Genomic DNA, 137,691 nt, shown 5'->3' on the forward strand with positions numbered 1-137,691 from the left:
AAAGTTCATTATAAGTTTTTCTTCCTTTGTGTGCTAATATTTTATCATATTAGCCTATAATTTAAAATATTTTGTGTAAAAACATAACCTGTTACTTTACGCTAGGGCTTGACAAAATGTTCATATGACAGTATCGATAACTTGTCGGTATATTAATAGCTATGTAATTATTTCTTCACAAGACATCATTAAGATATTAGCTTTTATAACCGACTTCAAATAATAACGATTGTTATACCTTTTTGAAGGTGCTCATGTTTAGCGGTAAATTTAAACTTCACTTTCCAACACAGTAAGAGTTACATTAAGATAAGTCTGCAACGATTTTGATAGTACACACAGTGCAAGTGTTATTTATACGTCATAATGTCGTAGAATTTTAACGTTTAAAATAACACATTTGAAAAAGTAGTCGATAAAGCAATCAAACATCGACAGATTATTAATATGTTGTAACATGACATCACTATTTTCGATCTCACATAGACAATTTACGCACACACTTGCATTTCATTTTTGGTCGCACTTTTGAAGATTGACAGTTGTTCTAGTCATATTATTTCTATGCTCAAAACTTATAGAACGTTACCGATAATGGCGGTAAAGGCATATTTTTTCTTTTACTTTGCAAAACAAACAAACAGGTAGTCGCAAGAGTTCGTTTGCTATTACATTCTGGGTATTCCGATAGAACTCAAAGTAGATAACATCCACTAAGAAAATTCTTCGTTCATTTTAACCAATGAGAGAAGCGATCTTAGTTTGACATTTTAGAAACTGTGCATAGACAACAATTCTTCTAGTGTTGCCACTACAAACTTCATTATCGATTAGTGAATCGATTTAATCGATTATTGAATTTTCAGTGTTGCCTTATTTACAAGGTAACGGCGCTATAATAATTAATCGATTATCGACTATCGATTGACAGTCAATCGATAGGTACTTAAAAGTACTTAAAACGAAATAAAACACAAGTATACCGTTTTTATTTATGCTTCTATACCTTAATAAATCTAAACACACAAATTCTACCAGGTAAACTTCCGGAAGAAGAATTACAATACAATTTTTGGCTGAAAATATTGGAGTACCCATGTCTGAGAGAGAGAGAGAGAGATATAACCATACACTTATCTTTATTGGTTAAAACCTTTAGCTGATTGACGTTTTGCTCGATTCAAAGCTGGGAGTACTTGACATTTTAATCTTATTTTGTTACATACATTTGGTTGCAACATCTAAAGAATTAATATTTTAATAAATCTATTTTTATACCCTTTACTAGGACTTGTTCATGCTAATATTTTTGCGGTACCTAATACAAGGTTCTTATTCAACACCATGCCTTCTGCTCTACGAAGGCTCATAATAATTAATTAGTACCTTTAAAGGTTCATTTTCTATAGTATGACCTCTATTCTCTGAGGACTCATAAATGCTGTTAACTCAGCAGTACCTACTACAAGGTTCTTTTTCAATAGTATGCACTCTACTCTTCGAGGACTCATAATACCTCAACAGTTCCTATTACAAGGTTCTTTCACAATAGTATGACCTCTACTCTTTGAGGACTCAAAACACTTCAACAGTACCTATTACAAGGTTCTTTCACAATAGTATGACCTCTACTCTTTGAGGACTCAAAACACTTCAACAGTACCTATTACAAGGTTCTTTCACAATAGTATGACCTCTACTCTTTGAGGACTCAAAACACTTCAACAGTACCTATTACAAGGTTCTTTCACAATAGTATGACCTCTACTCTTTGAGGACTCAAAACACTTCAACAGTACCTATTACAAGGTTCTTTCACAATAGTATGACCTCTACACTTTGAGGACTCAAAACACTTCAACAGTACCTATTACAAGGTTCTTTTCTAATACTTGCCCTCTACTCTATGAAGACTCATCAATGTTATTATGCCTATTACAAGGTTCTTAATTGCAAATACATTAGCATGCCCACCAGCGGGACTCTTCTCTAATACATCAAAGGTACCTAATACAAGGCTCTTAATAATTGCACATACTTTGGCATACATTCTTTATCTAAATCATCATTGTTCTTTTCTATGCCTAATACAAGGCTCTTAGTTATAGATTAATACTTTAGTATAGGTATCCTCTACAAGGATTCAAGGTTACTACTGAAATTCTGAGTTCTTCAATTGGTAAATCAGATTCCAATTTCATATAATTTACTCTATAAGTAATTGCAAAACAATATCCCAGCATTCTACACCATTTTGTCGCCACTTGTAATATAATATGTATGTCGGCGACGGATGGTCCCGATGGCGGTGGGCACGTGGGGGTAGTACCTAGATGTATTACTTCACAGCCAAAATAGTAGGTATGCTACCAACGCATGAAATAAACATTCAGACTCGTTACCCATACTAGTGCCTACTATATTTTAGTACTAAATAATCACAACGACCAATCACTATTCCAAAATTATTTGAATCAAAATAAAAAGATCACATGAAACCGTTCAAATCTTTATTTTACAAAAGTAAGCTTCTAATGGCACATAAGAAATCAAAATAACACTTGGAATAAAACACTTAGCTAAACGGTTAAACAACGTGAGAATCTATAAGCTTTCAGAATAATCCTTCAGGTGTAAGCCTTCAGGAACGTAGCGAATTAGGCACGAGCTTGGCTAACGTCCGATCTCTAGCGCGGTCCGATCAAGAAGAAGGAAGCCAGTTCCAGCGGCGGAGTCAACCGCTCCCGCCTCCAATTCAAGTTGATAAACCTGCCTGACCAGTCTACCAACATAACGACAAAAATGCCTGCTCGTGCCTACGTTCACTCAAGAAACCCCTCTTGACGTTCCAAAGCCTTCTACCCGTCATCTTAGTTCATCAATACGCCAATAGATGGTGGCGTTACTCTCTACGCAACTTTATGATTCCGTTACAAGCAAATAATATGTAGCCAAATATTGCTAATCGACTTTTACAGGCGTCTAACTATGAACTGTAATGCTGCAATACGTCTTTCTGGTGTCTCGCTCCGACACGGCCGTCCTGCGCTACACACGTCCTCGTGTGTGGGTGTATGCATTTGATACTGAAACAAAACATACAGCACAGTATCTCATCGCTCGGTCATTCCTGACCAACAATTTGGTTCTCACCCAAATTACTATTAAAATCAAACTTTGTTATCAATCAAACCAGAAAAAATAATTGTTCAAAATTACTTTAACAATCCTCAATTCTCTAGTCAAAAATAGTCCATCGAGCAACGACTAAATAAAAATAATCATCAGTAATCATCGCCGCTATCAAACGGATACACTCCAATAATCATCGCCTCCATCTGGCGGATACTCTCAAATTTATGCGAAAACAACAATCCCAAACATCAAAAACACAAATCACAACAGCTCTAATTCATTGCTCGACAGTATCACTACTATTGTCGTCAACATCAATTTACGGGGAAATTATCTGGCATTAAAAAAAAAATTGGTCATATGTGATCTAAATTTTTGTAAGACATCTTAAAATAAATAAGATTCTGAATTGATAGTTCCAATTTTGCTCATATGAACACAGTACATAAACGGGAATTCATTTTTAACAAAACACCAGTCCTTCGGTGCATTGCCAGTCCTTCGGCAGATACCAGACCCTCGTCAGAAGTAACCATCTCAGCTGCGTAAGTGCTACTCCTCGCAAAGAGCATTCTGCACATAAAAAGCAGACCACGTGCACCTCTTACATGCTCCGGCACTTCTGATGCGGTCACTAAACAATACCCAGTCCATCGGGCATACTTTCAGTCCATCGAAAGCAACACAGTATTGCCCAGTCCATCGGGCGTGCCTTCAGTCCATCGAAAGCAAAACAGTAGTGCCCAGTCCATCGGGCGTAATTTCAGCCCTACGAAAGTACAAGCTTTCAGTCCGTCGAAAGCAAAACAATGTTAACAGTGAATTCCAAAAAAAAAGAAAATAAAAACAGGTCTTTAAATCATGTTACTCAGAACCATTGGTACTATCAGCGTCAACTGATCAATTGAAACTGAACATTACTGATCAAAATCACTAAAGATAGCTTTCTTCTTTAGCTTTAACAACAGAAACTCGCTCAAGACTTCTATGCAGAAGTAAAACATCTCAAAATAATCCCAACGAAATGGGAACTGCTCACCAGCTTAATAAAGTATGATGCACGCGACCAAGTCAAAGGTGGTGGTGGTGAGGTCCAACCCAAGCACGGAGGCTGATCCTTTCCGCTTGCCGTTGCCGTTGCTGCGGCAGATTGCGAGAGACACGATGTGGTTCAACATAGCTGGCTGTTACTGAAATCATCATTTGCACGGTATCAGGTTTATCATGTATGCAGGCTAAACTCAAAAGGTTTATGAAATGCAAGGTAGCAGACACAAAAAAACATGTTTCCAATGTATACGGGACTTCAAAAATCTCAGAATAAAATTTAAACTTCAATGAGTGTGTTTTATTTCATTCTATGAACAAACAAACACGTGTTCCAAAAATAAGTAACAAGGTAAAATGGGCCAATACGAAAAGTGACAGCATATTAGTTACGTTCGACTGTTATGCTTCGCCATTACACTCAAAATAAAATTCACTAATAAACAATTAGAACGAAACCTGTCCTTTTATTTCCAAATCTCCAGCACAGAAGATACTGCACAGCTGCTTCTGTGCCACGGGCGTAATGGTGTCTGCAAGTTCGCTCGGCTCTGGCTGCAGGACACTGTAACATTAATTTTCATATGCGTAGCTCATGTTTAGAATAAGAATAAGAATAAGAAACCATTTATTGCAACACAAAGAGCATACAGGTTACAAAACATAAGGATTGAAAAAATAAGAATAATTGTGCGGCAAAAGGAACGGGCTCAGCATACGCTGCGTCAGTCATTTCATTACAAATTGCCTGCGCAGCGCTGATTTTCATAGTATGCACGATTTGTGATCTATCACGGCATTACGAGCAATAATTTGTCGCAATTTTATTAATTACTAAACGTTACAGGGTAAAGATTACAAAATCCTATGCATTGGTAAATCAGCAGGATCAATATCTAACGGTGCATTGTATTTTCATGAAAAAAAAAAATATTTTTTGAGGGTAGATGCACAAGTGAGCGATGAAATAATATCACGTCGCGACAGCCAATATTTGATTTTAATTAACAATATGGATTTCACATCAAAATAACTTAAGATCACTTAGATTTCAACGGATTTTAAAAATTATTTGTATTTTCAAATCAATTATTGAGGGTAGATTCACAAGTGAGCGATGAAATAATATCACGTCGCGACAGCCAATATTTGATTTTAATTAACAATATGGATTTCATACCAAAATAACTTAAGATCACTTAGATTTAAATGGATTTTAAAAATTAATTGTATTTTCATGAAAAATCAATTATTGAGGGTAGATTCACAAGTCAGCGATGAATAATATCACGTCGTGATAGCTAATACTTGGTTTTAAATAACAGTATGTATCAAATCAAAATAACTCAAGATTGCTTCGATTTAAATGGATTACAAAAATTAATTACAAAGAAACATAACGATCCCAGACATGACGTCACGTAACGACCGCTATGCTCGACTGCCTCAATCATAATTCACAATTTCACAATAATTCTCACCAAATAACAATGAATTACACTCGCCATTCAATCAAGGTTAGACACGTGAGCTTACCTTACCACGTGTTCAGATTATGGAATGTAGGTCACCAGAAATACACCACGCTCCCAGGTGGCTGTGTAAGCAATACATGAAACTCCGCATCTATCCCACTTGCTGATGTCGGCGACGGATGGTCCCGATGGCGGTGGGCACGTGGGGGTAGTACCTAGATGTATTACTTCACAGCCAAAATAGTAGGTATGCTACCAACGCATGAAATAAACATTCAGACTCGTTACCCATACTAGTGCCTACTATATTTTAGTACTAAATAATCACAACGACCAATCACTATTCCAAAATTATTTGAATCAAAATAAAAAGATCACATGAAACCGTTCAAATCTTTATTTTACAAAAGTAAGCTTCTAATGGCACATAAGAAATCAAAATAACACTTGGAATAAAACACTTAGCTAAACGGTTAAACAACGTGAGAATCTATAAGCTTTCAGAATAATCCTTCAGGTGTAAGCCTTCAGGAACGTAGCGAATTAGGCACGAGCTTGGCTAACGTCCGATCTCTAGCGCGGTCCGATCAAGAAGAAGGAAGCCAGTTCCAGCGGCGGAGTCAACCGCTCCCGCCTCCAATTCAAGTTGATAAACCTGCCTGACCAGTCTACCAACATAACGACAAAAATGCCTGCTCGTGCCTACGTTCACTCAAGAAACCCCTCTTGACGTTCCAAAGCCTTCTACCCGTCATCTTAGTTCATCAATACGCCAATAGATGGTGGCGTTACTCTCTACGCAACTTTATGATTCCGTTACAAGCAAATAATATGTAGCCAAATATTGCTAATCGACTTTTACAGGCGTCTAACTATGAACTGTAATGCTGCAATACGTCTTTCTGGTGTCTCGCTCCGACATGTATATGATTATTATGATTACACATAATATATTGTCATATTTCATGTTTCCTCATTTTCCTAGTTTACATATAAGCGACAAGAAGTCGAGTGACGTACGTTGAGGGGTTGATAGCTTTCCAGAGCTTACTAATTACAATCGGTGAGAGTTGTAGATGGCACCATGAGTCTGATGAGAGCCACGCTCCGTGGTAAATTTCTCTCTATATTGATCAGACCCATTGCCACCACAATTTCTCTACTCTCACCTATTCTGTGGGACCCGCAGGTCCCTGGAGGTCCTACCACCTTCCCCAATAGACCTTCCCGTTCCACCATATCTAGTGTTCTTACTTTTACATAACCTCTCAACGTATTTCTCTCGTCATAATGAAATATAAACACTCACCAGGGGGCGATCTTCTGGTTAAACTCTTACACACTCTCTAACAGCCATTACAGGTTCTTAATCATCGATATATTATTAAAAGCAGCTTAGAACGCGTCCTCGCTCTCTGTCAGTTATAATGTCAAGTATTTTTCTATCTCCCGCCAACTTTGTCTATTTAGTGTTACCAACGTCAAAATATCATGCTAAAGGTTGTCACTCACCGTTTATTGGGAATCGCGTAAATTCGCGACAGACATAGCCTACTTTGCGAACAGTACTACTATTTAACTAATAATGGCATTCTTTTTTTTGAAGTGTCAAAACGATTTGCCGCTTTGGAATTTATGTGAACAACTAGCAAATAACGTCACGGTCAAGTTACCTACTATATATAGTTGTATACGATTTATAAAATAGAAATTGTGTCTAAAAATAACTGTTGTCTACGTTTCTCAATTAATGTTATGATGCTTTATTTCATGCATGGAGTGAAATAATGTGAATACTACAGTCAAAATCCCTATTGACAACATTTTCAAAAATCTGCGGAAATAATTCGTGTAGTTTTCAAAATTGGTACAGGTATACCTTATGATGTCCAGATAAACATACTTTAGTATGTCTTCGAGGGTAGGGGGTGTGCTGAGGGTGTAGGAGGGGGTTGAAGATACCTTTTTTCATATTTTGGCTCATATCTCGAATATCTGTACGAATAGCATTATAATTACTTCGGACAAAAGTGTTAACATAAAATTTACTACTAATTTTGTTATGTTTATTTTTACTCTGCGATCAATACTTTAGGAGCTACAGGCTGTTAAAGTTAAATAAGAGACAAAATGTAAACGGTTTAAAAAAACGTAGTTTTTTCGTAAATGTTTATCATAAATAAAAAAATAGTTTAGAATAAGCAAGCTAAGCGACCTGTTGATATAATATAAAAAAACCGGCCAAGAGCATGGGGACACATAATGAGCCCGGAGGAGTTAAAGTCTCTCGAGATCAAGAGGATCCTGCAGCTGTTTAAAGTTGCAGACTTGGATCGAGAGTTGTAGTAGGTGGCGATCACAATAGATCAGCAATGGTCGCAGTGATACATAGGCTATGGAGCCTCATATAGCCCCTAACAACAAGAATAAGAATAAGAATGCTATTCGTACAGACATTCGAGATATGAGCAAAAATATGAAAAAGGTACCTTCAACCGAGAGTGCTATTACTTATCTGCAAGACTCAAAAAGTAAATACATAGTATATTATTGTCGAGGTTCGGAAGTAGCTACTTGCAGGCTGAGGATTCGTTTTAAACGGACGACCTTGGGAGTCCGTTTAAATCGGTTAATTGAATCCGAAGCCAGCAAGTAGCCCTCCAGCCGAGTCATATATAGTGCTTTTCTCAAAAATGGTGCAAGAAATAGAAATATTTTACAGAAGCAACGTTCTAATTTTCACAGAAAAAAGTAAAACCATTAATAAGATTTGCTTGCCGCCTTTAAAAAAAAAGAAGTGTATTTTTCTGTTCAAAATACGCCAACCTATTTGAGACACTTAAATAGTCGCTGTACCAACATTATAATAACAAGTGCTGAATTGATCATCTGTTTGGCTGTTTAATGGACCTAATACTATGCCTTCATTTGATATGGCCATTTAAAGTTTTAAAAAGTTTGGAACTCGTTAAATAATGGAATTTGTATGCAACATTGCAGTCCCGAAATCGAGACTGCAATGTTTTTAACTTTTTAATTTTTTGAATGACTATAAACTACGCACTTCGCGACCTATTTTTTAATCGGCAACGTCGACTTTGCCGTCCATTTTTGAGAAAACTACTTTACCAGTGACCTATTTGTGTGATGTTGTGTGATATTAATTAACTGTTTTAGCTTAAGTTGTCAAAGACACCCAGTAAATTGTCTATAAAGGCTCTGCATGCTCTCTGTTTGTTCAATATCCTGGAGGAGTTTATCGGGCTGGCGTTAACTACATACCTCTGGCATATTACTGAACGAAAGATTTCATTTACTGCATCTCTTCGTACACTTCATTTTAACTTCACTAATACGTGTAGTTTGGTTCTGACTGTAGAATGGGTGTTGATAAATAGTGCCATAAATACGAAGCAGACCTTCTCACTATTCTCACTTTTGCTATTTGACATTTTGGAATTCCGCATCGTACTTAACTGATCGCTAACTTGTAACCAGTGAGGCCGATTTACTCACCGACCCTGCGATATGCTCCGAGTACAGACAGATTTAACAACGCATGCTCATCAGTTTGTTATAAAAACGTTCGATACAAACAGTGAGGAGTGCGTAACGATTGATATTATATCGTTCAGCTCAGTGCTACCAGAGCACGTACCATGAGTCACTGACAGTGTCAAAACTGACATTAACGCTATCGAGAACATTATTTACTTTCTATACATCTCGTTTGCACTAATATGCGCGTACGAGCGAGATGTATAGAAAGTAAATTACGTTCTCGATGGCGTTTATGTCAGTGCCAAACTGATGGTAGCCGTACAGATGGCTACCAGTGACACCGCGGGACGCGGTATATCGCTCTGTCACTGTAAGTAACGCACTGATATAGGTAATCAAATAGGCGCGAAGTAGCGCACCGATATAATTAAATTCAATCAATTGAATTCCTCATTAACGTTCACCTAATTAATTGCGGTTTCCCTATAATTCGAACCTCGTGAATCTATACATAATTTAACTAAAAGAAATACTTTCGTAGATTACTTAGCAATCATGCCCCATCCATCTTCATTCGGAGAGTAACTCGTGCACGAAGTTGTCAGTAAACTTTATTCTCCCACTTTGTCTTTTCAGCTCCGCCTACTTATTCATTTCAAAGATATTCTACAATTCATTCTTGCTTCCATTTTGAATTCTTAGTTTAGTTTCGCTGCTAAAACACGACTCAATGACCAGAAATCGATTAATTATCTAGCTAGTATATCGAGTGGATTTGAGGAGATCTAGCGTATAGATCTATTCAAGCAACACTCTAATTGTTTTCCGGAATGGCATTATTCCTGATGTTGTACGAAATTCGAGATCAAATTGAATTTAAACAAACAAATATAAACACGATTCTCAAACGCACCAATAAACAAAACCGTTTCTAAGCACTTTACGTTCAATTACAGAGTTAAGAGCTCAAACCAATTGCACTCCATTCATTTTGGAAATGAACCATTTGAAAAGTTTTAATTAAATTGTGTTTACCTACTTTATTTTAAGTCAACACAATACATGTCAGTCATTGCGTCGCTCGTTAATGAACGTGTCGGTGACAATTTGAATAAAATGTTTACATCGATATTTAATGCGGCTCCTATTACGCACCGATACAAAATAAACCCACGAGGAGATTTATTTATAAATTTAAAGCATACTACTTAGGACTTAGGTAGGTATCGCCATATAAGAAGTGTCTTTTCAAAAGGGCTTATTTCTCTAAGAAAACCACAAAAAATAAGCCCTTTTGAAAAGACACTCCTCGTATGATCTAATGTTCTATCCTAACCTTCGTCGTCTCGGCTTCTGTAAAAGTTGAATTGGCCCCAAGATCTAATCTAACATTGTTTATACTACTACTTATAGCATTTTTAGGTTTGATTTATTAAGACACTTAAAAGTTTGATTGTCAAGAAGGACCTTAACGAGTCTGGCGGGATTTCAGAGTTAAAGCTCTAATCTTATCCTATAACATGTATTTGTGTAACTACATTATTTGGTGACTTAAAATAATTCTTCTTCATGTGGATTTTGATCTTAGGAAACTTATAGTTAAGGATTGGATGGGAATAGTTGGATAGCAAAGCATAGTGGAGTAGCATCTCGTGTTTGTGGTGGAAGTCGTCGTAGCACTTTGCTACGAATTTCACGACACGCGTAGTAAAAAAAAACCGTAATCAAAATAAACATTCCACAGGGCATTCCAGTAAAGTGTCGCGTACGTGACGCTATTTCTTTAACACATCTGATAAAGCTAAGAAGCCGATATTTAAATTCAATGGTATATTTAATACAGATTTCGGTAGGTCATTAAGGTAACTAACATACGCGTCACGTCCCAGCAAAGTAGACCTTTTTGTAGAATGGGGCCCACATATCAAGAATTAGTCGCTAAATAGGGTCCTCACCTCAAATGCCGCAAATCGTGTACAGGGGAGACACACGAGCAATTACACTTACTAAAGGGTAAGGCAATACTTGTATAACACAATTTCAAACAAAGCAACTAACAAAATTACATTTATGTGTAATTACGTTGTGATTGCAATGATTATTTTCCCCCGACGTTCTAACATTGAATCAGCTTATTGCGTTATTTCTCAACAATGTTCCAATTCAATAGAAAGCCCATTAAATTGTTGAAGTTTCTCTAACCTTGTTATAAATTTGAAATAGTTTCCAAGATCCTTAATTTGTCACGGTAGAATTATTACAGTACCGCGAGTATTAATAATCACTATAGTGTACTTGCATCTTTCAGCCAAATACGTATTTTAAGTTTAGAAAAGACATAGGTTTGCGACGTTAGAACATTCAAAATACCGAAATATAGTCTGAAAATATAAATCTTGTTTGCAATAATTTTATTTTTGGTATTAGCCTTTATTATCGCTGACTGTACTTTTCTTTCCACCGGAAACTAATAATTACTTATACACAATTAGTTTGCGTTTTGTCACAGAGTTCCCACGATCCCTCTGCTCTGTCTCGATCATCAGATCAGCTCCATGTCATCATATTATTGCATTTTCATTCGATTTAGGTACATGTGTTTGTATACAACATTTCAGATTACCTAATCGGAAATCGTAGGTGACCACTTGGGGTACTGCACAATTTCTTGACGCTCTCGCTAACGAGTAACGAGCGTCATCTCATGGTAATCACAAAGGTAAGTAGATACATTTATTAGGTACGTTGTAACGTTGCACGTACATATTTTAATTATAAGCTTTAATTATTTTATTTTTACACCTTAAACTAATATAATTTTAACGAATTAACTTATTTATAATCGATTTTAAATTATTACTGCATGAATTATTATTTTACACCCGACAATCGTAAAGTAAGAAAACTGCTGATGAAACTTTTACTAGTAGTTCGTCGTTGTTCGTGCTGGCGAGCGTAAAAGTTGAAATTAAGTTAATTTTCGAGGAATAATGGTTGAAACACGTGTTATATTCGACTACGGAAGTTACGTGAGGTAACCTTGGTCAGAACATTTTTGATACACACAGCTCATTTTCGCTTGTTACTTTATCTTCGTACCGCATCGGCGAGTGGCCTGTTGAAAGGCGGGTACTTACATTAAATTAACAAGCGCGATATTCAGCTCATTAGTTTTAATTCAAAATGATGATATCAGTAACATGCCCGCACGTTTATTCCAGCGTACAAAAAGCAGAGCGGAACGCACTGCTACTAGAAAAATTCGGTAAGTATAGCGCAATACTTAATACCATTTTCATTTATTCATAATAATAATCTCAAGGTGTTTTTTTTTATTAAAACAACAATTGCAGGTTACTCATGACTACTAAGTAAACAAATAATTTAACACCGTGACTATACGTGTCTTTGCAAACAAAATGTGAAAGAAAAGCTATTTATTCTAACAATAGGTAAAACTTGTTCTATTGTTAAGACCAGCGATGCAAACCATAACGCGAACAAATATTTTATACGGACAGACTTAGACTGAAAATACCTTTGATAAATTGTAACTTTTGTCTCTGTACCTACGTTTATAAATATCTCAACTGCGCTTAAAAAATATGCAAGTTGAAAAGAAACCAAATACACGCTAGTGTGGACTTGTTTAAAAGTCTACAAAGCAATATTCGAATAATTTCTCCCCGGACTAAGTTTCCTTATAACCCGATACAAAGCCCAGCAAACCCGTAATAACTTTTAATGCCCGCCCCTTATTAGAACCTAGATCATATTATGGCTGAGCCGGCACTAGTTTAGTGTTTGCTTAAACATTTAGAGGAACTTCACATGAAAAAGAACATAAAAGCCGTAATCATTTACTCTTTTATCGACGCTATTTCTATAAGAATACAGTGGTTAACGGCGTATGCATATATTATGTAACTACTACATTCATTTTGATTTGCAAATTATTATACCGACCGTATTCTTGTACCGTTTGTAGCTTAAGATTAAACTGAAACTTATGCAGGCATCTTTGTAATGATTAATTATATCTAGGGCTCGTAGTCATGTAGTGGCGTAAAATAACCAACATGTTAGTTAAAAAAACACTAAATTAAAAATGTTTCGTATAGATACAAATATCCATTGAAGTCCTTATATAGAATTCAATCTCAAACGACAATTTGAGACTTTTTAACCATAACCTTTTAACGACTCAGAACCCAAAGTTTCTAACGACGACTGTAAAAACAAAACAAAAATAATGGCTTTCTTTGAAACAATAAAATTGATGTCTTTCAATTTTTTAACTGTCTCCGACATCTCAGTGAAGAATCCTCCTTAAACTCAGTGAGATTGTTTTGTTTCCTCATGGGACGTGTATCGAGGACGCAAACGTCTCGACGGCAGCAAAATATAAACAGAATTTCATTTCATACACGCTGTATAAAGGATTGCTGGGTTGGTTGGCTTCTGAGCACTACTTCCTTAGCTGTGAGTGCGAAAACATTGCATTTCTTACACAGATTCGTAGCGAATGCAATGTTCTTTCAGATGTAACATACGATTTATGTCACATAGTCCCAATATACGACCCGCGAAAGTGACAGACCGTGTCTGGTGACAATATCTTTACATTGAACATTCATGGCTACACTATGGGCCTCATCCAGCAACAAAATCTTTAAAACGTCTTCACATCACACACCGCGTGGCCTGCCGACAAAACAACTGTCCACTCACTAAAGAATACTAAAGATGTCCGAACCAGTCGATAAGCGGGACCCGGAGGGGTGTGCGACGTTAGATACTCTAGCGTCCAGAATTACCTAATGTCCGTCATTGCCGTCACTAACACATTGAATTGATCCAAGTTGGTCGCAAATAAATGAATTTATTATTTATTATTATTATTACCCCACTCTCCCCTAAGTATAGATTTTTCTCAGTTCTCCGCTGTCAATGTGCAACAAATGTTTAGTTTGCATATATTTTGTAAATTGTACTCGTATGTGTAAATAGTTATCAAATGTTAATAAGTATATATCATACTTTTTCAGCTTGTCTATGTATAAATGGTTGTATTATAAACAGTACAGCGAAATATTTCCGTGCTTCTTTACCGTTGGCGGGCCGATAAGCTACTCGTATATATTATATTCACTCAAACCTCTCGACTTCGACTCGACCGTACTCGCTCCACCAATGAAAATACACGACCTGTCATCGTCTTACACGCTTTACCCTTAACGAGACGTGTAATATCCATTATGCATTAATTTGTTAAGTTAACATTATAACGCTCCGTTAGACATTATTACCAAATTGGCTTTCAAAGTAAGTTAATTAAGCGGACTAACATATTGACATCAAAGAGACCGATACCTATAAACTTCAAAGTATTCATAGGTAAATAAATAGCTATTTGAATCTATCACTGGCAAGTTCGCCTTTGTACTTCTCACTACTTGTATGTTATTTTTAATATGTTTTTTTGTACAATAAAGAGTTTACTACTACTACTACTACTACTACAATGTGTGTCATAACTCATAACCATAATATTATCTAGGCAAATACGTACCAGGGATGTTGCGAATAAGCATCCGCATCCGCAACCGCATAAAAACGATGCGGATTTAATGCGGATACGGATGTGGAACAGGTCGGTACAGGAACGTCGTAGCATCGGCGTAACGCTACGGCTTACGTAGGCGGACAACGCGCGAACGCGGCGCGGCGCGGCGCGGCGCGGCGAGGATGAAACAAACCGTTGATACGTATAGGTATGTCCTACTCGTACGTGAGCGATTTAGACGTGAATGCCGCGCGGCGGCCGCGCGGCGTTCGCGCGTTGTTCGCCTACGTAAGACGTAGCGTAAGTGCTAGACTGCTAGGTAATTTGGTCATTAGCCAAAAAAAACCTATTCGAAATTAGCAGTCAAGCGTGAATGGGACTTAATGTACGGAACCCTTAGAAAGCGAGTCCGACTCGCACTTGGCCGGTTTTGAAACAAAAATTACTAAAATGTAATACTAGACGTTTTTTATGTTACCTATCTTGACATCCGCATCCGCATCCGCATCCGCGGATGTGAGCCTTTAAAAATCCGCATCCGCATCCGCATCCGCAACATCCCTGAACGTACGTAGGTAGGCCATTATTATCAGGGCATTCAGGGCCTGCGATTATATTTGCTCCGTATAAAACTTTATTTTATTTATTGACGATTTTCTTGTTTTCGTCAGATTGTGACAAATTTTGGTGGATAAATAGTTCTCAATTCTATACAATTTAAACGCAATTTCACCGTTAGTTCTACAAAATCTTCCTCCAATTTACTAAATTGTATAGTATTTTCGTATCTAACCGAAACATTACATACATTTTCTTGTCCTATTACTACGTCTGTGCTGAATGACACTTGTTTACAATGTATCAGACTGCGACATAAAATCATCCAGGAGCACTATAAAAATAAATTCCGTATAAATATTCTGGATACCACTTTAGAAACTTCTTAATATTTTAAGTAAGTACTTAAATATGAAAAATAACTTCAAAAGTAGTTATTTTTTCGGCCGCAAATTTCAACAGGCTTTGCATACAGGAGTAGGTAGTCATTACATTGAACACTTGTGAAAGTTATAAAGTGCCTCAATGTTGGACGTTTTCATAATAAGCAATTCCATTGTGTTTATATGTGCTATTATCTATAAAAAGGGACCTTATTGCCGATGGCGCTTACGACATTGACATCGATAAGCAAAAAACGTAGTAGTTTATAATTGGGGATTCTGGCACATGTTTAGTTGTTTTGATTCCCAATTTAGCAATTAAGTTTCTTTGAATACTGGAACAGTCAATGTTGCTGTCTATCCAATGCGGAGGTCAATTTATGTTATGTGACGCTGATGAACTGATCAGTCATGTTGTGCTAGAAAACCTAAATCGGATTTAAAGGTCCCTTTGTAGTTTTTTATAAATAACTCTTAAACGGTGACCTGTAGCAAAAATGTTCTGATACATAAGTAATCTTCATAATATTGTCTACATTAAATATTCTATACGCTTTTTCGCTAGGATCAATATTTAAAAAAATATTTAAGGGAGAAAGTTAATTATAATCAATTGTTAATATTTTTTTGTAAATAACTCGTAAATGGTGGCCTGTAGCAAAAAATGTTCTGATACATAAGTAATCTACATAAAATTTTCTACATTAAATATTCTGTACACTTTTTCGCTGGGATCAATATTTCAAAAAATATTTAAGGGAGAAAGTTAATTATAATCAATTGTTAATATTTTTTGTTAATAACTCGTAAACGGTGGCCTGTAGCAAAAAATGTTCTGAAGCATATGTAATCTACATCCAATTTTCTACATTAAATGTTCTATAAAAAAATTCGGTAGGTTCAATATTTAAAAAAATATTTAAGGGAGAAAGTTAATTAATGGGGAAGTTAGTGCACTGAGTTGTCCCTTTTGTCCCAGGCGATGCCGCTTGACACAATTGTTCCTTGGATCATACTTAATTGATCTGAAGTCTTAACCTGGATATTAACTTTTAATTTCCCCCCAAAAAGGGAGAGGAGAAAAGTGGTTCCGGCGGTACACTGCGCTCTGTTTGATATAAAGCCGCAATCCGATGATTGATTGACATAATTGTTCTCCCAGAAGGAGGTTCGTGGGGTATTTGTCTTTGGTACGGTTTGGCGGTGTTAAGCGAGCCCGAAGGGCGAGCTTCAGGCTGGGAGTAGACGTGTGCGCCGATTAAAAAACGATCGGCGGCGGAGTTTTCCAAAAAATCGCCGGCGGCTGCGTGTTTTCGGCGTAAAATCGGCGTGACCTTGACTTTCAAGTTTCTACAGAAAAATCATTAATTTGTTGTTTTTTCTTGAAAATTTGATTAATCCTGAATGGTGGTAAGTGAACTACGTAATCTACGTATAGTTTTGAATAGGTTGTGAGTAAAATAGGGTCGCGTTTGTAAATGAATATAGGATATAATAACTTACTTTTCCTAGTAACTGGCTTGCATTAAGGGGTTACCAGCGCTCGTAGCACGGTCGCATTTTTATCACCTGTCACCATGCCTATCACGTTCTAACAAGTATGTAAGTACGAAAGTGACAGGCATAATGACAGGCGATAAAAATGGAACTATGCTACCACCACTGGTCCCAATGACTTTCGATCCGATCTGTATCGCTCTGTGAATCTGTTTTCTCATGCTTTCCATGGCTTATCTTTAAATATCCTTGAAATTTGCTAGACATAATGGACTGCTATGGCTTCCCTTTAATGGTTTTCTTGTCGTACTAGCACCAGCCTCACTGAGACGTTGTCGCATATTCAGGAGGTACTAAGGAGGAACGGGTACAAGGTAAAAAAGTGGCAACCCAGACGGAAGTCAAGAGGAAAACGTCCTGATGTCTCCAGACAACCGGCATTTTTGCCGTATGTAAAAGGGGTAACCGATAAAGTTGGCACGGTACTTGGAAAGTACTCTATAAAGACGGTGTACACTCCTTTATTCAAAGTAGCAGGGAGCCTAAGGTCACCGAAGGACGTTATTCCGTATCAGTCACCTGGCGTTTACAAAACTGATTGCAGTTGTGGTAGTTCCTATATCGGAGAAACAAAGCGCACAATAGCAGAAAGAGTTAAGGAACATATTGCAGCTGTCAAAAATCGTCAGGTGTACAAGTCTGCCGTGGCTGAGCATTTACTGGAGTCAGGACCAAACCACTGGATTGAGCTGCATAACCCTAAAATCCTGTCCACGGATCGTCATTTCTACAGCAGGAAAGTACGGGAAGCCATTGAAATCAAAAAACATAGTAATTTCAATCGGGACAAGGGTTTCAAGAACTCATCCACATGGAATCCAGTCATTAGTAAATGTAAGCGTAAACGAATATCGACAGTCGATAAATCGAATATCGTTAGTGTTGTGTGTCGACAGAGTGACATCCCTAGTGCGCAAAACGTTCAAGCGGATAAACAAGACCAAGTGCGGGTAGTTCGAAAAACTCGCGCGGTTAGACGATGCTGATGTCAACTTAAGCCAGTCTTCTCCGAGACCACGGGGACAACGCCGTCCTCGAAACGTCGGAGGTAAATCTTAAAACTTAGATACGCGATTAAGTCCCGTTGTATAATTTCACTCTGACACTACTTTTTGCTTGGACAGAAGATAACTTATTAGTTTAACTTTAAAAGACTGTAAAGAAGTTAGTTGCTTAAAAGGTGGTGGCAGGTAGTTCCAGCATTTAGTGGCGGTATACTTAAAACTGCCACGAAATGCTGCAGTTTTGTGTTTTGGACACATGAGTAGAGTGGATAATCTTTGGCGCTGCAAAAACCGGAGCTTCTCATGCAGGTATCGAGGTGCTTGAGACTTCACAATACCGAACAGTAGGCAAGCAAAGTGAAGTGAAGGATGGATGGCAAACATGCTCGGAGTGGAGCATGTGTGAGATAGTCGATGGCTGGTGGCAGTCTGCAGTCTGCACCGTGCAGTCCACACGGTTTATGACCGCGACCGCACGAAATGGAGACAAATTACAAGTGGTCGCAATCCTCAGCAATGATAAAACGAGAAAGATGAAGATACGTCTCAGTGAGGCTGGTGCTAGTACGACAAGAAAACCATTAAAGAGAAGCCATAGCAGTCCATTATGTCTAGCAAATTTCAAGGATATTTAAAGATAAGCCATGGAAAGCATGAGAAAACAGAGTCACAGAGCGATACAGATCGGATCGAAAGTCATTGGGACCAGTGGTGGCAGCATGGTTCCATTTTTATCGCCTGTCATTATGCCTGTCACTTTCGTACTTACATACTTGTTAGAACGTGATAGGCATGGTGACAGGTGATAAAAATGCGACCATGCTACGAGCGCTGGTAACCCCTTAATGCAAGCCAGTTACTAGGAAAAGTAAGTTATTATATCCTATATTCATTTACAACGCGACCCTATTTTACTCACAACCTATTCAAAACTATACGTAGATTACGTAGTTCACTTACCACCATTCAGGATTAATCAAATTTTCAAGAAAAAACAACAACTTAATGATTTTTCTGTAGAAACTTGAAAGTCAAGGTCACGCCGATTTTACGCCGAAAACACGCCGCCGCCGGCGATTTTTTGGAAAACTCCGCCGCTGATCGTTTTTTAATCGGCGCACACGTCTACTCCCAGCCTGAAGCTCGCCCTTCGGGCTCGCTTAACACAGTTTTTGTATAGGATTTTGCTTGGTTCGTCAGTCAGCCGCATGCCAAATCTAAGCGCGCTCGGACCAACTTGAAAAAAAAAGAGTCGGCCATTTGAAAATTTTTATATGCAATTCCATTACTCTCGAGGCCCTCTATGACATTTGGTCGAGCAACCCCACCCATCTCGCACCGTTTAAAAGCTGCCATACAAAATAAAAATTGCCATTTTTTCCGCCATCTTGGGTTTTTTCCAAAAATAATTTTTTTCATAGGAATTTAGAGGCCTCTATCTCCTGCCATGCCAAATCTCGGCGCGCTCGGACCAACTTCAAAAATCAAAAAAAAAAAGTCTGCCATTTTGAATTTTTTTCAATGCAGTTTTATTTCCCTAGAGGCCCTCTATGACATTTGGTCGAGCACCCCCCACCTATCACGCACCGTTTAAAAGTTGCCATACAAAATAAAAGTGCCCAGTTTTTCCGCAATTAAAACATTTTTCAAAAAAAGAAATTTTCATAGGAATCTAGGGGAGCCCGAGTTTCCGTGACCAAAATTTCAGCGCGCTAGGACAAACTTGAAAAAATTAAAATAAAAAAGTCGGCCATTTTGAAAAAAAAATTGCGGCGCCAAAAACTGCCAGGGTCCCTCTATGACATTTGGTCGAGCATCCCCCACCTAGGTCCGACCATTTGGCCGGGCCGTCAAACATTTTTCTGACCGGAAGCGGTAGACCAAAAGTCGGAATTTTCTGGAGGTCACCCAGCCGCCCTCTATACGACCGTACCAAAGACAAATACCCCACGAACCTCCTTCTGGGAGAACAATTATGTCAATCAATCATCGGATTGCGGCTTTATATCAAACAGAGCGCAGTGTACCGCCGGAACCACTTTTCTCCTCTCCCTTTTTGGGGGAAATCAAAAGTTAATATCCAGGTTAAGACTTCAGATCAATTAAGTATGATACAAGGAACAAGGAGGACAAAAGGGACAACTCAGTGCACTAACTTCCCCATTAATTAACTTTCTCCCTTAAATATTTTTTTAAATATTGAACCTACCGAATTTTTTTATAGAACATTTAATGTAGAAAATTGGATGTAGATTACTTATGGTTCAGAACATTTTTTGCTACAGGCCACCGTTTACGAGTTATTAACCAAAAATATTAACAATTGATTATAATTAACTTTCTCCCTTAAATATTTTTTGAAATATTGATCCCAGCGAAAAAGTGTACAGAATATTTAATGTAGAAAATTTTATGTAGATTACTTATGTAACAGAACATTTTTTGCTACAGGCCACCATTTAAGAGTTATTTACAAAAAAATATTAACAATTGATTATAATTAACTTTCTCCCTTAAATATTTTTTTAAATATTGATCCTAGCGAAAAAGCGTATAGAATATTTAATGTAGACAATTTTATGAAGATTACTTATGTATCAGAAAATTTTTGCTACAGGTCACCGTTTAAGAGTCATTTATAAAAAACTACAAAGGGACCTTTAAATCCGATTTAAGTTTTCTAGCACAACATGACTGATCAGTTCATCAGCGTCACATAACATAAATTGACCTCCGCATTGGATAGACAGCAACATTGACTGTTCCAGTATTCAAAGAAACTTAATTGCTAAATTGGGAATCAAAACAACTAAACATGTGCCAGAATCCCCAATTTTAAACTACTACGTTTTTTGCTTATCGATGTCAATGTCCTAAGCGCCATCGGCAATAAGGTCCCTTTTTATAGATAATAGCACATATAAACTCATTTGATGTAAGTAGAAATTTTGATGGGACATAATTTTATGTTAAAACTTTAGTATAAACGAATTAATCCTTCAACGTATTAGAAATACACATTACTTACTTTGAACGGATTCTCGGTACAATTAATTTTGAAATCATATTTATCCTCTAGTGTCCTATCGTGCTAATACTAAATAAATAAATAAATAAATATTATAGGACATTCTTACACAGATTGACTAAGTTCCACAGTAAGCTCAAGAAGGCTTGTGTTGAGGGTACTCAGACAACGATAGATATAATATACAAATACATAAATACATAGAAAACACCCGAGAATCAGGAACAAATATCTGTGTTAATCACACAAATAAATGCCCTTACCAGGATTCGAACCCAGGACCGCGGCTTAACAGGCAGGGTCACTACCCACTAGGCCAGATCGGTCGTCAAATACTAGTTAGTACTAATTGCCTGCAATGAAATATAAATCACTGTTAATGGATGAAAGTTGCTTTTGTTTTATTTAAAACAAAACAAATTCTCGTCTAATAGGTGAGCGTTTTCCAAAAAAAGTGTACATTTCATTCATGTCTTAAAAATATTCACTTCTTGGGCTCATTTTACTCGGAATCATTTGTACATTCACGCCTCATATATAAAAAAATGTGTCCAAAAAATTTCTTTCCAGATCGTCACATTCTTGTCTGTTTTTTTTTATTTGTATGAACGTGACGCACTGGAAAAAATTTTTTTCATACAAAATTTTGGGACACATTTTTTCATGTATGAGGCGTGAATGTACAAATGATTCTGAGTAAAATGAGCCCAAGAAGTCAATATTTTGAAGACATGAATGAAATGTACACTTTTTTTGGAAAACGCTCAAAGTATCATTGATTCAATTTTGACTGCAATTTTTTCTTGTACCTATGGTGGGACGCTAGTGGTAGTCACTGTCTAAACCATGTCTAAATGCACAAAGTACAGCGAGCTGCAAAATTGCATGGACACATTATGAAAGCAATTCATTCATAAAGTGGGTATGACACCGTAAGATTGTGAACCCGTTAGTTTATAATCTAACGTAGGTTAGGTTAGGTTAGGTTAGATTATAATCCCCCTACCGTCAGTTTATAATGTAACTAGCGAGATTATAATATGACGAGTGTTTACAATTTTACGGTGACAGGTATAAGCACTCGGTATGCAACTATGCATCCATAACCTTTACGCACGCCCTCTTTAAATCTAAATGCAAATCACGTAAATCTATTGTAGGGTTTTTGGTATTTAGCATACCTATTTAATTCGTTTTTAAAGTTACGGGTAGTTTGAAATAAGACCTAGCATACCTACTTAATAAGTTTTTAAAGTTAAGGGTAGTTTGAAATTGAAGACTGTTATTGGTTGGGTATAAAAAGAAAGACACTTGGCGGACAGCTCTCTTTTGGTTGTTGAGTCCTGCTAGCGAACGGTTGTCATAAGACGAGATTATTGTGAATTGGAATAAGACAAGAAAATAAATGGATAAATATCTTCAAGGTGTTGTTATTTTTACACTTCAGAAGTGTGCAGAACGTAAGTACACGCCTACTGCTATTACTTATTGATTTAGTGAGATAACTGATAACATGACCCTTATTCTGAGCTTGGAGATAATTAATTAACTATACGAAATTCTAATGGATTACGTAAGAAATATGGTACTGGTAACATTTTTATTTAATTTAAATGAGTACCTGCATCATTTATTAATAATATTATGATGATTATGATTATAGGCTATCTAATTGCATATCAGTTAAACTTAGGTTAGTTTGACCCATAAATGTAATTAAATGGACATAATATCAATGTGTAATCATAAGAATATATGCGTCAGTTTGTCGAGAATTCAAAGTATTTAACCACCATGCCACCGACAGCTAGGCATAATAATGTTCAGTTAACAAAATCAAGTACACGTGTTCTTCTTAATAAATAGATACGTGACTGTAGTTATTAACTTCTTTGCTACTTACTTACCCACACACATGTGGGAATTAGGCAGAATATGTCAACACGTGGGTCTTGATATGTGTTGGTTGGAGTATTCAAGGGTGCCTTAATTTTCATTATTTCTTCACTACGGCGCATAGTTTCAGAGATAAATTGATATTTATGATTTATAACCAGGTCTCGCAATTTAATTGAAGATTTTGAGTTTTGATTTTGATCCTTAATGTTAAAATTTGTGGAATATAAGTAGATGGCTTACTATGCAAACGGGGCATTGAATTTTCAGTCATTTTTTTTGCTACGACGCATAGATTAAACATTATTTTGTCATATAATTCCTTTATAGTTTATAAGGTATTATGATATAGTATATAGGTATATGTAACACCGGATACTTTTACGTTTCATGCCGAGTTGTTGGAGAATATGGCTGACGATGACTCATGATGATCAACGGCGCTTGCGAACACCAGAAGCCTCGGTCTTCGCGAAAGGGAATGTAGCTGGAATAACAGCGGCAGTGAAAAAGGAATCCAGACCGAAGCAGAGTCCTGTTGTGAAAGTCAGGAGTAACCCCGCTTCGACAGCCTTAGCGAGAGGCACGCGCCACTGGACATCAGGTCATGTACACCTACTTTTACTATTATATTATGAATGAATTGATATGGTAATGTGTGTTAGATACCGTGAATTGCTTGACTTCATCTCGTTCATCGACATCTAGCACATATAACATAAGTATAAGATGAATATATTGCCAGAGGATAAGTTGAGAAAAATAAATTTGATGAACCGATAGAAACTATTACTTGTGTACCAATTATGAGAAATTTTTGCCTAAATATGTCAATGCGATATAATAACGCGTATATATCTTATCTTACGAAATAATAGATACGATCTATGAGTGGTTCTCAGCCGGTCAGGCCTTTGACCAACTTTTGTGATTTCTATTTGAACTGCAAGGAAGCTCCACATTTATAATGCCATCTGTTTATAAACAAAATTGGACAATAATTAGCTCATTAACGGCACATTTTCTGTGAATTGATTGATTTGTTGCTTTGTTTATTTATTGGTCGAGTATCGAGTAGGTATCGAGTATCGAGTATCGAGTATCGAGTATCGAGTATCGAGTATCGAGTATCGAGTATCGAGTATCTAGTATCGAGTATCTAGTATCGAGTATCTAGTATCGAGTATCTAGTATCGAGTATCTAGTATCGAGTATCTAGTATCGAGTATCTAGTATCGAGTATCTAGTATCGAGTATCTAGTATCGAGTATCTAGTATCGAGTATCTAGTATCGAGTATCTAGTATCGAGTATCTAGTATCGAGTATCGAGTATCGAGTATCTAGTATCGAGTATCTAGTATTGATAGTCATTTGGTTTATTGAATTATAGAGTCATTTGGTTTATTGAATTATAGAGTCATTTGGTTTATTGAATTATAGTCATTTGGTTTATTAAATTATAGAGTCATTTGGTTTATTGAATTATAGAGTCATTTGGTTTATTGAATTATAGAGTCATTTGGTTTATTGAATTATAGAGTCATTTGGTTTATTGAATTATAGAGTCATTTGGTTTATTGAATTATAGAGTCATTTGGTTTATTGAATTATAGAGTCATTTGGTTTATTGAATTATATAGTCATTTGGTTTATTGAATTATATAGTCATTTGGTTTATTGAATTATAGAGTCATTTGGTTTATTGAATTATAGAGTCATTTGGTTTATTGAATTATAGAGTCATTTGGTTTATTGAATTATAGAGTCATTTGGTTTATTGAATTATAGAGTCATTTGGTTTATTGAATTATAGAGTCATTTGGTTTATTGAATTATAGAGTCATTTGGTTTATTGAATTATAGAGTCATTTGGTTTATTGAATTATAGAGTCATTTGGTTTATTGAATTATAGAGTCATTTGGTTTATTGAATTATAGTCATTTGGTTTATTGAATTATAGTCATTTGGTTTATTGAATTTTTGGTTTATTGAATTATAGTCATTTGGTTTATTGAATTATAGAGTCATTTGGTTTATTGAATTATAGAGTCATTTGGTTTATTGAATTATAGAGTCATTTGGTTTATTGAATTATAGAGTCATTTGGTTTATTGAATTATAGAGTCATTTGGTTTATTGAATTATAGAGTCATTTGGTTTATTGAATTATAGAGTCATTTGGTTTATTGAATTATAGAGTCATTTGGTTTATTGAATTATAGAGTCGTTTGGTTTATTGAATGATCGAGTCGTTTGGTTTATTGAATGATCGAGTCGTTTGGTTTATTGAATGATCGAGTCGTTTGGTTTATTGAATGATCGAGTCGTTTGGTTTATTGAATGATCGAGTCGTTTGGTTTATTGAATGATCGAGTCGTTTGGTTTATTGAATGATCGAGTCGTTTGGTTTATTGAATGATCGAGTCGTTTGGTTTATTAAATGATCGAGTCGTTTGGTTTATTGAATGATCGAGTCGTTTGGTTTATTGAATGATCGAGTCGTTTGGTTTATTGAATGATCGAGTCATTGGTTGATTGAATTATAGTCATAATTTATAGTCATTGGGCTTGAATTATAGTCATTGGGCTTGAATTATAGTTATTGGGCTTGAATTATAATCATTGGTTTTGAATTGTAGAATCGTTGGTTGATTGAATTGTAGAATCGTTGGTTGATTGAATTGTAGAATCATTGGTTGATTGAATTGTAGAATCGTTGGTCGATTGAATTGTAGAATCGTTGGTTGATTGAATTGTAGAATCGTTGGTTGATTGAATTGTAGAATCGTTGGTTGATTGACTTGTAGAAGAATCGTTGGTTGATTGAATTGTAGAATCGTTGGTTGATTGAATTGTAGAATCGTTGGTTGATTGAATTGTAGAATCGTTGAATTATTGAATTGTAGAATCGTTGAATTATTGAATTGTAGAATCGTTGAATTATTGAATTGTAGAATCGTTGAATTATTGAATTGTAGAATCGTTGAATTATTGAATTGTAGAATCGTTGAATTATTGAATTGTAGGATCGTTGAATTAATGAATTGTAGAATCGTTGAATTAATGAATTGTAGAATCGTTGAATTAATGAATTGTAGAATCGTTGAATTATTGAATTGTAGAATCGTTGAATTATTGAATTGTAGAATCGTTGAATTATTGAATTATTGAATCATTGAATTATTGAATCATATTTTTAATTCATAGGTTACTGCAGTTAATGTTGCAGCATTACATTGAAATTATTTTAATATGATGATTTTAATATAAGCGATAATGAAGAGTGCATGGTTGAACCTGTAGAACTCACCACAATTAAACCGAGATCGAGGAGGATTGATGGCCTCTTATTGGTTATATTATTATGTTTAAATATTATGTTTAAATTAAGACTTGATAAAAATAGATGTACAATAATAAACATTATCTCATTACTAGATAAGCTGATATATTAAATAATGCATGAACTATAAAAAAACTCGTCAAATAATAGTAGATTACCATTGAGGCAGTTTTTAAAAGAGATAATTTAATAATAAGAGATATTAATTTCAACTGGGAGGTTATTAAAGACACGTATTGCGGTAAAGAATTCACTTTTATACTTTTACTTATTGCCGAACTTGAAATTTGATAATTATATTTATACTAGTGCGCAAATCGTAATTAAAAGATTTATTCTTAATATTTTATGTTTACAAAAAGGCGAAGCTCCAGTATGTAGATCTCAATTAACGCAAGTATTTCCTTGAAGAAATCTCTGAGTGGATATTGGTGATACATATTGCGTGGGCAGTTTTCTTACAACCTAAACATAATTACAACGTCGTCGTAATCACCCCAGTAGTTAAATGATACCATATTTCAGTTACAAAATATGCGATTCCATGGTATACATTTTTGATTGTATTCTAGAACAAGTCGGAAGGTACGGATAGGTAAAACATCAGGTTTTGGCAGTTCTATCGTTTATGTCTGCCATGTAACATTTGAAACGTATAATTTATTTAATTCAACGTGTAGAGAAAATATTACTGGTCCTTTTTCTGCGGAAACACGCCTATTTAGGTGCTATGTTTATTCCCGAACTGCGGGATTTGGTATGCTATAAAGACGTTTAGTGAATTAATATACTGTTCAAGTCTTTCATAAAACAATATGCATATTAATCCCAACGCGTCTTGCAATTGATGGACTAAGTACTTTGTCAGCTTGGATAAATCCTAACAAGCTAGAATATACGACCTTCTCTGAAAACATTGGGAGGGGAGCTATTAGGTATAGGTTTTTAGTACCAGATGATTAATGCATTGATAATGGGAACATAATAGGTCAAGTTGTACACAATAATTACTTAATTATCGCTGTTATTCATCATAGTAATATTTTATAAATTATAGTCAGGGTTAAAGTTACTGAAAGGTTCTCGGGAAATATTCCTGTCTCAAGAGTGAGGTTTATAATTGAAGATTTCTTGACATGATAATGGAAAATGATGTTGAAGCCACGAGAATTTGATTTGATTCGTGTGCTGACACAGCTAAGTACTACCATTTTAGAAAAGATTTGAACTGGTTCATATTATATATGGCAGGAAGATTGATAGTGCTTCAGTCACGAGAATTGAATTGGTTCGTGTACTCTGTTGTTTCAGTCACGAGAATTGAATTGGTTCGTGTACTATCTACCTGCAGATAGAGATGATCATTACTCATGAAAATCGAATAATAAATGGCACTTAATGATCTGTTACCCTGAATTACTAGTCAAGGTGTACACTGTTGTGATTATTAACCCAATGTTGGATATTTTTAGCAAGTTGAGCGCCGCACCTCTACCGGCGTCCCCCGCCTCGCGCCGCCTGAGTCCGATGCGAGCCGTCTCCAGCAGCCGCCCCCCTCGCGCCGCCAGAGTCCGGTGCGAGTCCGGTGCGAGCCGTCTCCAGCAGGAGCCCGCCTCGCGCCGCCAGAGTCCGGTGCGAGTCCGGTGCGAGCCGTCTCCAGCAGGAGCCCGCCTCGCGCCGCCAGAGTCCGGTGCGAGCCGTCTCCAGCAGGATGTCTCCGGCAGAAGAGTAACAATTTTAACCCTTCGTATGCTTTAGTCAAAATTTACCACTGAATTAATAACCTTGAAACTGTAAATTCTAGTCCAAATTGTGTGGCAGGCATACGAAAGGTTATTTAGATGATGTTTTTGAGATTTTGACTTGCTGATGCCTGATTGAAACTGTTTCGTATCCTATGCGATTAGTGTATCCACTGTTAAGTAGTATACGTAGTCTGTCGGCCAAGTGTAGGGTTTCCACCTGGCACGTGTATGAGGACATACACGGAGTCAGGATGGACGAGTGTAGGGTTTTTGGTATTTAGCATACCTATTTAATTCGTTTTTAAAGTTACGGGTAGTTTGAAATAAGACCTAGCATACCTACTTAATAAGTTTTTAAAGTTAAGGGTAGTTTGAAATTGAAGACTGTTATTGGTTGGGTATAAAAAGAAAGACACTTGGCGGACAGCTCTCTTTTGGTTGTTGAGTCCTGCTAGCGAACGGTTGTCATAAGACGAGATTATTGTGAATTGGAATAAGACAAGAAAATAAATGGATAAATATCTTCAAGGTGTTGTTATTTTTACACTATAAACATACAGTTTCCGACTGTAGTAGTACTCCTTAGAGTATCCAACTGCTTTTATTTACTTCCAGCACAACGGGCGTAAATAACAATTTTATTCTGTTGGATTCGCCGTAGTAAAAAGGAAAGGAGGGGAGAAATGGAGGTTGAACAATCCTTGCGTGGGTGAGTACGAAAGTAACGTAAAAATAGGTACCTATAGTGTTTTTTTTCGGAGCCATTTGAAAGCCTTCGACTGGGTACTTAGGTTTTTTTATGTTAGAATACAGAAAAGGATTGTTGAATTATTTAACACAATAGCATTGCATTGCAGGCTAGTTTATAGTTTTTTTGTTACTATTAACTTACACACGTGCGTTGTGCACACCATTACACGCAAATATATCTGTAGGGAAGTCTTTATTTGTATGTATTTGTGTGCCTACCCTGTTGTCTCTAAATTAAACCATAGATGTCAGCATAATTTGGAGACGTAGATACGATAGTTATTTGATTCACAAGGGGGCAACGTTGTTGTTTAACCCTTGTACTAATACCCGAGCAAGCGAAATATTTCAAAATTGAACAACTACGCTAGGAACATAGTAATTTTATTAAACGTTAACGTTATTATGATTAAATGTTTATCATTCAAAATCATCACTTAAAAGTCAAATCTACTAACCAACCAACATAAAGAAACAAACAACTCAAATTTTCATCAGATTACTTTGCCAAACTTGTGGGTAAAATATACCTCTATTCTCTATTAGGTATGATTTACCATATTAATAATATAAAAAAATACATGATTTCATTCGCTCCAATATTCATCAATAGGTACATTTTATCATAACACACTTGAGTACATTCACTCCCACATTTATATAGACTACAATGTTTGGATGTAAGTACAGTACAGCGAGCTGCAAAATTGCATTGACACAAATGATCAATAAATTTATTTATAAAGTGATTAAGTACCTATGCAATTTTGGGGCTGGTTTTATCTATGGCAGTCAAAACGGCAAGTGGTTTCTGAGACCTAAACTGAACCAAGTTATCCAGCATAAGATCGATTTGAAAGCTGAATCAAGCATACTGTTCAAGTAAGCATATTTCCGGCTGCAACTTGCTCGAACTTGCACAACTGACTTAAGTACAGGAGCTGTCTCCGTTATAGTTTCTTCTAATTTACGTTTTACAATTTTCTCGTAATTGTACTCTACTAACGTATTAGGTGCCATAGACTTCGATCAAACTTATTTAATCTCTCTTTGGTATTAGTAGGGCGTTAACGCAGGCTTTAGGTTAGTTCCCGTTCATGTCGTCTCGGATATGGGTAAATATGGTATCGATGCATTCAGCGTAATGCCCTGAACACAAATATATGAGATGACAAGCGCGAAAATGGTGGGGGTAGTTGATGTGACGTCATAAAGTCGCCAGTACAAACTTTTTTTAAATTACCGTTAAACATACCATGTGGGGTACCAAATGAAAGGTCTTTGTGAGTAGATCACAAATATATAACATACTGTACCATTTTCAATACTTGGTCTAACTAATTATTAGAAAACGTTCAAAAATTTCACAATCCACAGTTGACTTCGAACTGCTCTAAATAGAAAATTGCTGAATAGATTAGTCCAAAATACATACTAAGTGACTGTGAATATCCTCTATGTAGTGTTAAAAAATTATTAACCAGATTATATCAAAAAATAAGAAAAGTACATCAAGTTGAAAAAGTATAATTTTCTGTTACCTTAAACCAAAAAACCCGACAGTTTACATATATTTTTGAAATGGTCTTTTCACTATCTTTCATTTGGTACCCATATTGCTAAAGTAAGAAAAAAAAACAATCACACACCTATCCTGTAAAATCATGATAAGTACCTAGTTCAATAATAAGGTAATAACGTGTGGTATAACGTGAATAAAAACAGAACATTTTGCGCTAAACTGAGAAGTACGAGTATCAGCTCCCGGTTCCCGGCTGTCGCCTCCAGCTGTCATGTCGTTGCTATTTAATTAGTGCTCTTTGCACTCAACACTCGCTCCGTGACCATTCTGCTAACTCCTCGGAATTCAGCCAACAGATAGGTTTCTTAGTCAATCTTGATATCACTCCACCTTCACACAATGTGAACACTTGTGAATGCCATGTCAGATTTCAGAATATATACCTTTAATTACCTTATCAGGGAAGAGTTTATCGTATAAACATAGCTACCAATTTTTTTTGTAAACATACCTATTATTAGCATATGAGCGTACAGCTCTCCTGAAAGTTAGCGCACCTAACCTGTGAACTGTTCAGGTTCAGTTTTCAGAAAGAGATCAGAAAACTTTGGCAGGGACCTCATCCCACATTTGAAACGTACCCCCGAAGAAAATCTTTAAAACCGCTTGAACCTTACGATGCGGGACAATTAATTGGTGTTAAGGTAAGAGCCCTGAAGACTGAAATTTAAATTTTTTGGACGCTGATGACGCTGATCAATTTAACTGATGACGTCTCATCTATATTTATGATATCGAGTGCCCTTTTGCCAACCTAAGCGAAGATAAACAATGACCAATAGGTACGGGGGTAGGTAGGTAAGTAGGTACGAATATTGCATTACATAATAGAATTCATAATAAATAGAATGAAAAAAAATATGGTGGCCAAAAACTGCTCCATAATTATTTTAAATGAAAACAAAATCACAAAATAAAAAGTGTTCAAAAGAAAAAACTAAATGTTGTCAAATCCAGGAAAAGCTCATTGCGATTTGCGTGGACAGCAAAACAAACTCATGCTAATACTTACGTCTGCTAAAAACTGCTCCATAATTATTTTAAATGAAAACAAAATCACAAAATAAAAAGTGTTCAAAAGAAAAAACTAAATGTTGTCAAATCCAGGAAAAGCTCATTGCGATTTGCGTGAACAGCAAAATAAACTCATGCTAATACTTACGTCTGCTACTAAATATGTAGTAGGTGTAGGTACATACTATTCGGAATAAACATCAGAAGGTCAAGTTTATACGAAGCCAATTTCATGTACAAATCTATCCCGATGCGGAAATTGAAGTCATCTTCCGATTCGACTAGGAATATATAACTTTATGTAATAATATTTCACGCTGGTATCGGCTATTATAGGAACGACAACGTCACCCGCGTATTGGATGTACCAGGACAATCGACTATTATGCTGCGGACGGGGCTCAGCAAAATGTAACACGTTTCAAGCGTCGGTTTTCGATGTCACCAATATCGCCCACCCTAGTATTGACAAAATAAATATATTATATTGCGTAAAATTATACATATTTTGTTTTACAACTTAACTGTTCTTCATTAACTTAATTCTTATTGAAGCACCGTGAGTGCAGGTCCTTCTCCGAACGCAGCTCACTGACGAGTACTGTGCGGAGTCCGGCCGTGCGTGCCTGGGATCGCGGATATAATTGCAAGTTAGTTTTAATAACAAATAAGGGTTATTCCCACTAGTTACCACCAAGTTGTTATCAGTGGTAACTACTGGGAATTTTTTGTCACTTTTAAGGCAGTTTACTAAAACACTAATCTACTTATAATTATTTATTAAATCACTGTATATTTATACTATACTATTTATACTGTTTTTATTAGTATTTAACTCTAACAAAATTTTGGTGGTAACTACTGGGAATAATATTTCCCAGTAGTTACCAGTGGTAAAAGATGGGAAACAAATTCCCACTAGTTACCACTGGTAACAACTTGGTGGTAACTAGTGGGAACAACCCACAAATGAAGTAATGATGAGTTCGATCAAAAATAAAATTACACATTTTTAGAATCTATTTTCATCTAAGTATCTGTTTTCATAGCTTTTGTGCTAAAATGGTTACAAAGTGTTCATTTAAAAAAGAATTATCTTCGTATTTTTTTTTATCGAGTGAAAGTTGTATAATCAGGTTTCGAATCGACGAACTTACTAGAGAATGGCTTCAAGATTGCTATTCACATTTTTGGCAACCGCATTGTGATCTAAGATATGTAGGCGAGATCTCAAAACTATGAACACACTGCACCGACTGCACCTTAATAATTATATATTAGCAAAGAGAACTATTATCTTTGATGTTAGCCATCGTGGACATTGGAGTTCTAGTAGTCAAAATAAAATGTAACCAATTATAAAAGTACCTAACCCTCGGTGGTCTCATGCGGCCTACTGAATGAACAGAAGCAAGTCAACAAGTCATTCACTCGATTCACTTCAAAATGGCGCCCGGCTCAATCAAAGAGCGGAATAGTCAAACAGCGGAGCCGAGCCGCTCGCTAGCCGCGTTGACTTTAGCCCCTGTGTCAGAATACGGAATGGGAAAATGCAATTGGTCAAGTTGTCAGGTTGTTTGAATGTATGTCAGTGTTTCCAGATTGTTGTCTATCGTCGACACAATTCACTGACTTTTCTAAAACCTTATTGACACGATATAAGCTCAGTAATTTATGTTGCTGTTAGTACCTGCATGCGTCTCGCGTCTAGCTAGCCGATAGGATAGTATTCACATGGGATCACTGCCTCCTCGACACATCTGCAACGCCAATCACTGTCTGACAGGTACAGGCAATTTGGTATATGTAGGCCTCATCAAACGTTACTTTTCAGTTTCAAGCCGAATTAAGTAGCAAATAACTATATTGGTTAAGCAAATACCCAGGGTTACTTAATGAAAAATTTAGAATTCCAAATAATAGAGGTATTGTTATAAGCGCAATCGGGTTAAAAAAATAGTAGGTATCCGTTACGGTTATGCGACTTTCCCGTGGACATCATACATCACAAGGGCTTTAAAGCCTCATTTTTGCACATTACCCATAAGGGTTGCCGATAACGGTATGTTAAATCTTTCTACTTTTTTCAATGTGTATTACGAGTATGATATTCAAAAGTCTTAGCCGTATCCAAATCTTTAATATTTGTAACGTCAACTAAAAAGACGCCAATTTTTCGAAACGTTTTTGACCCTATTATGTTTCTAGCTGGGCGTTTTCTTAAATAAATATTGAAAACCCGATTCTCACGGATCCTGGTGTTTTTGGGTTCTTTCAACTCAGAATCACTAGCATATTCAACCCTGATGATAAAAAAAATGTCCAAAAATTTGTATGAAAATTGTACATTCCACTACGTCACGTCTATACAAGTGAAAATTTTTCTCATAATAAAACGTGACGTAATGGAATAGACATTTTGGGACATCTTTTTTTAATGGTAGGATGGAGAGTGCTGTCGATTCTGAGTAGAATGAGCCCAAGAATGTCCAGGTTGGAAAGAATCAGGTTTTCGATATTTATTTTAGAAAACGCCCAGCTAACACAATTGTAAATTTAGGTAAAATAAATTTCTATTTGTAACCGTACTCGGAAACTAATAGGGGCGTCCCAAAACGACGTACATTCGTTTGTTCCTAATTTGAAATGCAAAAGCTCGTTACCGTTTAGAAGCGAAGATTGAAATCGATCGAGCAAAAGATTGTCACACAAGAGAAGATAACTAAGTAATATAAATGTTATTATATTACTATTGAAACTTTTACAGCAATTACGCCAATGACAGTCTAGTGAACACGCGATAATTTTGTGTTTTAAAGAGATGCGACAAACATTGAATTTGTTATAAAACACGAACTAGACTGAGGCCGATTTGCGTTTTCGCGATAGTAAATCAAATTGTTATTTCACAAATTTAACCTCCACTATTATCCTGTATGGGACTTTAGAAACCAAATATACCATCTTGTAGACTTTCATTAGTGTCCGATTTTGATAAATTCAAAATTCAATTCTATAGATTTTATGTCTACGGATTTGTAATAAGGTAGATCATCAGAAATATAAACAATCTGTGGGTGAGCATACAGTATGCAGAGAAAATGATAAAAAATATTGTCTAAAGGGGCAAAACGCTACGTTTTGTGTGTCACACGCCTAAGCTTGAGGTTTTAGGAAAGATTTTAGTTTGCAAATCGTCCTTGTTTGGTTCGCCATTTTGGAACCGCGTTTAACATACACGGTAGTCTTTATTTATTCAATCTGTTCTTTATTAACATATTATGTATTTTGTATTTTTTTTTTAAGATACTAAAAACATAACATAACTTAAGACACGTAACGAATTTAATAACTATTTTATTGTTTACAGTTACATTTCTGCCTTATCCTTCTTAAACACCAACGAATACTGAAATAAAGTATTAGAAATATGACAGTAATAACAAACAAAATTAATGCAGCTAGGTCCAGGTACGCTTTTTGATACGAGGGTACCAGGAGTGCAGGAGATCGAAGGTATGTGGCCCCGCGAGTGATGACCACGTGCTCTACCCAGTGCACCAGCTCCTTTCCTGGAGATACAGGCCGGTGGTGGTACGTGCGAGACACTCGTTTCATGTTATCCCTGTATCTGAAATGGGAGTGAAATGTAATTACTTAATTTAAATGCACATTATGAGTCGTTTTATCACTCAAAAGACTTCAAGGCAAAAGTGCTCTGGATAAGGATGACTTCTCAGGAGTTGAAGGACTGTAGACTTGGGTCCCGATTTATTAATGGCATGTTATTAGTCATCGCTGTCTGTGTCTCTTAAATGCTAAATAAATAAGCTTCAGAAATTATTAACCAGAAAGAAACGAGCAACCTTAATAGTCGCAGTGAAACTTATGCAGGTCGTACATAGTGGTCGTATGAAGGAAATATACAATACAATGCACTTACTTCCAATCCGTTAGCATCATTTTCAACGCATCCCTCAATTCTGACGGAAGACCGGGGCCATTTTCCAGCTTTATGGCTATCCCTTTCTTAACAGCAACTGCTGCATTGTTATATTGGTCACCAACATGCGGTATCGTTACCATGGGCACCCCGAAATGTATAGCCTCGATAAGAGACAGAAGACCGCCATGGGTAATGAAAACCTTTGTATTTGGATGGTCTGAAATTTTTAAATAACCTTTATGTAGCCTACAAAACCATAAACTCATTAAAATTCAAACAAACACTTACTCAGTATGCTAGTCTGCGGAGCCCATTGCATCAAATGTACGTTATTCGGAAGATTTTCCAAAGGTACATCTAATTTCCATAAAACTGTTTGATTTAAGCTTCGGAAAAGTTCCAAAAATTCCTTGCGTATTCCGTCTTCCATGTCCTTTCCAGAGTTGGTGGTCCCGAAGCTAAAGTAAATAACACCTTGCGGTGATGCGTCCATTATGGATTGTAAATTCTGCGAACAAATGAATAAGATTAGCGTGGAATAATGTTGATGATGAATACTAAGATAAGATTTAGATTGAAAAGATGTTTGATGTTCATATGAAAACTGGCATGACCACCAATGAAAATATCTCACATGAGATTATAGTCACGTCGATCTTATGAAGATATAGACAGCTCGATATCCCGTGAAATAATCATAAAATTAAACAAACTGCATAAACAAATATGCAATAATTAAAGGGCTGCGGCTGCTAAAGTGATTTCTTAGTTATTGTTGTTGCATGTTATGGTTATGCCGCACTCAAAGTTAACATATTAACAGACCAATAAATTAACTTACCGCATCTAAAACCTCAACCGGCAATTTTATGTGATAACCAGCTATCTCCTTCACACTCGGGGGCACCCTCCAGGGCGTTGCTACGGAAGGATGAGTGTTTACTAACATCATTGAATAGTTGTTAGGTATGTCTGTGTATGGCAAGAGATCTCTACCCGTCGTCATGGCAGCGGATTTGAAGATTGTGTCGTAGATTTCTAGTTCAAGAGGATGGATTTTGTGTCTGCAACATATTTAACTTTATGTTAAATAACAATCAATGTCAGGACCCATTAAAGAGAATCGTCCCGGCATTTTGTGTCGAAGTTGTTAAATGTTGGCCCAAATCGCACCCGGATCGTAAATAAGTAGTCAATTCTCAATATCAATCAAGTCTTGATGCGTATTATATGTCTTGGAACATCTAAATCTTTAACCGCCTTTTGTTTTCTCAAACATAAAAGAGAATAATAAACTGAAATAGATGTCATATATTACAGATAAAGTAACGAAGCCCTCCAGTGGTCAAGGCTGGATTCGAACCGGCGTCTTTGGCAATAGCTAACGCCTTGAACCCCTAGGCCACCCCGCCACCAAAACACTGGCCAAAATTGTGTTAAAGGACAATATTATTCTAGGGAATGTTTCAAATAGATTACCTAACGTTCACGCTAATGCCGATTGAATATCATAGGTAGGATACCTACCTACTTGTGTTTATTTAATGACCTTAACATTTAACTAACAGAAATGGCCTTTTACCACCTACATTGTTATTAACAACAAACAAACCCAACAATACGAACTCAAGGCCGCTCTATACCTAGTTGAAATTCTAACGAAACCGAAAACTAGTTAAAGCGTGGCTGAAAGATGGCAGAGGGTCGGACACCGGCAGCGGCCAGAGTAGTTCACAACTGAATCAACAACTGCAAACACGGGTCTTTCCGGTTTCTAATCTATACAATTCATGTTCGCTTTGTATAGCTCTCGAAAGGCCTGCACAACATTAGAAACAAATTAGCAGGAAGGTAGTTGACGCCCCAGTCAGCTTCGAGTTGCGCTTCGGAAAACAGGAATGGAAAATTTGAATAATATAATTTTACTCTTTCTGGGACGGCAAATTGTGTGGTTGCAACAATACTTCTCCACTATCGGTCCAGACACTAAAAAAAGCGGCCAAGTGCGAGTCGGACTCGCCCATGAAGGGTTCCGTATTTAGGCGATTTATGACGTATTAAAAAAAAAACTACTTACTAGATCTCGTTCAAACCAATTTACGGTGGAAGTTTATATGGTAATGTACATCATATATTTTTTTTAGTTTTATCATTCTCTTATTTTAGGAGTTACAGGGGGGGGGGACACACATTTTACCACTTTGGAAGTGTCTCTCGCGCAAACTATTCAGTTTAGAAAAAAATGATATTAGAAACCTCAATATCATTTTTGAAGACCTATCCATAGATACCCCACACGTATGGGTTTGATGAAAAAAAAATTTTTGAGTTTCAGTTCGAAGTATGGGGAACCCCAAAAATTTATTGTTTTTTTTTCTATTTTTGTGTGAAAATCTTAATGCGGTTCACAGAATACATCTACTTACCAAGTTTCAACAGTATAGTTCTTATAGTTTCGGAGAAAAGTGGCTGTGACATACGGACGGACAGACAGACGGACAGACAGACAGACATGACGAATCTATAAGGGTTCCGTTTTTTGCCATTTGGCTACGGAACCCTAAAAAACCACATTAGGTAGGTACCTACATAGCTGCATAGGTATGCAGCGTCAAATACTAGTCCAGGGTGCCTAGCCAAGGTGACAATCGTTTGTACTACGAGCGAGAACAAAACGCTTTGTGTTTCTAATCACTCTTCCATATTAGTGGACAGTGACAGTTGTTCCTGTTGGCTCCGCACCCTGGACACAATTTTGCGTTAAATCGCAGATATTTAGAAACCTAGTTCGAGTTCGGTATAGGTAAATGGGTACTAAAATTTTGCAAGTCACACTAAACAGCTTCATAGAAATTGGAATGAACCATGCAAGTGGTACGCTTAGAGAGAGTTATATTCCGTCCAATTTAAATTTTCATTTCGTGTAACTGGACTATGAAAGTTTGTTCACAAAAGGGCTGACTAGTGACTACCTCTCTAACAGTGGGCAACAAGAGACAAATTTTGGACAAAGGTGGTATTTTACGACAAAACAACTCGTTCAAAGAGTAGGTAGTAGTTGTAGTTCGTAAAGCGTTCCTCGAAATTCAATGGGTTAATAGGACTCAATTACAACACAAAACGGTAAAATACAGGTACCTACAGAGAGAGAATAAATCAGTTAGAGGTAACATCAACACTGGTAGGCTTATCGCTTAATATTGGTATATTCCAGATAACCTTTGGGTAATGACGTAGAGTAGAAAATTAGATTATGCAGAAGGCTGCAAACATAGAGGATCGTAAATATAATAGGTAAGTTTGTAATTGTAAGGAACCCTCGGTGGGCGCGTCCGAACCGCACTTGATTGGCTTTTTAGGGTTCCGTAGCCAAATGGCAAAAAACGGAACCCTTATAGATTCGTCATGTCTGTCTGTCTGTCTGTCTGTCCGTCTGTCCGTCTGTCCGTCTGTCTGTCCGTCCGTATGTCACAGCCACTTTTCTCCGAAACTATAAGAACTATACTGTTGAAACTTGGTAAGTAGATGTATTCTGTGAACCGCATTAAGATTTTCACACAAAAATAGAAAAAAAAAATTTTTTGGGGTTCCCCATACTTCGAACTGAAACTCAAAAATTTTTTTTTCATCAAACCCATACGTGTGGGGTATCTATAGATAGGTCTTCAAAAATGATATTGAGGTTTCTAATATCATTTTTTTCTAAACTGAATAGTTTGCGCGAGAGACACTTCCAAAGTGGTAAAATGTGTGTCCCCCCCCCCCCCCCTGTAACTTCTAAAATAAGAGAATGATAAAACTAAAAAAAATATATGATGTAGATTACCATGTAAACTTCCACTGAAAATTGGTTTGAGCGAGATCTAGTAAGTAGTTTTTTTTTATACGTCATAAATCGCCTAAATACGGAACCCTTCATGGGCGAGTCCGACTCGCACTTGGCCGCTTTTTTGGAATAAAAATCCGTTAGAGCTGATACAGACGAACTGCAATCCGACTGCAATTTGTATGGAAACTGAGCATTCGCCGTGCAGTCAATGTACAGTTCTCATATAAATTTCAGTCGGGTTGCAGCCTCAGCCTGTCTGTATTGGCCCTAAGGTTTAAAAATTAGGTTTTTTTAAATCCTCAACTCAACTACACCACACAAGCTTGTTTTAGTTTGAGTTTTCATTAAAATATTTGTACAGTGATAATAGTTCAAGGTCCCTTAGCGACTTTCATATTGATTGTCACTGTGAGAAGGTACGAAATGCATCGGAATTGAAATTAAATTCTTTGAATGTACCTGGTTACAAAAATCTTGTGACGAGAGCATATTGTACAGTCGACGTCAAAGATATATTTACAATTGAAAATTACAAAAAAATCTTTACATTAAAATAAGTTGCCATGTAATGTGACAAGTACTTGTTTACGTGATATATTACAGTTTTATATTTTCACACAATGTGCCCAAAATATGTTTACACTATTTAATCCATGTAGTTTGCCCCTTTTTCTGACGTATGTTCATTTACATGACAAGTTACAGAATAATACACAGACTTGTCATTCTCGCGCTCGCGCTTGACAGACAGCTGAAGTGTGCGAAAGGGAAGCCACACGTTTATGAACATCGCATGAGTGCGAAAGAGTCAGACTACAAATGAGAAAACGTGACCATTTTTGAGTTTGACGACGGCCGCGGACGGCCAAGAGCGTATCACCGTAATTTTCAATTTGAAAAATATACACAAATTCGGAAGAAAACTATTTGATAAAGTAATACAATGAAGATAGTGTCTTGTAGTGTACCGGATTTCAGTGTCACGGGGCCAAATAAACCTAGCAAATACTCATTTCAGAGGAATAATGATATTCGAGGCGAAATTTTCTTAACGATATTTTGACAAATTAACAGCATAAAAAGTGTAAGAAGCCGGTTTATACAGTTGATTATAAGTTTTTCTTCCTTTGTGTGCTAATATTTTATCATATTACTCAATAATTTAAAATATTTTGTGTAAAAACATAAACTGTTACTTTATGCTAGGGCTTGACAAAATGTTCAGATGACAGTATCGATAACTTGTCGGTATATTAATAGCTATGTAATCATTTCTTCACAAGACATAATTAAGATATTAACCTTTATAACCGACTTCAAATAATAACGATTGTTATACCCGTTTTGAAGGTGCAGATGTTTAGCAGTAAATTTAAACTTCACTTTCTAACACAGTAAGAGTTAGACTAAGATAAGGCTGTAACGATTTCGATAGCTCACGCAGTGCAGGTGTTATTTTATACATCATAATGTCGTAGAATTTCAAAGTTTAAAATAACACATTTGAAAAAGTAGTCGATAAAGCAATCAAACACCGACAGATTATTAATATGTTGCAACATGACATCACTATTTTTGATCTCACATAGATAATTTACGCACACACTTGCATTTCATTTTTGGTCGCACTTTTGAAGATTGACTGTTGTTCTTGTCTATTCTAATTCTATGGAATAATCACACGAATAGATACACGTCAAGAGCAACATTTCTGTTTTTACGTTTCATGATGCATAAAAACTTTTACGCATTCTGCTACAAAAACATATTTACACAATTCACCTGTTTATTTACTAATTTCTTTATAATTCACCTATTTCATTCTGGCCTACTTTTTATTTATGAAACCTCCTTGCTATAATTTTCTTTACCTTCTTACTTATTTTTATTAATTCATATTAAGAATATTCATATTAGCTTTTGGGTTTGACATGGCGCCGAAAAGGGTTAACTTATAATTCTTCAGTATCTATGCATTTACAAAATAACCGGCCAAGGGCGAGTCGGATTCGTCCATTAAGGGTTCTGTACAATTGGCAAAAAATCACGTTTGTTGTATGGGAACTCCACTTCAATATTTATTTTATTCTGATTTTAGTATTTGTTATTAAACTTAACGGCACAGAAATACATCGTCTGAAAGTTTTAACTATTTGTGAGATAGATGCAGTCTGGTGACAGACAGACAGACGAACGAACAGTAGAGGTTTAGTAATTGGGTCGGTTTTAACCTTTGGGTACGAAACCCTGAAAATCAAAAATACTGAAAATGGTTTAAATGTAAACATTGGAATTACATACTCGACATAGCATTGACGTCATCTAAACGAACGAGACAAACAGACCATTTGACAGTATGGTACTCTTTTCGACGATTGTCATTATTTGAAATTAGAATGCAGCTTTCAAATGTTTGTAAAGATATTTATTTAGCAGGAGGTATAAAACTGTTTATGTATGGTTGATTGTAAATATTACATTAGATCTTTACATGCAATTTAATTTGGTACATTAAGAGTAAATATTATTCTGTAACTTGTCATGTAAACGAACATACGTCATAAAAAGGGGCAAAGTACACGGATTAAATAGTGTAAACATATTTTGGGCACATTGTGTGAAAATATAAAACTGTAATATATCACGTAAACAAGTACTTGTCACATTACATGGCAACTTATTTTAATGTAAAGATTTTTTTGTAACTTTCAATTGTAAATATATCTTTGACGTCGACTGTACTTGTACCTACTATTACCACAGAATAAATAATAGTACTAAGTACAGAAGACTCACTCTCTAACAAAACGAGTCTGTTACGATCAGCACAGATATGGCCGCTAGGTGGCGACAGCGCCACGCGCGGCTTATGGCTTTCCCCAAAATTGGGGCCGTACGGATGTACTTTTAGCTACCTGTAGCAAAGCGACGAAATCGCGGAGTGAGACACGCCTGCTATTACCCACCGTAATATCCAAAGCTTCCTAATCTGCACATTGAGTTCCTTCAGCCTTTGCACGAAGTTCAAAGGCGGTAGATATCCAGAGTTGACGTCGGCCGAGTACGAGGGGTTGGGGACCTCGTCCATCAGTCGGAGCGGCTGCCAGTGCAGCTGCGTCGATACAGACCAGATCAGAGGAGCAGAGAAGTAGCCCGCGAAACTGTTGAGCATTTACATGTTAGTTACATAATGCTATAACCTTACTTCAGAGATGTGACTTATTTGAAATACTTGTATTTAAAATGCAAATACAAAATGCAAAATACCTATTTTGTATTTTGTATTTAAATACCTTTTGAAGAAAACTATTTTGTATTTTATTTGAAATAGTTTTGGGACCTATTTTCTATTTTCAAAATACAAAATACTTTATAGTAGGTAGGTAATGAAGGTAGGAGTTACAATCTCTTCTGATGTTACAATCCTGGCAACTCTCTCATTCTTTTAACATGGAACTGTTGAATCTGTTTAGTAACGTCGCACATAAAGTGTAATCTTGAGTGTTGGGAGGGTTTCAAGGCACGAGAGGAGAACAAACTTTTCTGCCCTGGTGAAACACAATCGAGACGTTTTCATCACACTAACGAGAGGCATTATACTAGCTGTGAAACATTACAAAGTAATGCTTTTAAAAGTTGGCCGATATAAAACATCATTCATACCTACATCCTACCGGTTAATATGAGCAACTAGAAATTTGCACTTTAGATATGGGATTGACTTCAAAGAATAAAGAGAGTCTTTTCAACTCGGAAATTCCGAGTAATACTTCTTAATTCAGACTAGGTATTCACTACTCAGAATACCTTTTATTGAAAAGTATTTGTATTTTAAAAAAGTATTTTGAAAATACCTATTTCGTATTTTGTATTTAAATACAAATTCAAAAACTATTTTGTATTTTGCATTTGAAATAGTATTATCAAGGAAGTATTTGTATTTTGTATTTAAATACTTTTTATAAAGTATTTTTCGCATCTCTGCCTTACTTTTAAAGAAAGAAAATACACTATTATTATTCGTATTGACCACTACTGTGAAAAGGCCTCCCCTCTTACACTAATCCTGGTTACTCAAGATCACTGACCAGTTTTGGAGATATCCAGGTCATATCGGCACCTACGTCTAGACCTACCAAAACGTCGGCCCTCATGTGGCATCAGCTCCCTCCATAGTTAATTTAGCCTACCGCTGTGAGCGCATTCAGCAGACTGGCCCTGTCCCTTTCCAATCCCATTGGTAAGTTATCTTAAAGTTAGAAAGGAACGAAATAATATTTTTAAACCGAAATCATGTGGATCGTGTACGCCTGCATCCTGAAATGATCTTACCTAGAATACATTTCTGAGTCTATCCACTCGGCGACCACCACGTCGAATCTGACGTCAGGCTTCCTCAGAAAGGCCTGCACTGCAGGATGGGTGACAACGAGTCGGCCCATAGTGTATGACAGCATTTGCAGGAATTCGTAGTTGTTCGGATATTCTATTGTCAAGTTCTGGAAATATTCTGGGAAAAAACGAGTAGGTATTGTTACTTTCGATGATGAGGAGACTAGCTTACATTTACTAGCAGAATGTACTATGTACGCGGCACCGCGATATAATACATTCGGTAGAGACACACTGAAAGAACACGAACTAAAGGACGTCGAACTCAAAGATGTCCTTCTGTTCTGCAGGAAAACAAGAAGATTTGAGGAGAATAGTGTGGGAATGCCGCCGGGACAGTAACCTGCAGCTCCAACTCCAGGGAACAGGGCTGAATGAACGCGACACGCGATCGACAACCCGCCTGCATCCGGCCGGGCGTCCCTACACTACATCTACATCTATCTACATCTACTTTCGATGATTTCGCGTGGTAAAAGATATTCAACAATTTGTGTAATCCGTTGTGCAATTACACTCAAATTTCTTTATTATTCGCCTCATATTTTTTGAGATTAAATCTAAAACATAAAACGTATGCACGAGATTAATTTTCAACAGTTAATGTATTTTGTTAAATGAATCTAATATGTAAGTATTGTTGTAACTCACCGTCAGACGTTTCCAGGTTAGAGCTGATGTCTATTTGCGTCAGATTGCTCGGTAATTCCTTCCAGGGGAATGGAGTTATGTACGTAACCTGAAAACATCAAAGAAATCTGAGAATGTGTGTTGTAGGAATAGTTGCACAGTCGCCATCAGATATATCGGAGCGGCCGAGGTGTTCAAAAATATCTGAACACACACGTTAACGCCTTGACAATAGAGGCGTGTTCAGATATTTGTCATCACCTTGGGCGCTCCGATATATCTGATGGCGACTGTACATAATACCTACAATAATATTCTCTGATATGTGTTTTAATGAGTATACCGATACCATGATAGTGATTGATCATGTTCGTAAATAAAGTATGTATTTTTTTTTTGAAAATGGGCTCTAAAAACGTATCAATTTACCTTATGATTGGCATCCAAGAGATTTCGCACATAGCCATCGCCCAATATTCCATGACTTTTTGTGGGTTCCGGAAATATTACTAAAATCTCATAACTGACACAAATTTCAGCCAGGGAACTCAGAATAATTACCAAGGTTGTTAGATGAATTAATTCCATTTTAGCTGAAAAATAATAATATCAAATTATGAATGTACAACACTTTAAGTAGCAACTTGAATAATTATAAAAAAACTAATCAAAATTCAGAAACTTTAATGGTCAAAATTCACACCACACTATCACTAGACAATGATTTTGCAACCAGAATAATATAATATGCCTAGGAGCTAAACTGTGCGATGATTTAGTAACGTAGTTAATTTTCAAACAGGCTTAACACAAATATTATGCTCTAGCTAGGCCATCATTCATCGCCGATGATAAATTGCTCCACCTTTTTACCCTATCTAGGTCATAAATAGTCGAGACATCACCAAGTCTCCTAATTATGGCAACATGCCAATCTAAAGGTAAGCTTCCACCGGAGCTCGGCGGCTTCGGTGCGAAGTTGCATAGCGAAGCTGTGAAAGTTTGTAAGTGTTTCCAACAGAGACGTGCGAGGAAGCCGAGCGGTGTGAGGATGGATACTAGGGAGAGAAGTTGTGAATTGTGAAACTTTATGCAGGTGGGCGTTGCAAGGTTTTATCTTATCAGATTGGTGGGAGATAATGAAGAGGAGAGATAGCGTGCACAACATCTTCATCCATCTTTTGCCCTCGTTTCTCGCACACATTCTTTGTTCTCCGCCCTCGCACACATTTTTCACATGTTTTGTATGTACAATGTAATACTACACTAAACTCATATCGTCGGGTATAGTGCAATACCGCGTACCTAACTAACAAATGCAGTAAGGTCCAATTTCTTTGTTACATTGTTTGAATTTAGAACTCTATCGCCTTTGTTAGTTACGCGGTATTGCACTATCCCCGACGATATCCACTTTATCTTTGCCGAGCCAGGCAAAAAAAAACAAAGAATAGGTCATACCTACTGGTAGTACCGATGGTTTGTTGCGGAAATCTCCGCTGTCTCGCACAGAGTACTGGTGGATGCTCGCCCTTAAATGGTGAAAATGGAACTATCATACTCAACGACCATATGTTCATTACGTGTCATATAATTTGGTTGTAGTGTCAGATAGCGGTGAAGAATGATTGTAGTAACGTTGCAATGTGGATATTCGAGAAATGGTTGGTAATAAGTTTGGTGTGCGTGCGTGGATCATAAGTTGATGCCGCTAAATATATGAGAGAGAAGATAAGTACCTATCTTTTTGCATGTTGTAACTGCTTCAAGTTCAGCTAAACTTATTATTATTACAGAAACTACTAAACCTAACATCTTTTTTTTTTCTAAGAACCATAGTAATTTAAGGTACTGTTTGTACCTTACAGATTAATACTTAAAACACAATATCTGGATGACCGAGCTTCGCTCGGTAAACATGACATATAATAACTCGGAAATGCGCGTTTTCCTAGAGATAAGACCTAGCTAGATCGATTTTTCGCCCCCGAAAATCCCCATATAGCAAATTTCATCGAGATCGTTAGAGACGAGCCGTTTCCGAGATCCCCGAAATATACTTGTATATATAAATAAATAAATAAATATATATATAAATAAACAAGAATTGCTCGTTTAAAGGTATTAGATTTAAGTATGTATTAATCTTAATACCCTCTTCTACTGTAAGAGTAGCTCCCAGACGCTCTGCTGCATTATGATAGTCCAAGATGTATATAATATTATATAACCACCCATCGTATTTACTAAATGCAGCTTTTCGTGTTTGCCAGTCGGCTAACCTTACGTTTTGTACTTTCAAACAGCCACTAGCGGCTGCTATGATGACGCTCAAAAGTGGTCAAGTTTTCCAATTTATAATCCGCCTCTTTTGCACTCATGAAATGTTCATATACTTGAAACTTCCCTTTTGTACACTTCGTATAAGCGCAAGTTGAAATCTTTGAGTATGCACACGTCATTCTAGATCTGTGTTACAGAGACACAGTTTGTACGAAAATGATCAAGTGAACCGTAGTAGCTCCGGCGCTGACTGTACAATGCTGTCAGCCTTGTGTTGCTGACTATATGTGACAAATGAAGTGCTAAGAGGCTTTGGGGAAAGTTGCTGTAGGCAGTGCGATGAAGAGGGTTGACGTATTACAGTTGATGGAACTTTGATGCTGGGAGTGATTGCTTATAGTCAAATTTGATGTAGGTTCGTAGATTGATTTAGTTGAATTTATTGTTACATCCGCCTTACATGACATACCGTCATGTGGAACCATTTAGAACTAAAACAACTTTTCATGCTGTTTTAGATCTGCCCAATTTATAGAAACAGTTTAGTTTTATTATATTCTTATCATTCGTGTTCTTACCTACCCTACCTATGATTGCCAAGGAAATTAAAAAACCTACTCCTTTCATGTGAGGTTGAATTGTAAACCTAATGAACTATATAAACTAGCCATAACAATATATGGCTAAGAGTGAAGTTATTAAGAAAACCGAGGTGATTAAGTTAGTCATCTCCTGTATTATACTAGTCTTGGTTGTTATTATCTGCAAAATAAATACAGTCGGTACAAATAATCCAACAAACCATGTAGTAATTGTATTAAGTTACAATTTTTTTAACATTAATTTTGGCATAAGTATCTCTAATTTTGTTACATATGGTCGGGTTACTCGTATTCTTCCTGTATTCTGTTAGTATATTACATTATTCTGAGTAAGTAGGTACCTTCTAAAGTGGTTTACATACCTGTATGTAATGTAACAGAGAATCTTTATCCCACTCCACCACACATTCCCGTCCACCTCAACAGTTAAACTCTTCTCGCGTTACTGAACACAATTTGAGTTAGTTACGCGTTTGTTGCTCATTCGGTAGTCACCTTACTCGCTTTCTACGAAATTCAACCTTATTACACTTATGATAAAGATCGAATTACATTGATCGAGGGTGAAGGCGTAAAAAGGAAAATTATCAGATCCTTAATTGATGTAAACGGAAGATTTAATGTGTGTTATGAGTTATTTTTTTAGAATTACAGACAATTCGTCAGTTCATACCGCGCACAAAATTTACTGCATGTCTAAAGACAGAAGATAAGTAAAATTATTCGTTAAAACATCATGTTGTATAGATTATCTTAATCATAATTTTTAGCAGAACTATTGTAAAAATATGATTAATGAATGAATTTATTTATGAATTCATTTATGATGTGTTCAAAAGGCCAACATCAAGGCCGCAGCAGTAATGTTGCAACAGTTAAGTAATGCAGCTGCAGTTAATGCCAATGTTGCCATCAGAACGTCACCTTAATTCACCTTACTCGAAGTTATTTTATAAAGCTCTGGTTTCCTAGAATAGCGGTGCCGTCAAATATCGGCTGTCTCCATAAAAATCATCCATATTTAGCCGTATTATTCTGTATGGAGACGGCCTAGGAAAACCGAGCTTTAGCCAATCTTTTAAGCAGTTTGTTAAATTCAAATGCAGTTCCAAGCACTTATGGAGTTAAACAGAGAACTACTTAGGTTCTCTCAGTTCCCCTTTGAGACAGAATCTAAACATAAGTACTTATCTAAATGCAACCATGCAGTGGGTGGGTTATGAATAAATAATGGTATTTTCAAAGTTACTCAAGAGACGTTTCGTTCATAAGCTTATTTTGTATGTACTTAACGTATATTAAATTAAGTACTGTTTCGACTCTTTATTTACCTATAATTTATTTAAACTTTATTGCACAATTTAAAAAACATGGCGGACTTAATGCCTATTATGCCTAATAGCATTCTCTACCAGTCTGCCATAGGACTGAACAGGAACGAAAATGCCTTATTAACTGTGTAAACAAAAAACATGTTCTTAAATAAATACAATACAACTGTATAACTGTCTTTCTTGATATGTTTAGGTAACAGTGGCGTATCTGACTACTTTCAGGACTGGCTCATTGAGCAATTTGCGTTGTATCTACCGTTACCTAACTACATTATATTATTATAGGAGCGGCCAAAATGTTCACAAATATCTGAATGAAACCTCTATTATCAAAACTTTAAAGTCCATGTTCAGATATTTCTGAGCACCTTAGCCACTACGATATATCTAATGGAGACTGCACTTAATAGCTGTACTAGATATCCCTTGTTCTATGGTACTTATACTACATCGTGAATTAGTAGCTGCGCGTGGGCGTGTTTGTATGTTTTTTTTATTGGTAGATTGTGAACAGATTTCAATCTACACACAGGCAATCTAGATGATATGAGTAACGAATTGTTCTAACCAGTTTGGCCAGAACACTAAGGGGCTCATTTAGACTGCGCGCAAACTCGTATACGATTTTAGTTACATTGCGGACCATTGAGGTTACGTCAATTCAGCCGACCGATCAAATGACGCAATGTAATGAAACTCGCATGCGCGTTCTCGCACCGTCTAAATGAGCCCTTAAGAGTGCGGTGTTTCTCTTAGTTAAAACCGGATCCTTGGGTGCTTGAAATCCTTACCATAATGTCCATAATACAAGCATTTTGCGATTGTTATTAAAACCTTTATAAAAGGTACCGACATTGTTATGATCATTACATCTTCCCGTACAATGTCATCGTTTATCAAGAGAAAATTGGACGCCCGTTCCAATCCATAAAACGTAGTTCCCATTTGTCCTGGAAGCTTCCAAAATATCCGCAATTCTTTTTTCGCTCATCTTACAATAATTAAAAATCGAAAGCAATCCAAACGAAGAGGCATAGTTGTGGTTAATATCAATATTTCTGCTATGCCACTGCAAGGGGGCCTATACATAACAGTATGCAACATAGAGGAAAATCGTTAATGAAGTGTGCACAAATTGTAGAGCAACTACATTCAACTTTCGTTTACTTTAAGCCTGCAGTAGTGAGGCATGGTATATACGGTAAATACCCGATAGGATTTCTTTACAAGTAGGTACGTGTGAGTCACAAACGCATAGAGGATTTGTTACTTTCATCACACCAGGCTGGTAAAGGCTCTCTGTTAAATGCTAATGCTATGTTAGTGGCTAATATCAGTTAAACGTTAGGTACCTTCATAGTCTACCTACATATGTAGATATACATGTTACCGAACACGAACGTAACATCATATAACTATATAAGGGTCGATTCATAACAAAATCAAATCAAAAAAATGACATTACTTAACATTGCTTACGTTGTTCCAACCAAAGAGAATTAAATCACTACGTGTTCCAACTACTAAGAGTATAGTTATACATAGGTATATTTATTATAGTAGAATGTCCGTTTGTACTCGAATTTATGTATTATACGTAGTTTATAATTATATTAGTTTGCTTTTATTTTTAATTCATTCATTTTTTTCTTTTTTTGCACCAATTGTAAGTGTCTCTATTTGGCCCTATGGTTGACAGGTAAATAATGCCGTTTAGCATTAAGTCCGCCATTTGTACATCGTTGTATAAATTATGTGCAATAAAGTTTAAATACATAAATAAATGTAGTTAAATCGCTGTCGCTTGTCATGCGCACCAGCCCAAGCTTCACGTGATCTCATCCAATATTTACGGTCGATCAGTGCGCACGGGCACTTCATTTGCGATGCCTGTTATTCTCCTGTGAAATTACATTTTAACTAAGGTTAGTTTTTATTGATATCTCCATTTTATTATTCATTAAAATATTTAGTTTGGGTAACTAATATTATTTAAAACTTTCGCGTTTTGAACACATATTAACTCACATTTATAGACGGGTCTAGCGCGAAATTTATTCACATACCTTTATTTACCGACGTTTCGACACAGGTTTTCGTTTCTTTTTCATACACTTTTTGTCGGGTAGTTGCACAAATCTCTGTTTTGACATTTTGCTGGGACATCAGTTAGCCGCGACCACGACCAGTGAAACCTGTGTCGAAACGTCGGTAAATAAAGGTATGTGAATAAATTTCGCGTTAGACCCGTCTATAAATGTGAGTTAGGTAACCTAGTATTAGTACCTAGCTATTAGTTTTATGTTAAGTGTCTTGGTTTAAATGTAGTAGTTTTTAAGGTTTTTTTTATTATTGTATTTTTTGACATGTGCCGTTAAAGTATGTAAAAATTTACTTCTCTCTGTAGTGAAATGTATAATGTCTTTGAGAAAATAAAGTTAGGTAACTAATATTAATTAACGATTTAATTTGAGTGAGTTTTTTGGTTAAAGGCAAAAACACAATATAATATGTTTATTAAAATAACAAATATATTATATGCATCAGGTACTTAATAGTATTAATAGTACAATTTCTTTTCAGTTTAATACACAGTTTTGATTTAGTTTAGTATTTAGTCTTAAAACCATATTAAAATTTATTTATACCTATATATATTTTTTTGAATTATCGGACATATTTGCATATTTACAACTTACTATGTACCTACATACTTAATTACTTACTTTAACTTATTAATTACTTATTAATTTTTTATGTTTTACTTATTAATTACTTTGTTTTCTTTATTATTAATCATAATTTAAGCTAATGCATATTTATATTAATTCATTAAATGTCCTACATACTTATAAACATCAGGAACAAATTAATTACCTACAATGAAACAAAATAATATAAGATATAAAATTAAATAAAAAACTTAAAAATTATTCGACGTGGCCAGGTTAAATATATATTTTTTTTTTCTTTCATAGTACCACTACCACTGCCTGGATACCTATGATAACATGTTTGTTTACTGTTATCAGTTCCTAAATATAATCGTTACATAATGCTGTTGTAACTCTCAACTATAACCAATGTACAACATTAATACTTAGCGCCACTTGCATCATCCCACTAACCCGGGGTTAACCGGTTAGGCCGTTAACCCAGCGTGAAATTGTACTGGTAACTTGGTTAACCGGTTAAACCTGGCTAACTAAAATGGAACTTATATATACCTAACTACAACGTTTCGAAAACAAAAAAGCGGCCAAGTGCGAGTCGGACTCGCCCATGAAGGGTTCCGTATTTAGGCGATTTATGACGTATAAAAAAAAAACTACTTACTAGATCTCGTTCAAACCAATTTTCGGTGGAAGTTTACATGGTAATGTACATCATATATTTTTTTTAGTTTTATCATTATCTTATTTTAGAAGTTACAAGGGGGGGGGACACACATTTTACCACTTTGGAAGTGTCTCTCGCGCAAACTATTCAGTTTAGAAAGAAATGATATTAGAAACCTCAATATCATTTTTGAAGACCTATCCATAGATACCCCACACGTATAGGTTTGATGAAAAAAAAAATTTTGAGTTTCAGTTCGAAGTATGGGGAACCCCAAAATTTATTGTTTTTTTTTCTATTTTTATGTGAAAATCTTAATGCGGTTCACAGAATACATCTACTTACTAAGTTTCAACAGTATAGTTCTTATAGTTTCGGAGAAAAGTGGCTGTGACATACGGACGGACAGACAGACGGACAGACAGACGGACAGACAGACAGACATGACGAATCTATAAGGGTTCCGTTTTTTGCCATTTGGCTACGGAACCCTAAAAAGCTAACTGCTCAAAAATAACCCTGTATAAAGTAGCCTTGTGACTTTTTCGACCTACCCGCACTTTTCTTTTAACATTAATACATTTCATTTCATTTCATGCCCTAGTTAAGACACTCACAAATCATTATATATGTGCCTTTAAATTTCCTTTCTTATTTCAGATGTTGCACAGAACTATCGCCTTGGCGCTTCTGCTTCTGACGTCATGCGAAGCATTTCGGATCCTCGTGGTATTCCCCATGGCTTCCAAGAGCCACAGCATACTAGGCCATGGCGTGGTCAACCATTTGCTGCAGGCTGACCATGAGGTGCGTCTTTTTCGTTTTTAAGCTTTTTATTCAGTTGTATGGCAAAGGTTATAGAAGAAATCGCTTTTTGGGAATAAGACCGCCTGTTGTTTACATTTGCTTGTGTTCCTGTTTTCATTTGTATTGTTTTCTGTGTGCAATAAAGAGTATTTGTATTGTATTGTATGGCAATAAGTTATAACGCAAATTACTAAATTATACCTTTGTAAACTGTTCAAAATTATAAGTTAAACTTTTGCGTAAGGGCTTTAAGGAATTTAAATCCAAGATCCCTTTGAGAATGTTAAAAGTTCACAATTCAGCAGATAAAGAAGTTATTTATTATATTATACATACATGTATTTTTTCTGATAGTTCATGTATTGTTAGTTATACCTCTCGCATCGAATGATGGTCTCTATGCCAGTTCATTTATACATGGAGTACCTGTCACGTAAAATGTATGTAGACATTGTTTGTGGACACACTTATAATAACAATTAATGGGGACCAAAAACTGTGTTCTAAAGGGCCAATATTAATTGTTAGCTACCCTAGTCACTGGTCGGACACGCTATTATTATATGTAATACGAAAATCGTCTCTAGTATCTACAATAATATAATGGGATAGTAAGACCACAATTCGGTTGTATTTTCCCCCGTTTGAAATTGTAAACACTTCAATAAAACTTTGCTTGACCTCAATACGGTTTGCATCGCAGTCTCAAACTTTCTCAAACGATAAATTTGACGATTCCAAAACAAATATTCAGCTGAAAACAACGGCTATTTTTAAAGTTAACTTTAACGAGTTTAAAGGAATAAGTTGGGAGCTCTCCGGTGTTCGGCTTCAGGTCGAAAGAGAAAATCCCTGGGATGTTTGATGTGTGAACCTCGAGTTTATTTTATTTTTAGGTTGTGCTTTTGGTAGGGAGAATGGGGAATATGTTTAGTAAATAATTCGCAAAAAGTTAAAGATAAATCCCCCAGTAGTCGACACTGCTCAAGTGCGCTTGCAACTTGGCACTTTCAATCAAATTGATTTTGCATAAGAGGCCCAGGTGGCAAAGAGGGTATCAATTACCTAGTTATTATAAATTAGAGACTCAAGCTTTAGTACCTAGTAAGTGACAGCGCAACAAAACCTGCGCACGTGAGATCTAGTTGCGTTATGTCCATACAATTCGTTTGTCATCAGCTTGCCGAGTTTGGAACAGCTTAGCAGATCTTACAGGTTTTAAAGAAAAATCAAGGCAAAGTTTGCTTGCTCAGCGGCTGTATATTACGTGCTGCCACTGCTATTTCTTCTTTTCATCGAATTTATTCAGTGGAAAATTTAAATGCATTCCTTACGTATTACATCCGTGGTTACACAACTTGTGTTAACTGCCGTGCAATATTGCGTGATACAAATAGATCAATCCTCGAATGTAAATTTAACTTATTAGATTCCGTATTGAAATCACCCGGGGCGTAAAAATGATAATCAGAATAAATTGGAACCAGATTGAGACTCATAGAATGGAAGCCGGGGCAGGGGGGTTTCACTCCGCAGTTTAGGTACATTTGGCCGGCGCGCCCACCGGACAGGCGTATAGCAGTGGGCTGCCGCTCGGCGCGCACGATAGTCGTGTCACATGGCGCTTGCGCAAAATTGAAAATACACAATGGCTTCGAAACTTACTTCCGCGAGAATCAGACATGCTATCTTCTATAAAAAATGTATGTTTACATAATCAACGTTTGTAATTCCTACATATTTATCTTAAAAACAATAAATCAGTGGGTATAGGTATAAAAACTTGTCAAGTGATAACCCCGTGCCGACACTCACAGCTCGGTCATAAAACTGCGGCGCGCAAAGGAGATTCACGGTTCGTGCGCCGTTATAAGTTTCAATTTTGCTTGCAGGCGGCGATCTAGGTGTAATTTTATACCTAAACCTGACTTTTGTGAAGGAGTGAATTTTCTGTACGGTAGTACTATTAGTTATTCTGTGGCCGGGGTAAGTTCTTATTTTACGCGACCGCAACTAGGGAATGAGCCCCCACACGGCCGCGGGAAGTTTTAATTAGATAGTTCGGAGCGCATCCCAAACCTGTATTACACTACCGACTTGCCTAGATAAAATCTGTGTTTCATACGTTTCATACATAGCTGAAGTTTTAACACCTTTAAACAATCAAATTAAAGGAAAGTTAAAAATTCGACTACATATTCCGAGCTGTGTTAGATTATAATAGATTTAGAACAATTATAAAAATTAATAAAGACATTTTATGTACAAGAAGTCTGTGCCCAGCAGTGTGGTAAACAACGAAACACTCAAAACAGTATAGATTAATGATGATAATGGCCATTTTTTTTTAATTATTATAAGTGTTAAGAGCCGTTATAATTTGTAAATTTGTTTTTGTACCCTGAATCGTATAATAATAATAAAAATAAGAGACACACATAACATCTTGAGAGACTCTCGCTAGGTGGTTGGATCAAGGGCCAGATGCAGAAGGCGGTGATCTTGGACACGGCGCGGATAGTCCGCCGGTTCCTGTCTCTGCGGCCCTGACCACCGGCAGCTTGGGCCTTGCCCCGCTGCTGGCGGCACCCTAGGTTAGGTTTTTTATAATATGTTTATAAGTATTTTGTATTGTTTTTGTAAGTGTTTTTGTATTTTATTTTTATATCCATATTATAAATAACCTAATCTGAGAAATTAAATGAATAAAGGAAATAAAAATAATAATAAAAAAAAAACAAACGAAGGGGCACAGATAGATAGGTATAGTTCATAAACATATAATTTTATTTTAAAAAATCCAGAGTGGCAAATGGGGACTGTATTTGTATGGAGAACCGGTCGTCCCCTTTCCTATTAAAATTATCCTTTCCAAAAGTACGAATTCATAACGGTAAAACAATACGAAGGGTTCTATATGTTGTACGTGTATGAAGGCTCTTATTAAGTATGCGATTATGTGATAATAGTACATTATTGTCGAGGTTCGGAAGTAGCTACTTGCAGCCGAGTCATATATAGCGCTTTTCTCAAAAATGGTGCAAGAAATAGAAATATTTTACAGCAGCAACGTTCTAATTTTCACAGAAAAAAAGCGGCCAAGTGCGAGTCGGACTCGCCCATGAAGGGTTCCGTATTTAGGTGATTTATGACGTATAAAAAAAAACTACTTACTAGATCTCGTTCAAACCAATTTTCGGTGGAAGTTTACATGGTAATGTACATCATATATTTTTTTTAGTATTATCATTCTCTTATTTTAGAAGTTACAGGGGGGGGGACACACATTTTACCACTTTGGAAGTGTCTCTCGCGCAAACTATTCAGTTTAGAAAAAAATGATATTAGAAACCTCAATATCATTTTTGAAGACCTATCCATAGATACCCCACACGTATGGGTTTGATGAAAAAAAAATTTTAGAGTTTCAGTTCGAAGTATGGGGAACCCCAAAAATTTATTGTTTTTTTTCTATTTTTGTGTGAAAATCTTAATGCGGTTCACAGAATACATCTACTTACCAAGTTTCAACAGTATAGTTCTTATAGTTTCGGAGAAAAGTGGCTGTGACATACGGACGGACAGACAGACGGACAGACAGACAGACAGACATGACGAATCTATAAGGGTTCCGTTTTTTGCCATTTGGCTACGGAACCCTAAAAAGTAAAACCGTTAAAAAGATATAAAGAAATAAGATTTCTTTGAATGGTCTACAATCGACTCTGTCGGTCTTGTTAAGTAAACTTCTACTTTACCGACAGAGTCGATTGTAGACCATTCAAAGAAATCTTCGGTAGTATAGTGGTAAGTATCCCCGCCTGTCACGCGGGAGACCGAGAGTCGATTGTAGACCATTCAAAGAAATCTTATTTCTTTATAAAGATTTGCTTGCCGCCTTTAAAAAAAAAAGTGTATTTTTCTGCTGAAAATACGGCAACGTATTTGAGACACCTAAATGGTCGCGGTACCAACATTATAATAATAAGTACTGATCATCTGTTTGTCTTTTTAATGGACCCATGCCTTCATTTGATATGGCAATTTAAAGTTTTAAAAAGTTTGGTACTCGTTAAATAATGAAATTTGTATGCAACATTGCAGTCCCGAAATCGAGACCGCAATGTTTTTAACTTTTTAATTTTTTGAATGACCATAAACTACGCGTCCATTTTTGAGACAAGTTTTATTTTCTGTTTCAGGTCGTACACGTTACTGCTTTTCCACGTGACAAACCAGTGCCAAAACTGAAAGAGATCGTTGTTCCTAACCTCTTCATGGCAATCGCTAAAGAAGATCCAGCTGGATGTAAGATGGCTACTGAATAATTTAGAATAATAAAATATGCCAAGTAAGGTTTACCATAAAGTAGGTCGCTACAGGATAATCAAGTTTCCAAAAAGAAATAACACTTTATTAAATATTTAATTTAAAAAACTCGACGCCTTTCGTGTCCGCGGCATTATAAATATTTAATTTGTAACAGCTTTACACAACTTTTTTCTTTTTTTTTTTAACCTTTAGGTTATTATACAACTTCCCTTTTCTTTAACCAAATAGATTATCTTTCAATGACATGTCCCGAATCTATTTTTAGGCTGTAACTTATCGTATTGTTCCGATCAAGTGTATATTCCAGTAAAGCAATTTAATTCCATCTTCGAATACATATGTACTAATAATTACACCACATAATTGGGATTTAAGAGTATGTCTAGTTATTAATAATAATATATTTTTGTTTGTTAGTTCGATTGGTCAGTCATTAATTAAAATACTTGGGCTTTTGATCTTGGACCGCAATGTAACGTAGATACTTTTATAATTTTCGTGTTTATATAAAGTGATAAAATGTACCTATTTACTATTCGTAACATGGTCTATATAGCTTCAGGCTGTGTGATCTTTAAACACCTACAAAGGACTAAGTATCTTGAAAATATGATAATTCCTCTCCAGTTCTCAATCTGATTAAATACTTGTTAACACTTATGCGATAAATACTCTTATCACGGTATCGCCGCGCCGCTTGTCAAGTACCCTATATAAATAGTCTTTGTGAATTACCTGGCACTAGTCATAAGTCACATCGCATTTGATTTTTGCATAATCTTTTGAGAATGATTCTTATTATGCTAAATGATTCTAGGTCTAAGCGGACTCTCCAAAGACCATGACTTATTATTGCTAAATACTTACAGCAATTATTTAAAATAATCTCTTGCATATTTACGATACATTATAGTGTTATGTTATGACTACTATTTCTTACCATAATGCTCCCACAGTTTTTATATTATGAAAAGTATATCACAACCTCATTTAAGAGTTACAACGTGATAGTAGTGATGGTCTTCTTTAAATCAGCATATATATATCAGCATACCTACATATCACAGACACGAATATATCATATTCTTTGAGTGATTTGGGAACTATTGACTCTAAAGGCGGGATTCCACCAGTACACGGCACTGTGCAGCACAAGCATGTTCAGCTGTACAAAAATGCTTGTGCGGCACACTGGTGAAATCCCGCCTCAAGAGGAGTCTCAGTGCTCATCGGTCACTCAACCGTAAAACTTTGACTTTTTCCAGTCGCAGCCTTCAATTTGCAGAACATAGCTAACTCGGGGAACCCCGCTGACTCATCGTTTTTCTTCAACATAGTGTTCAACTTTCACAAGCTATTTTTTGAAGAACCAAAGATTGTAAAGTTTCTCAGTGATCCACAGGAGAAGTTCGATGCAGTAATTATCGAGTGGTTCTTCTCTGATGTAATTGCCGGGTGAGTTCAACTTTTTTTAGTAAGCAGGTAATAACTAAGAATTTTAAAGAGAGTCTACAGATAAATTCAAAGGATTGAGACCTATTTTAGGGTTCCGTATCAAAAAGGTAAAATTATCTTCCTTATGGTGCGACTCTGTCCTAGACAACTATGTACTTACGCTATCTATTTGTTATTTTAATTAGTTATGAACAAGGTAAACCTAGACGAATTGAAAGTGTTATTTTTTGTATTCACTATGGAAAATACCCAATATTGGGCAAACATGCAATGTGTAGCTAAGTCAAGTGGAGTATCATTTCAAAGAGCTTACGGACCTGTGCACACCGGATAAGCCGTGGCGAAAAGCCGGAATAAACGCGAGGAAGATGATGAAAAAAATTGATTCTGATTCTGAAACGACCGCACACTTGACGCATTTTTTATTGCATTTCAGTGTTGCCCCTCTATTCCAATGCCCGTTGGTATGGGTGGGTTCCACGGAAGCCCACTGGCAGGTGTTGAAGCTGGTAGATGGAGTTACCAACCCTTCGTACAACGCTGACGTGTTCTCGGCGAACACACCGCCTCTAACCTTCTGGCAGCGAGTCCAAGAACTTTGGACAATGGTCAAAAAAATTGTTATGACCAGGTATGGAATTATTGTACATAGAATACATATGACACAAGAAAATTAAACTTCTCTTACTGAAGCGTGAGACCGCTCGACCGCAATGATACCGGGTTACCTTGAAAACCAATAGGCACAAATTCATGGGAGTCGTAGCACTAAATAATACCTAAAATAATGAAATTGTGCATTAACAAAAAATGTTTAGAATGGTGTGGTCGGATCCCCGTACCTCCGACTGACCAAAATGGAAAGGAATAGTGGCACTAAAAAAGCACCTAAAAATTACTAAAATATGAATTCGCTAAATCTCTTTATCGTGTTTATCTCGCTTATTTTTTTCGTTACTTTTATTATGTCAATTATGAAAACGCAAAATATGAATCAGGGAATTCTACATCATGGCTATGGCAGGTACAGCATATTGCAGTATTTATAATTATATTATTATACTTGGATATTTTCCTGTTGTTTAGAGTACACACCTACATTTACCGTTTTTATGTTAATCTTATACTTACAAATTTTCCTTGTTTACAGCTTCATTATAACCCCGAAAGAAAAAACATTATACGATTCCTTCTACCCAAAAATAGCTGCTTTACGAGGGGTACAGATGCCTTCATACGACGAAGCTGTATACAATGGGTCACTTCTTCTACTGAACTCGCATCCGTCTATTGGGACTCCGTTTAATTTGCCTGAAAGTGCAAAATATGTGGGAGGGTACCACATTGATAGCAAAGTGCCACCTTTGCCAGAAGTAAGAACTGCTATTTAAAAGTAAAATTATAATATTTATAATATATAATTTTATGTGCATTAGGCACGAGGTTGATTTCAGTTTTGTTGAGGAAACTGGTGTTGTTTTACTGTATGGCAGAATTTAAAAAGTGTTCCTACACAATATAATATGTAGTATGTCCCATGTATTTCGCTTTATATTATGTTTTATAAATTGATCATGTAACTTTTTAAACTATTTTGGAATTCACAAGTACAATGTGTGTAATTATAGGTACTCTAATTACAATTAACAATAATCGTTGAAATTGATCAAACAATATATAAGTTCATAAAGCACAGAATCTAGAAGTTCCCAATCAGTTTTCATCAGTTTAACAAATATCCAAAATATCTGATAACTTGTAATCAATATGAGAGTAAATTCTGATTTAATAACGTGAAAAATATCTCTGCAGAATTCCGTGCGACGTGTCGTCATTATTTTTGAAAGAAATTGCATTACCCCCGAATGCTTCCTGGGAAATATTGCATTTGGAATTCGAATACGTAGGTATTCTGTTAACGAACACTCGTATCGCTTGGCTGAATTGAAATGGCAAGATTTTTTGTTCAGTATAAGATGTGTACATTTGTGAGTCAACATGGAATTGACGTGGATCAAAAAGCATAAATAATGATGTTTTTTAGGATTCCGTAGCCAAAATGGCAAATATGAAACCCTTATAGTTTCATCATGTCCGTATGTCACAGCCATTTTCCAATTCAGTAAAATGTACGATTGTACGCCCTACAAGTTTTACAAAAGCCAACAGTTGACAGCTTCTAAATCCAAGAATGATATAATTATTATGCACGCATTGCAGAACCATTTTCCTTAAAAGTTTGCTGACCCTTTGACAGTACGTATCTACGCCCGTATTTAATATTACCTATAGTCATTCCTAAGGTACCTATATGAGTACTTGCATATGTATGTGCTACATAAGTAGTACCTAAATAAATTCCTTCGTTAAATAGTATGTATCATATGATTCTATATTGTATTCTATAAGTTACACTTAACTAAGGCCATTGGTAAACAGGCAGTTAGTATGGATAGTTGAAGGCTTGGTAATGTGCGTTTAATTAACTTTCTAGGACACACAATTTTTTTTTAGTTCATCATTACATAATTCCAAAAGTTAAATTGTAGTATAATGATACATTCCAGTAGGTATCAAACATTTTGTCTTGCCATAACGTGTGAAGGATGCGATCGCATTCAGGTATTTCCTGTATGTTCTGAGTACAGTTCCCTGAGGGGTCGTGCAGATCATCGCACTTATTCTATTTAATGTGGCAAAAAGCCCGCTACTCCCAGAGGTATCTATTGATTGCTACTCAAGGAAAAGGAAAATTTTGTATTCCCGTAAACATTAATTTGCCCCTACAATCCCCCAAGGTTCGAACAAAGAGATAGAAGTACGGAATGCGGTAGATTGTTTTTAAAATTCAGCTCGGCATGGGAACCTGCCATAGTGAAGCTAGTGAGATGCTGCTCCTGCAATCCTTTGGGACCACGTAGCATTTCTTTTACCTATTGCAATTTGAGAAGGAGCATTGCCAAATTTCGATTTACACATGTTTTTGCACCATTTACGAAACAACGTGAACCTCAGGATTTCTATACCATGAAAGATTTCTATAGATGAACGAAGGAACGCGGTCATCCTTTTAGGTACTAAAGTTAGCTGAAGTTTATTTTTGAAATTCAACTAATAGTGCCTCTTTTCGTCAAGATTTCATCACACACAAATATTTGGTTGCAAACACATAATAATTGGTTTTAAATGACATGAACATCAAAGTCGATAAATCAATTACTAACATTGTAATGATACTGATAAAGGAGCCTTGATATACAATGAATCTATCAATATCAGTGCGTAAATAATACCTATTTATGAAATAATTATAACATGTGCCGTGAAATAATTCACCTATTTACTTACATTATAGGAGATTATGAAAGATCAAAAGTCGACCCAGCTAGCTATTTTTCCCGAGGTTTATTACCTACTCACCCATATTTGAATAACATAGCTCTGTTAACAACAATTTCATATTAATTACTTATGCAGTAGGTTGTACAAAAACGAATACGTGCAAACGAGGACAACACAAGCGGCATATTTTATAAATAAATCGTATATTTCAGGATCTCCAAAAGTTGATGGACAACGCCAAACACGGGGTTATATACTTCAGCATGGGCTCAAATTTGAAGAGCGTCGACATGTCAACAGCGATGAGAGATTCCCTATTACAAATGTTTGCCAAGCTCAAACAAACAGTCATATGGAAATTCGAGGGCGAACTCGATAATGTTCCGTCAAATATTCATCTCGTCAAGTGGGCACCGCAACAGAGCATTTTTGGTAAGTAAATGGACCTTGTGTTTTTAATACAAAGGTTTCGTTTGCATTATCTGGCTTAGTCTTAAGCCCAAACACCTTGTTTAGAGCGTTGTTTTGTATATTTAGGGATTTTTAGATACAAAGTAATCACAATTTTTGTAAGGTTTTTCCAAGTAAGTTGGTATTATTTTTGTTTGATAATACTCCCAGGTGCTTCATTTTCTTTGTGTTACAGTATTTGCCCTATGTTTTCATGTCTTTATTGGTGCTAACATGCTGCCACCTACACATTCTGGCTAGAACACTCGTAGCTCGAGTTCCAGCATACACTGTTAATGTTGTTGGGTTTCCCTTGTTAATACGGCTAAGTATCACGAATTAACTAGATGGCGCTGATTATAACTATTTGTGCCACTGGAAAAATTTGCCGTCACAAAGCATTTACAATGAAACAATATTTCTACTTATTTTTAATGCACTAACTAAAAGCTATAAAACATGACAGCATTTTCATGTTCTTTTACCTCGCCAGTTGGGTACTACAAAGTATGTATTGCATATGAACACGTGAATAATTAAGGATTGAGGATTTTTAGCTTCACCTGGTTTCACTTAGAAAGTTGCAGTTATGGTACAACTTTCGATTATAATGATATTACTTTATTTGACAATGGGAAGCGATGGTGGCCTAGCAGTAAGAGCGTGCGACTTGCAATCCAGTGGTCGCGGGTTCAAACCCCGTCTCGTACCAATGAGTTTTTCGAAACTTATTTACCAAATATCATTTGAACCTACCAGGCGCTACCCCATTTAGGCCTAGTTTTCCCTTTGGTTGGAAGGTCGTCGCTTTCGTAAAAGCTAGTGCCTTCGCCAATTCTAAGGGATTAGTTGCTAAGCGGACTCCTAGGCTCCCATGCGCCGTGGAAAAATGCCGGGACAACGCGAGGAAGATGATGACTTTGTTTTGCAATAGGCAAAAATAACCAATAAGAGGATTTAAATATGAACCTCACCAGAGTTTTGCAAGTTGCGGGCGTGCCTTTTTCCCCACGTACCACTCCACTATCTCGCTTGTTTCTACACCAATAGGACACATGCGCTCAGACAGCAGCAGCACTCGAGATGCTAACAATATCACAGAATAAATAATAGTACTAAGTACAGAAGACTCACTCTCTAACAAAACGCGTCTGTTACGGTCAGCACAGATATGGCCGCTAGGTGGCGACAGCGCCACGCGCGGCTTATGGCTTTCCCCAAAATTGGGGCCGAACGGATGTACTTTTAGCTACCTGTAGCAAAGCGACGAAATCGCGGAGTGAGACACGCCTGACAATATTAACAACGTATCCTAGAACAATAATAAGGAATGCTCATTTTTATCCAGTGTTTTATGTTGATACTGTATAAAATAAGTCCATATATTATTTATGTACGTTTCAGCTCATCCCAACCTAAAGTTCTTCATAACCCACGGCGGGCAGCTATCCACCACCGAGGCGGTACACTACGGAGTGCCCGTGATCGGCATCCCGGTGTTAGGAGACCAGTACGTGAACATGAAGGCTGTAGTGCGGAAAGGATTCGGTATCAAGATCCAGCTGGCCGAGGATATGGCCAAAGATATTTATGTGGCGATCCAGAAAATGCTAGCGAATCCTTCGTAAGTTACCTATGACACATTTGCACACCGGTCGCAATTTTAACATTAGTCATTTTGGGAAAATTTTGTTAAACCCTCGTGCTTCGAAACCCTCGCAACGCTCAAGATTCCATTTATCGAACTCTTGCTACGCTAGTGGTTCAATTTTGGAATCTTACGCTTGCTCGGGTAGCAATACGAGTGGTTAAACAACAACTTTGCCCCCTTGTAAAACAAATAACTATTTTTATGTAAAAAAAAATTGCTAAGTAATACTCCCAAAGTTTATTTTCACTAAAATAGCACTCAGTGTCACCTCGGTATACATGTACGTATTTGGCTTTCTGTAAGGTTTCTTATTTGTATTAGGTACAAGCAAAAGGCAAAAGAAATATCGCAGATATACCACGACCGTCCAGTACCCCCAGGCAAAGAGCTGGTGCACTGGGTGGAGCACGTGGTGCGCACGCGCGGCGCGCCGCATCTGCGCTCCCCCGCGCTGCTGCTGCCCTGGTACCAGAAGATGTACTTAGATCTCGTTGTATTAATTATATTAGCCCTTTTGATATTAAGAAACTGTATTCCGAAAAAATTAAAACAGACCACACTGAAAAAGAAGGAAAAGAAAAAATAGTTTTATTTAATAAAAAATAAAATATTTTTTTTTATTTAATGTATTTACTTTTGTTCAATAAACTAATGAGCAACAAATTAATTTCTTATTTACAATAACCGGCTCCCAGTAGGTATCCAATGGCTACATATAGGTACATAAATCATGTTACATTCGTTTGTGGTCGCGATTACCTCAATCATTGGACCGAAGCAAACTGGGAACATACCTACTGAATCAATTCAAACCAATGAATCATGACCGAAAAGCTGGCCTATTTAGATAACTACCGCGCCTTTTATTTTATTGTTATTTCATTTTTGAAATTTAGCGGAATCTGAATTTTACCTTCAGCATTTTACCATGTTGTGCAAATGCACCGAAAATTACCTACTCAAACTTGGAAATTATTAAACATTATTCAGGAGAAAACAAACTTAAAATAAATGTTTTGTCAAGATCCAAATTGTCACTTATTCAAATTGAAATTATTTATTTCTGGCACAAATCCAGGTGTACTATGGTCCTTTCAGCCCGATTTTATTAAAAACTGTGACAAAAGTAACAAAAACTGCTAGGTACAATCGCTTTTACATATAGTCTCGGTTATATTTCTAAAATCAGACATACGTAACACTTAAAAAAAGCGGCCAAGTGCGAGTCGGACTCGCCCATGAAGGGTTCCGTATTTAGGCGATTTATGACGTATAAAAAAAAACTACTTACTAGATCTCGTTCAAACCAATTTTCGGTGGAAGTTTACATGGTAATGTACATCATATATTTTTTTTAGTTTTATCATTCTCTTATTTTAGAAGTTACAGGAGGGGGGGGGGGACACACATTTTACCACTTTGGAAGTGTCTCTCGCGCAAACTATTCAGTTTAGAAAAAAATGATATTAGAAACCTCAATATCATTTTTGAAGATCTATCCATAGATACTCCACACGTATGGGTTTGATGAAAAAAAAATTTTTGAGTTTCAGTTCGAAGTATGGGGAACCCCAAAAATTTATTGTTTTTTTTTCTATTTTTGTGTGAAAATCTTAATGCGGTTCACAGAATACATCTACTTACCAAGTTTCAACAGTATAGTTCTTATAGTTTCGGAGAAAAGTGGCTGTGACATACGGACGGATAGACAGACAGACAGACGGACAGACAGACAGACAGACATGATGAATCTATAAGGGTTCCGTTTTTTGCCATTTGGCTACGGAACCCTAAAAAGCTGTCGGCCGTTTGTAATAATGATATCTATTTGTCTTGGGTACAAGTAGAGGACGAAGGAAATATGCCAGACAGGTACTTACACTTATACCACGACTAGCCGGTCCCCCGGATAATCTCATTCTATAGTCTCCTCTCCAGTAACGTTATGAATTTGACTCCCAATGCCTGAATCCGCACCAGCCAGTGCGGGAAATGGCTGCATTTACTCTGTAATACTCTCAGGCCAATTCAAACATACACTGATATCAGAATTACATTATTTAAATTTAATTTATTGTGAATTTCGCTCTTACTTGTCCATGCAAATTGGCGCGACGCATTGATAACTAAATGACATCATTCTGATATCAGTGTACGTTATAATTAGCCAGTCTGTATCAACTCCTGCTAATTTCAAAAAAGAAACTGGCTGTGACCTTGGGCTCATGCTGTTATGACTATAACCCGTGTCTATTATTAGAATCGACAAGGTCAGTATTCGAACAATGTCATTATCGAATCAGACACTCGTTATACAAGTGTCTAGGTAATAGAGGTACCTATCTGGTATAGTCATTAATGTATTTTATATTTTACATTCGCATATATTCGCGAATACCTAAACATAGTTTTCCTAGTATATTTTTGATCACTCAAACCTTTATTAATTAATAGCGAAATTACGTTTTGTATCCAAGCCCGATGCAATAGCAATCAGTAACCAAGGCAACTACCGTGCGACAGAGACGCCTGACCAGACCGATCCATATAGCGACACTGATAATAATCGATTAAATACACCGTTATCTAGAGTATTTGCCTAAATCAAACAGTAACATAACATATAAAACTGAAATATTATTTGCAAAATGTTTTTTAAAGTTTTGGTATTTGTGAGTTTAGTGTTAAGCGCCGATGCGTACAAAGTATTGGTGTTGGCTCCGACGCCGTTCAGGAGTTTGGGTGTGCTGGGTGAGGCCATTGTGAGGCATCTTGTTGAGGCGAAACATGAAGTAAGTAGATACTTGGTCTATAAATCGTGACATCTGGATTGACAACTCAAAAAACAAAAAAGAAACGCAATTATGCTAATTTAAGGTTGCCATCACTAAAAACAATCACATTAGGTAAAGGTGTATTTAAAATTACCTAAGTACATAAAATAAACTGATGTCGTCGGGAGATTACCGCTTGCCGCGTTACGGTATAAATCTAATTTATTGTCATAGTTTCTATTTTTAAGAGAAAATATCTGAATTGCAAGATGTTATATCATGTTATATGTTTCTTTAGAATATTATTTTTACTTTATTCTATAACACTGCAAATGTATCGGTAGTTTAAAACATAGGTATCGCAAAAAAATTGCAGGCGTTTCAATCAGCTCATTACCTTTTTACCTGTTACATTACACGTTGCGTTGGTAGATTAAAGGTTTAACGGTAATTTGATGTCGGTATGTATGTAATTAAATTCAGCCAATTGGGATGAACGAAAGCAACAAGCGATCGACAGCCCGCCTGATTCTGCCCAGGCGTCACTACACTACATAATAAATGTAACTACTTATATAGATGTACCGTAAAATGGGGTGAGTAGGGTTCGCGGGGACAGTTGGGTTATGAATGGGGAGAGAAAGTTTGAAAGGGGATGGAGATGGTTTTTTAAGGCTACTGCCACAAAAACAATGCATTCCAATTTAAATTGGAGCTATAGTAATACTCATAATAAAAAAAAATCGATCCAACAATCTTCCAAAATCACCTTTGTATGAAAACCCAACTCACCCCAAATACGAGGGACTACGGGGTGAGGTGGGTTTTCCTGTTTATCGTCAAAGTTATGAAATGGAACTACCCAAAATAAAATAAAAACGAAAATACAAACTTCCGGAACACTTATTATATACACCATTCAGTTTGCATATGTAAAAATAAAATGTTATCGAGGTTTGAATGTCAGTTTTGCACCTACTCACCCCATTTTATGGTAACTAAATTATCTATCCCTATTTCAGGTAACATTTGTCACGGCATTTCCAAAGGAAAATACTAAAAACTATCGTCAAATCGATGTCAGCGACAATGCACTTGCTCTAGGCGGTAAGGGGTATTCAAAATTACGGTAACGCTTGCGGGATAGGGGTTGCGATCCTAGGTCTGGTTCGTACCTGGTCCAGCGTATATCGTTGGCTATTCAGCGCGGGAACGCCGCTGGTATTTTGGGGACATTTGTGCCGGGTACTTACCGGATTAGGATATAGGTTTATGGCTTATTATTTATTGTGTATTTTGTAATGACCAATTTCCTTTATAATTTGACGATGCGTGTTGCGGATGACATATGTGAAAAAAATGCATTTTGTTTTGACGAAACCTGAGGTGGATGAGCTTTCTGTATGATGACGAAGCCTGCGCTGTGGATCTGAAGGTTCAAAATTTAAAGTAGACAACAATTTCACATAGTTAAAACCCAGTTAATGAAGTTGAACCCAGCACTAAATACAGTTACACACCAATTCGTCATAGCGGCTCATCTTTGATTTGTTGATTCGCCTTATTATCATATTATTAGCCAGCCTCGCAGATTGACCAACATTTCATATTCCAGGTAACGATGATGGTGGTTCGTTCACTTTAGCCTGGGTGTTGGAAAACCCCCAGTTTATGAACGACATTCGCTATCTGCAAGACGTTGCGTATATAATTGCAAATGAAACATTCCAAAATAAACATTTTTTGAAGCTTTTACAAGATCCCGAGGAAGAATTCGATGTGGTCATCAGTGAACTATACGAAACAGAGTTATATGCCGCGTGAGTTACAGAAGTCCTACTCCTACCTTAAAATCTTATCCTTTAATTTGACACACTTGTTATTCTTACCGGAAAACTGACGATTATAGAAATAAAATTTTCAAACCACTAAAAGCCTAGGTAGTAATTACTACTTAGACTGAAAGAATAGAATATTCTTTATTATCTTTGATATCGACCCGCATTCGAACTTTTTGAGTTTAATTAAATCCATCGCACGTTAATATCCAATTTGTTATGTTATCTAAAAAAAAACTTTTAAAAGAAGCTTTAGATAAATTGGGTAATTAAGAATTTATGTGACTGTTTTAGTTTTAAAGACAAATCGTTACTTTTTAAGTTCACTGAAATGTATTATTTTTAGATTGGCTGCGTTATACAAATGCCCATTAGTCTGGAGTTACTCAATGGGTGCCCATTGGATGGCTCTAAGATTGGTCGCAGAGGCCACAAACCCGGCGTTTGCCGTGGATTACCTCTCACCGGAGATACCTCCATTCGACTTTTATGGAAGACTCAACAAGCTTTGGCTGCAGATACAGTGGAGTTATATTAAATGGTAAGTTATGTTACATGGTAAGACAATTATAATCTTTTAACTACCTACAGAAACTTTTTACTGCGAATTGTACTCTGGTTTTGATAATTATGAAATCATCAAAACATTCTAACGAGACCAAAGATGGTAAATAATTGTATTAAAGTATTCCTATTAAGCATATACAAATTGTTTTCACTTCCATTCAACTTGTAGCACTTAAATTGTAATTATTTTACTTAGTTCAAGGGAAAATGAGCCCAATTTAACTACGTAGATTTTGATCACTGGTAAAAGTGTAAGTAACTGACAATTTTAATCTTGTCACTATCAGCACAGACTCTGGAATTAATTTAAACATTTTCAGGGCAGAGACCATGCCTAAGGAAAAAGCTGCTTACGAGAGATTATTGAAACCAATATTCGAAAACCGAGGGCTGTCTCTTCCACGCTACGGCGACGTAATGTACAACGCTTCTCTGATATTAGCTAATGACTATAAAGGAAACGGTCTGATACCGAGTACGCCTCAAAATTTCCAATTTATTGGAGGCTACCACGTGGAGACACCTCCGAAACCTCTACCACAAGTAAGTCAGTGTTTATGAATAAACTAGTGGCAAGCGGGAATAGTTTCCTCAATATACACATGAAACAAAAGATACACATGAACAGACATGAAAGAAAAGGTACATCTTGTACATATACGAGGGTACCCCTTATTCATTGTGTGTAGTTTCTACCAGCGAGGTGAGAAGGAACCAGTCTTTCCAACAATAAAACTTTACGTTTCAGAAAATTCAAGAAATATTGGACAATGCAAACCACGGTTTCATTTACTTCAGTATGGGCTCCATCTGGCAAAGCAAAGACATACCCGTCAACATTGTCAACGGCCTGCTGAAGGTGTTTGGCGAACTGAAAGAAACAGTTATTTGGAAATACGAAGATGAGCTACCTAATTTGCCAAAAAATGTTCACATTCTTAAATGGGCACCGCAGCCTAGCATATTGGGTAAGTTTAATCGTTTTAAGGTACTTATTAACAAGCAATTGCATTTTACAAAACATACTTTTCATATTATTTTACAATTTTTAAGCTATATAACCATATGATCCTGATCAGCAACTGTTTATAAACATAACTCGTAGTAAACACTCGCGGTTTAATTATTTGTAAAGAAAGGCCATGAAACTTTTATTTTAGGTTAAATATAGTATTCGATCGTCGTTTATTTTTACAGAATGCTTAAATATTATGATTACTAATACATGAAATATTGCTAATTACTTTCTAGCTCACCCCAAATGTCTGTTTTTCATCACGCACGGCGGCCACTTGTCATCCATAGAGACTGTCCATTTTGGCGTGCCTACAATTGGGATACCAATCTTTTTCGACCAGTTTATCAACATTAACAAGGCCGTAGCCAACGGATACGCCACTAAAGTGGAGCTCACTTACAATCTCCACAATGACTTGAAGATCGCTATTAACAACATGCTTGCAAATTCGACGTAAGTGTAACAAAGACATGCATCGCTGAGATATTTGTTGCTAACTTAAATTGTTATAATGACTTTTGTTGAATAATTATAAGTTAATCATGAACTTGTGTACTTACCTACCAGGTTCAAAGAAAAAGCGAAGGTGTTGTCCCAGATATACCACGACCGCGTGGTGCCCCCAGGCAAAGAGCTGGTGCACTGGGTGGAGCACGTGGTGCGCACGCGCGGCGCGCCGCATCTGCGCTCCCCCGCTCTACTGCTGCCCTGGTACCAGAAGATGTACTTAGATCTCGCTGCAATAATCATCAGTTTCGTAGCCGCCGCATTTATTTTATTCATACGATTGTCAAGCCGTAATTCTCGCAAAGTGAACATGGAGAAAAAGCAACATTAAATTATAAGTATTCAGAAATTTTTGACGTATTTGTAAGTACGCGTTTTTTATTAAACTAAGATATCCTACTTTTAAGGCAGTTAAAATAAAACTTAAAACACAATTAAAGATAAAGATAAAGATAAAAGATAAAAGATAGTTTATTCAAGTAGGCATAATTACAATGCGCTTATGAACGTCAAATAAAGCTAGGTAGACCGGCTCCAACCCTACACCTCTGCCCCGAGAAGATTTAAATCCCCCCTCAATTGGAGGAGGGTATCCCATTATGGGACCGGCAACAAACTCGGCGGGACACATCTTTTCAAAAATAATTACATCTTATAATTAACATGCATTACGAGAAAATAAGGAAAAAAATACAATTTAAATTACTATAGAATTCATGCAATTATACACATAAGGTGTAATAGTAATTTGATTTAGAAAATATACATATGTACATGGAATCATACAAATTCGTAGCTCTTTCAGAAAACATATCAAATTATTACAAAAGGAAAAGAAAATAAAGTTATTAAAAGAAATGGGAAAACATATTATATAAATCTGATTGATTATTATGAATTACCAACATATAATATTTGATGTGCTTTCCTGCTTACCTGAGCTGTGTCACCTATAACTCTATACATAATCATAGAGAAATATAGTAAGACAAGAGTGCTCACTCCATACATCAGTTCAGACTATTAATTTCAGTGTCTACATCTAGCGTCGAGTAGCGGAACTATCAGTACTGCTACTTGACAATAGATGTAGCACCGACCGGAAAGTCTTATCTCAACAGCATAAGACTTTCCGGTCGGTGCTACATCTATTGTCAAGTAGCAGTACTGATAGTTCCGCTACTCGATGCTAGATGCTAATAGTCTTTTTGGTACTAAAACTGATGTATGGAGTGAGCACTCTATGTATTTTTTTCTCTATGACATAATACAATGTTTTTAAAATGTTTTATGTTCTTCTAACAGTACCTACTCGTAAATACTCGTACAGTTCTTCATGGACAAAGTCTACAAACGGTCAGACAGAATCAGAACCTATACTTACATACGTCATAATGTACCTATTCATAATCAGCATAATCATTATATTTAAATAAATAGGTAAATATTAATGAACAAAGGCTTTGTCAAACCCCTCCAACAAGGTGAGCCGAAGTGGCCAGATCGCAGAAAACCCTTGGATGAAGCCTACAGCAACTGTTGTGTTGTGATGGTAGTACACGAATTACAATAAGAACCGACATATAAAACTTTCCATGTAGAGTGTAGCACAGAACAAAATCTGTTATACTACCAATTTTATTAGTCTAGAGTGAGTCTGGAGGGTCGCAGAAGTGAGAAGGTCGCGGACGATATATTTTTATTAGCCTGCAAACCAAATAAAATAATACCCAATTCATTCATTCCGGCCCAGACCGCCGAGGGTGATAGACAACAGCACAATAAAATTGCGTGTGTGCCCCGACATGTTTAAAACAACATTATTGTTGTGTTCCCTATCATGTCTCGAGGCGTACAAAATATTGTTGCTGGCTCCACTGCCAGTGAGGAGTCTAAATATTCTGGGAGAAGGATACGTTCGGCATTTGCTGAACGCCGGGCATGAGGTCAGTGTTTACTAGAATAGTGTCAAATCAATTTATGAGTTACACTTGCAGTACAGAACGTCCGGCCTTGGCTAGAGTAGGTGCAACAAGTTGAGGACTGAGTAAAACTATTTCATGCTGTGTCTGTGTTTAGTCTGCGTATGCTTGATTATTTTTGACAGGCTTACCAGTAAGTATTCGTTTTTAAAAATAAATATAGGTATCAACTTCAGCTGTTAAAATTGCGGCTACGATATTCTGCACTACTTTACGGGTCATAGTGTTCCCATTGCCTCTGGACCCTGTGGTACTAAATACTATGAGTAGGTATCGTACTCGTAAGTCCTTAAGACTCATTAATTCACGGTCAACCACCACCAGTCTTTGTGACTTAAGAACACATGTAAAATATTTACTTAAATAGATTAGATGTACCATCGCCCACACTGTTAACTGTACATCGGTGGACCTTATGCTTCTTGTAATTAGGTCCACCGGTGTACAGTTAAGAGTGTTGTCAGTGTTGCTGTTTGTACCTTCCTATGCATAATCATTCATTATACAATGCCTTGAGTTAAATACATATGTAAGTAATTGAGATGCAATAAAAGGGTAAATTCTTGCTTATAGGTGACCTACATGTCAGTTTACCCGCCAAAAAATATCCCAGAAAAGAATTTTCGTCACATCGACCTTGGCAGTACGCATATGGATCTTATAAGCCGTAAGTATTTTTTTGGAGTCCTATGTAGCATTAACGTTGAGGTAGACAGTCATGTTTAGATAAATACACAGTTTATCCATAGCTGTTCACTGAGGAGTTCTACAAAATGTAACAATTTCAAAGCAAAGATTTTTTCACTACGCATATGTACTTAGTAAATACGAGCTCGCTCGCTATAGATATCATCATCATCATCATCATAAATATGTTTATGAGCTGCATTCTTGTCGGTGTAACAAACTCCATGTTTTTCCTTCTTTAGCCTTTTCCTTGGCAGCCAGATACGACACGACGTTCACTTTCCTCATCACTTGATTATATATGCCCTTTTTGGCTTCTCGTCCTTCTGTCCTATGCATATACAAATAAATGCCTCCATAACGCACTCAGCTGTCTATTATCATTATATTCGTCGTGTCGTATTATCATCGTGTTACATATTATAACAGCACCATACTTGACAATAAATAAAAAAATATTAATAATTCTTATGTTATGTGGAATTAGGTAACCTATGTTATAATTTCAGAGGACGATATACTCAACATAGGGCACTTAATAAGGCACCCACCAGCTGAACATGCTGACATAGAGTACCTACAGAAGTTGGGTTTTATAACAGCATATACTACATTCGAAAATGAGAAAGTCAAAAAACTTCTGCAAGACACAAGCGAGCAATTTGATGTGGTAATCAGTGAACTTTTTGAATCCGAATTGTACGCAGCGTAAGTGCACATACGATTAAACATACATTTGCGATATAATATAAGTATAATTTGCTTATCATTACCCACATTAAATAAGTAATATCATTAGGAGTCGTCCATTAATGACATCACACACAATTTTGATTTTTTACATACCATTTTGTTAGTACAAAACTTTGTTCACGAAGGATGGGATTAGCTACCAAAATCAAGAGTACCTTACTCAAATAAGTTCTTTGACAAAATAAACGCCTAATATTAAAGTTCGGATCGTTGTAAATTTAATCCACCGTCAACGTCTTATAAGGCAAATTTATTCATTATTATCTGTAAATTGCAGATTAGGCGCTCTGTACGAGTGCCCGTTCATCTGGGGCTACTCCATGGGCCCGCACTGGCTGGCCCTGCGGCTCGTCGATGAGACCACCAACGCCGCGTACGCGATTGACTACTTGACGCACAGACTTGTCATTTTCGCGCTCGCGCTTGACAGACAGCTGAAGTGTGCGAAAGGGAAGCCATCACGTATATGAACATCTCATGAGAGCGAAAGAGTCAGACTACGAATGAGAAAACGTGACCATTTTTGAGTTTGACGACGGCCGCGGACGGCCAAGAGCGTATCACCGTAATTTTTAATTTGAAAAATATAAACAAATCAGGAAGAAAACTATTAAATAAAGCAATACAGTGAGGATGGTGTCTCGTAGTGTGCCGGATTGCAGTGTCACGGGGTTAAATAATCCAAGCAAATACTCATTTCACATGTAATTTTGATATTCCGAGCGAAATTTTCTTAACGATATTTTGTCAAATTAACAGCATAAAGAGTGTAAGAAGCCGGTTTATACAGTTCATTACAAGTTTTTCTTCCGTTGTGTGCTAATATTTTATCATATTAGTCAATAATTTAGAATATTTTGTGTAAAAACATAAACTGTTACTTTACGCTAGGGCTTGACCAAATTTTTATATGACAGTACCGATAACTCGTCGGTATATTAATAGTGACTAAATATTTTGATAGCACACGCAGTGCAAGTGTTATTTATACCTCATAACGTCGTTGAATTTTGACGTTAATAACACTTGCACTGCGTGTGCTATCAAAATCGTTGCAGACTTTTCTTGATCTAACTCTTCAGTTTATAATAAAAAACCGGCCAAGTGCGAGTCGGACTCGCGCACGGAGGGTTCCGCACCATCAACAAAAAATAGAGCAAAACAAGCAAAAAAACGGTCACCCATCCAAATACTGACCCCGCCCGACGTTGCTTAACTTCGGTCAAAAATCACGTTTGTTGTATGGGAGCCCCACTTAAATCTTTATTTTATTTTGTTTTTAGTATTTGTTGTTATAGCGGCAACAGAAATACATCATCTGTGAAAATTTCAACTGTCTAGCTATCACGGTTTGTGAGATACAGCCTGGTGATAGACGGACGGACGGACGGACGGACGGACGGACGGACAGCGGAGTCTTAGTAATAGGGTCCCGTTTTTACCCTTTGGGTACGGAACCCTAAAAAACACATTTGAATGAAAAGTAGTCTATAAAGCAATCAAACACCGATAGATTATTAATATGTTGTAACATGACATCACTATTTTTAATCTCACATAGACAATTGACGCACACACTTGCATTTCATTTTTGGTCGCACTTTTGAAGATTGACAGTTGTTCTTGTCTATTCTAATTCTATGACTTGACGCCTGACATCCCACCGTTCCGGACGTGGGCACCCCGGCTATTCAAGTTCTGGACTCAGATCAAATGGTTCTTTATAAAAATGTACGTATTACAATATTTTCGCGTCATACGGACAACTCGTCTTATCATCGTCATCATCAGAATCTATAATGGCAAGCCGAGTAATTTTCAAAATACTCACGCTCGCAGCGTCGGATATGGAGTACAGATAGTGTCCCCGATCACTCATTTACATAAAACACAACACACAAGTTATATTATCACAACAAACTCCTGAAAAAATATTTTCATACTGATACTGAGCACAACGTACTTAGTTTTAACACTGGTTTTAACATTCTCTTTAAAACTCACAACTGACACTGACATGACAATCTCGGTCAAGCATCGGCCAAGCATGGGCTAAGCGACTTTTAAAAGAGATCATGTGATGATATGGTACAAAAAAAATATCACGGCCGTACACCTATACCAAAGATATAATATAACTCCGTATGCCCTTTTCCTATACCTATAAAATTAAGTAATTTACATATTTAGCCAACCAAAGTAAAACCATTTCACCGCGAAAGACTTACTGGAGACTAGAGAAAGTGGCCCGTAAGATAGCATAAAACCCAAGAACTGTGTCCCACCAACACAGCTTCAACAGCGTCGTACATCTCGGAGTAATAAAATAAACCACTCCGAGTCGTACATACTTCGATCAATCCCAATCCCAACATAATTATTGTGTTAAATTATAGGCAAGGCAAATCAAAGCTCTTTGTTGGTGACACTATCTGGATTCCATACAATAAAAGATAGAGAGCTAAGATGGGTGGTTCTTAAATATATAGGGAAACCGTACAATACAATCAGAAGACATTTGTTGCATTCTCCGCTACGTACCTACAGGTAAGTAATCAATTGCTATAAAAATCGGGGCTACGCCGAAAAAAAATAGGTATAACAAAGCTCATTCTTTGTATCTCCTATTAATAACTGCATACGATAATTGTGGTCTGCCATGTTAGTATTATTACGTTGTCAAGTCTACAATTAATTCTTTAAAAAAACAGGACCAAGGTTATACGCCAGGAAAGGACTTTCTACAAACAGTACTTTGAACCACTTTTTGCTAAAAGAAATAAGCGTCTACCCGAATATGAAGATGTAATATATAACGCTTCGATGGTGCTGTCGAATGAGTTTCCTGGAAATGGTTTGATGCCAAGCGTACCTCAAAACTTTAAATTAATAGGGGGATATCATATCGAGACACCTCCAAAACCACTACCACAAGTAAGTGTTTAATGGTATTTGTGAAAGGTCAGAAGTTAGAATCAACCGCAAAGAATTTAATAACTACCTATGGCGTACCTATTTTTGATTTACTTAATCAAGAACTTTTCAGGAAATACGTACAATTTTGGACAACGCGAAACACGGCTTTATTTACTTCAGCATGGGTTCAACTTGGAAAAGCAAGGACATACCCAAGGAAGTCACGCAGGGTCTCCTAGAAATATTTGGAGCTTTAAAAGAAACTGTCATATGGAAGTACGAGGAAGATCTGCAAAATGTCCCCAAGAACGTGCACATTTTGAAATGGGCACCACAAACTAGTATATTAGGTAATACAAAGTACCTACGATTTATTCATTACTAAATTTAGGTTTTTTTTCCTTTGACCGTCATTTTTAATAAGAAATGTTACTCACACCTCACACACCAACATCATTGATACAAGTTACTTTGAATCTTTATCTAAAACACTCAAGAATTTATGGTTTGAGCTATGGCCACGACCCTCGACATTTTAGGACTCTAGCCTTCAAAAAGGGTTAATTTTATGGTGGTTATATTCTAGTTAATATTGTAAATACCTATGTTTTGTTTTCAGCTCACCCAAATATACTTTTCTTCATCACACACGGAGGCCTACTGTCTTCCATTGAATCCGTACACTTCGGAGTACCAGTGATCGGTGTACCCATATACTTCGACCAGTTTATCAACATTAACAGAGGAGTGCAAAGAGGAAGCGCCCTCGGGGTAGACTTGTCAATGAATTTGCCTAAAGATCTGAAAGTGGCGATTGATAAGATGGTTAAGGATAAAACGTAAGTTTGCCTGATAAAACACTAAGTATGCTCTTATAAAAACCTGAAATAATTTCCTATTTTTCCTAGCTATCCTACCCAGGTTAAATATCGGTAAAATAACCATAACATGTAGTGTTTTGCTTGTCCCGCTAGATGATGATATAGAAATATATGTGACGGGGCTAATAGAATCAGCTGGGCGTTTTTTTTTTGTTGTCCCAAACACTTTTTTTTTTTCAAATTTGGGATTTTTTATGTTATTTCTACTCAGAATCACGAGCTCTTTCTATCCTAATAGGAGAAAAAAAGTGTCCCAAAATTCCCATACATTTTTCGATCTTTCCATTACGCGACCGCCATACAAAGTCTATGAAAAATGGTGACGGAATGGAAAAAAAAAACTTAGGACACTTTTTTTCTCCTATTAGAATAGAAAGAGCTCGTGATTCTGAGTAGAAATAACATAAAAATCCCAAATTTGGAAAAAAAGTGTTTGGGACAACAAAAAAAAAACGCCCAGCTACACCAGCACCCGCAAAATCCTATGAAATCGAGGAGATATCGTCATGATAAAATTTATTTATCTTTTATATCTTCTTCTTTTTCTTTAGATTCAAGAAACGTGCAAAGGAAATATCTTCGATTTACCACGACCGTCCAGTCCTCCCGGGTGCGGAGCTGGTGCACTGGGTGGAGCACGCGGTGCGCACGCGCGGCGCGCCGCATCTGCGCTCCCCGGCCTCTCTCATGCCTTGGTGGGAGAAAATGTTCCTCGATATTATAGTTATTATTATAATAGTCATCATGTTTATTGTATACTTTGTCAAAAAAACGATAAAACACGTTTTTGAGTCCCAAAAATTCGTAAGCAAGAAAAAAAGGAATTAAATATCTTTTACTTTATGCCCAGTATTTTTTTATTTCATTAAACATACAATATTATACCATCTTACACGATAATCTTAAACTTAAAGGTCGCTCTATAGAAAATAAACTGCACCCATATCTGACAAATCGGGCTCGGTCACATCTGAGAGAGAAGATAGATTTTACCTCAAAATATTGAGGTAAAATCTATCTTACTTAAAACAGTAAACCTGAAGTTGGTGGTGAAGTTAAATCGCGAAAAACAGGTGCTAAAGCTGAATCTGTAATTTATTGGTATTTGTTCATATCGCTTAGAATAGGGCGCGCACAAATAAATAAGGGTTAGATAAATTAAGCCATACCATCTAAAACATATGCAACACACCTAGATCGATAGGTATAGATTGCCGATACCTATCCAGAATGGTGCCTGATAGAATAGTGATCTTCGTTGATCGTTCGTAACTCGATTGTTAATCAAAGGAAATCCTTGGAAATCACAACAGCAGAATAGATAGTGTTGGAACCTTTTTGTTGAAATAGCCACCAAGAAGAAACATCCTGGAAGAAGCATTCGAACTTCATATTTGAAAGCTGTCATGAAATGAAGCTAAATTACTGACTGAAATTCAAAATTATTATTTTTCTACATATTTATTGACTTATCTATAGTTTAATGAAAAACATGTAAGTAACTTCGAAAATTAGAGTAGCACAGCTTGACTTTAAAACACATGGAAACAATAAAAAACTAACTTATGCTGGTTGATTTCGATTTTATAGATGAGTATAGTCCATGTAGAGACTCAGGCTCCATAGATACACTTTTAATAATATTATAGTCTTATGTGTGTTTACTAAAAAAATTGGTGGAAATATCTTGCTTACCGTCAGCGTCACATTCCTGACAAAATGTGGGATTTGACTTTGACCGTCAATTTTGTGACGATTGCTAAAGGCCGTACACAGTTCAATGAAAATGAGCAGAATGAGCAGATACATCTGCAAGCGATACTACATATTTTTACAAGCTTTTATTTAACTTGCAATGTACCTATGTAGTTATGTTTGTACGAGTCAAATCGGGTTGGATCTTAAAATAAGTCGCCTTAATAGAAAGGTGGGAAGGAGGGGGGAGGAGAGGGGGAAGGGGGGAGACCCCCCTCCAACTTTCCCCCCGCGGAAATGCTTGGTTTCTGAATTATTCATAATTTCATAGTTATAATTTGAGGTTATGACAGTGCCAATTGAGTTATTCGCAGACGGTCTAGAACGCAAAATAACTAGTGTAATATTTTGCCTATATATCCCTTTTAGTCTACATCGCGAACGGTCTAGAACGCAAAATGACCACTTTTTTATATCACTAGGGTAGGTTAGGTTCGTTAGTTATCTTCAAATGGCCGAAGTCCAAACAGCACAGAATAGGAGCCCCGCGACAGCGGGGCTCCGTCGACATCGCTAACGTAAAGATTAAACGACGAAAATGATGTAGGCATTTTGCGTTCTGGACCGTTCGCGATGTAGACTAAAAGGGATATATAGGCAAAATATTACACTAGTTATTTATCCCCCCTCTCCCCCTCCCTCCCCCCATCCTTCCCACCTTTCTATTAAGGCGACTTTATTTTAAGATTTTTACCCAATGCAATATTATGGTACCATCGAGCTGATCTGATGATGGAGACAGGAGGTGACCATAGGAACTCTGTGATAAAACAAGGCAACCTAATTGTGTTTGGGGTTTTTAGAATTGTTTCGATGAGTATTAGTAGCCTGTGGAAAGAAAAGTACAGTCAGCGTTAGTAAAAGCCAAAAGCTTGTACCAAAAATGAAATTTTTGCCAAAAACTTATTAAACGAATAACGAAAAAAATATAATAAATTGAAGGTAATCTGGCCTAGTGATGATTGACCGTGGTTTCGGTTGGAATTAATTTCCAGGCCCGCTCCTCATCACGACGCGTGGCAGGGCTGTACTAAGCCCGAAGTGTGCGCTTCTTCGTTGCGGCTTATGAAGATGACCGTAAAGTATTCCAGACCTAGTAGCACGGTCGCAGTTTTATCATTTATCACCATGCCTGTCACGTTCTAACAAGTATGTAAGTGCGAAAGTGACGGGCATAGTGATAGTCGATAAAAATGAAACCGTGCTGAGCCCGCTGAACATATATATATATATATATATATATATATATATATATATATATATATACACCAATTTTCACCTTTTACATTAAAGTTAAAGTATAAATTATCTCTGTTTTTCTGCTACTTTAAGTAACTACAATATATTTGGGTTTTAATAAAATGTCTATGATAAAAGGAACCTGAATTTTTAGTCATCTTTTAGTATTTTTCTTAGAGAACGATTTTTTCTGATTTAGGTATAGCACAACCGAGATTTAAACCCACGCTCGTTTTTATCCTCCCCAAGGAACCATCATCAATAGCAAAAAATAACTTCAGATAACAGCCATGCCATCATGTACCGGTCTCCATCAGCAGTTCTAGTTCACCAAAATGTGCTTTCCGAGAGCAAATGCAACAATGACTATGAAAAACCTCCAAATCACTTTAGGTGTGACGTCACACTACACATATAATATTAGACACAAATAGCTGATATGTATAAGAAACAACTAAATGTCGACGGTATATGTAATAAATAGATGTATGTTTCCAGCACATTCCTCTGCCGCCTCAGCAATAATGGAGGGCCGTGTCGAGGGCATGGTAGCGGTGGTCAGCTGGCTTTCCGACGCGCGACTAACCTTCGATCTTCTCAGAAGCTCGCGACAATGCCGACCCCCGGAAAAGTCAACGGGTGAGCTATGCTAATCTTGATTTTAGTGGCTGTAGGTAACTACAATCCGTCGGCTTTATTAGGTGCCAAGGTAATGAAATAGGCAAGAAAGGAAAAACCCTAAAAAGGAAAGGAAAGGATTTCAATGATGAAGTACCGTGAATACGGAGTTACAACACAGTGTCCCTTTTGACAATCAGTCTGTTAAGGGTCTCCTCAGATATATCGACATTATCGACGCACATTCAGCAAAATCAAGCTTTATGTTTTCCACATGTCCGCGCAATAAGAGCGAAAAAGCCGTCGACGCGTCGTCAGGCGCCGGCCGATGCGAGCCGAGCCGAACGACGACTTTCCGCTCTTATTGCGCGGACAAAAAACTTTTTCCTATCGGATTGTGCCGATTGCGCGTCGACATATGTGGGTGAACCCTAAAGCTCCTGGGGAAAGGCAAATACAAATACTGCTGATCTCCTCTTCAATATTGTATAATAATATTGTACCTTGAAGATCTCACAGTTCAGAAACACATTTACACAGAGACCTACATTACTCTTATACCGACATTGCAAAAGAGGTAATTCAACCTGTTATTCTGTTTTTGCAGCACCGCGGCCGTGTCGTATCCCCTCAAACGCAGTAGCATCACAAACCGTCTCCGAGCACAATTATAAACGTCGGCGCCTATCGCCAGAACCGTATGCAAGCACCTATCAGGTATTACGATTGCACCAAAAACATATATATTTATAGAGCCGGAAATTGACAAATAATTATGACCATAGTTAGTAGATATGTGGCTTTTCATTAGAGAAGGCTTCTTATGCTTCATGTGTAATAAGGACGTTTTTATCAGAATTTCTGTTGGAATTTCAGATAGAAAGAACCTTAATGCACTTGAAGCACAAGGCCCCTTCTGTGATGGAAAGCCACAAATGTTTTAATTGCTACCACCCTTAAATTCTAACACCCGTCACGTACCTACATTATATAAGTTACGTACCTACCTACTTTTTTCATCATGAATAATGGTTGTACATGTTGTAATTTAATTTTATATTAGTTACAAACAAACTCGTTCATATCTCCGTAGTTTTAAGATAAACAAACATGATAAACGAAGTTAATAATTATATTAAATGATGCCCTTAGGTGGCCCACTGTGGCGTGGGCACCCGCTCCGCTGCTTGCGAGCACACAGAGTTCCCACCACAGAGGCAGAAACCATCATCAGGTTCGTCTCAGGAATGATTCAGATGTCGGGAATATAATATAATTAAATACAAATAATTAAAATAGGTTCAAATAATTAAATACATAGGAAACACCCATGACTCAGCAACAAATATCTGTGCTCATCACACAAATAAATGCTCATACCAGGATTCGAACCCAGGACCATCGGCTTCATAGGTAGGACACAGGACTTAATCTTAATCGCATAATATTTAAACTATACAGTACTTACCTACTAGTTGCGTATAGTGGCAGGCAGGCACGTGTAAAAAGGCCCTGGTATTAAGGTCTGTTACACTTAACCTACAGCCACACTTATCCGTATTGAACTTATATTATGTTTGCATGTTTTCAGAATTTGGCAATTTTGAGGTGGGATATAGTAGATGTAATTCCCCTGCACGCAGTGACATCCATAACTACCGAGGAAATGTAGATACACTTGGAAGCAGAGGTAATGTTTTACTTAGTCAGCTGTTCTTTCACCTTTGTTTCTAGGTATCCTGATGTATCTTTGATCAAATGATCATTCAAAGCAACATATATGTTAATCTCTCAGACACTACTTTTCCTGATTAAGTCATTTATAATTGCATACTTATAAGTCTAACCGTTAAACATCTGGAAGACATATAAAAATTCAAAAATGCGCAGGAGGGATGCCTTATGGGCAAAATAATGTTAGGGTTAGGACTTAGGAATGAATGTTGATGGAAGAAAAGCGAAAGGTAGAGCCAAAATTCGATGGATGGGACAACCCACACACAAGTGAAAGAGGATATGAGAAAGAAAGGAGTGAGTGCTGAGAGGAGAATTGAAGAGAAAAAAAACATGTTGTGCCGACCCCACATAACGTGGGATAAGGGCAGGAAGAAGAAGAGTATATTGCCCATTGTTTCTGTAATGGATCTTTTTATTGTGTGATCTTCTAACCTCATTAAGCATCTGGCATGTAAATCACATTGAATTTACGTTATTGCATATTTAAAGGGTACCAGTTCAGGCTGCAGCAGGAACGAGACGTGGATGCATTCGTGAGCTCGCTCAGAAAGTACCCGAGCATGACCGAGCTTTTGCCGTCCTCTAAACTGCTGGAACAACTCCTCAAAACTTCACGAATTCACTGTAAGCCCGATATTTATCTTTAATCCCATATGACAGAATTGACAGGCATTCATCATATCGGATTTAGAAAATACAAAGATTTCATTTACACTAAGTTTGCACATCAAATGCTACGTAGAATTGTCACTGTCGAGTTGGTGGCAAACACTATCTACTTAATTCCGAAGGCCACCCGGAGGATCATTGGCTCGCTGTTGCATTGTTTTTGCTTTTATTTAACACTAAAAATACCTACATACTTCCAGTTAAATTTTATATATCCGACCATCCCCCATCTATTTTTCTTTGTGGCTATCTGTCTTCAAATTTAGCAATGAACATTTTTTCAGCCCCAAAACAATCCCATGCCCCAGCACGCTCAAAGAAGCGCCGTTACCATTGGGACAAGCCGCGACCCTTCGTGTCACTCAATCCCTATGCCCATAAACAGAAAGAAAGTTACAGAAGACCACGAATGAAGAAACACACCAACGCACATGTTGATTCAAAAGAGAAGGAATATTCTCCGCAAGGTGGACTTGTAAGGTGCACCCTTAAAGTTTTTATGCTGTATTGTGGCATGCTTTGCTTTGCAAATATAAATCTACAGGACACAGTTGTGTGATAGAATGAAATGGATGTAAGTGGATATGGGATGGGAGTGCTTTTCGAAGCAGAATGTTTTGATTTTATAAAGAAGGGATAATAAGTTATTGCCATGAGGATAACATTTCTTTTTTTGAGACTGCCGACCACCTTCATCTCAGACTTATTCCCAGTGTAACCGCCTTCGACTACTTGAACAGCGGAGCCGGATCGTCAGCAGGGAACTTAACTAAAAGAATCAAACATACAATCGTCAAGAATGTTTTTAGAGAGAATAACCGGTACAAAGGAAGACCCGTGGTGAGTTATTTACTTGGCTTTCGATTTGTTCAAAGTGGGAATAACCCCCACAGTAAACCTGCTCATACCGGACAAACTTGATAACCATTATAACCGTTTTCACGTTGCTCTATCCGATATGGGATGTCGGATACGACCACAAAACATAAAGTAAAAAGTTCCTTTTATATTTTATGAATTATGATACATTTGATTATTGTTTGTTGTGTTTGTGAAGCATTAATGCACAAAAAACCGGCCAAGTGCGAGTCGGACTCGCGCACGGAGGGTTCCGCACAATCAACAAGAAATAGAGCAAAACAAGCAAAAAAAACGGTCACCCATCCAAGTACTGACCCCGCCCGACGTTGCTTAACTTCGGTCAAAAATCACGTTTGTTGTATGGGAGCCTCACTTAAATCTTTATTTTATTCTGTTATTAGTATTTGTTGTTATAGCGGCAACAGAAATACATCATCTGTGAAAATTTCAACTGTCTAGCTATCACGGTTCGTGAGATACAGCCTGGTGACAGACGGACGGACGGACGGACGGAGGGTCCCGTTTTTACCCTTTGGGTACGGAACCCTAAAAAGGACTTGTTGCCATAGGGCATTTTTTTATTACCTACCAGTTGTTTTTCTCAAAACCCCAATGAGCAACGCTGGCAGGTTTACAAAGTTAGGTAGTAACCACAGACAAGACATCCTCTAGACTGAGCATAGTAACGCTACCCCCTCTGCCACTCATACGGTAATTTTACTCCATCTTCGAGTCAATCCTGTGCCGTGATTGGTCCGTGTCTTTGAACGGACCAATCACGGCACGGGGTTCGCTCACCTCGTCCCCCCGCACCCCCGTATTTTTGGCAGCATCGGTTTCATGAAATAATTGCTCTAAACTCAGTCTCGAGGATTCCTGGTCTATGGTAGTAACAGTAATTCTTTCAGTCTTTAATTTTTCACGCCGTGTCAAACACAAAAGCTGTCACTCAGAGGCCACATCATTGAAGGGTCGAAACTGAAGTTGAACTTTATGTATATGCACGTAGGTCGATGTTGCTCTGTGGTCTGTGACCGATTAATCGGTCTTTGGCGTTGAACCTACGGTGCGGATATATCGGTTATTGGCGTCCAAAAGGTTAAAGGTTCCGTCACACAGGCGCGTTTTCCGGGCGGCGCGTGAGCGGGGCGTGAGCGTTTTATATGTAAAAGCGGCACGCCCCGCTCACGCTCCGCCCGGAAAACGCGCCTGTGTGACGAAGCCTTAAAGGAAGTTTACCAGTAGCTTCTAAACATGCGTTTTTTTTTCAGGCTGCCTATCCAGTTTGTCCGACGCTTCAGAGCAGATATGAGATGCATTTAAAGAAGTACCATGCGGTAAGTAAGCCTAACCACGGCACTGACTGACGGCCTAAACACGGCACTGACTGGCGGCCTAGCCAGGGCCTGAACGTCTTTACTAACTTGAAACGTATATATTCAGATGTGTTATTGGTGAATAATTTGATATATATTAACCATAACTATGCCCCATAAGTTTAAGTTTTTTTTTTTCGATTTTTGATTATTGTAAAAACTAACCTAACACACTTAAAATAATGAAATATTCTAAAAAAACGTAGGGGTATAGCTGTGGTTGATATACAACAAATGCAATATCTGATTTATTAATTTTAGTAAATACAGTCATAATACAAACATGTCACAAAATACAATAATAAAAGCCTACAACATTTAAAACAAGTCACTTAACCTAAAACTAATAGCTAGGCACTAATAGGTAACTAATCAAACAACCCACCACGAGTCATTCCAGGCGCAAAAGTTCCCAACACGCTCGCTGCGGATCCGCGTTGAATCGCAATAGATAACCTTTGCACCAGGAATGACCCGGAGCGGGGATCAAGTCCCCTCTCTCGCAAGCGACTCCCGAGCTCCCTAAAGAAGGACAAAAACAAAGAAGGACAAGAAGGAAAGAAATTCTGCCGTATTCGAACTTCAAGATATTCACAAGAGACGACACGTACTAGATCCTTTCTAGATACGTTATAGTTTAGATTTCAACTAGTTCTCTTTTGCAGCGCAATTCGGGCAACCAATGTCACTTTTACGATAGATCGTGTTAGATATCTCTTAGATGTGAATTAGATCTCTAAGTAATATCTTGTGGAAATCGTTCAAGAGTATCTTCAGAATCGCGGAAATGTCAAATTTGACAGGTTAGATTTTAAACATATCGTTATCGTATCTTGGCGATGTCTAATAGATGTCTATTACAAAATCCGAATCGGGCCCTTAGTGTCAAAATATTTTCAATAATGTTAATATAGATGGTCTACCAAATCTTGTCAGTAGAAAAAGGCGCGAAATTCAAATTTTCTATGAGACGATATCCCTTCGTGCCTACATTTTTCAAATTTGCCGCCTTTTTCTACTGACAAGATCTGGTTGACCAAGTATATCCAGAGTCCAGAGAGGAAAATGTGAACCGTGCCTGTGACATTGTCAGTATCACGTTATTCATCTTGACGGTTTGCGGGTTATCTATCTAATACCTTTAAATGAGCAATTCTTGCGTATTTATTTATATATTTATATGTATATATATTTCGGGGATCTCGGGAACGGCTCTAACGATTTCGATGAAATTGGCTATATGAAGGTTTTCGGGGGCGAAAAATCGATCTAGCTAGGTTTTATCTCTGGGAAAACGCGCATTTTTGAGTTTTTATATGTTTTCCGAGCAAAGCTCGGTCTCACAGATATTTACTTACTATTAGTGCCATCAGTGCGCAATTTAATACAGGCGTAAATGTTTATGTTGAAAACATGGTTGCAGTCGAACTCCAAAACCCCTCACGTGGACTTGGAGAACCTGCCGATGTGTAACAAGTGCTTGCTCAAGCGACCATGCCCCTGCGAAGCTGCCAAAGACGCCCGTCGGATTGTAGGTAAATAAACACAATTTTCTAACTAAAGGTCTCTGCCCACTACACCGTTTCATACCATGACCGTGCTATGAACGTATCAGGCACGGAATGTAACGTGACACGGACTACTATGTCCACTACACCGTGTCCACATCATTTCATATCCGTGCATAACGGGGTTTAGTGACCGTAGTATCCGTGTATCATCCCCGTAGCATCCGCCTATCATCCCCGTAGCATCCGCCTATAATCCCCGTAGCATCAGCGTTCATTTCATACCCGACGTTACCGTAACATGTATTTGTATAATAGTTTCATCTGTGTTTTACTGTTTTCACGTGAGCCTTGCGCCTTAAAGGCTTGCGAAAAATCTCTCCGTTTTCCTAGGATAGCGGTGCCGCCATATAGCGGCCGTCTCCATACAAAAATATATGGATGGAATATTTTATTATAGTTCTATAGGTTAGGTAGATTTTGTAGATAGTAAATAGCTAAGTTGCTTATATTCATATAAATAATTAGTAGGTATAATTACCTATTTCGCCCATTTTAAAATAACAACTTGATTTGTCCCTAGATAAAGATGTTCAAGAAATGAGACAATTTGAAGACGCTATCTTTTCCTGGCTTAAAGATATACCCGTCTATCCAAATGAAAACCCACAGGATAAATTTATTAGAGAAGATATTGTTAAAAAATTAGCAGAAACTCTTAGTAAATTCAATGATGAGGACTTTGCTATAAAGGGGAAAGAAGAAATTAAACGAGCATTGGATAAAATGCCGATGTGGTACCCGAAGGGAGAAAACGAACAAGGGAATTTTAAAAATGATCTTATAGACAACTTGTTGGAGAAAATAAAAGGCGTTCAAGAAATGAAACTGTTTAATCAAACTACACAAGACTTTTTTGATGGCATTAAGTTTGGAAAGAGAATCGATGCAGAACAAGCATTAGATGATATCATTAGAGAATTAAATAAAATAGCACTTAATAGACCAGAAAATAATGACGTATACAGAGATCTGTTAAAAATGAAGGCGTTTGAACTACTGGATGGACTTCAAATTGAAAGTAACGGAAATAAATACGAATATTTGAATAAGTTGTCTAACGAGCTTGCAGATCGCTTATTAAATGTATCTATTAATGCCAAAGACTCGGGACATAAAATAAACTTGGATAAAGCTATTAAAAATATGCTTGATGAAACCAATTTTCGTATCAAAGATAGGGATAATGTAGATAAAAAGTTGCAGTCTGTTATAGCTGATGTTGTTGCTCAAAATATTGACAAAGATGAAGCTGAAATTTATATAAAAAGTATATTAGACGGAAAAGTTCAAGATAGCGAAATTGAAAATATCACTAATAAGATACTTACATTGGCAGAAATAAGTCAAGATGCAGTAAAGGTAGATCCAGAAAAAGGAGAAGTACGAGACATCCTATCCGGGGTTCAAATCAAAAACAAGGGAGAAGTAGAAGACAATTTAAGTAAACTTATTGCAGATATTACCGCAAAAGATATGGATAAAGATCAAGCTAAAACACAAATTAAAGCTCTACTCAAAGGAAAAGTATCGGAAGATAAACTCAAAGATATTACTGAACAAGTACTAAAACGGGCTGGTCGGGTGAAACCGATTGATGATGAAACAAAACAAGTAATAAAAGGAGACGTACAGGACATCCTATCTCATTTTCCAATCAAAAACAGGGGGAAAGCAGAAGAAAATTTAAGTAAGCTTATTGCAGATATTACCGCGAAAGATATGGATCAAGATCAAGCCAAAACACAAATTAAAGCTCTACTTAAAGGAAAAGTATCGGAAGATGCCCTAGAAGATATTACTGAACAAGCACTAAAATTAGCTGATCGGGTGAAACCGCTTGATGATGAAACAAAACAAGTAATAAAAGGAGACGTAAAGGACATCTTATCTGATTTTCCAATCAAAAACAGGGGGAAAGCAGAAGACAATTTAAGTAAGCTTATTGCAGATATTACCGCGAAAGATATGGATCAAGATCAAGCCAAAACACAAATTAAAGCTCTACTTAAAGGAAAAGTATCGGAAGATGCCCTAGAAGATATTACTGAACAAGCACTAAAATTAGCTGATCGGGTGAAACCGCTTGATGATGAAACAAAACAAGTAATAAAAGGAGACGTACAGGACATCTTATCTGATTTTCCAATCAAAAACAGGGGGAAAGCAGAAGACAATTTAAGTAAGCTTATTGCAGATATTACCGCGAAACATATGGATAAAGATCAAGCTAAAACACAAATTAAAGCTCTACTTAAAGGAAAAGTATCGGAAAATGTCCTAGAAGATATTACTGAACAAGCACTAAAATTAGCTGATCGGGTGAAACCGCTTGATGATGAAACAAAACAAATAATAAAAGGAGACGTACAGGACATCCTATCTGATTTTCCAATCAAAAACAGGGGGAAAGCAGAAGAAAATTTAAGTAAGCTTATTGCCGATATTACCGCGAAACATATGGATAAAGATCAAGTTAAAACACAAATTAAAGCTCTACTTAAAGGAAAAGTATCGGAAGATGCCATAGAAGATATTACTGAACAAGCACTAAAATTAGCTGATCGGGTGAAACCGCTTGATGATGAAACAAAACAAGTAATAAAAGGACACGTACAGGACATCCTATCTGATTTTCCAATCAAAACCAGGGGGAAAGCAGAAGAAAATTTAAGTAAGCTTATTGCAGATATTACCGCGAAACATATGGATAAAGATCAAGCTAAAACACAAATTAAAGCTCTACTTAAAGGAAAAGTATCGGAAAATGTCCTAGAAGATATTACTGAACAAGCACTAAAATTGGCTGATCGGGTGAAACCGCTTGATGATGAAACAAAACAAGTAATAAAAGGAGACGTAGAGGACATCCTATCTGATTTTCCAATCAAAAACAGGCGGAAAGTAGAAGAAAATTTAAGTAAACTTGTTGCGGATATTACCACGAGAGATATGGATAAAGATCAAGCTGAAGCACAAATTAAAGCTATACTCAAAGGAAAAGTATCGGAAGATAAACTCAAAGATATTACTGAGCAAGCTCTAAAATTAGCTGGTCGGGTGAAACCGTTAGATACAGACACACAACAAAACATTAAAGAAGATATAAAAGAAATTTTTGACAATTCCGATATTCAAATAAAGAATAGACGGAAAGTAGAAGAAAACTTAAGTAAACTAGTAGCTAATATATCAAAAGGCATGGATAAAGACAAAGCTGTAAGACAAATTAAATCTCTCCTTAAAGATGTTCCGGAACATAAACAGGAAGAAATTACTAAAAATATACTTTCATTAGCCACAAAAACTGAACCTAAATATAAATCAATAGATCCGGAAACTAAACAAAATATAGATAAACAGATAAGTGGTATCCTTTATCAGTCAGAACCTGATATAAAGGACAAACGCAAAGTTAAAGAAAAGTTACGGAGTATTGTATCCGACATACTGATGAAAAAAATCGGTAGAGACAAAGCTAAACAGTCTATTAAAAGTATACTTAAGGGTAAAATACCGAAGGACAACGTAGAGAATACCACACTCAAGGTCTTAGAGTTAGTTAAAAATATAGAGGATAATCAAAGTATGCATTATCCTATATCAGAAGAAACCCTTAAAGAAGCCATAAGTGACATCTTTGATCGTTCTAACATCCGCATTAAAAACAGAGATAAAGTTGAAGAAAGTTTACATGATATTGTAAGCGATCTAGTTATGCGCGGTTTGGATAAAAATAAGGCTCAAGATTACATCAATAGTACGCTCAAGGGAAATGTACCGGACAGTCAGGTTGAAGATATCTCTAAGAAAATATTTGCCCTGGCTGAGAATCTATCGCAAAGCTATAGTGAATACAGCAGCGGCCCAGTTGCTTCTTCAACTCAAAATGAAGAAAAAATATTATTTGATCAGGTCTTTGAAGTTATAAGAGATTGGTTAAAAAATCTGCAGATCCATTTAAGTAATAATAAATTGAATGTAGTAGCGGAGGCTATAGCAAATGAAACTTTAGACAGGCGGAAGTATTTGCAGCTCAACCCAGGAGTAAAAATCTCAGAAGCTAAGGAATCGGAAATATTAAAAGAACAAATTTATAAGGTTCTAAACAATTTAATAGACAAAAAAATGGTGCAGTCAATTATGACACAAGCTGATGATTTAATGAATTCTCTAAAACAAATTCCTACTCTTCAAGTATCTAAGGACTATAGCAAAGGATTGGTTCAAGACAGCATACAATTCGTTCAAGAAAACTTAGAAGGTGCTTTGCTAAATTGGTTAAGGCAGTCACCAATTTATTTAAATAAGGACCTAAAAAACAAACAAACCCAGGAGCAAATAATGGCAGAGTTAGCTGGATCTCTAGCAGCTGTTTTTGGCTCTCAAGCAATACAAAAACCAGGTACGAATCCGGACGAAGTTTTGTTAAAAGAAATCTCTAAACACATAGAGCGATTCCCGTTAGGGCCTGAATTTAAATCTAAAGAATATATTCGGAAACTGTGTTATAATATATTAGACTATCTGAAAAAAATACAGTTGTTTCAAGATATTTCAGCAAGAGATTCACAAAGAATAAAGTCTTCTTTCATGTCTTCAACAAATCAATTAAATGACATTGTCAAGGATTGGTGTGATGCATTGCCGCTTTCAGATACAGACGGGTCTTTTCGAATAAAACAAGATCTTGCCAATAGAATAATATTAAAAGTGGGAGAAATGAATATGAACCAAGATATATTTAATGACGATTTGTTATATGATGAAATCCTGCAAGATTTTATTGATCAACAGATAAACGAGTTGCCAATGGAAACGCAGATTACTGACATCAGTAAAAAACTTCTCACTGATCAAATTAAACAAATTAAACAAAAACTACAAGACGATTTTATTGGAAGAAAATACAAGCAACAACTTCGCGATACTATATCAAATGTCTTGCCTTCAATAGCTTTCCCAACGGCAGAGGACCTGGCATCGTTCGAGTTGATGAAAGAGAATCTTGCGGATGCTTTTATCAACCTAAATTATTCAGTAGAAGATGACACCGCTAGGGCTAAATTTAAACGCAAAATAATGGATGAAGTCAACAAATATGTTAATGACTATTTGAAACGGTCTCCAGCAACACCCGTCAGTACAAGAAAGCTTAACGAGGACTTGTATAATGCTTTAAAGAATGTGCCAGTACCCGACGATGAATCAATGCGAACTGAAGTAGAATCTGTACGAATGAAAGACGTTATCAATGATTGGCTTAAAACATTGCCTATGAGTAAACAATCTATATCGGAACAATTACATACGAATAAAGTAGTAACACTAATGGCGCAAAAACTGCAAGAATTAGAGAACGAGTTTCACCCCGATTTTGAAGAAATTTCAATAGCAGAGATTGCCTCATACCTAAAGAAGCTTCCTTTAAAGAATAAAAACAATCTACAAGAGATGGCTAAGAAATTAGTCGACAAGTTAAAAAATACTGCTGAATCAAGAGCATTTGTTGAAGGAACAAGATCTAAACTCACTGATGACTGTTCATGTGAAGATTTTGCATTGCCATGCATTCCAAGGCGAATTAGCTATCCGTCCTGTGCATCTTTTATCCCTCCTTGTGGATTAAGCAAAGAAGACCAGGAAAAAATGCAACGAATAAGAGAGCGGGCTGTGCTTTGTGAAGCTGGTACACAATCACGACGATGTAGAGATGCCGCAGTGAATCCGCCGCCCTTGAATCATGAGAGTCAAACAGACATGCCATGTTGTCAACATGCACAGAACACTGAACAAGTGTGCTCTAAATCTGCCACACTAAAAACCAAACGAATACCAATGAGTACTCGTCCTTGCCCATCGACTAAAGGCCAGGCTGACTGCTCCCCATACATCATAGTGAAAGAATATTATAGGGATTCGAACTTAGATAACACTGTAGAAAACGCAACTCAAACACCCGTTGAGGAATCTGGCAGAATATGTATACCTTCGTCATTCTTAAATACTGAACGCGTATGTCGCCCCCGGCCCCCACTAACATCACGAAGAGTTCCTGTTGAACCGCGCTCACGCCCAGAATCTTCTCCTTGTCATAGATCGACACCAAGAAGACAATTTACTAGCGCATGCCCAAACGAATTCTTCAACCGTCCGAAACACTGTCTGAGATCACCTCTCATACCAGATTATTCAAGATGTAGTTACAGATCTGTTGGACCAAGTTGTGGTCGAATGAAGTCACCTTGCTTGTCTTGTAAGAGAGATCCCACGAAAATCTATGGTAAAACTGGTAAATACTTCCCGATGCTGTGTCCACGTCCACATCCTAAGTGTCTTTATTTTAAATGACCGCTATTTTTGTCTTGTTTTGTTTGTGTTACGTCGGTAATTGTTAATGTCAAGTGTTATTAATCAAGATTTTTTTTTATTATTATTAGCTTTTTATTTTGTAATGTAATTTATAATCCAGTAACGTTGTCGCCTTTTGTAAGAAGGGTTATTTTGCGTCAAATCCGGTAGTTGTAATTTTTGCATACTTGTTTATGATGTTGGCTCAATAGAATGAATAGGGATGATGACACATGTTGAATTTTATAACAAAATCTAGTAAAATAGATAGCAAACGAGCAATTTATCACAATAATGTGGGTATTAAAATAAAATATTGAAAAATTACAAAAATACAGGACCTGAAAGTTTCAAAATTTAAGTTTTTTTTAATTTCCAAAAACGATAAAAGTAAGGGTACCATTCGATTCCTTACATTTCATGCAATAAAATATTGTATAGCAACTATATACATAAACGCAATATTTCACCGACAAAAACGCAATTTTCTTGTTTTGTCCATACTACAAGATGGGCGATGACGTCACGGCCCTTGGCCGTTTTGTAATGGGCGTTTCGCGAGTGAAGTGCGACTGTCGGCCTTTGACTACAATTTCTGACTTTTGTGTTACTTTAATGCAATGGATCCCATATAGACATTTGATCCTAAAAACAAACCCGATCGATTGATACCATAAAAAAAATTAGTCATGTAGCCTATTATATATTATATTACTTAATCCAAGTTTCGAGCGGTTTTTTTATAGATTTGGGCGGTCATAACCCTAAAGGACTATTTTTAGGGTTCGGGGTTCCGTATCTCAAAAGAAAAAAACGGAACCCTTATAGGATCACTCGTGCGTCTGTCTGTCTGCCCGTCTGTCACAGCCTATTTTCTCGGAAACTACTGGACCAATTAAGTTGAAATTTGATACATACCTATATGTAAATTAGTGACCCAAAGATGGACATGTAACGTAAACAAATGAATTTTAAACAATGGGGCCACTTTTGGGCGGTAAATGCGAAAGTTAAAAAATAAAGTTTTTCAAACTACCTATACAGGGTGTTTGGCACATGACCCGTAAATTTTTTTGTGGTGTTGGTGGTATCATTTCCTTCCTTTCCGTCCTTGGAACTTTAGTCCTAGCTTCTGGAGATACGATTTTTTAAATGTTTTTCCTAAATTACCCAATATCTGTCTATTTCCAAATACTAGTTTTTTGTTACTGGGGTAACTGGGGAAGTAGGCGGCCCAGAGCCGAGGCAGCACCCTCTCCGCTTGTAGAGCACTACACGCCCCGTCAGGTAGGTAGTGCTCCACCACGTTCCTCAGGTAATGTAATGAGGTTTTTTTTTTTTTTTGGATTTTATGGCCTGGTTACGAGACCTTTAAGCCAAAATAATGTAATGAGGCACTCCATGCCAGTATTGCCAGTATACTTACTATACTTGGTCAAGCAGATCTTGTCAGTAGAAAAAGGCGGCAAATTTGAAAAATGTAGGCGCGAAGGGTGCGGTAATGTGTTACGGCTAGAGTCTGTGCGGAAAGAGAAGAGTCGTGAAATGTATTGAGCCATGATTGAGCCTCTATAAGCTTTGCTTTGCCATTGTCACACCTGTAGAGCCCTAGAGCCCTGAACATAAACTATAGACAACCGAATTGACACATTTGACACGTACACTGACACTTGACATGCACTTGACAGTAAATCCAGTGTTGCCAGATGGTCACAAAAGTCACATTTTTCGTGACTTTTTGCCTTCTCGTGTGACATGTGCGTGACTTATGATTTTGGGGCAATTTTTGTGACTTTTGAAGATAGTCGATTTTTGGACAAGTTTAGTTTTGCAATTCGTATTATTTAGGAATGCTCCCAACCAAGCTTACTAAGCCCTTTAAATTTGACACTTTGCACTGACCCTTGACGATACATCAACAATCATGTTTATCACTAGGTCTTATCATAGTCATGGCAAAATGAGATTTGTTACCTTGACGTGACGGTGTTATATAGTTTGATAAGAGTTTTTTTTGTGTAAAGAATCATTAGTAATGATTCATTTCTTTTAGTCTGTATCTATACTACTCATTGTACTACATCAGTTATTGTGAGATTTTTGAGCGCTCTAAAACCATTAATTTTAGCCGGGGGTAAATTATTTACGCATATACTTTTTTATTTTCTTTTGATTAAAGATTCGCAGACAGGGAAATCGACACCACACTCGCGTTCGCGCTTTCACACCACGATTCACGCACATAGTCTGGAGGGGGCTTAAACAGTGTAAACTTTAAAAAAATTCTCTCGCACTGACTGACTGTGAATTGTATCTTGTTAGTAGTTTGTGGACTCATGTGACTGAGTTAAGTTTGGTAGATTAAGGCGTGTCCAGACGAAGACCATCCCCCGCCAATCCGACCAAACTATCCGATCAAACCAGGACGCGCGGACGCAAACACCAATTTGGCCAGTTTTATCAATTTAAATTTTATGGTGATATTTGACCGCTGTTAATTAAAAAATGCCCCTAACCGCGAAAACTAGCGTCACAAATTGGTATTCTTGCGTTCGTACTCCATTATATCGGTACTATCGGTCATAATCGGCGAGCCAAATTGGCGTTTGCGTCCGCACGTCCCGACCCAATCGGACAATTCAATCAGACCGTCGAAAAATTTTCCTCGTCTGGACAGGCCTAAACTATAGTCTGTCAAGCCATTTCATTAAGTAGAAAAAAGCGTCAAATTTAAAAAATTTAGGCGCGTAGGGTCTATCATCCCAAAGAGAATTCAATTTCGCGCCCTCTTCCACTGACAAAGTTATTTGACTGACTTTATAATAACTTATTATGGTAATTTTTTTTCGTGTTGAAAACGAAAAAAAAATCAAGAAATAAAAAAAGGAACCTACAATTCATGAAATCGATCACATAAAATCATATAAGGTTAGTAGAATTTTTGTGTAATATATTATTTTCGGAATTTCTTCTATTAAAATCGATTTACCAACCCATACTATAAAAATGTGACTTAAGCAGCAAAAACGTGACTTTTAGGGAAACGAAACGTAACTTATGACTCCAGAGCCCTGGCAACACTGAGTAAATCGTAAATCAGTGAGTGAACTGAGAGCGAGAGCGCTAGGCTAGCTTGCCGTACATGACGATAAAATTTTAGAAAGACTGAGAATTCCTTAGCGTAGGCGTAGTGTAGTAACTACTTGTTCATCATTAGTGAAATACTTTGTTGTTTAATAAATTACTTATTGATAGTTCTAACTTCGCTTAATTATGTTATGACAATTCTAACACACAACCCCGTAGAAAAGTTTGTGTACGTACGTACGAATGTGTGGAATGTTTGTTGTGAAAACTTTAGAATAAAATAAGTTAATGAAAATGTATGACCCAAATTCTGACAATGAAATGGATGTGGCTTCATCTGGTGTATGTGAGTCAGCAACGAACGATGCTTATCTGGTACCGGAACGATCAAGAAAAGCATATGATAAAATTTACCAAGATTTTATGAACTGGAAAATAACAAACGATATACAATCTTTCAAAGAAGAGGTGATATTAGCCTACTTTCGAGAAATGTCGGACAAATTCAAATACTCCACCTTGTCTACAAATTTCTCTATTCTAAAAAATACTCTGGTTCTGAATCATAAGGTGGATATCTCAAAATATTCTAAGGTGATTGCTCTCATAAAAAGTAAAGCGGAGGGCTATACAGGGAAAAAATCCAAGACATTTTCACCTGATGAAATAAATAAGTTCTTAAAAGAAGCAAATGATGATGAATACCTTGCTGCTAAGGTAACCTGTTGTTTTTATCATTATCCTATTCTGTGTTTTAATTATGAACACATCTACTAATTATTTCTTTGTTACATTTACAGGTTGCCTTGATATTTGGCATTGTGGGTGCTTGTCGGCGTCAAGAATTGCACAGACTTCAGTTTACAGATGTAGAAGTCTGTGGATCAAGAGTTCTTGTGAAGATTTACAACACCAAATCAAATACTAATCGAGTGTTCACAGTCACTGGTGAATATTTTGAACTTGTTAAAAAATACATAAATCTGCGACCTGATCACTGCTGCAGCCCAAGCTTTTTCATACACTACCAAGCAGGCAAGTATACCTCAATGAGTGTAGGCATTAACCAGTTTGGTAATCTAGGCAAAACGATTGCCAAATTTTTAGGACTTCCTAATCCAGCGTTGTACACTGGACACTGTTTTCGAAGGACCTCGGCAACAATATTAGTTGATGCTGATGGAGATATTTTACCTTTACGGGGGCATGCTAGATACAAAACAATTCCTATATCAGAGCCGGAGGACTCTACAAATGACTCGATGCCAAGTTTGGTTGTGAACAAAAGTATTGTAAACAAAAATGATCCTAGCACAGTAATACCAGAAACTTGCTCAAGCAATGTTACAGGGAATAACATTAAAGAGCCAAATCAGTTTCGGAATACCTTTGAGAACCAGAGTATTGAACATGTAAATATAAATATTACAAATACAGCTACAGATGTCGCAGAGAACTCGATGGAAAACAAAGATGAAGTATGGAGTCAAATACAAAATTGTTTTTTCAAGAAGAAAACTGATGTAAGTATGAACACTCCAGGCACGAGTTTATCAGAAGATTACTTTGACTATTCAGTGGATGATGAAGACAAAGTGAGGAATCCAACTGAAAATCCCTTAGAAGACAACAGCAACAAAATTGTAAATATTAATGTGCCAGGTGCACCTGGAAATTTTCAGCAAATGTTGAGTACCTTAGTGCGCTTTAACAATTGCAATATTCAAAATGTTAATATTTATTGCAATAAATAATACTTTGAGTCTGTCAGGTATCAACCACCAGTGTGCAAGTGAAACACTGCTATGCATTGTACGCTATCTATAGGGATGACCACTCACATTGTAAACTCACAGTGCAATAAGCACCCAGTCTTTTCCCTGAATCCGACTATTATAAGTAGGTTTATGTAAAGGCAGGAATTTTTAATTTGTTATTTGTAATAACACTACTAATTTGAAGTACCTAAGTAAAGAATGACATCTGGTGAACCAATCAAAGTACATATTGCAATAAAATATTCTGATTTGCTTTTTTTAAGTAGTCACAAATATAATCTCAAAAGAAATGTACCTATACTAAAGTAAAAGTGACCAAGCCCTGCACAGCAGTACTTGCTGCCTCCAGCATGGCACTTGAGGACCTGGGACACTTTTTCTTTAGCATATGAAATCTATTTCAGTAAGTTATAAATGCACCCATATTTTTACACTTTACTGTAGGTACTTAGGTAGAACAGAGTTGGAATATTCATTATTTTCTAAGGTAGGTAAAAAAGGAGCCAAGCCTTTAGGTTAGGAATGAAAAATGCACTATGAAAGAACCCGACTATGCTATGTTTTTAATTTTATACCAAGTACTAGCTGAAGTATGGCACTTCTATGAGATATGTTTATAGACTAGGCGGTGACAATCACTGCGTGCGTGGTAGGAGTCTATGAGCCGGGAAGCTTAAGTGCACTACATAATGCATTTTATTATTTTTCAATACCTGTCAAATTAAAAATGTTATTTTTAGTAAATAATTAAGATTATTTCTTGTCTATTATTAAAAACTATCAGTCGGTTATTTTACTGATTTCCTAAAGTAAATTATATCGACACGTAGGGGTCTATAAATAAATTATACGATAGATTCATAGACTACTCTACGTGTCGAAATAATTTAACCCTTAACGTCTTGAGTTAAGGTACAAATTAGATTGCAGTTTCGCAAAAAGTGATTCGTCTAGAAAAAATAACTAGGAGATATTTGCTGGAATTTGTGACGACGGGGCTTGCAATATTTTGCAATTGCCCACAATCTGCCAGCAAAGTAGAAAAGGTAGGTACGAAAACGAAAAGGATTTTTTTATCCGAACGCATTTATTAGTCTTCACCACAACAACTGTTTAAGGCTCACTTGATTGTACAAAAACTGATAGCAAAGTTGCATTTTATTCACATGTGAGGCAAAGTAATCAAATGCAAACTTTGAGTTTTCTTATGTTTGCTGGAATAATTGACTTTTAAATCTGAGAAATTTTAGATCTTGGATGATAAATATTAACATTCATTTGATTTTGTTTGATATCTTACAGTTAATATTTCGCTACTCGCTACGCTCGTGGTTCAATTTTGGAATATTTCGCTTGCTCGGGTGTCAATATGAGCACGAGTGGTTAAACAACAACTTTACCCCTTGTAAAACAAATAACTATTTTTGTGTGTATATTTCCAGATTGTTGTTCCGCTTAACATTTCATCAAAACTATTAGAATGATAAGAATCGAAATTATAACTGTCAAGATGTGTCTTCTGGCACCATGGCAGTGCAGCAGCAGCGCAGGGGGGCGTGGAACACGGAGGTAAGTAAGCTTTACAAAATGAAATCCACAATTACTATAAATACTTCTTATCTTTAATAACAATCGTCTTGCATAAACTACATAGCTTCCCAATCACATATACGACAGCAGCCACAGCCGCCATCATCAGTGCTAATGCGTCCAAGTACATCTTCTGGTACCAGGGCAGCAGCAGCGCGGGGGAGCGCAGATGCGGCGCGCCGCGCGTGTGCACCACGTGCTCCACCCAGTGCACCAGCTCCGCGCCCGGGGGCACCGGGCGGTCGTGGTAAATTAATGATAATTCTTTTGCTCGTTCACTATACCTGAAATTATAAACTTAATAAGTAGGTACCTAAGACCGTAAAGTATCAGGAACTAGATAATCTGGGTTATTAGGCTCTCCTGGGGGCCTAGCAAAGCAGCGACCCACGAGATAGATTCTATTTATCTGATAGAATATAAATAATTTATTCGTAAGCTGCACAAACACAGAAGAGAAAATCATACAAAAGAGAAAGTGCCTCTAAATGGGCTCATCTCAGCATGACGCTGGTGAGTGGCGACTACCTGTCCCTCTCTAACGCGAGACACTGTCATAGCGGCGCTCCTGTGCTAAATAATGTAAGGTCTCTTCTTAGTAGAAGTAGGTAGCTGCAGCAATTTGTTTTTTTTTTCGAGTACCAAGATCTTTATCCTACTTGTAGTTACATAGTACCAATTGCATTTATTTGATTATATCAAACCTAATTTAATATTCTGATTATGAATAACATAAGCAAGTTTTTATGTTTTCATTCGATGCCTAATTGTTTGTTTTGGATCACGTTTTCCACTACCACCGTAGCCTACAAACCTGGTATTACTGGTGACCTCGTCAATGGCTTCCTTCAAGTCCTTATCTAAATCGTAGCCTAATTCGACCACCTTAGCGAATCCTTTGTGCGCGGCGCTCTTACTGTTGATATATTGATCTCCGAACACTGGTATAGCGATGATGGGCTTGCCGAAGTGAACAGATTCTGTGGTAGACAGTAATCCTCCGTGTGTAATGAAGAGGATGCAATTAGGGTGTGCTGAAATAGATAATATCGCCACAGAATAAATAATAGTTCTTGATATCGCTATCAACAAGCGTTCATCCACATATTACGTCACAGCACCTCTAAAAAAGTTGCCGCTGGCTAACCGTTGTTGGATGTGGGATTCTTTTTGTGACCGGGGTTTTTATTGGTAAGTTTTAGTTTTATATTAATTATTATTTTATTATAATTGTTATTAGTTTTAGTTGTAATTTAATTTTTAATATGAATATATGGTCGCCATCAGATATATAATTATATTGATGCGGGCATGGTGTTCACAATATATCAAACAATATTACCCAGAATGCTTTGTTGAGGAGCCCATTGCAAAATGTGAACGTTTTCAGGTATATCTGGCAGGATTTCTTCATACTTCCACAGAACCGTGTATTTCAGAAGGCCGAACATTTTAAGCAGGCGCTTTTTTAGCTCTTCCGGCATATCGGTACTTTTCAGCTTACTTCCCATGCTGAAATATATGACTCCCTGTCCTGCGTTGTCCATAATCGTTCGTAATTCCTGGACCAAAATTATAAATTATTATTTACTAGCTGTTGCCCGCGACTTCGTACGCGTGGATTTGTATATTGGTGGTTATATATTCTACATTAGCTTAGAACATTATGCAGCAAAAGATCGCAGTAGGACGGTTAATCATTTGTTAATTATTAATATTACAACGCATGATACTTGTCTTTCACAACCTACGAAGCTTCAAGCCCCTACCTAACTGAATAAAATTGTTCTCGATATAATCCCTCTCAACCAGAAGATTTTCATGTCCTCTATTTAATAAAACCTACTACTTAACTACCTATTTACGAAGTTTGAAGTTCCTAGCTTTAAATAAAATTTGAACCCTATACAAACTTTCAACACCTTTTTAACCATTATAGGGGATGAATTTTTAAAAACGCTGAAATTACTTTTCTTGTATTTTAATAATATGCCCATATACAAAGTTTACAACGATTCAAGTCCCGCACTCAAATGAATGTTTGACCTCCATTACAAATCTTCAACCCCTTTTTCACCACCATGGGGATGAATTATCAAAAACTCTGAAATTAGTTTTCTTCTCTTTTGATGAAATACCTGTTTACGAAGTTTCAAGCTTGTTTGCAACTTTACAAACTTTCAACCCCCTTTCGACCCTTTAAGAGATGAATTTTAAAAACGCTGAATTTACTTTTCTCGTATTTTAATAAAATGCCATTTTACAAAGATTCAAGCCCCGCACTCACAAAAATGTTTGATATCCATACAAATTTTTTACCCTTTTTCACCACTTTGAGAGATGAATTTTCAAAAACGCTGAAATAAGTTTTCTTCTCTTTTAATAAAATACCTTTTTAAGAAGTCTCGAGTTCCTAGCTTAAAATAAAATGTGAACCCCATAAAAACTTTCAACCCCTTTTTAACCCTTTTAAGGGATGTACTTTTAAAAACGCTGAAATTACTTTTCTTGTATTCTAATAAATGCCTCTGTACAAAAATTCAAGCCCCGCACTCACAAAAATATCTCATCTCCATACAAACTTTCAACCACTTTTTCACCACCTTCAGATATGAATTTTCAAAAACGCTGAAATTAGTTTTTTTCAGTTTTAATTTAATACCTTTTTACGAAGTTTCAAGTTCATAGCTTAAAATAAGATTTGAAACCCGTACAAACTATCAACCCCTTTTTAACCCTGTAAGGGGATGAATTTTACAAAACGCTAAAACTACTTTTCCTGTCTTCTAATAATATCCCCAAATCCAAAGATTCAAGTCCCGCGCTCGACAAAATGTTTGATATCAATACAAACTTTCAACCCCTTTTTACCACCTTACAGGATGAATTTTCAAAAACGCTGAAATTAGTTTTCTTGTATTTTAATTTAATACCTTTTTACGAAGTTTCAAGTTCCTAGCTTAAAATAAAATTTGATACCCGTATAAATTTTCAACCCCTTTTTAACCCTGTTAGGGGATGAATTTTACAAAACGCTGAAATTACTTTTCCTGTCTTCTAATAATATCCTCAAATACAAAGACTCAAGTCCCGCGCTCGAAAAAATGTTTGATATCAATACAAACTTTCAACCCCTTTTTCACCACCTTACAGGATGAATTTTCAAAAACGCTGAAATTAGTTTTCTTGTATTTTAATTTAATACCTTTTTACGAAGTTTCAAGTTCCTAGCTTAAAATAAAATTTGATACCCGTACAAACTTTCAACCCCTTTTTAACCCTGTTAGGGGATGAATTTTACAAAACGCTGAAATTACTTTTCCTGTCTTCTAATAATATCCCCAAATACAAAGACTCAAGTCCCGCGCTCGAAAAAATATTTGATATCCATAACAATTTTCAACCCCTTTTGCACCACGTTAGGGGATGAATTTTCAAAAACGCTGAAATTAATTTTCTTGTATTTTAATTTAATAATTTTTTACAAAGTTTCAAGTTCCTAGCTTAAAATAAAATTTGAACCCTATACGAACTTTCAACCCCTTTTTAACCCTATTAGGGGATGAATTTTACAAAACGCTGAAATTACTTTTCTTGTCTTCTAATAATATCCCCAAATGCAAAGATTCAAGTCCCGCGCTCGAAAAAATATTTGATATCCATACAAACTTTCAACCCCTTTTTCACCACCTTAGGAGATGAATTTTCAAAAACGCTGAAATTAGTTTTCTTGCATATTAAAAATATATCTTTTTACGAAGTTTCAAGTTCTTAGCTTAAAATAAAATTTGAACCCTATACGAATTTTCAACCCTTTTTTAACCCTGTTAGGGGATGAATTTTACAAAACGCTGAAATTACTTTTCCTGTCTTCTAATAATATCGCCAAATGCAAAGATTCAAGTCCCGCGCTCGAAAAAATATTTGATATCCATACAAACTTTCAACCCCTTTTTCACCACCTTAGGGGATGAATTTTCAAAAACGCTGAAATTAGTTTTCTTGTATTTTAATTTAACACCTTTTTGCAAAGTTTCAAGTTCCTAGATCAAAATAAAATTTGCACCCCAAGACGAACTTTCATCCCATTTTTAACCCCCTTAGGGGTTGAATTTCCAAAAACGTTGCAATTACTTTTTTTTGTAATCGGCTATTATGCCTTTCTAAGAAGTTTCAAAGCATTTGTAATGGATTCAAACTTTCAACCCCTTTTTAACCCTGTTAGGGGATGAATTTTCAAAAACGCTGAAATTACTTTTCCTGTCTTATAATAATATCCCCATATGCAAAGTTTCAAGTCCCACACTCACAAAAATATTTGATCACCATACAAAATTTTAACCCCTTTTTCACCACCTTGGGGGATGAATTTTCAAAAACGCTGAAATTAGTTTTCTTGTTTTTTAATATAATACATTTTTACAAAGTTTCAAATTCTTAGCTTAAAATAAAACTTGTTCCCCATACAACCTTTCATCCCCTTTTTAACCCCCTTAGGGGTTGAATTTTTCAAAATCGCTTCTTATCTCTTGTACACTTTATAAATGCAACCTAGTGTGCAAATTTCAACTTTCTATCTTTTGTAGTTTCGGCTCTGCGTTGATGAATCAGTCAGTCAGTCAGTCAGTCAGTCAGTCAGTCAGTCAGGACACTTGCATTTATATATATAGATTATGATTTGAAGTTAATTATGGATATAATATAACAGTGAAAACTATAAACGCTTTTGTAAAAACCATCGCCTGCATCAATCCCTGGGATTAGATTCCAGAATGTACCTAAGACTGCATGGTACAGACTGAAAAATATCCTAAGACCTTCAGAAAATGCCTGTGTTCTATTTGAAAACGACTCCGAGAAAGTGCGGAAATTAGCAAGGCAGAAACGAAGTACCTACGTGAAGTGACTACCTATACCTACCTGAGGTAACGACTTAACCTCGGTTTCCACGTGGTAGCCTCCAATCATTTTGTAATTCTGTGGAAGTCTAGTGGCCTGCCCCAGCGACGCGTGGGAGTCTGCCAGGACGAGCGACGCATTGTACAACACATCGTCATATGACGGCAGAGGCCTCCCTCTCTTTGCCAACACTGGCCCATAAATGTCCTTGTAGGCTTTTTCTGTGATTGGATTAAAGTAGCTGTAACAAGTAAATAATGATGTAGGTACTTATATTTCATGTTACCTACTGAATTGTCTCCGTTTTTGCCGATTGGCCACCGTGAACATAAGAAAAGAAAGGAACTATAAAAGCTCCATAACATGAGATAATATGGAATAAACTTTATAAACTAATGAAACAGTAAAAGCATGGTATACGACACTTTCCTCTTTTTATTTATATTACTGTCGTAGATAAAACAAAACCTTACAATTATATCCCGATTAAACTAAAAATGTAACTGTAGGCATATGGGATTAAATAAGTCGGTCAGACGGATCAGGGGTTACGGCCGGTACAGACGGACTGCAACTTGTATAGGAACTGCACGCCGACGATGCAGTCGGGGTGCAGTTGCCATAAAAATTCCAATTCGTCTTGTAGTATCAGGCGCTTAAAGAGATGGCACGGGATGGAGATAAGTAGTTGGAAATTTGTGATGATGAAATTGTATCCTTAGAAATATTTAGCTTACAATAACTTCGCAAAAGACACCCGAATGAAAGCCCACAGCTCTTCCATCCGCTGCACCAGCGTGAAGGGTGGCACGTTGAGAGACTTGCAGTTAGCAACGTACGCGGGGTTGCTAGGCTGGTCAATCAGGCGTAGTATCAGCCAATGCGGATCGAACGTGGACGCCCAGATTAAAGGGCAATTGAATACGGTACCCAACCTGAAAAAAACATAGTTATAGAGAATTTGGGTTCTAGTGTTCTTGAGTTCTCTTTCGTACGGTGCACACATCAAAATATTAGGAGAGAGGAGCATATAATTTAATTTCATCAAATTCGATGAAACAAACTTCACTAACAACAATTATTATTTCACTCGGATTATACAGTCTGGCAAACCAAATTTTTCAGTAAATAAGAACAACAAAAACAGGCAAGTGCGAGTCGTACTCGCGTTCCAAGGATTCCAGACATCACACAATTTATACCAATGTTTTTGTTTTTACGTGAAACGTGAGTGAAGGAACAAAAATGCGGTTTTTAGGGACACAGCCGCAAATGGTTTACGTGAAACGCGGTGTAGGCAGCTATTGCGAAGGTCGAAGGGCGAGATCCGCGTAAAGCTGAAGGCCCGAAACGCCCCGAAGAGGCGTGCCTAACCGCGGCCGAGGTCGAAGGTCAAACCAAACTGCGGGAGGTTAGTGCTCAGACAAAGAACAATAGTACTAAGTGTCTGAATTCGATGATCGAAGGCCAAGTCCCGCGTAGAGCCGAAAGCCCGGAGCATGTTTCCTGAAAATTCCACAAGCATCTTAAATGTGAAGGCCAAAGGCCCAAAATGTCCGGTAGAGGCACACCTACACGCGAGGCCAAATGCCTTTGACATGACTAATAGAGGTACTTACCCACTATAAAGTTCATCAAAAAGCCACTCCGCAATAACCACATCAAAGTGCTCGTTGTGGTCCATTAATAGTTGTTGTACATTCTTGTTCCTCAGCGACATCTGAGCGACCTTTCCATAGTAATCTATTGTTAGGCTTTGGTCTGTTATGTCATACTCTTTCTTCATGATTCTTCCTAATTTCAATGCACGCCCTAAAATAATGTTACCAAAATATTTGTTAGCAGAAAACAAGCAACAAAAATTCTATTACATTATTACATTCAACCAGCTCAGCTCCTAAAAGATTTCTTTATTCTTTGAATTCAGTGCACAAAGTCCATTTCATTCTCTAGTTTGCCACACTAGAGCATTTTAGTAAGTTGTTTGCTGGTAGCTATTTAATTTTTAATTTTCTAGAATCCATCTAATTCTAAGCTAACTGTGCATTGTCTTGGCAAGCGACATCAGAGCGCGCAAATGCCGCCATACGTTAAGGGGCCCACTGACGAACAGTCCGCCGGACGGTATCGGCCTGTCAGTTGTTCGGAACTGTCAAATTTTTGTTCTAACTGACAGGCCGATACCGTCCGGCGGACTGTTAATCAGTGGACCCCTTTAAGCTCCTATTTGGACGATATGTACTGACTCTATAACTTACCTTCAACGGTTATCAAGTTGTCACTGACGTCAATTTCACGCATCTTGGGATTTGTGCTGTTTGATGGGAATGATGTGACAAGCGTTACCTGTTTTACATATAAAAGTGTAAATTAAGGGAAGGAACTTCTCTCCGTTGAGATGATAATTCATTATCACTAGACTGGTAGGTACATCGTTAAAAGTATGAAAGGAAAAGTAAAAGTCCTTTACGGGCTACGGTGCAGTAGGTAAGGCACCGTTCTGTAGGTAATTGGACATTCACGTTGTTTTGCGTTGATACAGGTCTGGTTTTATCTAAGTTTCTGACGCCAAAGACTCAAAAATTGTCTTGGGTTATACTGACTACAAACAATGGGATGGGACAAATTCAGGGAAACCCGGACTTACTCGTATGAGTGGCAGACCTAAATAAGTACAAACTAGCTGGTGTGTTTACCTCATGTCCAGCCCTAGTGAGATGCCGGACATAGCCCTGAGCTAGGATGCTATGGCTCTTGCCCGGAGACGGGAACATGACTAGGATCCTGTAGCCATCGCAAGCACAGGCCATCAGAAGTAGCGCAGCAAAGTATCGTTGAATTCGGGGCATCGTCTATAATGGCCATAAAATCCATAAAGGCTCAGCAGGATAGCCTTTGAAAAATTGCCCCCAGTGCTTTTGGTTCGAAACTATAACCAAACGATGCCTTTTAAGAAAATAATACTCTGCACAACATTTCAACCCCCTCCAACCCCCTGGGGTCCACAATACCCGATAAACCCCAAAACTATTTTATTTATTTCCTCCAAATCTATGGGACGGACGAATCCCCAATTTTGCTCAAATATTATTGGGAATAAAGGCCATTGTTGGAAAAAAATTAAGCTCTCTATCTCATTTCTTTGTAAAAAAAAAAAACAAAAAAATGTAACACCTGTATAATGACTTCCACTCTTGGCATAAACACCATTTTTTTTAAACTATGTATTAATCTTATCTACGTCATATCCAAAATTCATCCGCTTAACAAGGGTGGAACGCTGTGAAATAAATGTAAATATACCACTTAGTACCTAATTTTACCATCTAACGCAGGCAGATAGATAAAAGATTATGTAGATTAAAGGCAAAAAATGCTATTATTTTGGAATAATTAAGCGCTGGTGGCCTAGCGGTAAGAGCGTGCGACTTGCAATCCGGAGGTCGCGGGTTCAAACCCCGGCTCGTACCAATGAGTTTTTAGGAACTTATGTACAAAATATCATTTGATATTTACCAGTCGCTTTTCGGTGAAGGAAAACATCGTGAGGAAACCGGACTAATCCCAATACGGGCCTAGTTTACCCTCTGGGTTGGAAGGTCAGATGGCAGTCGCTTTCGTAAAAACTAGTGCCCACGCCAATTACTGGGATTAGTTGCCAAGCGGACCCCAGGCTCCCATGAGCCGTGGCAAAATGCCGGGACAACGCGAGGAAGATGATGATGATGATTTTGGAATAATTAAATTACATTGACAGGATATAAAGCTTAAATAGTTACTTACCAAAAATATTAGGGCACGTACCTACGTAATACTGCTTATTAACCCTTATTAAGTTATTATTTACACATGTTAACTGATTGTTCGATGACTGGAGGTAAAATGAAACCAATTTAAAACGACGACTGTTTAGATACTCTATAAACCTCGACTGCCATGCTCATAACTTATTATCTCATTAATGTCTAACGTCTTTAAATTGTCATTAGATGAGAGCACCATTGAATCATTGGGTGGAGGTTACGTAATAAGGCTCATCCGACTTTAATCGCTTTCGAAGGATTATTTAACTAATGATGTTTATTTGTATACGAAACTTAATAAAAATGATAATGATCTATGTTGAACCCTTTATTTAAATGATAATTTAATCTTAAGATAAATGTGAAGATGGTAATGCGTACAGTTCCAAAACGTTCAACATCTTTATTGGTAGGCTTTAGGTAGGTACCATACAAAATATACAACACTTTAGGTTCTTACTTTTAAAATAAAATAAAAATGAACAGGATTATCTCTTAATTCATTAAAAAATATCGGCAAAGAGCAATATATGTCGGGCCATGCTGGGTAAGGTTTCATAGTTATATGTACACTTCTGATTCTGCCACAATAGGCTGGCTTCAACGGGGGCTATTAGTAAGTATCATGTATGTACTTACATGGCGGGAAAAAGGTAAGTAGGCGTTTTGTAGTAGGTACACTTGATTGAAAAATAAAATACTTTAAATTCGATTTTAATTAACAACGTATTAAAACCACTACTTAGTCTTTTTCTTGTTCTTAACAACGGGCGATTTCACTAATCCTAATTTTCTTAAAATTATTTTTCCTATACCCCACAACTTTTTCAATATTAATTTAACGACAAACAATGCTAGTAAAACTGCTGCTAGAAGGTCGAGGTACATCTTCTGGTACCAGGGTAGCTTCAGCGCGGGGGAGCGCAGATGCGGCGCGCCGCGCGTGCGCACCACGTGCTCCACCCAGTGCACCAGCTCTTTGCCGGGGGGTACTGGACGGTCGTGGTAAATCGAAGATAGCTGCTTCACTCTTTCGGTGTACCTAATACGATGATCATGGTTAAAAGAAATTATGTAAACAAACTTTGTATCAAATAATTTGACGTCGAAATCAAAAGATTAACAGGTATTTACGTATAACTAGCTTAGGTTTCGTTAGCATTTAGTTATTGTAGTTTTACTCATATTTTATTTTATAAGTTACTAACATTAACATTTTTTGTAATTACCGGTCAATAGCCCTGATGCTAAGTATTTATTGTTCGACTTAAAAATTAACTAAAATAAAAACAGAACACTCAAGCTGCTGACTTACTTGGGATTGCTCAGAATTTCCTCTATAGCCAGCTTCATGTGACCAGCCATTTCGTAAGAGAGGTCGACTTTCAGTGCAAACCCTTTGTTAACAGCCCTCTCTGCATTGAGGTGTTGGTCGAGTCCATACGGCATCACTACTGCTGGGACCCCGAAGAAAACTGTTTCAGTAGTAGACAGAAGACCGCCGTGCGTAATGAAGACACGCAAATTCGGATGGGCTGAAACAAAAAGAAGGTTATATTGGCAGATTGTTTCTTAATTATAACAAAAATATAATTAAAGGTGAATTAAATAATAATTATGTTATACCAAGGATACTGTCTTGCGGCGCCCAATGCAAAATGTGGACATTCTTAGGTAAATTGGGAAGCTGTTCTTCAAACTTCCAGAGTACAGTCTGTTTCAAAGTACCGAACATTTTCAGAAAATCTTGTTTTAGTTCGTCGGGAAAATCTTTGCTCTTGGCATTGCTTCCCATGCTGAAGTAGATGACTCCATGCTCAGCTTCATCCATAAGTTTTTGTAGATCCTGTAAAAAATCCGATTATCATTAGAATTATTAAAACACCTGTGATTTTCTGTTTCAGCGTAATTTGTAGGTACGAGTAAACCTTCTTAAGGCGTAGATTTAAAAAATCGTGCACTTTAGCAGCGGCTGTGCTTACCTATTTGAGAGAGCGATTACGTGTAGATTTTGGTCCAATTCAAGGAAACCACTGCGGGCAATGCGGGTTACTTACTGCGGGTAAAGGTTTCGTGTTAGGATCAATATGGTATCCGGAAATTTCCTTGGTGTTCGGAGGCACGCTCACGGGCTGACTCAGCGAAGAGTGGGAGTTAGTCAGGAGCAAAGAGCCGTTGTGTAGAATTTCTTCATACTCTGGCAGCGGTCTTCCCCTCATTTGAACGAACGGGCCAAAATATTCTTCGAATATGGTTTTTTCAGCAGGACCAAGGTAGCTAAAAATAAACTGAACATTTTTATTTTTTATTAAAATAAATTGTCACTTTATCTTTAAAATGACGTCTTATCTTTTCTCTGTTTTATTCACATTTTTAAGTTAGAAAAACCTGATTATCCAAGGCATACCGAGAACGATGCACTTACAAGTATTTGAGAGCTAAAAACATAAACTGGCCCATCAAGCTGGTAGCTCGCTCAGCGAAAGAAAACGGTGGTGACGTTGTTGACAAAATACTCGGGTTGAATGCTGGGTTTGAGACCTCATGGACCAGCTTCAGAACCATCCAGTGAGGTTCGGTGGACGCGAACCAGATTAATGGGCAATTGTATACAGTGGCGAATCTGGACAAAAAGAATTTGTTTATTAAAAAAAATTAACATCTGTATCGAGGGTTACCTGGCAGTAGAAGGGCATTCATACGGATCAATTAATATCGTCCTGTCTTCAAATGCGCTCCGGCTATGAATGCTGCAACGCCACTGTTAACTGGAAAAACTCAGTAAACTTGGGATGGAGCGACATAGGTATGTCTTTTATTTGACGCATGACAGAAAGGTACGGATGTACAGCCTGTCATCTCTTAAGGTGACGGTAGAGGTGGGTAAATTTTCAGATTCTGTCAATTTACCCCATTTCACACACAAGCGCACTTCACGCACACTACCTCACTTTACTGGGACAGGTCACTGACCCATCAAGTTTTTTTTTAAGATTGCGTTTTGAGTTTAGTGGCCTCCTTTTAGGAAAAGCGTTCCATTGAAAGAAGAAAGAGAAACAATACATTTAATCTTGCTTTCCTTGTCTGTTCATGTCACACGTGACGTATTTAAATTCTAATAATTCATTTGGTTGTTGACAATTTTCTACATTATGGCTTTGTCGAGATACGCGTTTTCTAAAGTTAAACCGAATAAAACCAGATGTCATTAAGTCAGATGTGAAATTTTATTTACTACTCTATACGACTTTTCATAAGGCTCAAAATCAATTAAATGAGAATTTAAATAAATAAAGTTCCGGCAGGGTGCAAAATTTAATTAAGGCGGACAAAATAAAATTTGAAAATATATGGAAACAGTGTTGGCTAATGTACCCCTAATATCTTTACCGATTTACTTTTATGTGGTATATTCGCCTTTTGTTTCACTATTAAATTAATACAATTAAAATAAAAAATATTATACCGGTATTCCACCGGTATTATTTCAGTGCTGAAGCGATTATCTTCGATCGTAGCCTTGATAATGTAGGTGTTGATAGTTACTTACGGCGGTAGGAGCGGCAATGAACCCCGTGCAGAGTAGAACGTGAGGTGCGTTGGGATAAGTGCATATATCTACTTATAATTCTTTGGCTGGTTGGTAACCCTCTATATTTTATTTTTTGTTTTACTGTTATTAGGTTAAGGGAGTTTTAGGGAGTGAAAAAGAAATGATTTTCGTTTTATGCGCTCGCGTGATTGCCGATGGATTATAATTAGACAAAAGAACTTGTTTTCCACGCATCGAATGTAGATCCCTATGACACTTCCTCCAAGTCTTCTCCAATAATGTTTATACCGTATTTTAATTACCTACCTTAAATGTTACATTTCTAAATATTTTTTTTGTGCTATACATACTTCAAAAAAATCGCTGGAGGCCTAGCGGTAAGAGCGTGCGAATTACAATTCCGGCTCGTACCAATGAGTTTTACGGAACTTATGTACGAAATATCATTTGATATTTACCAGTCGCTTTTCGGTGAAGGAAAACATCGTGAGAAAACCGGACTAATCCCAATAAGAGCCTAGTTTACCCCCTATGGGTTGGAAGGTCAGATGGCAGTCGCTTTCATAAAAATTAGTGCCCACGCCAATTTATGGGATTAATTGCCAAGCGGACCCCAGGCTCCCATGAGCCGTGTCAAAATGCCGGGACAACGCGAGGAAGATGATGATGATGTGACACATACTTCCAAAAAAATCTACAAATATTTTACGTGACAACTGCTTATAAGTAAATATTATGTAGGTACACTTATAAAGTATAAAGTAGAAAATATCTTATAGGTACATAATATAAAAACCGAGCATGTACGAGTAGGATTCACTATGGGTTCCACAGTTACAAATTTTTATTGCATATTTTTTGTTTAAGACCAACTCACCTATTATAGGACATAGGTCTTCCATTAATCTTTTGGCGTTGAACTATTTTTTGTATATGTATTTATGTAATACAATTCTGAGTTAGGTTATGGTACATTTTTGCTCACCTACTTATAATTATGTATTATATCTGATATGTCACATGATACCAAAAATCGCCGCAAGTTAAAAGTTCATTTATTTACGTTACTCATCTTCGGATCACCGACTTACTACTTCCTTACTTGACATATGTGTACTAAATTTCAATTGAACTAGTCCAGTAGTTACGGTGAAAATTGGCTTTAACAAAATGGCAGACACACGAGTGATCTTATAAGGGAGATTATTTTCCTTGAGTGAATGGTATGCATTTACCCCAATGCACCTCACGTTACACGCGGCGCGGCGTAATCTGGCCCCTATTTCACAACGGTGACAGGTACGACAAAAACATCACTGTTATTGACGCCATAGGCATCCATGGACTACAGTTACCGCTAACACTGATTTAAACTTTCACGATTTTTACACATTATTAAATTGTACAACGGAACCGCAAAACGTTCAAGCGGATAAACAAGACCAAGTGCGGGTAGTTCGAAAAACTCGCGCGGTTAGAAGATGCTGATGTCAACTTAAGCCAGTCTTCTCCGAGACCACGGGGACAACGCCGTCCTCGAAACGTCGGAGGTAAATCTTAAAACTTAGATACGCGATTAAGTCCCGTTGTACAATTTAATAATACAGTTACCGCTTACCATCGGGCGGGCCGTATTCGTGTTTGCCACCGTCATTGTACCTATTATTAAAAAAAAACTTTATTATATCGGATAAAACAGACATTTCTCTCGCGAAAAAATCTTGTGACAATTGTCACAAGATTTTTCAAAGAATTTTCGGTAAGTCTTGACAGGAAATGAGTTCTGTGTCGCAATTTCGATACAGTTGCCGTGTTTCTTGTGACAATTGTCATTAGCTTCGCAAAATAAGAATTTTTTAGTGGCAATATAATGGAGTTTATTTATTTATTAAAATGTTGGTGGCAAACAAGCACATCACCCGTCCGATGGTAAGCGGTTACCGTAGCCTATGGAGGCCTGTGACGTCAGCAACAGTGATGTCGACAACTGTCGCACCTGTCACCGTGGTCGTGGTGAAATAGGGGCCAGTAAGTACCTAATAATCGCAGTGGTCTTAAGTGTCACAGACCCTACTGGCGCTTAAGTCCTTTATGACAATTTCTGCCTATTTTAAATTGTTCAAAAAAAAAGAAACCGAATAATTATATCGGACTACCGAATTTTCACGAGAATCAGTTGAGAAATGTGATATGCAAAGGAGAAGAATTCGGACATACGAAACGTCGTTGCGCTTTCCAAAACTGATATGTGCTCGATTTTTGATTGACAAATAGTTACCTAGCAACAAAACACATAAGGTACTAATTCATTTGATTAAAATCGCGCACATATCAGATTTGGTAAGCGCAACGACGGAAAGCATTTTTGCCCAAGTTGAAACGGAGACCTTCGCCAACGCTCGGTCAATGATGGTTTAGGTACAGCTAGCTGCAGAGAAAAGGTACCACCCCTGCATACAATTATCTATCTGGTCGTACCTTTTCTCTGCAGCTGACTGTACACCTATAAAAATGGTTGTCCCTGCTGTAATTTTATACCGGTACCGTACTTTGTATTTCAACCGGTATAGTTTTACCTTCAAAACGAACCGGTATTGATAAATAATAACGGTACCATACCGCTTATACCGTAAAGAAAGCATGATGCAGTCTCTGCTTTGCACAATTATTGTGTGGACAAAATTCTTATAATCACCGAAACATACATACCTACGCACATAATGTCATTGAAATAAAACATTGTTATTTTATAGTAAATTTATATAATACTCGATATATACACATAACAATAACCAGACCGCAGCGGTATTAGCCTGTAAGCTTCATCTCTTGTCTCCAAATCCGCAAAAACTAGTTAGTACTAAATGCTGGTCTTGCTGTTATTTTATTCTTGAAGATTATGGCTTGTTTCTTGATTATTGAGAACAGCACGTAATCGCACACATATAGACGGAACGAACGGCAACAAAGTAGGTGTAGACACTAAGGCTTTCAGGTATTAAACGAATTACGCTTCGTATTAATAGGTAAGTAATATTTAAATGAATATATAATATTCTCTAACGTAACTACAAGATTACAATTGACATCAAATGTCATTGACGTACAGAAGTCATATACTTTTTTTTAATGACGCAAAATTGATACCAGCATAATGAAAATCAATCCCAATCAGTAAAACGAGTCTTTAAACTTTTTTCATTTTAAGCGGGTTTTGAAGGAACAAGTTACTTAAATTCAATTGTAATCGTATTGTTTTAGGATAGTTTACTGCTGTTTTCGATCGTTACGACCTGTAAATAACAACAAATCAAATTTTAAATAAATTTATTTACCCTATTTTTTGAAATACAATTTATCTACTGGTATACATTTTCGTATGCGTATATGATGAAATGTCTAAATAATGTCAAAAACGAGCTACGACGACGTACACGTCTGCTTCGATCCAAGGCCAGCGGCCATCTGACTCGAAGAAGAATTTTGAGTGATGTCGTCAATGTATGGAAATTGTACGAAAGTTTACATTTGGGATTGAATTTCTGTGTTGTATTTGTGAGTAAAAATATAAGTAGATAATAATTTGCTAGTTTAGTTATCTAGCTTTCAAAATCACACAACAACTCAATTACTGTTAAAGGCAAAACTGTAATGCGTGTTGCTCAAACGGAACTCCATATTTTGATTTTTGGATACTTTTAGTGTCGATTTGTAGAGAATTACAGCAAATAAAAAATATTATGCCGTGAAGAGCCGGTACACGGCTTCTTCGTGAACAAATTTACGTATAATTTAATGCAGTTATTAAACATTTCTTGAACAAATTGATTGTACAAAGTGAGCTCTAAATCGAAAACGTCATATACCGTCCCCTTAACTCACACTCCTTCCATTTGTGTTTGTTTTAATTAATAATTAGGAATTTAAAGTCAATACGGGTATGTGAGGGTGCTATTAAACGCAAGTAGGTAGCAAATGTATGAACTCGCAACACACAATAAATGTGTAAACAGACGCCAATGTGAAGGCCAGTTGCCCTTCCCCCTTACCCGTATGCCACACTTACCCGGCATATGTATCACTGAACAGCCACTCTGGAATGACGGCGTCGAAGTCCTGCGTGGTGTCTCCGAGAAACTCCTTCAGGTTGTCATTCTCCAGATTCATCTTTAACATTTCTATCATCCGTGGCAACATGCTCAACATTTCTTGTTTACCTGTCTTATCAATCACTGTCTTCAGGTTAAATATGGCATCACTTTCTGAAATAAATTAAAATATATGCTTCTAATTATGATCTGTCAACTTGGTAAATATCTTAAATAGTCCAAGATAAACGTAAACTGGCAAATCTGCATACTAAATACAAATATAGGACAGGTTGCAGCCTTCTGCCGCTCATAATTGTCGTACCTACCTACATATTATAGTTCGCTAATATGAGCTTCAATATTAAATATTACCTATAGCTAAATACTGATTTCCATAACGACTCCTAACTTTATTGCTTTCCTGGTTGCATTCCTAATCCTACAGATATTGTAGCTAGCGTCATACTGTAGATATAACTTATTTATTATACCTAACCACCCAACGCATTTATTAGCCGTCTTCATAGGCGGACGGTTTTTACGCACACATTTTCTTTAACAAAAAAATGTAACTTACTTTTATGGCTCTCCAAATTCTTGCTGAGATTGACTTCGTGGTACTTATCAGTCGTTTTGCCGGTGGGAAAGGGTGTAACGTATGTGACCTGAAAAGGATTAAGTAATTTATATTGAACATTTGCTCGTAGGTATTGTAAATACCTACCTATCATTACGAGAAAACATTTTTTTATTTTTATTGAGAAACAAACAGTCGTATAATAATGATCAACTTAGCTAATAGCTACAAATTGATTCCTTTATAGACCTAAGTATAGTCTCCTAATTTACAAATTGTATCGAGGTACAATTGAAACATATACCTACTAGTTGTACATAACAAATGCATAAACATGAGAAAATACTCAAATAACAAGTGCCTACTATCGGGTTGCTTGAATTTTTCCCAATAATGAAACCAAATAAGGCTGTATTAGGATTCCACGAGCAAGAATCTTGACAGGGGGCAGCTCGGAGCCTAGCCATGCAGAAAACGAAACGAAACGCTAACATTTTTATAAGTACATTAGGCCCCCAGTTTCGCTATATTTTTCGATCCGTCCGACCGTAGTTTTTCGCACATCCCTTCATAGTTCATATTGTCTTAGTGATCAGCTGATCAGCCAAAGCGCGTCTCCTCTCGTCCGCACGTAGTAAGTAGGTAAATACATACCTATACCTAGAAAATAATTTTCTTTGTGAAATAAAGGAACACAAGTTACCCACTTCATGTCCAGCATTCAAGAGGTGCCTGACGATCGCCTGCCCGAGAATATTGTGACTTTTTCCGGGCAACGGAAACACCACGAGAATTTTGTACGGAGCGCATGCTTGTAAAAGCGTCGCTAATATAATCAGGTACTTTATTTTTTCCATATTAAACTGAAATGAAAAACAACATTTTTATAAAAATAATAATAGGCAGTTGATAATTTCTATCACGTACACTGATCTTCAGAATTAGAAGAAGTACCTAATTATAGATAGGTACCTATTTATGACGTAAGTATATGACAATATAAAATAAAGTTTCTACTCCATAACAATTAACAGTTTAAAGAAAATAAAATCAGACGAACTAATAGTAATCCGACCTACCTCTCTTAAAGATTTTAAATTTCAAACACTTCACACATGTAATTAGTGTAGTGTAGGTACCTACATCAAATCCAATGAAAAATTATTTATTACACCTCAAAGAAATAATACTGGGCACAAATTAAAAGTAGAGGCTGACAAACCTGTATAATAGCAATCAACCATTTTCAAATCTATAAGGATATTTCGCCACCGGCAAGTATATCATAACAAAACACAACAGATACTGAATCACCACGATAGAGAGTGGCACTTTAGTCAATGATCACTCATTTGCGAAGGTCAATAGTGTCAGTACACAAGGATCTAGTAAAGTTAGGATTGCGTAAAACATTGCAAACATGTAAATTATAATTTATAATAGCCAGATTGTTCTAAATTTCACTAATAAATATAATATGCAAAAATTCTACCAACTCAACCTGAAAGTAGATAAATAGGAAAAATTTACCCCGTTTTTATATTTCAATCAATTATTATTTTGTATCTCCGTTACAAACTGTCGGGTTTTTAAGCCCGGACATTTATAAGGCGTGCGTCGATCCAACACGTAGAGGCCGTTTGGAGAGCATTGATGTCATTATTGTTATCTGCATGCATTTATAACGACATTTTTGCTAGTAAAAACGGGAAATCAAAGAAAATGTATAGGTACACGTGTGTAAATGTAAATCTAATAAATCTACAGAAGCACGGCGCGTGTGTGATACATCTCTTAATTTGCTAGAAACAAATAGTAATAAGTAGGTAGTAATTTATTTATGTACCTATCTATATGCTTATTAAAGCTATCTTGTCGTGCCACAAAACGGACTGACTTCTTATAAGTGAAGTGTTACCTTGATAGCGATAAACGATTAGATTTTGGTTCTAAATCAATCTATCGTTCGTATCTAAATCAGTTGTACTATCACAACAATAAGGAATACGATGCCGATAAGGCATATCGCCCAATTTTTATACAAGTTGTGAAATATTAATCTAACCTGGAAAGTTTTAAACCATGGTAAAATAAAAGGATGACTCACGCTAGAACGGTCCGGATCCGAGCCAAGGGGCTATTCATAAATTACGTCATTTTAAATTAGGGGGGGGGGGTCTGGACATCGGATGATGGTAGCGTGACGTAGAAGGAAACGGGGTCATTCGAAGCATGATTTTTGGATGATTTTTAGGGTGGGGGGGGGGTTCAAAAATCGATGACGTAATTTATGAACAGCCCCCAAGGCGTCCGACAGTCCGATACTTCAGTTTTCTTTAGAAAGTATCACCAGAGATCACACGTCATAGAAAATGAAGTTACACACCTCAGTCCGGGCCCGGATCATTCTATAGCGTTCTATAATTAAATAAGTAGGTATGTTTTTAGGGTTCCGTAGCCAAATGGCAAAAAACGGAACCCTTATAGATTCGTCATGTCTGTCTGTCTGTCCGTCTGTCTGTCCGTCTGTCTGTCCGTCCGTATGTCACAGCCACTTTTCTCCGAAACTATAAGAACTATACTGTTGAAACTTGGTAAGTAGATGTATTCTGTGAACCGCATTAAGATTTTCACACAAAAATAGAAAAAAAACAATAAATTTTTGGGGTTCCCCATACTTCGAACTAGATATGAGCGCCGATAGGCATATAGCCGGCGGCGGCGCGCCGGTCAAAATTGGTCGGCGGCGGCGGCGAATCGGCGGCGTGGCCTTGAAATACCTTCGATTAATGAAAAAAGAATTCAAACCAAAATTTTACCGAAAAAACATGTTTTTGCTGTAAGAAAGTTACGAAATAAATGCATTTTTTATTTTCAAGGATAATTTATTGAATAATGGTACGAAAAAAATTGATATCGTATAAACTGTGGATAAGCGGTATCGCGCGGCATCAGAGGCGGTCTTAATCATGGCGAGGCTTTGGCCGGAAGATCTTAGCGAGGCCCTTATCTTTTGTACTAAGTTAAAAATTGCGGATTGACTGTATCAGGGAAACGTCTTGTCGACAGTAAAAAAAAAAACGAGCTCCATCATTAACCAATATCGACCAAACAAAACCGATTTATGTCAAAAAGTAAGGCCCAATGCCGAGCTTCATATAACACCGAAGACTTGATTTCGACGCCTCCCAATGCGAGGCCAGAGGATGAGCTGCAAGTAAGCATACAGCTAAGAATCGAACGCCAAGTGTAAGCTTGGCTGACGGCTGAACGCCTGGAGCATTGAGCTGCGAGAGAGCAAAGCTTGAAATTTCAACAGTGGCCAAGTTTAATTGAGACCCGATTCCGACGCCCTTCCGTGTGAAGCCAACGGCCCGGACATTTGGACGTGAAAACGCTTAAAATCTCAAAATTAACCCCATTATATACCTTTTAAAGACGTTTAACCATGCTTGCAATGGTTAAATTCGCGGTAAATGACGGATGGTTAGCTGGCAAAATTATAGGTGAACCAGGATCTATTGAGGGTGCGCCATGTTACGGAAATTTGTTGGTACTAATTTCTAACAATGGCAACAATTTTAATAATAGACAACATCTACCCTCTATGATAGTTGTCAATATTGACAATGTAAACATTGTTTTGTCTAGTTTCGTGTGAATTATTATTAGACTGCGATAATCATGCCGAAAGTTTTAGATTTTACAGAGAAAAAAGTTGTAAATAGTGTATATAGTTATTTATTGGAAAAAAACGTGCGGGAGAGAAATTTCTTCCATTAGAAAACATAACGAAATTAGCATTAGAATTGACGGGTAAGTTTCAAACTTATGGACAAATGTCACTATAGTCAGGTCGTCACGATTTGGTTGATGTCTTGTAATAATTTGATTTGTGTATTAGGTGTATCGCATGCATCGGTATTACGGATTGCTAGCGAAGGGCGTAAGGGCGGAATTAAACGACCAAACCTAAAAAAAAGAAAACAAAAAAGAAAATTGACTTTACGCTATTCATTTTATCTAAATCGAGTCAGCCATTTAAGCGTAAAAACCGAAGAAATATCCAAACATCAAACTTCGCACTTATTAAAGTTGTCGGAATAAAACAAAATCATCTGCCAATTTCCATTGTCCCCACTATACAAATTGTTGCTATATAAAATTCAAAACGAGCGCCCTCTTGACAATACTCCCAAAGTTCTGGTTTACCTATAGTTATGCATTGGATCGGTAATCCAAAGATGTGGGTTCGAGTCTCACGTTAGCCAGAGTTGATCACAGTAAATTTTTTCATTGTGATTGACATGTCTAGTGTATATATACAATCTATAAATTGTAATGTGGAACGTTTCACAATAAAACTGGAAGGTAATCAGTATGTTTATTACAAGCATATTGATGTTAAAATTGATATTAAATAATTTCGTTTCCCCAAGACTAGTAGCGCGGTTACTAGACAGATAAGTTTGCATTTGCCTTCGATATTCTTGAATTATATGGGCCTACAATACCTTTTCAATGCCTATAAACTATTCGAAGTGGCGCCGTTAATGATCTAAACTCGATTAAAAATATATTATCTGATTCTGAAAGTAGTAGTAACTACCAAGGTCACGCCGATGCCACGCCGATAGCGCAACGTCGGCGGCGGCGGCGCGAAAATTTTGTCGGCGGCGGCGGCGCGCCGGCGCGGCGCTCATATCTACTTCGAACTAAAACTTAAAAATTTTTTTTTTCATCAAACCCATACGTGTGGGGTATCTATGGATAGGTCTTCAAAAATGATATTGAGGTTTCTAATATCATTTTTTTCTAAACTGAATAGTTTGCGCGAGAGACACTTCCAAAGTGGTAAAATGTGTGTGTGTCCCCCCCCCCCCCTAACTTCTAAAATAAGAGAATGATAAAACTAAAAAAAATATATGATGTACATTACCATGTAAACTTCCACCGAAAATTGGTTTGAACGAGATCTAGCAAGTAGTTTTTTTTGAATACGTCATAAATCGCCTAAATACGGAACCCTTCATGGGCGAGTCCGACTCGCACTTGGCCGCTTTTTTTTTTTTTTTTCATTATTTTTGATATATGTGTGGGTACCTATCTCAAACAAGTTGTTCACGTCTGACCAATAAAATAAAATTAAGGTTGGCCGCTTTTGGGTTGCCTTAACATTGGCATTATTATGATTCTTATGCCACCTACCTTTTTAATGTAATAAAAACAACTATTTACCTACATGCTTATGAGATGACGAGTCCTTTAATTTAAAAACATGAATATAAAATCTAATACCTTTAATTTTATATATTTATATGTACATATATATATTTCGGGAATCTTGGGAACGGCTCTAACGATTTCGATGAAGCTACATGGGGGTTTTCGGGGGCGAAAAATCGATCTAGCTAAGTTTTATCTCTGGGAAAACGCGCATTTTTGAGTTATTATATGTTTTCCGAGCAAAGCTCTGTCTCCCAGATATTTATGCTGAAAGTGACTTACCTTTCTGAAGTAGTTTAAACATATGTGCTTGAAAAACACTTTTAATATAGTTCTTCAGCGTATAGTGTTTTTAATCACTTTAAATCCTGTGGTCGGGTGTGTCGGTGCTGGCCAGGAAATAAACAACTGACACTGCGAATATCTGTATGTTTATGTATATCTACTCGTACAGAAATGATAGGTGTGAAGGCCAATATAAGTAAACATGGATCGAGATAGCCGTTCATAGCGATAATTCGACCTAAAGCAATAGTGTTGCCAAGGGTTGATTAAAGAAACCCAGTGTAATAGTTCCAGGCTGAAATCTAATGAGTTCTTAGGGAAAGTTATAAAACACTAAATGGCGCCATTAAATAAAAAGATTTTTATTAGTTGTAAAATTTTAATCTATAGTTGGTCAAACCAAATTGGCAGTAAATAAGTGCAACTAAAACTATACTCATCCTTTTCTTTTGGGTGCTAGTACTAGTGTAAGACAAAGATAGTATGATTCTCTATATCTATGTTTGAAATAAGACAGTCCTTTGACAAACACTTGGAGGATATAATCAAACGGAGACGCCATGTCTGTAATTTTCTGTACAAAACAGTCTGCCGATTTTTGCGGGGGAGGGGAACGTCAAATGTATGCGTAACGTAAAAATAGCCATGTCAGATAAACGTCAGTCCATACATTGTGTATGACCGTTGGCCGCCTATTTTCGACAGAGGGGAAAGCCTGTTAATGGCTACTCCGTTTAGTTGTATTCTCCAAGGACAAACATGTATGTACTTTTGTGCCTTAGCGGTCAGGCAAGTGCCTACGTTTCGAAATTATAAATAGAAAAGATAGATCTAAAATATCTGTACCTATTTATTTACAAATTACACGTGCTTTATCGTCATTCATATATATACCTACCTATATATCTTTAATTTCTTTTCTTTTTAGTAATAGGCACTTTTATATTTCCCTTCCTAAATAACAATTTCAATACTATTTTTATAACATACAAAGCAACTACAACTAATGCTAATAAGTCCAAGTACATCTTCTGGTACCAGGGCAGCAGCAGCGCGGGGGAGCGCAGATGCGGCGCGCCGCGCGTGCGCACCACGTGCTCCACCCAGTGCACCAGCTCTTTGCCTGGGGGCACCACGCGGTCGTGGTACAACTTTGAAAGTTCTTTCACCTTCTCAGAATATCTAAAACAATAGTGAAATATATGAAATATTTATTTTATTTTATAAACCAAAAAAGCCGCCTGTTTACTCACTTTGTACTAGTTAGCATTTCTTCTATGGCAACCTTCATTTCACCAGCCATTTCGTAAGACAGGTCGACCATCTTCGCGTATCCCTTGTTCACAGCTCTCAGCGCATTGACGCGCTGGTCGGCCCCGTACGGCATGACGATCGTGGGGACTCCAAAATAAACTGTCTCGGTGGTGGACAGGAGACCGCCATGAGTGATGAAAAGGCGCATGTTTGGATGAGCTGAAACGTAATTCCAAATTTTAATATTTTGCAATATGAATATTAGAAACCAAGCGCAAAGGTAGCATTGTGTAAGCACGCCACCGGGAGAGATGTGAGAAGGTTTGTTGAAAGCGATTTAACGTAAGGCTTAGGATAAGAACTGTTCAGGAAGTATCACATAGAGTTCGATGTTTCTCCTCATCATTCATTGATAGGTTAATTACCGTTACTGTAAGAGATTATATTTTCAGATTCAGACCTGTTCAGTTCAGACTTCAGATTAAGAAAAGTGACTGGACTGAAACTGAACGAGAGCCGTAAAACGTTAGTGCCCTGAGAGGGCTGCTATCAGCCGATAGTTACATAATCTGAACCTATATGATCTTAAATGTCCAATACATGTACGAGGGGTGTTCAAAATATTCTCGGTATGAGAATGAAAACAAACAAGTACGAAAAGTTTGATATTTTTATTTTTCAATATACTCCCCCCCTATGTTCATACACTTAAAAGATCGATCAATTATTTTTTTTAATCCTGCATAAAAATATTTTTTATCTTTGGTGTAAAAATGCTCCTCCACTGCCGCCTTCAATGCTTCATCATCGGAAAATTTATTTCCACGCAGATCCTTTTTAAGATTGGGGAACAAAAAGAAGTCGCTGGGGGCTAAGTCCGGACTATACGGTGGGTGAGTAACAGTTTCAATCCCACATTCAACAATAGCTGCCTTGGCAATATGAGCAGTATGGACGGGGGCGTTGTCATGCAGAAGCATAACACCTTTGGTTAACTTTCCTCGCCTCTTTTCTTTGATTGCATCCTTTAATTGACGTAGAATGTTAGCGTAGTACTGTCCTGTGATATTTACACCTTTTTCTTTATAATCGATCAGTAATACTCCTTCACAATCCCAAAATATCGTGGCCATGACCTTGCCAGCTGAAGGGATGACCTTGAACTTCTTGGGATGAGCTGAACCCTTAATGTGCCACTGCATGGACTCTTGTTTACTCTCTGGGTCATAATGATGAACCCAGGTTTCATCTCCAGTAACTATTATTTGCAGCACCTCATCAGGATTTTCACCGCACAGGTCAATAAAATCGGAACAACAAGCTACACGCATGTCTTTTTGAAGCCGAGTCAGCATTCGCGGAACCCATCTTGCACTTACTTTTGACATATTAAGATGGTCATGGATAATATCATGTACGGTACCAATAGAGAGATTGGTTACTTGTGCTATAGATTTTACCTTCACTCGACCATCTTCCAATATAAGTTTTTCCACTTTATCAATATTTTCTTGTGAAGTAGCTACTACAGGCCGGCCAGGTCTAGGGTCGTCTTCAACACTCTCCCTTCCACGTTTAAACTCGCTTGACCACTTTTGAATGGTAGATAAAGAAGGAGCAGACTCACGGTAAACACAATCCATTTCCTCTTTTATGGTTTTTTGATTTTTACCCTGTTTTGTCAAGAATTTTATCACGCATCGATGTTCTAATTTAGTTAACATTGTCAATTCCCACATGATGTTCATGTTTGTTCAGCAATTGCAGAAAAACAAAAGAACATCTCGCTTCGAATTATACTTTTTTTTAATGTCAATGAATAAACCTTAGCGGCCAGTAACGAAAGAAATTTTAGAAGAGGTTGTGAGATATCAATACCGAGAATATTTTGAACGCCCCTCGTATATCTCACCTAGAATGCTTTGCTGCGGCGCCCACTCCAAAATATGAACATTTTTAGGTAAATTTGGTAATTGTTCTTCAAACTTCCATAGCACAGTTTGCTTCAATCCACCAAATACTTCCAAGAATTCTTTTTTTAAAGAATCTGGCCAGTCTTTGCTCTTGGCATTGGTTCCCATACTGAAGTATATGACTCCATGCTTTGCCTCATCCATAATCTTTTGGAGATTCTGTAAGTGTAAAATTGAGCTAGATAGCCATGTAACTTATATATACTCAAATAAGCCGTGACATAGTTATAATTATATCCTCCTAAGGCCCAGCCATACCAACGAAACATCCAAAATTTGCCACTGAAATTTTAACCTAAATGGTAGGAAATAGAGTTGATTTTGCGTTGTTTGAAAATTAAACGAATCAAGCAAAAGCGACTCTGTTCCAATTGCATATGATTTAAATTACATCGAACCGAATAGGTACTATAGGTAGGACCTTGGGGTCCTTGGGCCTTAGGAGGATAATTTAAAGTTCTCGTTAAAAACACATTATTATTCAAAAAATATTTGGTAAATAGAGGTAGGTAATTAAATAAATTTCGCGATAGACGTCGTCTATAAATGTGAGTTAAAAATGTTGAACTGCTGGCCATGTGCCGCCATTGGTTTTGCCAACAAGCTCGGGCCACAACGACTAAACGTCTCTGCCCAATACACCGTATCATACCATGACCGTGCTATGAACGTGTCAGGCAAAAAAAATAACTTTGTATTAAAAAGTATGAGACTATGCCCACTAGCCCGTTCCGTCACCGACTATACCCGTAGCGTGCCATGGACGGACCGTCAAAATTTGTCGGCGAGGATATTTTGCCGGTGCCGAAACGCTCCGTGCATGGCACGCAACACGCAACGTTGCTAGAACGGTACGTGCAGGCGGCGAAACGGTGAGCATACGTAACCGCGTTACGCGGTTACGTTATAGGTAACCGCGTATGGTGACCGTTATTTTAAGCCCGTTATAAACGCGTTGCCATATTTCTTGCTAGCTCTTGCCACTGCCAGTCTAAAACCGTCAGTTTTAGAAGACGCACGTTAATTTGAATAGGTACCTAATAAATTGGATGACAAAAAGTAATAGTCCGGAAATACGAATTTTTAAACAATTTAAATAATTTTCTTGTCATAAGTATTCGATTGCTCTTTCTAAAAGCCTGGCTCACGCGAAAACACAGATGAAACTAATTATGTATAGAAATACATGTACGGTAACGCCGGGTATGAACGCTGTTGCTACGGGAATTATAGGCGGATGCTTCGGGGATGATACACGGATACTACGGTCACTAAACCCGTTATGCACGGATATGAAACGATGTGGACACGGTGTAGTGGGCATAGTAGTCCGTGTCGCACGTTACATTCCGTGCTTGTTCATAGCACGGTCATGGTATGGTACGGATACGGTGCAGTGGGCAGACACCTTAAGAAGAACTTACGTTTGAACCTCTGACACTTAAACGGCAGAATTTTTTATAAACAATTTGAACTGTAGCTCCTTACCGCTGGAAGAGGCTTGGTGTTAGGATCGATATGATATCCTCCAATTTCCTTAACGTTCGGAGGCACACTGATGGGCTGGCTCAGCGAAGTGTGGGAGTTTGTCAGCATGAATGTGCCGTTGAACAATACTTCCTCGTATGGGGGCAGCTGCCTACCCCGTTTTGCGAACAGGGGCGTAAATACTTCTTCGTACACTGCGGCCTCTTTCGGAACTAAGTAGCTGAAAGTACATGATTACAGTATATAGTTTGAATACAGTGACACCTTAGAAAGGTAAATATTCTTTATTTTCAAGACATAAATTTACTAAGGGCGCGCAAGACCCTACGAGCGCTACTATTGTTTAAGTTAAGTAGATAAGTTCAAAGTTAAGTTATGTTTGTTAATAGTTCGGGCACCCCAGAGTGAAATTTCAAAACTCATTATACATATGTTGAAAACTTACAAATATTTTACAGCCTTGTACGCAACCAGGTTGAATAAGTTGGCAACTCGCTCGAAGAACGTAAACGGTGGGATCGCGGTAGAAAAGACGTTTGGGTTAAAGGAGGGGTTCGAAGGCTCGTGTATCAGCTGGAGCACCATCCAGTGGGCATCCACGGACGACGACCAGATCAGTGGGCAGTTATACAGGGACGCTATCCTGGATGTACAACCATTAAATATTAGAAATGTATATATACTTGGTCAACCAGATCTTGACAGTAGGAAAAAGGCGGCAAATTTGAAAAATTTAGGCGCGAAGGGATATCGTCCCTTGGAAAGTTGAATTTCGCGCCTTTCTCTACTGACAAGATTTGGTTGACCAGCTATATTACAGCTATAGTGATGGGGTCGAAACAACAGTAAACAATCTTTAGGTGTCTTTTTATTCAATATAGTGTATTTCAATAAAAAAAATTTAAATACACTTTTTAAAAAATAAGTCAGTGCAAATATGTAGCAACTGTAATATAGGTACCATATATAATATACCTATCCTACATTGTTTTTGTTTCATAAGTAATAGTAACTATTTTTCGAAAGCAGTTTCCGATATAAAAACACGTCAAGAATTGTTTACTCTTTTTCTAATGCTAAAAAAGCGAAGTATAAGTAGTAAAAGAGCATTTTGGTGATTAAGATGCCATTCCATTCATTTTACGACTTGAAAAATAGAGAATTCTTTAAGGCGTTATGTCCGCCATTTTTACTTTTTTATTGCTAAATTGTGCAATCAAGTTCCAATAAATAAGTGAATAGAGTAGTGGCGTTAATTTTTCAAACTTTTTGCTTCTTTACATAAAACCTATTATCTTGAAATAGATAAGTGTTTTTCTTTGTAGATATATTCTTACCCGGCAAACGCATCGGTGAAAAGCCACTCTACAATAACAGCATCAAACTCCTGCGCAGGGTCGCCGAGGAAATTCAGGAGGTTTTCAATTTGAAACATGGAGTTAATCATCTCAACGAACTGGGGTACCATGGCTAGTACATCGGTCTTTATTTCCTTGTTGATAATAGCCTTTAAATTTAACATTTTACCAACTGTAAAATAACAATTACAGTTTTATATCAAATACATAAAACCCATTCCCACATAAGTAGAGTCAGACCAAGAAAAGTCTGCAGCAGATTTGATAGCCCACGCAGTGCAAGTGTTATTTTAAACGTCAAACTTCTATGTTATTTTTTCTTTATTGGCAACACTGATAGTTGCTTAACCGCATAGTGACGGGATGTGCGTGTATTACTATTATATCGTTTAGAAAAAAAAATCATAAAAATGAGTACGCTTTTCTACCTGATTTTATTAGCTGAAAAACTTTGACTGTACTTGTGTCAATAATTATTACAATGTTATTTTATGATATCTTACGTTAATCAGTATTTATTTGTGAGTTTGAAAAAAAATATCCAAAATTCGACAATCTATACATGCGCACGTAGTCGAGGAATCCATGGCTCGGGGTTTCTTTGATCACCTATATGTAGTGAAATTGATCAAAAAGAACTACTCAATGATGCACTCGCGGATATAATGGTGAGCACAAAATCAATTCCTGCTGCATCGCAAACATATAAGGTTCCTTATAGAACATTATACAATAAGTATAAAGTAAAGGGCAACATAATATATCAAAAACCCGAGCACGGACCAAATTTACTGAAACTGAAAAGCTTGCAATTCGAAAATCTCTTGCTAAGTGCGATGATAAGTCAAGTTCTTACGTTATAATAAGTAAATAATCTAATAAAGCGCTTAAAATTATTAATTTGTAGCATTTGTATGTGATCAAAGTACCACACCTTAAAAAGACATATAACTTAAAAGTACTTAATACTTATACGATTTTTATTTTTTTATTTTTTACGGCCTTTTTAGCGGGTTTACTTTAGATTGTCAGTGAAAACAGTAGTGGTTTCAAAGTAACCCCATTCTTAATATAACTTTGATCGCGTTGTTTTTATTTATTTTTGATGAAACTATAAGTTGGCAGGCTGAGAGAAGAGAAAAAACCGATTATTATATATTTTTTTTTCATATTTTTACGCATATTAGGATCGTCAAAAAATGATGCCAAACTCAAAAATTTATCAAAGTAACCCCGGTACCTAAACATTGAAATAAATCAAACTTCAAATACTGATGATAATCAAAATCGACTTGTCGATAAACATTTGGTTGGTGTAACAAAGTAAACTCCTAAAACTCCTAAGTCCCGATGCTGATGTCCTTCTAAAAGGACAAATTCAAATCGAATGTTGCACTTTGATGGAATAAAACAAGATCCCAAATTCCAAATTATTCCAGCCGGTAGGTGTAGGTAATGGTGTGAACCCTCATTTCAGGAATATATACCTAAGTCTGCCAAGGGTTTTCCTACCGAAACCCCTTGACAGAAGAGATTATGTTTCCACGGATGTTGCTAACATAATCAGCCCCCTTCGCACCGGAAGTGGCCTTCTTTTTCGTACTTTCGGCAAGTTCCGCCGTGGCAGACTATCAATTCGGACTTATAGCATCACTTTTATGGGAAACCATTGTTCATTTTATCGCGGTATCAAGTCGGTTCGAAATTTTGCAGTCTGCTTTTCTACCATTACCTATGTAATCGATCGAGGATAATCGATCATAGAAACTCACCTTGTTTGTTGAAATACTCTATATATTTACTAAGATCAACTTCATGATACTTATCCGTCGTTTTGTTCGATGGGAACGGGGTTGCATAAGTAACCTGAAAGTTTATCAATTCCATGAAACATATAACTTAAATTACGGTTAAAATTGATTTTGGAATGTGTGAGGCCAAAATCAACGTAACGTATGCAACGTATTGGTAGACTCGGTAGGCAAAAACAAAGTGAAAATGCTGCAACACGCATCGGTAGAGGGCGCGAGTGTGACTGTCATAACTCATAAGTCGCTAAGCACTGAGCACTCTTATTCAATTGTTATTTTTCAGTATATTTTAATGTAGAAGTATGTACCTAACCCCTGCCTAACCCTTAATAACTAATCGAACAATGTTATTATTTAGTTTGTGAACGTTATAATAATATATTGTTTTAAAAATTCGACCTAGGGAGACTCGAATTCAGATCGATACACCATAAATTGGTGTGTATTAGAAACAAATGCAATATTGACTTAATTCTATTAAAGCAGCGAATGACAATTCAAGTGCAATCACTTACCTCATGTCCAGCTTCCAAAAGATGCTTTACATATCCAGCCCCAAGTATATGGTGACTCTTTCCAGCAATCGGGAAAACCACTAAAATCTTGTAGCCGCCACATAAGTGTAATAAAGCTACCAGGACTAGAGAATATAGCACTACGTTTGCCATGGTGTTAACTGAAATCAAAAATAGTTGTTTCCATATTGATGGGTTGAATTATGACTCTACACGAATCGCCTGATGTAGTTCATGGCTTTATAAAAGCTTACCCCTTGTTTTATTCTCTACCTAATGAGAGTCGGCCGATCGTAAACTATCGAGCATAAAAAAAACAAACCAACAATTAAATTAATGAACTATTGCTACATTGCTACAATATTATCTATTGCTAATCACATATTTATCAGCCCTTGTATATATCAAATTAGCTTAGTCGCTTACGTGAAAATTGCCGTATCTGATTTTTTTATTTCAGTCATCAATCATTTGACTATTTTGTGGCACTCATTACCTAACTGGTACCTATCTCTTTCATCTTTTTTGCTATTAATATTTAAACATAAAAAAGGTCGTAAAAATTGATAATGTTTGTTATTCTTTCACGTAATCCGCTGAAGAAACACGAATAGAAGTAGGTAAACAGCTAGTTTAAAACCTAGGCTAACAAACAAGCCTGCAGTAGCCGCACATTTGCTACAGTCAGGAGTGTCCGGACCAAACCTCTTGAGCTTCAGAATCCAAAAGGAACTTAAGGGCCTACTGCAGCCGCGTCTGGCGCTTCGTAAACCAAGCCCGCTAGTTCTTCCCTCCCCGCTAACACGCACACATGGAAACGCTTCGCGCCGCACGTGAAGTTTGTGTTACCTTTTAGCACCATCTAACGTTACAGAAGTTAACTACCATTATACGCGGTCGCTGCGGTCGGCCAGAAACTTAAATTCGGAAAAAATTGAAACAGATGGCGTTGTTACTTGTTCATAATAGCAAACAATAAAATAATTAATTCATAAACCTGCATATTTATTGTTGTTTTGGAAGATGTTAACAGCATAGAAGCAGCAGCGTAGATAGCATATAAGTTAAGAGTACCTATTGATAATAAGAAAATAGCACAAGAACAGAAAAGAGATTATTTTTCATAAAATATGATGAAAACAGATTTACTTACTTGATTACGCTCACCTGACTTTTCGGTCACTAAATGCAAATTTCAACCTTATTGTTATGGGGTTACAATACCCCTGGGGTTGCAGGCGTCCATAGTCGTTATTATTATAAATGCTTTGGTTGAAATGCTTTTGAACCCTCGAATTTTTCATAGGTACAGTCACCTGCAATAATATGTTACTCTTCGACGGCCGCAAAAATATGTGACACGCTCTTATGGCTCTACAAATAAGATCTAACACGATCTACCGCAAAACGGCCTTCGGTGTGTAACACATTATTGCAGCTGACTGTACTCGTATTCATTGTATAGGTAGGTATTAATATCTTTTATCCGATCGATTTGAATTTATTTGAAATAAATCACAGTGTTTAGTAATTATATGTTTTATTGAATAAGAGATTATTTAGGTATGTAAGGAATACAGGGTGCCTTTTTGACACACTCATTTTTAGGGTTCCGTAGCCAAACGGCAAAAAACGGAACCCTTATAGATTCGTCATGTCTGTCTGTCTGTCTGTCCTAGACGTGTGCGCCGCGCCGGCGCGCCGCCGCCGCCGGCATTTTTTGCCACGCCGCCGCCGCCGATAAATGGTCGGCGTGAAATCGGCGTGACCTTGAATGTTGTTAATTAGCATTTCAGAGTTGGTATTTGGATTAGAATATGGATTTTTTGTATAATATAGTTGTCAATAACCAAGTTGCATAAACTATTTGACACACCAAGTAAAGTAACTGAGTAATCCTAAGTATTCAATAAGATGGAGCGATAATTATGAAGTAGGATTTGTTCCTGTTAATTGGGAATTCACATTGCCTCACATACGAAGGCAGAATGCTCCATCATAAAAAGACTTACAATTAACTAAAGTCTATTTTATATTCGGTAGACTAAAATGACATTTCATAGTATGAAATGTCACATGATGTTCATACTATGAAACGTCATTTTAGTCTACCGAATAAAAAAATAGACTTTAGGCAACGAAAACAGGGCTCATGTAGTGGAGTCAAGCAAAAATCTGAGAACGTTGGTGTGCGAAAATTCTCGAGACCTAGACTTTCCAAAAAAAAAGTCATGTGCTAAAAATGTCAAGAAGAGAGAGACAGAGTAACAACACTGTCGATTCACTGTCAATCTGGCGAACAGCGCAAATGCTTGCCCAGCGGAAATGTGCAAGTAGTAAATGGGTAAAGCAACATTATCATATCACTCGATGCTATTTCTTGTAATAAACTGTGCTACTATTGTCGCCTTCCTGACGGGATTAAACCTTTAACCCTTTAACTAAAGAGTCTGATATATAAGACATTACATATCCAGCTCATTTCGCCACAGTCTGATAAATAAGACAAAGATCTGATTTGGTTTTTACAGCACATTTATAACTCCCGTAACTTTGCCAACCTTACTCTGCGTGGTAAAATTACTGTCGGTGGCGACACGAGCACGCTCGATCAAAAATTGCTGGCGGTTAAAAGGTTAACAACAAGAAATACATCGAAATGGTGACTCTTCTGAAGAAAATTGAAGATGAAAGTTCTAGAGAGGTCTTAAGATCAACCATTCCAAAGCCAAAGTAAGGCGATTACGAAAAAGCGAGCTAGTCTATATCTTGGGTTGATAACCAGTGCCTGTGGTTGCACCGCCGAGATACGCCGCAAAGCTGGCATGGCTAAGAGATGCTATGGCTAAGGCTAACCTAGACAAGATCTGGAAGAACAGAGGTATTCGACGTGCAACTAAAGTGCGCTTGGTACGAGCTCTCGTCTTTTCAATATTCCAGTATGGTGCCGAAAAGAAGATACGTCTCAGTGAGCCTGGTGCTTCCTGCTTGTACGACAAGAAAACCAATAAATAAAAGCCGTAGCAGTCCACTATGTCTAGCAAACTTCAAGGATATTTGGAGTTCTGTTTTGTTAATGTACGTCATTTTTAATACGATAAGCCAATGAAATCATGAGAAAATTGAGAGTTACCGATCGAATCGAAGGTCATTGGGACCAGGTAACCCCTTAATGCAAGCCAGTTGCTAGAGAAATTTAAGTTATTATAGCTATGCTATATTCATTTACAAACCCTATTTTAATCACAGTCTATTCAAAACAATACGTAGTTCATTCACCAGCAATCTGGATTGATAAAATTTTCAAGAAAAACAACTAATTAATGATTTTTCTTAAGAAACCTGAAAGTCAAGGTCACGCCGATTTCACGCCGAAAACACGCCGCCGCCGCCGATTTTTTGGCAAACGCCGCCGCCGATCATTTTTTAATCGGCGCACACGTCTAGTCTGTCCGTCTGTCCGTCCGTATATTACAGCCACTTTATTCCGAAACTATAAGAACTATACTGTTGAAACTTGGTAAGTAGATGTATTCTGTGAACCGCATTATATTTTCACACAAAAATAGAAAAAAAAAATTTTTTTTGGGGGTTCCCCATACTTAGAACAACTGAAACTCAAAAAATTTTTTTTCATCAAACCCATACGTGTGGGGTATCTATAGATAGGTCTTCAAAAATGATATTGAGATTTCTAACATCATTTTTTTCTAAACTGAATAGTTTGCGCGAGAGACACTTCCAAATTGGTAAAATGTGTGTGTCCCCCCCCCCCCCTGTAACTTCTAAAATAAGAGAATGATAAAACTAAAAAAAATATATGATGTACATTACCATGCAAACTTCCACCGAAAATTGGTTTGAACAAGATCTAGTAAGTAGTTTTTTTTAATACGTCATAAATCCCCTAAATACGGAACCCTTCATGGGCGAGTCCGACTCGCACTTGGCCGCTTTTTCTGGATAATTTTGAATTTCAATTGTCAGGGGTGCCTACATTATTTTTTAATACATTTTACAACGACAACAAACAAAAGTTCAAATTCGCCGTATTTTTATTACCCGGGTCGATCGCAACAAAATAGAAAATCATGTTTTTCAAATCATGTTTATCTCAAATAACCAAAAAGTCAATGTGACTAGAACTTAAAAACGAACTGAATTATTTTAATATGTCGATTTTTCTTGGTGACCCAGGAGAATTTTTTTTTATCCCATACAAAAAGAGCGTCTCCCAATCGCGTATCGGTTTTGGTTTTTACTTATAAGTGTGAAAAATATATTCTACCATATACGAAGGATGTGTGTTTTTTCATGTTTTATGTGTCTTTTTGTACAATAAAGTGTTTTACTGCTACTAATATATCATATTAACGATTAACTAAAAAGGTATTTACATCTAATTTAACTGGTAAATTATTAAAGTCCGCTAAAATTAATATATATTCAAAAAATATTTGTTAATATGTCCCAAAATCATGGCTCATTTTTTAAGTCTCCTGACTTACCAAACATATCGCAACGAAGGCAAGGGTACAACGCAGCATCGTGAACCTAATAACGTAACGTTTCAGTTACTTTTTAGTCGCCGACCATTTTATCCGAGGTACGAAAAGAGGTATTAGATCTATCCTGGGTCTAATATGTTATAAAAACATAGTTTTTTGAAAAATGTTCGTAGGTAGTACACAAAATTTACATTTTCTTTTAAATCTGATTTGGGTCATCGTTCTCCCTGGTGACTTTTCTGGTGACCCAAGAGACATCAATTTTATTATGACCCAGGAGACTTTTTTTCTATGCACTTTGATTTTTTTGATGCGCTAATTTTGTAATATAAAATAACTTTAAACTGCTGATATACTTATATCACTTTGCTGATGAGTGGAAGTGGAATTTAAACTTAATTTATTGTTCTCTCCCTTGACATTTTGGCATACATTTGACATGCTGCAGTGCACTCCTAACGTTAATAAAGACATAATTTTTAGAAAAAGCTTTAGGAAAACTCACTCTTGAGCTTAAAACGATTAAGTCCTTATCATATTATGTTAGATTTTTAGTACAGACCCCAAATCAGTGAAAATGTGTCTTAGCCAACTAAATTTGTCTCTGGGAAAAGTACGATATCCCTAAAAATTGTACGTACATTTCGCATTTTTCTGAAGGAACGGAATTCATAAATTGGGTTATTATTATTTTTTCAGATTATTTGATTGCATTGACATATCACCCAGATAGATAGAACATTTAAGTTACCAGAAGAAAAGCATTTGTGTTCTTTTATACAGTGTAAAAAAAAAGTAGGTTCGATTCCCGGGCGCGACTAAGCGAATTAAAAAAAAAACAACGTGTTGCATTCCGGGAGTGCCGACAGAAGTGAAAACTCAATGACTAGTCCAAAATGTCTGCAGTACTATGTATAATTGACCCATCCTCCTTTCTATTGAAAACTTTTGGTTCCGAAATTGCTGGTCAGTGAGCTTGTTTAAAATTCGAAATTCAAATTTATAGCGTTAATTGTTTAAAATTCGAATAGAAATTGTAAAGTTACCTTGCAGACCTCGCATCTAAATATATTTGGTCATGATATTTTGAGTTTTATTCACCAGTACTAGAATTCACTTTTATTAGCGATTTCATCAAGATGTAGCTTTATTGAATTATATTTGAGTGATATAAAGTTATAATACTGTGAGATCCTCGTATTTCAGCCCGTACAAGATTATAACCTTTTTCATGTAATGTCATTGAGTTTTTCTTTATTGATTTAAATGCCATCTAAACCTTACGGTCACATGATCGCCTTACGCTGTCTCGAGTTTATCATTTTTTCCCCACCTCAAAAAGTGCCTAGCGCCGCTAAAGAAGTTTTCACTTCAAAAATCTTTGAATGCAGTTGTTTCTTTAAAAAACAATAATGTTTCATTTAAGTAAAATGAGCAAACTTAAGATTTAAGGCACTTTCCCTCCAGGGCCCATAATTTTTTTCCACCCGGTAGTAGACAACTATTTTTTTCGACTAAATGAAGTTTTATTAGATAAATCGTTGATCACATGGTTCGTTTCACACATCACATCAAATCGTTTGTCATCACAATCAAAATTTGTCAAAAGTAATGAAATTTATGCCAAAAAAACATAAATAAAACATATAAATTCAACAAATTTTTTTAATAAAAATCTTTCTCGATGATATAAAAAAGAACATCGACAAATTATGTTCAAAGAATTAATATCAAAACAGATGTCATAATTAGGATTGGCTACTTTAAGAAAGGGACAGAGAGATTTAATCCTCTCGCTCTGCACGTTTTTCTCATTCCTC

General features: G+C 36.9%; 8 protein-coding genes, 1 long non-coding RNA gene and 1 pseudogene across 9 annotated transcripts; 6 read left to right on the forward strand and 4 right to left on the reverse strand.

Annotated features, from left to right (window-relative positions):
- Nucleotides 1-34,912: 34,912 nt before the first annotated feature.
- Nucleotides 34,913-44,971, reverse strand: LOC134662059 (UDP-glucosyltransferase 2-like). Its single transcript, XM_063518337.1, has 8 exons — nt 44,813-44,971; nt 44,405-44,492; nt 43,694-43,871; nt 42,328-42,522; nt 36,374-36,596; nt 35,821-36,040; nt 35,530-35,749; nt 34,913-35,217 (listed from the first exon to the last, which is right to left on the reverse strand). The coding sequence occupies exons 1-8, from the start codon at nt 44,969-44,971 to the stop codon at nt 34,944-34,946; spliced, it is 1,557 nt and encodes a 518-aa protein (XP_063374407.1). The 3' UTR covers nt 34,913-34,943.
- Nucleotides 44,972-52,601: 7,630 nt separating this feature from the next.
- On the forward strand, nt 52,602-64,564 carry LOC134659410 (UDP-glucosyltransferase 2-like). The gene is made up of 8 exons (XM_063515414.1): nt 52,602-52,748; nt 56,951-57,056; nt 58,346-58,535; nt 58,972-59,166; nt 59,686-59,908; nt 62,090-62,309; nt 63,732-63,951; nt 64,300-64,564. Exons 1-8 carry the CDS (start codon nt 52,602-52,604, stop codon nt 64,562-64,564), a joined length of 1,566 nt encoding a protein of 521 aa, XP_063371484.1.
- Nucleotides 64,565-66,579: 2,015 nt separating this feature from the next.
- On the forward strand, nt 66,580-71,013 carry LOC134660372 (UDP-glucosyltransferase 2-like). Its single transcript, XM_063516452.1, has 8 exons — nt 66,580-66,770; nt 67,775-67,859; nt 68,368-68,572; nt 68,937-69,131; nt 69,478-69,700; nt 69,906-70,125; nt 70,409-70,628; nt 70,743-71,013. The coding sequence occupies exons 1-8, from the start codon at nt 66,627-66,629 to the stop codon at nt 71,011-71,013; spliced, it is 1,563 nt and encodes a 520-aa protein (XP_063372522.1). The 5' UTR covers nt 66,580-66,626.
- Nucleotides 71,014-72,486: 1,473 nt separating this feature from the next.
- LOC134662174 (UDP-glucosyltransferase 2-like) lies at nt 72,487-78,757 on the forward strand. Its single transcript, XM_063518444.1, has 9 exons — nt 72,487-72,628; nt 73,238-73,331; nt 73,861-74,059; nt 74,382-74,503; nt 75,760-75,835; nt 76,816-77,038; nt 77,151-77,370; nt 77,640-77,859; nt 78,453-78,757. The coding sequence occupies exons 1-9, from the start codon at nt 72,488-72,490 to the stop codon at nt 78,727-78,729; spliced, it is 1,572 nt and encodes a 523-aa protein (XP_063374514.1). The 5' UTR covers nt 72,487; the 3' UTR covers nt 78,730-78,757.
- Nucleotides 78,758-80,640: 1,883 nt separating this feature from the next.
- On the forward strand, nt 80,641-82,228 carry LOC134662208 (uncharacterized). The gene is made up of 3 exons (XR_010098031.1): nt 80,641-80,733; nt 81,394-81,534; nt 82,121-82,228. It is a non-coding gene; the product is annotated as an uncharacterized LOC134662208 (long non-coding RNA).
- A 313-nt stretch (nt 82,229-82,541) lies between these two features.
- Nucleotides 82,542-93,849, forward strand: LOC134661238 (uncharacterized). The gene is made up of 10 exons (XM_063517617.1): nt 82,542-82,556; nt 82,666-82,747; nt 83,105-83,203; nt 83,740-83,874; nt 84,204-84,399; nt 84,633-84,759; nt 86,052-86,117; nt 87,580-87,691; nt 88,248-93,739; nt 93,823-93,849. The coding sequence occupies exons 1-10, from the start codon at nt 82,542-82,544 to the stop codon at nt 93,847-93,849; spliced, it is 6,351 nt and encodes a 2,116-aa protein (XP_063373687.1).
- Nucleotides 93,850-97,360: 3,511 nt separating this feature from the next.
- Nucleotides 97,361-98,938, forward strand: LOC134662035 (uncharacterized). Its single transcript, XM_063518299.1, has 2 exons — nt 97,361-97,879; nt 97,963-98,938. Exons 1-2 carry the CDS (start codon nt 97,451-97,453, stop codon nt 98,914-98,916), a joined length of 1,383 nt encoding a protein of 460 aa, XP_063374369.1. The 5' UTR covers nt 97,361-97,450; the 3' UTR covers nt 98,917-98,938.
- A 1,602-nt stretch (nt 98,939-100,540) lies between these two features.
- Nucleotides 100,541-108,262, reverse strand: LOC134662027 (UDP-glucosyltransferase 2-like). The gene is made up of 8 exons (XM_063518287.1): nt 108,126-108,262; nt 107,688-107,775; nt 107,049-107,241; nt 106,167-106,364; nt 105,451-105,670; nt 101,873-102,092; nt 101,345-101,564; nt 100,541-100,814 (listed from the first exon to the last, which is right to left on the reverse strand). Exons 1-8 carry the CDS (start codon nt 108,237-108,239, stop codon nt 100,544-100,546), a joined length of 1,524 nt encoding a protein of 507 aa, XP_063374357.1. The 5' UTR covers nt 108,240-108,262; the 3' UTR covers nt 100,541-100,543.
- A 1,671-nt stretch (nt 108,263-109,933) lies between these two features.
- LOC134662015 (UDP-glucosyltransferase 2-like) lies at nt 109,934-118,326 on the reverse strand. The gene is made up of 8 exons (XM_063518260.1): nt 118,161-118,326; nt 117,454-117,541; nt 116,852-117,047; nt 111,658-111,855; nt 111,290-111,509; nt 110,859-111,078; nt 110,548-110,767; nt 109,934-110,274 (listed from the first exon to the last, which is right to left on the reverse strand). Exons 1-8 carry the CDS (start codon nt 118,308-118,310, stop codon nt 109,971-109,973), a joined length of 1,596 nt encoding a protein of 531 aa, XP_063374330.1. The 5' UTR covers nt 118,311-118,326; the 3' UTR covers nt 109,934-109,970.
- A 5,551-nt stretch (nt 118,327-123,877) lies between these two features.
- Nucleotides 123,878-131,551, reverse strand: LOC134662020 (UDP-glucosyltransferase 2-like; annotated as a pseudogene).
- Between the last annotated feature and the right edge of the window lie 6,140 nt (nt 131,552-137,691).

Source organism: Cydia amplana, chromosome 1, assembly GCF_948474715.1.
Source record: "Cydia amplana chromosome 1, ilCydAmpl1.1, whole genome shotgun sequence".
Lineage (NCBI taxonomy): Eukaryota > Metazoa > Arthropoda > Insecta > Lepidoptera > Tortricidae > Cydia > Cydia amplana.

Coding starts and splice junctions, on each gene's coding strand:
- LOC134662035 (XM_063518299.1), top strand. CDS start 97,451: ATGAAAATGTATGACCCAAATTCTGACAATGAAATGGATGTGGCTTCA. Junction 97,880..97,962: donor ATGAATACCTTGCTGCTAAG/GTAACCTGTTGT, acceptor TTACATTTACAG/GTTGCCTTGATATTTGGCAT.
- LOC134662059 (XM_063518337.1), bottom strand. CDS start 44,971: ATGGAATTAATTCATCTAACAACCTTGGTAATTATTCTGAGTTCCCTG. Junction 42,523..43,693: donor GACTCAGAAATGTATTCTAG/GTAAGATCATTT, acceptor AATGCTCAACAG/TTTCGCGGGCTACTTCTCTG. Junction 36,041..36,373: donor CGGTTGAGGTTTTAGATGCG/GTAAGTTAATTT, acceptor ATTTGTTCGCAG/AATTTACAATCCATAATGGA.
- LOC134660372 (XM_063516452.1), top strand. CDS start 66,627: ATGTTTTTTAAAGTTTTGGTATTTGTGAGTTTAGTGTTAAGCGCCGAT. Junction 66,771..67,774: donor TTGTTGAGGCGAAACATGAA/GTAAGTAGATAC, acceptor TCCCTATTTCAG/GTAACATTTGTCACGGCATT. Junction 70,629..70,742: donor AACATGCTTGCAAATTCGAC/GTAAGTGTAACA, acceptor CTTACCTACCAG/GTTCAAAGAAAAAGCGAAGG.
- LOC134662015 (XM_063518260.1), bottom strand. CDS start 118,310: ATGGAAAAAATAAAGTACCTGATTATATTAGCGACGCTTTTACAAGCA. Junction 117,542..118,160: donor TCTTGAATGCTGGACATGAA/GTGGGTAACTTG, acceptor AATCCTTTTCAG/GTCACATACGTTACACCCTT. Junction 111,079..111,289: donor ACACGAAACCTTTACCCGCA/GTAAGTAACCCG, acceptor GATTTTTTACAG/GATCTACAAAAACTTATGGA.
- LOC134662174 (XM_063518444.1), top strand. CDS start 72,488: ATGTTTAAAACAACATTATTGTTGTGTTCCCTATCATGTCTCGAGGCG. Junction 73,332..73,860: donor GCATATGGATCTTATAAGCC/GTAAGTATTTTT, acceptor TTATAATTTCAG/AGGACGATATACTCAACATA. Junction 77,039..77,150: donor CTCCAAAACCACTACCACAA/GTAAGTGTTTAA, acceptor AGAACTTTTCAG/GAAATACGTACAATTTTGGA.
- LOC134659410 (XM_063515414.1), top strand. CDS start 52,602: ATGTTGCACAGAACTATCGCCTTGGCGCTTCTGCTTCTGACGTCATGC. Junction 57,057..58,345: donor TAAAGAAGATCCAGCTGGAT/GTAAGATGGCTA, acceptor GACTTTTTCCAG/TCGCAGCCTTCAATTTGCAG. Junction 63,952..64,299: donor AAAATGCTAGCGAATCCTTC/GTAAGTTACCTA, acceptor TATTTGTATTAG/GTACAAGCAAAAGGCAAAAG.
- LOC134661238 (XM_063517617.1), top strand. Junction 83,204..83,739: donor AGATACACTTGGAAGCAGAG/GTAATGTTTTAC, acceptor GCATATTTAAAG/GGTACCAGTTCAGGCTGCAG. Junction 86,118..87,579: donor ATTTAAAGAAGTACCATGCG/GTAAGTAAGCCT, acceptor ACATGGTTGCAG/TCGAACTCCAAAACCCCTCA.
- LOC134662027 (XM_063518287.1), bottom strand. CDS start 108,239: ATGGCCTGTGCTTGCGATGGCTACAGGATCCTAGTCATGTTCCCGTCT. Junction 101,565..101,872: donor TCCTCAACAAAGCATTCTGG/GTAATATTGTTT, acceptor TATCTATTTCAG/CACACCCTAATTGCATCCTC. Junction 100,815..101,344: donor GAGGTCACCAGTAATACCAG/GTTTGTAGGCTA, acceptor TTATAATTTCAG/GTATAGTGAACGAGCAAAAG.